Consider the following 144,179-nt stretch of genomic DNA (forward strand, 5'->3'; position numbering starts at 1 on the left):
ATGCCCAGTCGGCACTACTTCTCAAAGAAAGGTGTGCCTGCGCTCCACCAGCATGTCGCACACAACATCACCGCTTCTTTGAGAAACTCTGTGTGTGACAGGGTGCATTTCACCACAGACACTTGGACGAGTAGGCATGGACAGGGGCGTTACATGTCGCTGTCTGGGCACTGGGTAACTATGGTGACAGCAGGACAAGGGGCTGCTGTCCAAGTCTTGCCGTACCCACGAGTTGTGCGTCAATCCTCTTTATGTCAAAGTTCCTCCACTGCTTCTGCCTCCTCAACCTCCTCTCGGTCTTCCACCTGCACCCAAAGCCTGTCTGGTCATGCCACAAGCTTTCTAACTGCGCAGAAGGGATCCTGCACACCTCCTTACTATGCTGGCAGTAGGGCTCAACGTCATCAGGCGGTTTTTACATTGAAATGTCTGGGAAATGTGAGTCACACAGCTGAGGAGTTGTGGTCAGCTCTGGAGAACCAATTTCATGAATGGTTGTCTCCACTGGACCTGAAACCAGGGAAGGCCGTGTGCGACAATGCTGCAAACCTGGGTGCGGCCCTTCGCCGGGGCAATGTCACACACGTGCCTTGTATGGCTCACGTGTTGAACCTGGTTGTCCAGCAATTTTTAGCCCACTATCCCAGACTAGATGGCCTTCTGCAGAGGGCACGGTCGCTGTGTGCTCACTTCCGCCGTTCGCATCCCGCAGCTCAGCGACTTACATCTCTACAGAAGTCGTTGGGCCTGCCACTTCACCGGCTAAAATGCGATGTGCCTACCCGGTGGAATTCAACTCTGCACATGTTGCAGCGACTGTGGCAGCACCGACAAGCCCTGGTGCAATACGTTCTGACGTATAGCCTGGGCCAACGAGATCCAGAGGTGGGGCAAATCACGCTGGAGGAGTGGTCTCAGATCAGGGACCTATGCACCCTTCTGCACAGTTTTGAAATGGCGACGAAGATGTTTAGTGCTGACTAGAGATGAGCGTTGTTCTACTCGAACTGTTCGCCAATCTCAAATTCGAGCTGTTTTGGGCGGTGTTCGAGCCGTTCGGCGAACACGAACAATTTGAGAAAAATTCGGCTGTTCGAGGTTATGTTCGATAACTGTTCGTGCATCAAAATCATAACTGGATTTTTTCTCAGTAATGATGAAAATTAATGTTAATACGCAGTTTGAGTGTACAGCGGGGTGGGGGGAGGGGCAGGGGATGGATCTCTGCAGGAACAATGAAGATCTCCATTTTTTTTTCTCTTTCCCGCATTTGCAGTGGGGAGGTGCAATCTGTCAGCCTATCAGCAGCGCACACACGGAGCGAAGTGCTTTTTTTCACACAAACAAGGGCATGTGTCATTGGCAGTGTATGTCACATGTCCTTGCCCTATAAGACCAAGCCATTTTCCCCGTCGCCACCATTTTCTCACTGCTGCAGCTGCGTGTTAGACGGCACCGCTGTTGCTGTGTGCGCTATACCTTGTTAATTTCAAGCCAATTTTCGCACAAATCTACAGATAGCTTGGGAGTAGGGAATAGTTGTGATTGCAGTCCTTTTAAGGACTAGGTTACAGCATTTCCTACGACTTTTATCAGGCAGGTATGTGCTCTTAAATAGATAGATTGTGGGAGTAAAGACTAATTGTAATTGGAGTCCTTTTCAGGACTAGGTTACATCAGTTCCTATCAGTTTTTGCCAGGCAGGTCTGTGCCAATGCTGTGCAAGTTTTTTTCACAGCATTTGGCTGAATCTAGCAAAGCTAATCCTTTTTGGCCTATTGCAGAGTGTGTTAGTCAGTGGAGTAGCCTATCTGTGTTGCAAGATATACCACCTGTGTATAGAATACCAATTTTTTTACTGCACCTAGTGAAGTAAAATCTTTTGGGCATAGCATCATTCTATTAGTCCATCTATACTGACCTCCATCAGGTTGCAAATTGAATATAATTTTTTTCTGCATCTAGCTCTGAAAAAATATTGGGCTTCTAGCTGTGTGTGGGACTTGTTGTACTAGTCCATCTATACTGACCTCCATCAGGTTGCAAACTGCATATATTTTTTTCTTCATCTACCTCTGGAAAAATATTGGGCTTCTAGCTGTGTGTGGGACTTGTTCTATTAATCCATCTATACAGACCTCCATCAGGTTGCAAACTGAATATATTTTTTCTGCATCTACCTCTGAAAAAATACTTGGCCTTCTAACTGTGTGTGGGACTTGTTCTATTAGTCCATCTATACTGACCTCCATAAGGTTGCAAACTGAATATAATTTTTTTCTGCATCTACCTCTGAAAAAATATTGGGCTTCTAGCTGTGTGTGGGACTTGTTCTATTAATCCATCTATACAGACCTCCATCAGGTTGCAAACTGAATATATTTTTTTCTGCATCTACCTCTGAAAAAATATTGGGCTTCTAGCTGTGTGTGGGACTTGTTGTATTAGTCCATCTATACTGATCTCCATAAGGTTGCAAACTGAATATAATTTTTTTCTGCATCTACCTCTGACAAAATATTTGGCCTTCTAGCTGTGTCTGGGACTTGTTCTATTAGTTCATCTATACTGACCTCCATAAGGTTGCAAACTGAATATAATTTTTTTCTGCATCTACCTCTGAAAAAATATTTGGCCTTCTAGCTGTGTGTGGGACTTGTTCTATTAGTCCATCTATACTGACCTCCATAAGGTTGCAAACTGAATATAATTTTTTTCTGCATCTACCTCTGAAAAAATATTTGGCCTTCTAGCTGTGTGTGGGACTTGTTCTATTAGTCCATCTATACTGACCTCCATAAGGTTGCAAACTGAATATAATTTTTTTCTGCATCTACCTCTGAAAAAATATTTGGCCTTCTAGCTGTGTGTGGGACTTGTTCTATTAGTCCATCTATACTGACCTCCATCAGGTTGCAAATTGTATATAATTTTTTTCTGCATCTAGCTCTGAAAAAATATTGGGCTTCTAGATGTGTGTGGGACTTGTTGTACTAGTCCATCTATACCTCCATCAGGTTGCAAACTGCATATATTTTTTTCTTCATCTACCTCTGAAAAAATATTGGGCTTCTAGCTGTGTGTGGGACTTGTTCTATTAATCCATCTATACAGACCTCCATCAGGTTGCAAACTGAATATATTTTTTTCTGCATCTACCTCTGAAAAAATATTTGGCCTTCTAGCTGTGTGTGGGACTTGTTCTATTAGTCCATCTATACTGACCTCCATAAGGTTGCAAACTGAATATAATTTTTTTCTGCATCTACCTCTGAAAAAATATTGGGCTTCTAGCTGTGTGTGGGACTTGTTCTATTAATCCATCTATACAGACCTCCATCAGGTTGCAAACTGAATATATTTTTTTCTGCATCTACCTCTGAAAAAATATTGGGCTTCTAGCTGTGTGTGGGACTTGTTGTATTAGTCCATCTATACTGACCTCCATAAGGTTGCAAACTGAATATAATTTTTTTCTGCATCTACCTCTGACAAAATATTTGGCCTTCTAGCTGTGTGTGGGACTTGTTCTATTAGTCCATCTATACTGACCTCCATAAGGTTGCAAACTGAATATAATTTTTTTCTGCATCTACCTCTGAAAAAATATTTGGCCTTCTAGCTGTGTGTGGGACTTGTTCTATTAGTCCATCTATACTGACCTCCATAAGGTTGCAAACTGAATATAATTTTTTTCTGCATCTACCTCTGAAAAAATATTTGGCCTTCTAGCTGTGTGTGGGACTTGTTCTATTAGTCCATCTATACTGACCTCCATAAGGTTGCAAACTGAATATAATTTTTTTCTGCATCTACCTCTGAAAAAATATTTGGCCTTCTAGCTGTGTGTGGGACTTGTTCTATTAGTCCATCTATACTGACCTCCATAAGGTTGCAAACTGAATATATTTTTTTCTGCATCTACCTCTGAAAAAATATTGGGCTTCTAGCTGTGTGTGGGACTTGTTGTACTAGTCCATCTATACTGACCTCCATCAGGTTGCAAACTGCATATATTTTTTTCTTCATCTACCTCTGAAAAAATATTGGGCTTCTAGCTGTGTGTTGGACTTGTTCTATTAATCCATCTATACAGACCTCCATCAGGTTGCAAACTGAATATATTTTTTTCTGCATCTACCTCTGAAAAAATATTGGGCTTCTAGCTGTGTGTGGGACTTGTTGTATTAGTCCATCTATACTGACCTCCATAAGGTTGCAAACTGAATATAATTTTTTTCTGCATCTACCTCTGAAAAAATATTTTCCCTTCTAGCTGTGTGTGGGACTTGTTCTATTAGTCCATCTATACTGACCTCCATAAAGTTGCAAACTGAATATAATTTTTTTCTGCATCTACCTCTGAAAAAATATTTGGCCTTCTAGCTGTGTGTGGGACTTGTTCTATTAGTCCATCTATACTGACCTCCATAAAGTTGCAAACTGAATATAATTTTTTTCTGCATCTACCTCTGAAAAAATATTGGGCATCTAGCTGTGTGTGGGACTTGTTCTATTAATCCATCTATACAGACCTCCATCAGGTTGCAAACTGAATATATTTTTTTCTGCATCTACCTCTGAAAAAATATTGGGCTTCTAGCTGTGTGTGGGACTTGTTGTATTAGTCCATCTATAATGACCTCCATAAGGTTGCAAACTGAATATAATTTTTTTCTGCATCTACCTCTGACAAAATATTTGGCCTTCTAGCTGTGTGTGGGACTTGTTCTATTAGTCCATCTATACTGACCTCCATAAGGTTGCAAACTGAATATAATTTTTTTCTGCATCTACCTCTGAAAAAATATTTGGCCTTCTAGCAGTGTGTGGGACTTGTTCTATTAGTCCATCTATACTGACCTCCATAAGGTTGCAAACTGAATATAATTTTTTTCTGCATCTACCTCTGAAAAAATATTTGGCCTTCTAGCTGTGTGTGGGACTTGTTCTATTAGTCCATCTATACAAACCTCCATCAGGTTGCAAATTGAATATAATTTTTTTCTGCATCTAACCCAGCCAATAGTTTTGGCCTAATACCACAGTTTGGCCACTCAGCTCTGCTCGGTTACCATCCATTGTTTTTTTGTGCAAACAACTCCAGAGTTGTGAATTAGTTAACCACCAAAATGAGTGGAAAAAGGCCTGCTGCTGGTGGAAAGGGGAATAGGCGTGTTGGGAAGGGGAAAAAAGGTTGTGTCCATGGGGTAGGTGTTAAAGCAACAGTAACATCTGCAGAAGAAAGACCATCTTCCAGCCAAACTAAAATGTCTACTTCTTTTAGCGGACAATGTGATAAGATCCCTTTCTTACGGCCACGCCAATCGCTACAAATTCCAGATGAGGCACAAAAACAGCAGGTGCTTCAACGGATATCAAGTGCTCCTTTAAGTGGGCTCTCCTCCACATCAACTTCAACATCACAAATACTCCAGTCCTCAAAGGTGTCACCCCAATCGCACTTGCTTCCTCACAGCTCCCAAATCTCCAGCTGCCCGTCTGAGTATGAGGTAGAACAGATGGTTGAGTCTGCAGAGCTGTTTACTCATACTATAGCCTGGGAATCAGAGGTCGACTCCAGCGCTTCTGTGAATCCAGACGAGGAAATGATCTGCACTGATGCCCAGAATCTTTATGAGTCGGATCCAGGACCAGACGCAGAAGGTTCTGACCATAATGTAGACCCTCATTCCCAAACTGTAACTCCTGTTGGTGGAGACAATGAGGAAGACGATGATAAGACTCAAATACCTGATTGGAGCGACAACTTTAGTTTTTTGTCAGGGCAGGAACAGGTTGGCTCTGAGGACGACGGGTGTGATAACGCACAGGGTGATGATGATGAGGTTGGAGATCCCACTTACTGTTAACCCACAGTCAGCCAAGAGATGAGGTCAGCAGAGGAGGTGGAGGAAGATGCTAGTGACGACGAGGTCAGGTTGCGCCTTCCTGGACAGAGACGTAGTACTGGAAGCACGTCAACAACTGCATCCTCAAACACAACTCTGCCTCTCACCACAAGTCGTGGTGGCTCTTCAGGTCGCATGGGTGCTAAGCCTTGCATAGCCTGGGCATTTTTTCAGATCGATAAAGATGACCCAACTCGTGTTATCTGTAACATTTGTCAGCAAAAGCTAAGTAGAGGCCAAAAAATACATAGTTTGAGTACTTCATGCATGAACCGGCACATGGACATGAAGCATAAGTTGCAGTGGGAAGCTCAGTGTGCTACAATGCGGCCTAGCCGGCCGGGCCAACCACCGTCTGCCATATCTTGTGCATCCGCGGCCTCTTCATCCTCTGTGACTGGGGGGACAGCAGTCACACCTGTTTTGGGGCGCAGACCTGCCACCTCTTTACCCGCAACAGCCAGCGTGATTGGCAGGTCATCATTTTCTTTGGAGGTGGTAACACCAGCTGGTGTTGAGCGCTGTCCGACATCGATAGCACCACCTTTGGATCAAGGCAACCTAACATGTCCGCCTGCATCTTCCTCACAGACCGGCAGTTTGCCGGGGACACCCTTATCAACCCCGTCTAAGCACAATAGCCAGCCCTCGGTCCCTCAGATGTGGACAAGTAAAAGACCATTTCCTCCTAGTCATGAGAAAGCTAAGAGGTTGAATTTCACCATCTGCAAGCTCTTGGCTACAGAAATGCTGCCTTTCCGCCTGGTGGACACAGAGGATTTTCGAGACCTTATGTCCGTCGCAGTGCCCCAGTACCAGATGCCCACCAGCATGTCGCACACAACATCACCGCTTCTTTGAGAAACTCTGTGTGTGACAGGGTGCATTTCACCACAGACACTTGGACGAGTAGGCATGGACAGGGGCGTTACATGTCGCTGACTGGGCACTGGGTAACTATGGTGACAGCAGGACAAGGGGCTGCTGTCCAAGTCTTGCCGTCCCCACGAGTTGTGCGTCAATCCTCTTTATGTCAAAGTTCCTCCACTGCTTCTGCCTCCTCAACCTCCTCTCGGTCCTCCACCTGCACCCAAAGCCTGTCTGGTCATGCCACAAGCTTTCTAACTGCGCTGAAGGGATCCTGCACACCTCCTTACTATGCTGGCAGTAGGGCTCAACGTCATCAGGCGGTTTTTACATTGAAATGTCTGGGAAATGTGAGTCACACAGCTGAGGAGTTGTGGTCAGCTCTGGAGAACCAATTTCATGAATGGTTGTCTCCACTGGACCTGAAACCAGGGAAGGCCGTGTGCGACAATGCTGCAAACCTGGGTGCGGCCCTTCGCCGGGGCAATGTCACACACGTGCCTTGTATGGCTCACGTGTTGAACCTGGTTGTCCAGCAATTTTTAGCCCACTATCCCAGACTAGATGGCCTTCTGCAGAGGGCACGGTCGCTGTGTGCTCACTTCCGCCGTTCGCATCCCGCAGCTCAGCGACTTACATCTCAACAGAAGTCGTTGGGCCTGCCACTTCACCGGCTAAAATGCGATGTGCCTACCCGGTGGAATTCAACTCTGCACATGTTGCAGCGACTGTGGCAGCACCGACAAGCCCTGGTGCAATACGTTCTGACGTATAGCCTGGGCCAACGAGATTCAGAGGTGGGGCAAATCACGCTGGAGGAGTGGTCTCAGATCAGGGACCTATGCACCCTTCTGCACAGTTTTGAAATGGCGACGAAGATGTTTAGTGCTGACGATGCCATTATCAGCATGACTATTCCGGTGATTTACATGCTGGAGCACATGTTAAACAGAATTCGGAGTCAGGTGGTGGCACAAGAGGAGGTGGAGGAAGTAGAGGAGGAGGAGTTGTATGCGGAAGGGCTAACATCTGCAAGGTCCAGACGGTCGGCAGCACCAAGGCGGTAGGCATGTGAGGGTGGGGGAGATGGTTTTACCAGGGCGCATGGTAGCAGCCAAACTAGTGAGGAAGATGCAGGAGCCCAGGAAGAAGTGGAGGACGAACTGATGGAAGACTCATCAGATGAGGGAGACCTTGATCACATTTCTGTTGTGCGAGGTTGGGGGGAGAGGACAGAGGAAGGAAGCATGATTGTTACCTCGCCACCAACACAACAGGGACTTGGTGCTCCTGGATGCGCAACACACATGAGTGCCTTCTTGCTGCACTACCTGCAACATGACCCTCGAATTGTGAGAATTAGAAATAATCCTGACTACTGGGTTGCCACACTGTTAGATCCCCGGTACAAAAGTAAATTTGCAGAAATTATTCCTGCCATAGAAAGGGATGCACGCATGCAGGAGTATCAGCAGAGACTGTTGCAGAATCTTACATGTGCTTTTCCACAAAATACCAGTGGTGCACATAGTGAATCTCACAGTTCCAACTTGCCAACCGTGGGACCGTCAAGTGTTCAGCACTCATACCGTAACAGAACCACAGTATCTGCTGGTAACATCAATTTTGCGGAATCATTTCACCACTTTTTTAGCCCATCCTTTGCAAGGCCACAGGAGACAAGAAGTCTGACACATAGTCAACGCCTAGAGACGATGGTACAGGAGTATCTCCAAGTAAACATTGAAGCCACGACTGTGTCACTGGACCCTTGCTCTTTTTGGGCTTCCAATCTGGATAAATGGCCGGAGCTAGCCACTTACGCCTTGGAGATCTTGTCATGCCCCGCAGCCAGCGTTCTGTCTGAACGTGTGTTCAGCGCTGCTGGTGGTGTGCTGACAGATAAGCGCACGCGGCTCTCCACTGATAATGTAGACAGACTCACGTTCATAAAGATGAACAAATCATGGATCCGAAACGACTTTTCTACCCCTGTGTCATCCTGGGGAGAGTAAAAGCTTGATGATTGGTTAAAATCACCCTACCAACCGTTTTAAGCTTTCAAATTACTAATCATGTTTATCTGTATCTTGGCTGGAAAATAATTTGGGCTTTGTAGCAGTGTGCAGCACTGATTCTATTAGGCCATCTATAATAAGCTCCACCAGATTTAAAATGACTAATCATGTTTATCTGTATCTTGACTGGAAAATAATTTGGGCTTTGTAGCAGTGTGCAGCACTGATCCTATTAGGCCATCTATACTAAAGCTTCACCAGATTTAAAATTAATAATAATTTTTAGCTGCATCTAGCCCGGAAAATAATTTTGGGGCTCCGAGATGCGCAAGACACATAAGTGCCTTCTTGCTGCACTACCTGCAGCATGACCCTCATATTGTCAGAATTCGAAGTAATCATGACTACTGGGTTGCCACACTCTTAGATCCCCCAAACTTTTCGATCAACCTTTTCATTTTAATAAAGACCAAAAAAATGGTCATTTTTGAAATTATAAGCATTAGCAGGTTGTTAGAAACTGAAATCAAACAGTTTTCAACTCAAAACTTTATTCTAGGTGATGTTACATTTTCACATAGGACCCCTTGTTCGAAAGGAGCTTCTGAACTCTCTCGTCCATTGAATTTGTCAGGTTTTGGATGGTTTCTGCTTCAATTGTTTTGCATGAGGACAGAATACCCTCCCAGAGCTGTTGCTTAGATGTGAACTGCCTCCCGCCATCATAGACACTCCTTTTAATGATGCTCCAAAGGTTCTGAATGGGGTAGAGGTCAGGGGAGCATGGGGGTCACACCATAAGTTTGTCCCCTTTTATGCCCATATCAGCCAGAGATGCAGATGTTTTATGTGCAGCATGAGATGGTGCATTATCATGCAGAAAAATGATCTTGCTGTGAAATACCATGGCAGGAAGTGCTGTTTGAGAAAATCCACATACATTATGGAGTTCATCTTTAGCGCCTTCAGGGATCCTAAAGGGGCCGACAATCTCTCTCCCCATGATTCCAGCCCAAAACATTACTCCACCTCCTCCTTGTTGGCGCTGTAGCCGTGTTTGCGTGGGGTGTCCATCAACCAGCCATCCTCCACTCCATCCATCTGGACCATCGAGCGCTGCACGGCACTCATCCGTGAACAAAACAGTTTTGAAATCAGTCTTCATGTAATGTTTGGCCCACTGGAGCCGTTTCTGCTTGTGTGAAGTGGATAGAGGAGGTCGACAGGATGGCGTATGCACAGCTGCAAACCTCTGAAGGACCCTGCATCTTGTTGTTCGGGGGACGTTGGAGGCACCAGCAGCTTCAAAAACTTGTCTGCTGCTATGACAAGGCTTTTTTGCCGCTGCTCTTTCAACCTGACGTAATTGCCTGTAGGAAAGAGTCCTCAATTTGCCCTTATCAGCACGCACACGTGTGTACTGTGAATCAGCTACATACTTCTTGATTGCCAAGACACTTCATCCTGATCATCGCACAATGTTGATTGTAGTCATGCCTTGACCTAAACACTCCACAATTTGTTGCTTCTCAGCAGCCGACACATCCTTTTTCTTTCCCATTTTGGCAGAAAATGTAGGCTGCTTAATAATGTGAGACAGCCTTCTTAAGTAGTCTTGCCTTTCATTGGACACACCTGCCAAACTAATTAGCACAGGTGTCTGCAATTGCTTACAGTGATATAAAGAGCCCTGACACACATCACCATCAATGAGTTTAACTGACAAACAAACAAATTCTTCCCTTATCACTCCTAAACACTTTTTGCATAATAATTTGGAACACAGTGTACATGTGCTTTTCCACAAAACACCAGTGGTTCACGTAGTGAATCTTACAGTTCTAACTTGCCAACCGTGGTCTCTATGGAGTTGTTCAATAAAGGGCCCAAAATTAAGATAACATAGATGGGAGAGGTCTCTATGAATAGGAATTCCTAAGTATTTGATACCCTGTGAGGGCCAGGCAAAGGGAAAGTTGGACTGGATGGAATCCTATATGGATTTGGGGAGGGAGACATCGAGGGCCTCAGACTTCGCTGCATTGATTTTAAAATTTGACCATGTAACAAAGTGATCTATTTCAGCCATAACAGCATGGATGGATATATGTGATTGAGTGATATATACTAGGACATCATCAGCAAATAGAGAGCACTTGTACTCGGTGCCTCCCACCTCAATCCACCTAATATTGGGGTTATGGCGAATTGATGAGAGCAGGTGCTCCGTCACTAGGATGTATAAGAGAGGGGACAGAGAACATCCCTGCCTTGTCCCATTGGTGATTGTGAAAGGTGATGAAAATGTTCTGACGCGCCCCCTGGGCCTTGGGACACCCGGAGCCGGACCCTTTTTGGTGGATGCTGGTGGTTGTAGTCTCCGTGCCGGCGACCCGGTTCCGTGGCTCAGGCGGTCAAACCAGTGGCGGAACTATTTATGTGGTTTTGATGTTTAAATGTCCGACTACGCCACCCGTGGATTGCGGTCAGAGTGAACCGCCGCTCCAGGGCAGACCGCTGAGGCTGGTGTTGTGGGTGCAGCAGAGCGTAGCATAACTCCCCACGGGAGGAGTATAGCCTCAGGGCAGTGTATGCGGAGGATGGGGGTGATGGTGCAGGGCAGCAGCAGTAACGACACGGAGTCAGTGATGCAGTCCAGGGCCTTTACTCACAGTTCTTATTATCCAGACCACGTCTGCAGGTAACGGCTGCCCACGTCGTTCTGTGCTCACCAGGTGAGGGGCTCAGACAACTCCCAGATAACTTTGGAGCGCTTCACAGGACCCCCTTTGTGTGTCCTTTGTCTGGCCTTTCTTACCAACCCTTCTGTCCGGCTGCCTCGGGCCTCCTCTTGGTAAACTTGGCGCCAGTTTCCCTGACCCTATGTGGTGCCTTCCTAGCGGGTGTAGCGAGGGGCTGCGCCACATAAAATGTCACAGCCTCCTGTTTCTAGCTGAGGGTCATTTCCTGCCTCCACTAGTTTCGGGGACCGGTCTCCCCCTTTGGCCTGACCCCTCCACGCAGGTGGATTCGGGCGTGCGGTGGCGACTCGCCCGTCCGCACCCCTGGGATCCCTTCGTTCCTCGTTCCTGGAGCCTTCTCCGCTCCTCTTCCTTCCTTCTACCTCTTCCAGGCCTGGGCCTCTGTTACTAGGCCGCCTCCGGAGCAGAGCTCATGCAGAGCCCCTGCTCCCTGCCACTTCTGCTCAGACTTCTCTGCACTGAACTAAGATGGTGCCCACCTTTTATACTCCCTTCTCAATGCACCCAGGAACTGCTTCCTCCCTGCTCCTGCACTACAGGGTTCCCCTTCCTCAGTGTTCCCTCCCCCCACTCCAGCCAGGGACAGGGACTGTCGTGCCCATCTCAGGGGCATATTGGTCGCCCTGCCCCACGGCAATGTGGTGTAATGCATGCAGGTGTCGGGTCCTGATCCACACTACATCCTTACCTGAGAGTGAGATATCACACCTCTGGGTGAGGTGCAATACCTCTGTAGCAACCGAGCCCTCAGGGTGCTACAGTTCCATTTATCTTCAGCCTAGGTGACGTATTGCGATACAGGGCCGTGATTTTGGCTATAAAAGGGTCCCCTAGACCCCTACCCCAAGCTTTTTAAGAGAATCATATATGGCGTGCTAGGAGACTCTATGGAATGCTTTCTCAGCATCCAACGAGAGTATCTAATTACAAATTTTTAACTGCATCTAGCCCAGGAAATACTTTGTGCCTAGTAGCAGTGTCTGCTAGTCAGCGGATTATCCCGGCTGTTAAGCAAGCTACACCACCTGTAGTTTGGACACTTAATTTTTTCAAAGGAAATGCTTCGGGACCACGGGATACTCAGTGAAGAGCATCAGGAGGCACCCCAAGGCATAGGGGCTGGGACTGGCAGTAGGATGCCTTGCGGTGGACAGCCGAGCTCGATCCTTATAAAAGCTTTTTAACTGCAGCAGCTTTAGTGGACGCTACTGGAGCTGGAATTACGCGGCTGCTGGCATGAGACTTGCCCTCCAATAGATCTTTGTAAATGGATTTAAAGTGTATTCATTCAAATTAGAGAGACAATTTAAATTAAAAAGCTTAGAGCTGCCTCCACCACAGGGGGGCTCGCTCGACCCACCAGCGGACAGGCACCAGTATTGGGAGAGGGGGGCTGGCCGTCAGGGTTCACCGCGGCTCTGGCACAAACCCGGCGACGCGGAGGTGGCACGGGCAGGAGCGGACCGAACGTGTCGGCTTCTCACTTTTTGGATTTTAGAAGGGCATGACATGCCTATATCTGTGTCTCCCCCTCCTTTTACTCCTCCACCTCTTTTCTTTTCGCATGACTATATGTACTTGTCACTTTTCCATGTGTTAGTTGTGTCTTCTGAGCAGTTTGTCAGCTTTTGGACACCTTTGAAGGTGTTTTCTATGTGTTTCTATGTGTTTTTGTTTGCCTGCCATTGGTTTTAACGGTGTTCGAAGGTGTTCGACGAACAGTTTGACGAACAGTTCGGCGAACACACGGGTGTTCGACGAACCGAACCGAACTCAAACACTACGGGGGTGGCTCAACACTAGTTAGAATTTGTATTATGGCAAGAAAAAAGCAGCTATGTAAAGAAAAATGAGTGGCCATCATTACTTTAAGAAATGAAGGTCAGTCAGTGCGACAAATTGGGCAAACTTTGAAAGTGTCCCCACGTGCAGTTACAAAAACCATCAAGCGCTACAAAGAAACTGTCTCACATGAGGACCGCCCCAGGAAAGGAAGACCAAGAGTCACCTCTGCTTCTGAGGAGAAGTTTATCCGAGTCACCAGCCTCAGAAATCGCAGGCTAACAGCAGCTCAGATTAGAGACCAGGTCAATGCCACACAGAGTTCTAGCAGCAGACACATCTCTACAACAACTGTTAAGAGGAGACTTTGTGCAGCAGGCCTTCATGGTAAAATAGCTGCTAGGAAACCACTGCTAAGTACAGGCAACAAGCAGAAGAGACTTGTTTGGGCTAAAGAACACAAGGAATGGACATTAGACCAGTGGAAATCTGTGCTTTGGTCTGATGAGTCCAAATTTGAGATCTTTGGTTCCAACCACCGTGTCTATGTGCGACGCAGAAAAGGTGAACGGATGGACTCTACATGCCTGGTTCCCACCGTGAAGCATGGAGGAGGAGGTGTGATGGTGTGGGGGTGCTTTTCTGGTGACACTGTTGGGGATTTATTCAAAATTGAAGGCATACTGAACCAGCATGGCTACCACAGCATCTTGCAGCGGCATGCTATTCCATCCGGTTTGCGTTTAGTTGGACATCATTTATTTTTCAACAGGACAATGACCCCAAACACACCTCCAGGCTGTGCAAGGGCTATTTGACCAAGAAGGAGAGTGATGGGGTGCTACGCCAGATGACCTGGCCTCCACAGTCACCAGACCTGAACCCAATCAAGATGGTTTGGGGTGAGCTGGACCACAGAGTGAAGGCAAAGGGGCGTATAAGTGCTAAGCATCTCTGGGAACTCCTTCAAGATTGTTGAAAGACCATTTCCGGTGACTACCTCTTGAAGCTCATCAAGAGAGTGCCAAGAGTGTGCAAAGCAGTCATCAAAGCAAAACGTGGCTATTTTGAAGAACCTAGAATATAAGACATATTTTCAGTTGTTACACATTTTTTTGTTAAGTATATAATTCCACATGTGTAAATTCATAGTTTTGATGCCTTCAGTGTGAATGTACAATTTTCATAGTCATGAAAATACAGAAAAATCTCTAAATGAGAAGGTGTGTACAAACTTTTGGTCTGTACTGTATGTAAATATACAGTATATACAAATATATATATACTCATATGAATATACACATACAGTGCAATATATCTCTACCAGCTTTGCACATCTAGAGGCTGACATTTTTGCCCATTGTTATGTCAAGCAAGCCCTGCAGCCAATTATTGGCTGCTTCACTCTACCTACCTTCAGAGGAAGTCAGAGCTCTGCGGCTGCTTTCTCTCTTATGTCCAAAAGAGGGGCCAGTGAAGAGGCAGCTGATTGGCAACATGGATCACATGGCATAACAATGTCACGTGAGCCACAAGAGAGCCAGTTCTAACACCACTGGGATGGTGCCGGCACCGGAGGTGAGTATAGATATTATTATTTTAAGGAGGGAGGGTTGGAAACATAGTGATTGAGAAGAGGTTGTCTGAGTAGTGGACAACCCCTTTACACTACAACCATTAGTGAGGAACCACTGCCTCAAACACTTTTTTTTGCAAAATAGTAGCTCACAATGGGCTTCAAAAACCCTAGGAGGAACTAATTAAACTAAATCAATTAAAGGGTAGCATGGTGGTCCTGAGATCCTGGATTTGAAGTCAACTAATCTGTGAAACTTGCATATTTCCTTATCTTTCTATAGGTTTCCTTCCACACTCCAAAAATAAGCAGAAAATTTATTTGACTTCTTATGGAATTGACCCTAACATGTGCTTGAGATTGGAAAATTAGATTGTAAATCCCAGTGAGGTCATGGACTGATGTAAATGGTGGCAATCTCAGTACAGCACTGCAGTATATGTTGGTGCCATATCAGTAACAGAGATAAAAATTTATAAATTACTGGCATTGGTACTTGGATTGTTCTATTCACTCTCATTTTGGCCATTGAAACTACTTTTTTGTGATTTACTGAATCAATCATCATACTCAATACATACACTATCTGTTTCTACTTTTTAGAAGAGGAGAATAACCTTTTGGATATATGAAAGATATAGAATACTTTTGAATAAAATAGGTGAAGGACATATAACCACATGGTCATCATTCAAGATGATTGTGTGTGGTGGTTTTGCTAAAAAGACCTGGATTTCCATACTCACCTGACTGATGTAATGGACAGTAAAAATGACAGCTTAAGTGTGAGAAATTATAATGAAGTAGAAAAAGGGGCTCAAAGGGTTAACAAGAAAGATAATACAATATTTTGAACCCTAGGGGAAAGAGTTCTTCTAAATGATGGATTCCATTTTACTTTGTATCCTCAAGCTTCTTCCCACTGCACATAGTGCTGTTATGTCATGCTAGTGGTATCAGTAAATGAGGTGAGCTCAAGAGCTAAGCCTGCACACTACCCGACAGATGCCAGCTGTATTACACAGCCAGCATCTGGATGTAACAGCTGGATTCAAAGCTATGCTCCAATCTCATTTAGAAAGGACCTGTCACTTGTTAAAAAATGGCGCTAAATACATTATAAAAGTCCCTGAGCTTTACTGACTCTGTCACTGTTCCCCATTTTGTGCTGCGTCACTCCATTGCAGAGATATTCACATTTGTTTCTTCTGAAGCGCTCAATGTGAAATGTCTGCTTTGCAGTCCAATTTGGCATTGCTTCTCTGGGAACGTGCACTTTCACTCCTCCTTCCCAAATGCTGCCAATCACTGCTTGACATCTGATCTAACAGTGTATTAGTATCGGAATAGGCCGAGCTGTGATTGGCAGCATCTGGGAGGAAGGGTTAAAGCACACAGACCCCAGAGAAAACTTTGAAGAAACACTCAGTTGGACTGCAAGCAGAAATTCCACATACTGCTGTCACGGTCTCCACATTTTCCTTGTCTGCTATGTTACTTTTGTGTCGAGGCTGTCAGTCTGTTTTGGTTTTGCTGGGTCGGTTCTGCAATCATCTGTGTTCACTTCCCTTGATTAGTCTTCTACTTAAGCATGCTAGCTCCTTCACCCAGTGTCAATTGTACACTTGCTATTGCTGTGTAGGACTGATCTCTCTGTGCTCTGTGCCTGACCCAGCATGACTATTTTCCCTTACCTGGATTTTGACCATTTGCCTGTTATCTGACTACTCTTTTGTCTGCTCCCTGTGTACTTGACGCGCCCCCTGGGCCAGTGTTGTTAGGGATACCCGGAGCCGGATCAGATGGGGGTTGTAGTCTCCGAGTGGCTGTGACCCGGTCCGTGCCCAGGGTGTCAAGCTCAGTGTGTGGCAGTCCTTACTGATGTTACTAAAGTTCTTTATGTCGACTACGCCACCCGTTGAATTGCGGTCACTACGGCCGCCGCTGCAGCAGGGTCCACTGAGGCTGATGGTGTTTGTGCAGCTTAGGTAGTATAACCCCCAACGGGAGGGGTATAGCCTCAGGGGGTCAGGTGCAGAGGATGGTGGTTGTGGAAGTGCAGGGAAGATGGTAATGAGAGTCAGAGTCGGGTTGTGCAGTTCAGGGTTCTTTACTTACTGCTGTTCTTGTACTGGTCACTCCGGCCTTGAGTGACCACCCGAGCCGTGCTGCGTCCACCAGGTCCTGGACTCGGCCAACCCCCAAGTAGTTCTGGAGCGTGGTTCTGAGCTCCCTTTCTGTCCTGTCCTCGTCTCTGGCCTTCCCCACCAGGGATCCACCTATGTCCGGCTCCCTCGGGCCTCTTGTTGGCGAACCCTTGCCTCTGGGTTCCCTGACCCTATGCGTGGTCTGCCTTCCGGGTGGATTTGGTGGGTGGCCGTGGCAGATGCTGCCCACGGCCTCCGGTCTCTGGCTGAGGTATGTTGTAGCCCCCACCAGTTTGGGATCCGGTACCCTGTTGCCAACTCTTCACCCTGTGGTTGTATTTGGGCTCTCAGAGTTCCTTCTTTCTCCCCCTCTGGGTCTTTCGTTCTCTCCTCTCTCACTCTGGGCCTGGGGCTGCTCTGCTCCTCTGCTTTCTTCCACTCCTCTGCAAAGACTTACTGACTGACTGACTTCTCACAGACTGACCCTGATCTTAGATGGTGCCCACCTTAAATACTCCCTCTATGTGTGAGCTCAGGTGACCAGCACCCAATGAGCTCCTAGCTTTACCCAGGCTGCTCCCCCTATCTGCCCCTACACTACTGGGATGTACCACCCCCCTCCCACTCCAGCCAGGAACAGACACTGTTGTACCTGCACATTATTAAGTGGGAGTACCATCGGTCTGTTCCCCGGAAATGGGATGTGTGTAGTGCATGCAGCCTTCTGAGCTCAGCTCCACACTCCATCCTTACCCGGGAGTGGAATATCACACCTCTGGGTTGAGGTGCAATACCCCTGTAGCAGCCGAATCCTCAGGGTGCTACATTCCCCCCTGGTAAATCACAGCACGTCCTCGGGCTGTAAGATATAAACAACATCCAAAACATACAATTTTTTTCATAAACATAAACATATAAAACATATAAAACATCATCATATATATCAGCATAAACTTTTCATATAAACTTTTCATAAAAACATTCTTGTCTCTGGTACCTCCGGTCACGGTGCAACTTGTGACCGGGTAAAGTGCGACTGTCTCTTGAAGAAACACGGTTTCCTATAAAACCGGTAGGGGGCGCTTTAGGAAGCGCAACTATATACAAAAGGGATATGGCCGCTCTCAGTCCTCGGCCAGGTATTAGGGAGGATTGACCGTTCTCAGTCCTCGGTCAGTGGGAATAGGGACACACGGGTTAACAGTTCAGTTCTCTGGTCCCAACGGGGACTATATTAGCAGCAACGGTTCACTGTGCCCCGACGGGCAACTATATACAGTCTCTATACTACCGTACTCAACGACGGCGTCCTCCTGCTCTTTCTTTGTGATTGGTTCCAGGTTCTGGTTCAGACCCGTCCGGGTCCTCTTGCTCCTCCTCACACCGCAGCTCCTCCTCCGTCAGGCGATGCACATGGAGGGCGTAGGATCCTTTGGCACACTTGTGCCGGGTGAAGGTGACCTCGTCCCCTACATACAGGTCACGTCCTCTGTGTCCCTCCGGTAGGTGGGACTCAACGTCTCTCCTGGTCACGAAGACGTCGCCTGGGGTGCGGTGATCCCTGATGAAACCCCACCCATGCTGCAGATTAAATTTTATTACAGTCCCGATGGTTCGGGGACCATGCGCTGCACGGGGGTTTCTCCTGGTCCGGCTCTTCTGCTCCGCGCTCCTTATTTGGGCTTGTTGTTCCCGGACCCGCCTCTCTCTCCGCTCCCTCTCAAAGACCTCGAGCTGCTGGCGGCAGCACTCTGCACGCTCCGCTGCGGCTGCCCGAGTCTCCTGAGTGAACCCCATGAGGTCTTCTCCGGTGGGATCCCACTCAAACTGGGTCTCTTCTAGCGGGGGCGAGATCCTCTTTATGGGCTTTGGAGCCGGGATCAGGGGTTCGCACATGGCCCTTGCTTTTTGCAGCTCCAGCTGGATGTATTCCTGGGGCCATACGAAGGGCTGCCCATCCGGGCACGTATGCTGGGCGAACAGGTTTTCACCCAGGTGCGGCACTCTTGATGTTACGGGCGCTGCGATGGTAGCGGCGCCCGGGTTGCCCAAGCCTTGCGACCAGGCTTGGGGCACTTTGAAAGTAAAGGGCACCGTAAGGACGGCGGCGCCCTGTGTTACTTGGCCCTGCGACCAGGCCGGGGGCTCCGCGGAGGTAGGGGGCGCTGTTGGTATTGCGTCGCCCGGGGGTACTAGGCCTTGCGACCAGGCTGATGGTACTTCCTGCTTGGCCACGCTCGGGGTCGAGGCGTGTGACGTCACAGGGGTCGCGGCTTCCGGTTGAGGCCTAGTCTGCGGCGGTGACGTTGCAGCGACGGGCACGGCAGGGGGTACTTCGGGCTCTGCGACGGGGAGCTGGGGCAGGCACGCGGTTTCCCGGCTCGGGGTAGAGACGTCCCCTTTACCTGCCTCCGTCCATTCGGCTCCCTTCTCGGCGCCGTCTCCGGCCTTCAGTCCTCCTGCGCCATCCTCAGAGGCGGTCTGTCTCCTCGTCTCGGGTGGCGTGCTCCGCTGACGAGTCTCGGTCTGCTGGGCCATCTCTCGGCTCCACTCCGCCAACGTCTCTCGTTGCACCCGGGCCATCCTCCGTGCGAGGCCCTCCAGCGCAGTCTGTGCACACTCCCGGTCTCGGGGGAGCTGTGCCAAGACCTCCACTAAGCCTAGTGGAGTCGTTGCTTCTAGCAGGCTCCTGACCAACGGGTCGGTGCTGCTCTGCTCTCCTCCCGTTGTCTCCAGCCGGCCTTCTGGAATGGCGACCGGCAACAGGCTCCTGACCACTGGGTCGTTGCTGCCTGGAGTGGCGGCCCGCATCAGGCTCCTGACCGCCGGGTCGGTGCTGCCTGGCTCTCCCTCCATCTCCGGGTAGGCTCTCTCTGGACTCTCTTCCAGACGTCTTGTCTCCGGGTGCGCTCTCTCCAGACTGCTCCAGGCGACACCCATCTTTGTTCTCTTCTTCTGTCTCCGCCCACATCGAGGGTGGTCCCGGGGCAACTTCAGTTCCAGGGGCAGTTCTCTCACGCTGATGGACACTTCCAGCATCACAGTCTCTGTTGGTGGGCGCGGTTTCCGCTTTTGGCGCCATTCTTCGACCTGGCCCACGATGGGAGGTGACCTCTTGCCACCCTCTGGCACGCCCATAATGGCGTCCGCTCCCCCAAGGCGGGAAATCTTCAGAAATGGCGGGAATCGTCTCCCAGTGGCGGGAAACTCCATGGATGGCGGGAAAAAGCTGCAAATGGCGGACAACCGGCGGGAAACGACCTGTGATGGGGCCCGATGGCGGGGACCCTCCGGAACCGGCAGGAGACTTCTTTTTAAGGTAACGGTGTACTTTTCTTCAGGCACGCAGTACCCGGTTGTTGCGGGCACGTGATCCTGCCGACTACGCCAAAGTTGACGCGCCCCCTGGGCCAGTGTTGTTAGGGATACCCGGAGCCGGATCAGATGGGGGTTGTAGTCTCCGAGTGGCTGTGACCCGGTCCGTGCCCAGGGTGTCAAGCTCAGTGTGTGGCAGTCCTTACTGATGTTACTAAAGTTCTTTATGTCGACTACGCCACCCGTTGAATTGCGGTCACTACGGCCGCCGCTGCAGCAGGGTCCACTGAGGCTGATGGTGTTTGTGCAGCTTAGGTAGTATAACCCCCAACGGGAGGGGTATAGCCTCAGGGGGTCAGGTGCAGAGGATGGTGGTTGTGGAAGTGCAGGGAAGATGGTAATGAGAATCAGAGTCGGGTTGTGCAGTTCAGGGTTCTTTACTTACTGCTGTTCTTGTACTGGTCACTCCGGCCTTGAGTGACCACCCGAGCCGTGCTGCGTCCACCAGGTCCTGGACTCGGCCAACCCCCAAATAGTTCTGGAGCGTGGTTCTGAGCTCCCTTTCTGTCCTGTCCTCGTCTCTGGCCTTCCCCACCAGGGATCCACCTATGTCCGGCTCCCTCGGGCCTCTTGTTGGCGAACCCTTGCCTCTGGGTTCCCTGACCCTATGCGTGGTCTGCCTTCCGGGTGGATTTGGTGGGTGGCCGTGGCAGATGCTGCCCACGGCCTCCGGTCTCTGGCTGAGGTATGCTGTAGCCCCCACCAGTTTGGGATCCGGTACCCTGTTGCCAACTCTTCACCCTGTGGTTGTATTTGGGCTCTCAGAGTTCCTTCTTTCTCCCCCTCTGGGTCTTTCGTTCTCTCCTCTCTCACTCTGGGCCTGGGGCTGCTCTGCTCCTCTGCTTTCTTCCACTCCTCTGCAAAGACTTACTGACTGACTGACTTCTCACAGACTGACCCTGATCTTAGATGGTGCCCACCTTAAATACTCCCTCTATGTGTGAGCTCAGGTGACCAGCACCCAATGAGCTCCTAGCTTTACCCAGGCTGCTCCCCCTATCTGCCCCTACACTACTGGGATGTACCACCCCCCTCCCACTCCAGCCAGGAACAGACACTGTTGTACCTGCACATTATTAAGTGGGAGTACCATCGGTCTGTTCCCCGGAAATGGGATGTGTGTAGTGCATGCAGCCTTCTGAGCTCAGCTCCACACTCCATCCTTACCCGGGAGTGGAATATCACACCTCTGGGTTGAGGTGCAATACCCCTGTAGCAGCCGAATCCTCAGGGTGCTACATACTGCCTTGTCTTTCTGGTTTTCCTGACCCCGGCTTGTATAGTGGATTTCGTCTCTGACTTCTCCTTGCAGTACTGCGCCATTTTCCTGGACTTGACTTTGGATCATTTGACCTCCCTCTATTTATCCAGTATGTAGTACTTATGACTCGCCCCCTGGGCCGTGGGGCACTCGGATCCGGGCAGTAGGGGAACGATGGGGGTAGTAGTGGTAACCCGGTTCCGTGGCTCAGGGTGGTCAGGCCAGTGGTAGTCCGTTATGTGCTATTGATTATGTCCGACTACGCCACCCGTGGATTTGCGGTCATTAGGAACCGCCGCTGCAGGGCAGACCGCTGGGGCTGATGATATATGCAGCTGGGATGGTGTGACTCCCCACGGGAAGAGTGCGGCCCCAGGGCAGTGTGGTGGATGGTGGGAGTGATGGTAGTGAGAGTCCCGGTGCCGATAGTGCTGGAGGAGCAAGGAGCACACAGACATCAAGTTGCAGTCCAGGGTCTTTACTAAAATAGGTAAACTGACCCATAAACAGTCCCAGCTAGGAGGGGACCTGGATGTCTGAGAGCAACGGGGAAATTGGCCCTGGTCAGGGTGAGGGTGTAGGCCTACCGTGCTTTCTGCGCTCCTTCTGGCTATCTCCTCGTTATAGGGTAACAGCCCACGTTTCCGAGCTTTCCGTGTATTCTCGCCTGTATGGCCTGCGACGTGGGTTCCTTTCTGCTCCCAGCCTTGTACGGCTTTACTGGTCCCTTCGGTTGTGGCAGGGCCTCCAGGCTTCTTAGGCCAAGGAATATACAGTCCCTTGCGGACTGGTTATCTGCTGGGGGATGTGGAATCCTTCCAGCCTCAGACACCAAAGTCTGGTAAATTAAGTCCTCTTTCTGCCAAGACAGGCTCTCTTCGCCTCTTGTCTCTGGCTTGTGGCTCTTCTACTGCCACACTTCCTCTTAGGTGCAGTGCAACTGTCTGTCCCTGTTCTGCTCTGGGACAAGTCTCAATGCTGAGACAGGCCATCCAGTTCTCTCTAACCCTGCCCCCAGCACCAGCTTTTATAGGGGCAGCCTGCTCCCCCTACTGGCCTGAGACAGGAGGCATTGCATGCTAATGTTCCCCTGACTAGAGAACCTCCCCCTTGCTCTCAGACACAGCTTTAATTACACTTGTGGCATCCAGGCCAGGGTGACACATTCCCCCCTAGTGAAATTTAGTACTCCGGGACTAAACAATAAACAAAGACAATATGCATAACAATAAAACATTAATAGACAGACGAAGCACAAATTGAGTTCTTAAGGTCACAGTGTGGTCTGTGACCGAGTGTCCATATCACCAGCACAACGGGGAGCCTTAACCAGGTGGGGGTCTGTCCTACCCCAAGTCCTTCACAGTCTTAGTTCATTCCTGGGTTAGGCTCCGAACGCAGTCCATACAAGGTCCCGGTTATAAAAAGTCCATAACCTGTGAGTCCTTACTGTAGCTGCAAGAAACTGAAATACACTATTAATAAAAATGCAGGAAACTTGGCAATCATTTCAACATTTGGTAACAGGGTTATTTACAATCTTAGCGCGCTCTATATTCTCCAGCGAGCGGGTATCTGTCCCTTTGTGCTCCAGGTTGACCTACGTAGCCCACTGTCTGGTGGTGGACTAACCTGGCTTTCCCCACTAGCGTTAGGGGTACAGCTACCAGCTGGGTGTACAGGTAGGGCAGGCAGCTGTCTGCGGGTTCTTTGGCTTACCGCAGGCATGACAGGCTCACTGTCAGCAGAGGGTTGACTCTCCTGGGCTGCTGGTACAGGCTCTTCTGCCTCTGGAACCGCTTGCTCCTCTTCACCTTCCGGCTCTGGTGTTGGTTGTTGCTGTGCCGGTTGCAGGAAATGCAGGACGGGTACCACTATGGCATCATTTATGCGAGTCCAGGACTGAGGGAACTCTCCGAGAACTGTGCTGATCATTTCTTCCTTGTCCTTGCGGGTTCAAGGTCACTCTGATCCTCTTCTGCACTACGGAGTTGCTCGGGCCACCTTTTGAGGTGGTCTCTGGAGACGACACTAGTGGTTTCTCCTCCGTCCTTGGTGATTACGCACACCTTTGGGTTGTCGTGGTCAGACTGCAGTACGGTGTAGGGTTCCCTTTCCCACTGGTCGTCCAACTTATGTAGCCTTCTCTTCCGCTTCAGGACTTGCTCACCAGGTTCTAGGGGACCAGCAGGGGCGTGTTGGTTGAAGAGTTTTTCTTGCCTCTCTCTCACCTGGGCCAGGCTCTTCTCCACACTCTCCTGTACCTTCTTGTACTGCAGTTGCCTTTCCGTATCCCAGTCCGCATCCGGGGAGGTGTCCTCAGGTATTAGGACTCCCATCTCCAGGTCTACGGGCAGCTTACCTGGTCTAGCTCGCATCAGGTAAGCCGGGGTGCAGTTTGTAGCATTCACCGGGATATTGTTGTATAGGTCTATCAGGTCTGGCAGTTTTTCTGGCCACAGGCTGCGTTCCTCCAGGGGCAACGTCTTCAGGAGATCAATGACTATATTGTTCATCTTCTCACACATCCCGTTGGTTTGGGGGTGGTAAGGCGTTGTACGAATCTTCTTACAGCCATAGAGGTTGCAGAACTCCTGGAAGATTTCAGCCTCGAACGCTGGACCCTGGTCTGTCAGGACCTGTTCCAGATACCCGTGTGGATGGCAGAAGTATTGCTGGAAGGCTCTGGCCGCTGTTTGGGCTGTCAAGACCTTTACCGGGACCACCACGAGAAAACGGGAATAGTGGTCCACGATTGTCAGGGCGTAGATGTACCCTGACCGGCTTGGAGCCAAGTTGACGTGGTCTAGAGCTACCAGCTCAAGAGGCTGCGTGGTGACGATGGGCCTCAAGGGTGTCTTCTTGCTGGTGCGGTCCTTTCTCCTTAGGTGACAAGGGCCACAGTCTCTGCACCACTTTTCTACAGCTCCTCCCATGCCGACCCAAAAGAACCTTCCTCTTAGCAGGAACTCCAGTTTCTTCCAACCAAAGTGTCCCGCTCTGTCATGGTAAGCTCCCAGGACCATAGTTGCATCCCGCCTTGGGACCACGACTTGCCAGGTCAGCTCGTACGTCCGGTGGTTGACAATCCTTCTGCACAACTTGCCTTCGTAGAGAAACAGCTTGCTCTTCTCCTTCCATAGCTGCTTGGCTTCCTCTGGGGCATCCGGATCCATGCGGGCGTCTTCCTGGGTCAGCAGATCTTTCACCAGGCGGATTGCAGGGTCACTATCTTGGGTCTCGGCCCAGCTGTGGTGAGGTAGGGGATTGATCATCACAGTTGTTAGATCCTCCTCCTTCACGCGGTGAGAGTATTGAGCGGCTCCATACCGGTGAAACGCGGGGAGTTCTACCTCCTCCAGCTCTTCTGGGTCTTCATCACCTTCAGGTAAGTGAGGCATCCTCGATAGGGCGTCAGCGTTGGCATTGGTTTTGCCGGCCCGGTACTTGATCACGAAGTCATAGTTAGAGAGACGGGCCATCCACCGCTGTTCTAGGGCACCCAGTCTTGCATTGTCCAGGTGTGTTAACGGGTTGTTGTCCGTGTACACGGTGAACTTTGCGGAGGCCAGGTAATGCTTGAAGCGTTCCGTCACGGCCCACACCACCGCCAAGAATTCTAGCTTGAAGGAGCTGTAATTCTCTGGGTTCCTCTCGGTGGGTCTCAGCTTCCGGCTGGCGAACGCGATCACCCTTTCTCTGCCCTGTTGGTTTTGGGACAGTACGGCTCCCAGTCCCACATTACTGGCATCTGTGTGGAGAATGAAAGGCTGGCCATAATCAGGGTAGGCCAGGATCTCATCCCCTGTGAGGGCCATCTTTAGCTGGCGGAAGGACTCCTCTTCCGGTTTATCCCACTTGAAGGGCGGCTTTTGGCTCCTGGACTTAGACTGTCCGATCAGGAGGTCCTGCATAGGAGCTGCCATCTTAGTGAACCCGGGGATGAACCTTCGGTAGTAGCCTACCAACCCGAGAAACTGTCTCACCTCTTTGATGTTCGAGGGGCTTGGTCAGCTCTTGATTGCCGTGACCTTGTCAGGGTCGGGGGCCACTCCTTCCGCGCTTACAACGTGCCCTAGGTACTGGACCTTTGGTTTCAGCAGGTGACACTTCGATGGTTTCACCTTCAGGCCGTAGCCTGCCAGGGCTTCGAACACCTCGGCCAGGTGCTTTAGATGGTCCTCGTAGGTTTTCGAATAGACGATCACGTCGTCCAGGTAAAGGAGGACCGTCTCGAAGTTTCGGTGCCCTAGACAGCATTCCATCAGCCGCTGGAAGGTCCCTGGTGCGTTGCAGAGCCCGAAAGGCCTACAGTTGAACTCACTCAGTCCCATCGGGGTGGTGAAGGCGGTCTTCTCCTTGTCAGCCTCTGCCACAGGAACCTGCCAGTACCCGCTAGTAAGGTCCAAAGTAGAAAAGAAGTTAGCAGATTTTAGTGCGGCTAAAGACTCCTCTATTCTAGGCAGCGGATATGCGTCTTTGTGGGTGATACGGTTGATTTGTCTATAGTCCACGCACATTCTCATGGTGCCGTCTTACTTTTTCACCAGAACCAAGGGGGCTGCCCCGGGGCTACAGCTATCTCTAATGACCCCAGCTTCTTTCATCTCTCTTAGCATACCCTTGGCATTCTGATAATGTGCAGGGGGTACAGGTCTGTGTCTTTCTTTTATCGGTGGGTGGCTCCCTGTGGGATGTGGTGTTCTATCCCCTTTACTCTGCCGAAGTCTAGCGGGTGCTTACTAAAGATTCTCTCGTACTCCTGTACCACCCGGTAGACTCCTTGTTTTTGGTGCAGGGGAGTGGAGTCAGCACCCACATGGAGTTTCTGGCACCAGTCCTCATTTTGTTTCTGGGAGCCATTACCCTCCGCCTGTGGAGATGGAGGCAAGGGTTCCACGGCCCTGATAGCTTTGTGTTCGACAACAAACAGTTTGGCGAGTGTAGCGTACCTGGGTAAGTGTACTTCCCTCTCCCCAATGTTGAGGATGCGGACGGGCACCCTCCCATGACGGACATCAACCACCCCCCGGGCTGTCAAAATGGTGGGCCTGCTGTCTGAGTACACGGGTTCTACCATGGCTTGGTAGTCTCTACCTCTCAACCCGATTGCAGTCCGACACCAGATCATCATTTCACTTTTGGGAGGCATGGAAATGGGGAATGGGTCACTCAGTCTTACGCTACCGATCTCACCACCAGACAGTTCTACCTGCTGCCGTCTCATCAGGGCTTTTATCTCCTTGTTGAGGACTCTCTGTTGGCTGGAACTAGCATTCACCGCCACCTGTTGTAAGATTACAATTACCTCTGAAAGACAATTTTCAATTACGTTAGTACCCACAGTTATTTTAGGGTGACTTTCACGACGGTCAATGTCCACAATAATCACTCCCTGTGCCGGCAGTTCAACTTTACCAATTTTAATGGTCATCTCCTTGAACCCCATCTGCGGCACGGGTAAGCCATTACTGGCGATGATGCTCAAGTTACTGTCTGGATACCGTGTGATATCAGCATCAGTCCAATACTGCTTAAAAAGTACATAAGGGATAGTGGTTACTTGTGACCCAGTATCCAGCAAGGCGCTCATGGGGATACCATCCAGCACCACGGGTAAAACCGGGCACCCCCCAACGTACTTATCACGCCAATTATAAGGGCCTGGTGATCTTATGCCTGGGGGTTGGCCCTCTGCCCCAGGTTGGACCCGTTTAAATTACAGTACCTGGAAATGTGTCCGGGCTGGTTGCATCGACGGCAAATGGGCTGTCCATCCTCTGCGTAGCGGTCTGTGGGCATCCCTCGGAACGACGGGATCCTCCTCTGTCGACGCCACGGGACATCCTCCGGACTTGAAGCCAGCTCGATGGGTCTTGACGGGTCCACTTGCAACGCCTGGACGGTCCTGGTCAACGCCGCGACGCTCCTGGTCAGCTCCTGGACTTGGTGGTGCAGGTCTTTCGACGGGGCTTGGTTCAGGGCCTGTGCATCAGCCCCCACGGGGTCCATAGAGGAGGGCGCCGCCTCCTGGTGGTAGGTGAGAGCAGGGCGCCGGGGGTTTATAGCGCCACTGGTTGCAGATTCACGGAGCACCCTTATGGCCCTGTCCTTAAATTGGGCAAAGGTCAGGTCGGGGTTCTGAAAGAACATGAGGCGCAGCTGGGCCCTGTGGGCGCTGGACAGCAGACCTTCTAGGAATTGTTCTGTTAGCAGTTTGTCCGTTTCCTGCACACTGCCAGGGTCAGTTTGTTGGATAGCCCTCAAGGCTTCCTGCAGATTTAGGGCATAGTTTCTGATGCTGTCCTGTGCCCGCTGCTTACACCCATAGAAACTCATTTTAATTTCAGCGGAGGTACGTGTGTCAAAGGTACCCCGCAGCCGGGCCAGAATACCCTTCACAGTTCTTTTCTCCTCAGTGGGCCATGATTTTACCTCCCTCTGGGCTGCGCCAGTTAACTGCCCTGTTAATATGCTGACCTTCTGTTCCTCTGTCAGGGGGTAAACGTGGAACAAACTGTATAGCCTTTCCTTGAAGTCAGTTAGGGCATGGGGCTCCCCTGAGTATTTGGGCAGCCAGGCCGCTCCAGGGATGTAGGGCAGGGAAAAGGGCATCACCGCTGCTGCAGCTGCGTTGGTGGTAGTGGGCGCCTCTGTGTCTGACATCTTTCTCCCCCCTAGTTAAGCGTAGCCTACCTTCCGACGATCCTCTTCTGTAGGCCGCGGCTCCGCTGCTGCTGCTATGGACGAGGACCTGGCGTCGCGTCCTGATGACTCAGCGTCGCTCTCTCTCCCTTCCAGGACCTTGCGCAGCGTCGGTGCGTGGGGCAGAGCTTCGGATCTCACGCGGTTTTGACGTCCACGCCCCTCTTCTTCCCGCGCGGCATCCTGAAGATGGCGTCCGATGGCGGGAAACAGCTGCGGATGGCGGGAAGACGGCAGAAGACGGCGGGAAACGGTCCAAGATGGCGTCTGATGGCGGGAATCGGCTCCGGATGGCGGGAAACGACTCCGGACGGTGGGAAACTTCACCACAGGTAAGTTACAAAAGTCTTTTTCAGGCACGCAGTACCCGGTGGTTGCGGGCACGAGATCCTGCCGACTACGCCAAAGCTGACTCGCCCCCTGGGCCGTGGGGCACTTGGATCCGGGCAGTAGGGGAACGATGGGAGTAGTAGTGGCAACCCGGTTCCGTGGCTCAGGGTGGTAAGGCCAGTGGTAGTCCGTTATGTGCTATTGATTATGTCCGACTACGCCACTCGTGGATTTGCGGTCATTAGGAACCGCCGCTGCAGGGCAGACCGCTGGGGCTGATGATATATGCAGCTGGGATGGTGTGACTCCCCACTGGAAGAGTGCGGCCCCAGGGCAGTGTGGTGGATGGTGGGAGTGATGGTAGTGAGAGTCCCGGTACCGATAGTGCTGGAGGAGCAAGGAGTACACAGACATCAAGTTGCAGTCCAGGGTCTTTACTAAAATAGGTAAACTGACCCATAAACAGTCCCAGCTAGGAGGGGACCTGGATGTCTGAGAGCAACGGGGAAATTGGCCCTGGTCAGGGTGAGGGTGTAGGCCTACCGTGCTTTCTGCGCTCCTTCTGGCTATCTCCTCGTTATAGGGTAACAGCCCACGTTTCCGAGCTTTCCGTGTATTCTCGCTTGTATGGCCTGCGACGTGGGTTCCTTTCTGCTCCCAGCCTTGTACGGCTTTACTGGTCCCTTCGGTTGTGGCAGGGCCTCCAGGCTTCTTAGGCCAAGGAATATACAGTCCCTTGCGGACTGGTTATCTGCTGGGGGATGTGGAATCCTTCCAGCCTCAGACACCAAAGTCTGGTAAATTAAGTCCTCTTTCTGCCAAGACAGGCTCTCTTCGCCTCTTGTCTCTGGCTTGTGGCTCTCCTCCTGCCACACTTCCTCTTAGGTGCAGTGCAACTGTCTGTCCCTGTTCTGCTCTGGGACAAGTCTCAATGCTGAGACAGGCCATCCAGTTCTCTCTAACCCTGCCCCCAGCACCAGCTTTTATAGGGGCAGCCTGAGACAGGAGGCATTGCATGCTAATGTTCCCCTGACTAGAGAACCTCCCCCTTGCTCTCAGACACAGCTTTAATTACACTTGTGGCATCCAGGCCAGGGTGATACACTTACATAATATTTCTTTCAGTAATATTAGTCTCTTCTCTCCTCTTCTGAGACTGTTATTTCTGTAGTGACTCGCGTCACATTACAATTGACCGTTAATTTCTTTTTCCCACCTATGGATCCGTTACATACTTTATGTGATCAGGTGGCGAATCTGACTCAAACACAAACTGGCATCCTCACAGGCTCAGTTACAAGACCAGATTTCTGGTACATTTACTGCTCCTCAGAATCTTTCGTCTCCGATTGCTGTCATGACTTCTGAACCATCTGACGTATCTTTGAGCCCCCCCTGAACCGGCTATAGCACTCCCTGACAAATTTTCGGGGGAAAAAGATCAGTTCAGAATTTTCAAAGAGAGTTGTAAATTATTGTTTACCTTGCGCCCTCGGTCATCAGGGAATGAGCCACAGCGGGTAGGAATTATAATGTCACTCCTGCTGGGGGTCCCCAGACTTGGGCACTTTCTCTATCCCCTTTTGCTCCTGGACGTCTTTCTGTGGACGCTTTCTTTGACACTTTAGGACAGATCTATGACGAACCTGACAGGGTCAAGGTGGCAGAGACAAGGATCATAAACCTGACATAGGGGAACCACACAGCGGAAGACTATTGTTCTGAGTTTCGTCAGTGGTCTACTGAGGTTCTCTGGAATGAAGCGGCTCTCAGGTGCCAATTCCTCAGGGGTCTTTCGGAGTCTCTAAAGGACGGTCTGGCACTGCATGCTCCACCTGGTTGTTTGGTGGAGGCCATGACTCAGGCTATCCGCATGGATCGGAGGATGCGGGAGAGATGCAAGGTTCAACAAGAGGTTCCATTTTCTCCACCGGGCCCGGGTCGTTTACCTGAGGTAGAACCTATGTTGGTTGGAGCTGCCAGATCAAGGGTTAAAGAGAGGAGATGCCGTCGGGATCTTGGACTTTGTCTGTATTGTGGTCAAGCTGGACATCTCTTAAAGGATTACCTGGCACGACCTGCAACGAATAAGCCGTCGGGAAACGCCTAGGTCTGGGTGATTGTCGAGGAGGTCACCCAGACTTACAGTTACCCTTTTACTCCTCTGATAAAGTGTTGTTGAATGCTGAACTTCTGTTTCAAAAATAGTGTCTGTCAACATTTGCCTTTATTGACTGCGGATCCGCGGCTAATTTCATTGATTCGGGACATGTTCAGAAGTTAGGATTAGGGACAGTTAAGCTAGAAGACCCTACTCAAATTGTGGCTATTGATAGGACACTGTTAAAAAATCTGGTTCAGTTAGTTACGGAATTAATCTCCTGTTATATCTTGGACAATTTACCTGCTGGGATTGTGTTGGGTCTTCCTTGGCTGCGCATGCATAATCCAATCATTGACTGGTATCAGAAAGATATTGTCAAATGGGGCCCTCATTGTATTGAAAGATGTCTTAAATCTGTGCATGCTTGCTCCGTTAGTCTGGAGGGTCTTCCGGAATACCTGAAGGACTTCGGAGACGTTTTTTCGGAAGTAGAGTCTGATATCTTACCTCCTCACCGTCCCTATGACTGTGCTATTAATCTCATTCTTAACGCAAAATTACCCAAAGCTCGCTTGTATAACTTGTCTGACCCTGAGCAGGCAGCCATGAAGGCTTATATTAACAAAAGTTTATGGAAAGGTCATATTCGTCCTTCCTCATCGCCGGTTGCTGCCGGATTCTTTTTTTGTTAAAAAAAAAGATGGAGGTCTTCCTCCCTGCCTCGATTTCCAAGAATTAAACAAGATAACGGTTAAAAATACTTATCCGCTTCCACTTATCCCCAATCTATATAATCAGCTTTCAGGGGCCAAATGGTTTTCCAAACTGGATCTCAGAGGGGCATATAATCTGATACGTATTTGTGAGGGTGATGAGTGGAAGACAGCGTTTTTAACCTCTGGAGGTCTTTTTGAAAACCTCGTCATGCCTTTTGGGCTAACAAATGCACCCGCGGTTTTTCAGAATTTTATGAATGATATTCTCTCTGATTATATTGGGAGATTTATTGTGGTTTATTTAGATGATATTCAAATTTTTTCACCTGATCTGGATATTCATTATAAACATGTCCGTTTTGGTTCTGAAAAGGTTAAGAGTAATGTTGAGCGAGCATGCTCGACACTGCTCGGTACTCGCCCGAGCATCTCACTACTCAGGATGTTCAGCGAGCACCAAGCATTTCCGGGTTACTCGGGCGGGAGCTCGGGTTTCTGCCCTGCACGTTTGACGCTCTTTACAGAGCCAATGAACATGCAGGGATTGCCAGCCAGTCACTGTAATGCCGCAGCCATGTTGTTTGTGGGCATTACAGTGATTGGCTGGCCGCACAGCGTCACATCGAGTATTTAAAACCGGGCGCCGCCATCTTGGACACAGTCGCTCCGGATCAGACAGTGTAGGGAGAGTGCTGCTGAGTTAGGGAGAGATATATAGTGCGAAATAGGTAGTGTAGGGTCTCTAAAGCCTGCCAAATCAAACAAACAGTCCTTCTCAGGACTAATATCCATCCCAGATATCAGGCAGGCAGGCTGTATAGGAGATGCAGTGGTTATACCAGCAAAAGCTGCATTACAGTCCTATGTGCTCCTGTTGGTCAAATTGCTAGACTTATCCCCCGGTCTCAGGGGCCAGGAAAAATCCTTTTTTTTTCATCTAAATCCTGTATTTTTTTTTTTCCTCAGTCAGACTGCACAAGTACGCGACTTATTAACCTTTTGGTATTTCCCCCCCCCCAAAAAAAAATTGAGTGTGTCTGTGACTGTTCAGACACCAATATATCTGTTTAAAAGAGTCTGGTGTAGGCCAGAGAAATAGAACTGTGGTTTTGCTGTTCCACGGGTCAAATCTCTGTATTATCCTGCTTTTGGCGATTTTTGCCATAAAAAAAAACTGTAATAGTGTCTCCCTGACTGTTCAGACACCAATATATCTGTTTAAAAGAGTCTAGTGTAGGCCAGAGAAATAGAACTGTGGTTTTGCAGTTCCACGGGTCAAATCTCTGTATTATCCTGCTTTTGGCATTTTTTGCCGTAATAAAATACTGTAATAGTGTCTCCCTGACTGTTCAGACACCAATATATCTGTTTAAAAGAGTCTGGTGTAGGCCAGAGAAATAGAACTGTGGTTTTGCAGTTCCATGGGTCAAATCTCTGTATTATCCTGCTTTTGGCATTTTTTGGCGCAAAAAAACCTGTAATAGTGTCTCCCTGACTGTTCAGACACCAATATATCTGTTTAAAAGAGTCTGGTGTAGGCCAGAGAAATAGAACTGTGGTTTTCCTCTTACACGGATCTAATCTACTTTTTATTACCCTTTTTCCATTGATAGTGCGAGTGTAAACTATTTTACTTCATTTGCAATGGGCAAGGCGCGTGGCAAGGGAAGTGGAACTGGACGTTCTGGTGATGGTGAGTGTAGAGGACGGGGCCGTGGCAAAGGTGAAAATGTGCCACAACCAACAGCCACATATTCTCGCTCCCACTTCTTGACCGAATTACTAGGGAAGCACACTACAACACCAGTATTGCGAACTGATCAGTGTGAACAGGTTATTAATTGGATAGCAGATAATACTTCCAGTTACCTGGGCACCACCACCTCCAGTCTGTCTTCCGCACGGTCAAGTTTTAGTAGCCATGAGTCTCGACCGCATACCCCTCCTTACCCTGATGCTCCTTCCTCCTACCTTGCCGAGTGTCGTCAGACAGCAACTGATCCCACACTTGGACACTCTGAAGAGCTGTTCACTGGTCCATTTCCATATTTGTGCCCCTCGCCTGCTCCGCTTGAAGTGGTGGAAGAGGAGATCCCATGTAGCGATGCCCAAATATTTGAACAGCCACGGTCGCAGGAAGTCGACGCTGGTAATTTGTCACAAGAGGTGGACGATGACGAGACACAATTGACACGAAGTGAGGAGGAGGATCGTGGTGCGCAAGTGGAAGAGGAGGAGGTGGTGGATGATCTAGTAACTGACCCAATGTGGAAGGAGGACACGCAGAGCGAGGCCAGCAGCACACAGGGTGAGGGAGGCAGAGTACTCCAACAGGCAGGAAGAAGCAGTGTGGTGGCCGCACACAGAAGGCGGGCAACAGTTCCCCGTAACACCAACATGAGGGACGTTGCCAGTACAACCGTTAGGTCTTCCAGAGTCTGGAATATTTTAAAGACTCTGCTGATAACCCCCAAAAGGCCATTTGTACCACCTGCCATGCCAGCATCAGCAGGGGTGACAAAACTACTAGCCTGACCACCACCAGCATGATCAGGCACATGTCAGCAAAGCACCCGACTTTGTGGGGCGAACCCCAGGGTCCACGACCAGTATCAGCGGGTGTCACCACTGCTTCTTCCGCTGTTGTGCGTGTAATAGAACCCCCTGTTGTGCGTGCAAGGCAATCCCCTGTCCATACTGCATGCAAAGATGCTCCCTCCTCTCAGTCTTCACTTGTTATGGCAGTTTCTCAAGAAACAGCATCAACGTCCACGTCCACGTCCCACCGCAGCGTTCAATTGTCCATATCCCAGACCTTTGAATGAAAGTGCAAAATTCGCAGCCAACGCCCCACAGGCCACAGTCCTAAATTCGCACATTTCACGACTGCTTGCGTTGGAAATGCTGCCTTTTAGGCTGGTGGAGATGGAATTCTTCCGCAACCTTATGGCAGTGGCCGTCCTTCGGTACTCGGTCCCCAGCCGACACTATTTTGTCCGGTGTGCCATTCCCGCACTACACAAGCACGTGTCCGAAAACATCTGCCGTGCCCTCAACAACGCAGTTACTGGGAGAGTCCACCTGACAACAGACACGTGGACAAGTGCTTGTGGCCAGGGACAGTACATCTCCCTGACGGCACACTGGGTAAACAAAGTGGAAGCCGGGACCCAATCGGACCTTGGGACGGAACACATCCTTTCCACACCGAGGATTGTGGGCCCTATGTCAGTCAGAGTTGCCCCCACAGTGAACAGCTCCTGCGCATCATCCTCCTCCTCCTCATGTTCAGCCTCCATCTCAGATATCACCACATCAGTTACAAGCTGGAAGCACTGCATTACTGCCTCAGCCAAGCGGCAACAGGCTGTGCTGAAACTCATAAGCTTAGGTGATAAACCTCACACTGCTTGTGAGTTGTGGATAGCTGTGAAAGAGCAGGCAGATCTGTGGCTGAGACCGCTGAACCTACATCCAGGCATGGTCGTGGGTGACAATGGCCGTAACCTGGTGGCGGCTCTGAGGTGAGGCGAGATCACACACGTACCATGCCTGGCTCATGTGCTTAACCTCGTGGTTCAGCGGTTTCTTAAATCGTACCCCGAGTTGCCAGATCTGCTCGTCAAAGTACGCCGCCTGTCAGCTCATTTTCGGAAGTCGGCTACAGCTTCCGCCGCCCTCGCTGTGTTGCAGCAGCGTTTGCAGCTTCCGATACACCGACTGGTGTGTGATGTCCCCACACGTTGGAACTCTACCCTCCACATGTTGCAAAGGATTTGTGAGCAGAAGAGAGCAGTTGTGGAGTACCAGCTGCAATAAGGCCGTCGATATTCAGGTCAGACTCCACACATAAGACCTCAGGAGTGGACCTGGATTTCTGACATATGTACCATCTTGACAAACTTTGAGGAGTCCAGCAAGATGGTGAGTGGCGATGATGCCATAATTAGCATCAGCATCCCACTTGTCTGTCTTTTGCAACGCTCTCTGCAGAGAGTTAAAGAGGAGGCATTGCAGCCAGAGTATGATGAGATGCCGTAGCAGGCGATTACACACAGCCCAGCCTCATCTCATCCCAACGTGCATTGGGGGACAATGAGAGAGAGGAGGAGGAGGAAGAACAGGAGCTGGTATCATACACTGTAGACGGTAGTACCTGTACAACTGTCATACCGTCGGTTCAGCGTGGGTGGCCTGAGAACAGGGGGGAGGAGGAGGAGGAGGAGAGCATGGTCAGTCGTCATCTTGGTGAGGACATGGAAGTCTTGCCCGTTACCAGTCTGGCACGCATGGCTGACTTTATGTTACGCTGCCTTAACGGTGACCCTCGCGTTGTCAAAATGTTGGGTGACAGTCATTACTGGTTGGTGACACTTTTAGACCCCCGCTACAAGGAGAACTTTCACTCTCTTATTCCTGAGGTGGAAAGGTCTACAAAAATGGGGCAGTACCAGAAGGCCCTTGCTGCAGAACTGTTAAAAAAATTCCCATCTGAACACGCTAGCGGCAGAGGTCACAGTTGGTGGACCAACCAAGGCGTACAGGCGAGAGAGACGCAACTCCAATCCAGCAGAGGCAGGGGAACACTGTCAACATTCTGGGACAGTTTTCTGAGACCCACGCAGCTTACAGGCCCTGAGGCGTGGGGTACTCTCATAAGGAGTGGAAAGATGGTGAGGGAGTACCTTGCCGACCATACCAGCGTCCTCCGTGATTCCTCTGTGCCTTTTAATTATTGGGTATCCAAGCTGGACACTTGGAATGAACTCGCTCTGTACGCCTTGGAGGTCCTGGCCTGCCCTGCCGCTAGCATGTTATCGGAGCGTGTTTTTAGTGCCGCTGGGGGAATTATAACTGATAAGCGCACTCGCCTGTCAACTGACAATGCTGACAAGCTGACCCTTATCAAAATGAACAAGGGCTGGATTGCGCCAGACTTCTCATCACCACCAAATGACAGCAGAGTAACACAAAGTCAAATCCACTGTGTTATTTCGGGAGGAGTATTCCCATGCACCGCTTCACACCCACACATGGGTATACGCTTCCTCATTTCAGCTGTTTTTTGCTCTTCTCCTTATCCTCAGCCTCCACCACCACTATACCACCAGGGTGACAGTGGTCCGTGTTGCCAGAATTGCAAGTTCCTCCGTTCTAATTTTTGGCAGCTCTTGCTTGGAAGGCATAGGCAAAGACTATGGGAGACCCACTCCCCAATAATGGGAATAATGTTGTTAATATGCTGTACTGCAAGGCTCTTGTAAGGGGCATTAAAACCGTCTTCTTAAGCTACTGTGACCTCCACCACTCTTCCAAGGGGCATTAAAACCATCTTGTTAAGCTACTGTGACCTCCCCCACTCTTCCAAGGGGTCCGGTGGCTCCCCCTTGAAGAGGGGGTACTGTCACGGTCTCCACACTTTCCTTGTCTGCTATGTTACTATTGTGTGGAGGCTGTCAGTTTGTTTTGGTTTTGCTGGGTCGGTTCTGCAATCATCTGTGTTCACTTCCCTTGATTAGTCTTCTACTTAAGTATGGCGCCCCTGAGGGTTCAGTCGCCACAGGGGTACTGCACCTCAGATAGAGGTGTGGTATCTCCTCTTCCAGGTAAGGATGGAGCATCACTCAGGACCGCACTTCACACTCAACACTACACTACTCCTGTCCTGTAGGGGGCCTAAATGCACCAGGGTGCTGCCCCGTCCCGGGATAGAGGAGATGGAGGGGAACCAAAGATAGGGGGAACCAAGTAGTGGGTGAGGGTGGAGGACACACGTACAGGAAGCACTGATAGCAACATATATAATAAATGGCCATCTTTAGATCAAGGTCTTTGATTGTGGTCTTCTGTCAGGGTCCAGCAAGAGTCTGTAGCTGGCTGAAGATTCACGGTCCTCGTTCTCAGGCCTTGAGACGAGGAGCGGGACAGAGTTAACCAGTGTCTCTGCCCGATCAGGGTCCCGTTCTAAGAAGGCCTCGGAGGGGAGCAGAGGAGATAGGCTCCACAGGCGAAAGGATCCCAGGGGGATACGGACGGAGCGGAGTCGCCACATGTATTCTTCACTCTGGTCTAGTGTAGCGCCGGCGTCCCTGCCCTCTGCTAGGCAGGGACGCTGTTCCCCTCACCTCCCTGCTCCGTGCCCGGCGTCCTCCTCCCGCTCTGCTGGCAGCGCGCGCTCCTTCCCGGCCACTGTGCTTAGGGCGCACGCGCTCTCCCTTCCTCTTAAAGGGGCCGCGCGCGCCGTCCTAAGGAGTCCCCGGCCAATGGCTGGAGGACTTCACCATATATAAGGCACCTCCTCCAAAATGGAGGTGCCCGAGCAATGTTGTTGCACTGTTCTACTCTGCTTCAGCCCTCAGGTCCCGTTGCCAGTTACCTGCCAGTTACCTGCCTGATTCCTGCCAGAGTCCTGCCAGTTTGCTGTCTGTTTCCTGCCTGTTATTCCTGCTACCTGCTTGCTAGCCTGAGGTCCGACGATCTGCCTTACAACTCCTGTCAGTCTGTCTAAGGACCAGCTTGCCCGCTCACCTGGGAGCGCACATCAGCTACCTGCCTGCTTGCTAGCCTGAGGTCCGACGGTCTGCCTTTCTACTCCTGTCAGTCTGTCTATGGACCAGCTTGCCCGCTCACCTGGGAGCGCTCCTCCGCTACCTGCCTGCTTGCCTGCCCGGAGGCTCCGTCGTCACGTGCTGTGACCACCAGCTATTCCAGAGACTCTTGCCCGCTCACCTGGGAGCGCTTCTCCGCTACCTGCCTGCTTGCCTGCCCGGAGGCTCCGCCGTCACGTGCTGTGACCACCAGCTATTCCAGAGACTCTTGCCCGCTCACCTGGGAGCGCTTCTCCGCTACCTGCCTGCTTGCCTACCTGGAGGCTTCGCCGTCACGTGCTGTGACCACCTGCTATTCCAGAGACTCTCGCTTGCTCACCTGGGAGCACACATCCTCCATCTGCCTTGCTAGCCTACCTGGAGGTTCAGCCATCACAGGTCGTACCTACCCTTTACCTAGAGACTGCCCCGGTCACTTGCTGTGACCTCCAGCCCGTTCACCCAGAGACTGCCCCGGTCACTTGCCGTGACCTCCAGCCCGTTCATCCAGAGACTGTCCCGGTCACTTGCCGTGACCTCCTGCCCGTACACCCAGAGACTGTCCCGGTCACCTGCTGTGACTGCCTGCCTGGTCGCCACCCGCTCCCTTACAAGGACTGCCCCCTTGTATAGTAGCTCAGAGGTTCCGCCTCCCAGACCCGTTACAGTTTGCTCGGGCCATGGAACCCGGTGGCACCCAAGCTCCCTCGCTCTCGGACCTCTGTCATGAACTGTCCCGTCAGAGGTCCCAAAAGGAGTCCATCCTGGGTCACCTGCGGAATGTCAATTCTCGCCTGGATACTCTGACTGCTCCACCAGCAACCACCGCCAGTGCCATGACTCGCAACCCGGCAGCTCCGCTGCCCACCAATACCATGGTATCCTACCCCGGACCCCGGCTTTCTGCACCTCCTCGCTTCGGAGGCGACTCCGCCCAGGCTCGGGGCTTCATAAATCAGTGCACCCTGCACTTTGAACTATTGTCCCACCAGTTTAACTCCGACCGGGCCAAAATTGCCTTCATCATGTCCCATCTCACCGGGGAGGCCCTGGCCTGGCTAAATCCTCTATGGGAGAGAGGAGACCCCCTGGTGTCCGACTTGCCTGCCTTCCTCACGGCTTTCCGGAAAGTCTTCGACGAACCCGGACGGAAGACCTCATCCGCATCATCTCTGCTACGCCTCCGTCAGGGAAGTCTCACCGTGGGCCAATATGCCATACGGTTCCGTACCCTTGCCTCGGAGCTGGCCTGGGATAACGACGCTCTGGTATCCGTCTTCTGGGAGGGTCTGTCCGGCCGTATTAAAGATGAACTTGCCGGTCGGGACATTCCTACCACTCTCGATGACCTAATAACTCTTGCCACCCGGATTGACCTACGGTTCCAGGAGCGTGCCAAAGAGGTCACCCGTGAGAGGAGGTTTCCACGTCTAGCTCCTACCTTTCAGAAACCCGTCACTCCCTCCGTCTCTCCCCAGGTACACTCTCCTGAGTCTATGCAGGTCGACCAGACCAAGATGGTCAAAACCCGTCAGGACTTACGCCGTGCCGAGGGGAGCTGCTTCTACTGTGGCAGTAAGGAGCACCGGATCCGTGCCTGCCCAGAGAGGTCGGGAAACGCCTGTGTCTAGGTTCGCTCAGAGAGGTCGACCTAGACAAGAATAAATCCTCTCCATCTCTGCTGCTGTCAGTTTCAATCGTCTGCGGGGAGAACCGTTATTTCGAACTAGCCCAACTGGACTCTGGAGCAGCCGGGAATCTTATTTCACAGTCCCTGGTAGAGAAATACCGCATCCCCACCAAACCTCTGGCTGTACCCTTGTCTGTTGCTGCCGTGGATGGGGGTCTCTTACCACGCCCCATCCAACTCATCACCGAATCCATTACTCTACAGGTGGGAATGCTGCATTCTGAGAGTATCTCCTTTCATGTTCTGTCTGGACTCTCTCACGCCCTCTTGCTAGGTCTACCTTGGCTCCAGAGACATGCACCCGTGCTTGACTGGCAGACCGGAGAAGTCCTTCGCTGGGGACAGGACTGCCATAAGACCTGTCTGGTTCCCGTCCATCCCGTCCGTCCTTCTCCTACCCCAGCTAATCTACCTGGACTTCCGATTTCTTATTGGTCTTATGCTGATGTCTTTAATAAAAAGGAAGCAGAGACACTACCCCCTCATAGACCATACGACTGCCCTATCGACCTGTTACCCGGTACTACTCCTCCCCGTGGGCGTATTTATCCATTATCCGCTGCTGAGACCCGGTCGATGTCCGAATATATTGAGGAGAATCTGGCCAGGGGATTCATCCGGAAATCTACCTCCCCGGCGGGAGCAGGCTTCTTCTTCGTAAAAAAAAAGGACGGCTCTCTCCGTCCCTGTATAGACTATAGAGGCCTTAACCAAATCACGGTGAAGAATAAGTACCCCCTTCCGCTTGACGCGCCCCCTGGGCCATGTTCAGGGGATACCCGGAGCAGGATCTGGATAGGGGTAGTAGTCCTTGTGGCGGTGACCCGGTCCGTGCCCAGGGTGTCAAACTAAGTGTGTGGCAGTCTTGGTAGATGTGGTTTCTGTGTCGACTACGCCACCCGTTGATTTGCGGTCACAAGGCCGCCGCTGCAGAACAGTCCGCTGAGGCCGGTAGTATGTGTGCAGCGATGGTGGTATAACCCCCAACGGGAGGGGTATGGCCTCAGGGCAGCTGGTGCGGATGATGGAGGTAGTGATAGTGCAGAAAGGAAAGTCAGAGACGTGAGATGCAGTTTCAGGGTTTTTACTCACTGGTGTTCCTTCAGTCACTCTGGCCTTGAGTGACCACCCGAGCCGTGCTGCATTCACCAGGTGTGGGACTCGGCTAACCCCCAGGCAGTTCTGGAGCGTGGTCTTGAGCTCCCTTCTTTTTCTCTCTCTGCTGGCCGTCCCCACCAGGGATCCACCTTTGTCCGGTTCCCTTGGGCCTTCTATGGTAAAACCTTCTCTGGCTTTCCTGACCCTACTCTTGGTGTACCTTCCTGGTGGATGTGGTGAGGGTCGTGGCAAAGCTTGCCCACGACCTCCGGTTCCTGGTTAAGGGTTACTTTTGCCTCCGCCAGCTTGGGATCCGGTGCCCTCTTCTGCCAACCCTTCACCCTTCTGGCTTAATTCTGGGATCTCAGGGTTCCCTCTTTTCTGCGTCTCTGGGCCTTTCTTCTTCCTCTCTGCTTCAGGCCTGGCCCTGGAGCTGGGCCCAGCCGGAGCCACAGCTCCCTATCAGCCCTCCTGGCTGAGCTCCTCTGCTCTGCTTCTCCTCAGACTGACTCACTCTATCTCTAGATGGTGCCCACCATATATACTCCCTCTATGTGTGAGCCCAGGTGACCAGCACCCAATGGGCTCCTATCTCTATGCCCAGAGCCCCTCCCCTATCTGCCCCTACACTACTGGGATGTTCCACCCCCCCTCCCACTCCAGCCAGGGACAGACGCTGTCGTACCTGCACATCTACTTGGTGGGAGTACCGTAGTTCTGTCCCCCGGAAATGGGATGTATGTAGTGCATGCAGCCTACTGAGCTCAGTCCCACACTCCATCCTTACCCGGGAGTGGAATACCACACCTCTGGTTTGAGGTGCAATACCCCTGTAGCAGCCGAGTCCTCAGGGTGCTACATTCCCCCCTGGTAAATCACAGCACGTCCTCGGGCTGTAAAAGAATAAAACATACCAAAACATACAAACTTTTTAAAACATACACCAACATATAAAACATTATAAACATTATCAGATTCTAGCAATATAAACTTTTTCATATAAAACTCTTTTGTATAAAATGTTCTTGAGCTTCTGGCCACTGTGCACTTGTGACCAGGTAAAGTGCCACAGTCACTGGGAGGAAAACAGTAATCCTCCTATAAAACCGGTAGGGGGCGCCTTAGGAAGCGCAACTATTTACAAGGGTATGGCCGCTCTCAGTCCTCGGCCAGGTAGAGGGAAAGAACGACCGCTCTCAGTCCTCGGTCAGTGGGAATAAGGGATGGCTGCTCACAGTCCTCAGCCTGTTAAGGGATAGGGACACACGGGTAACAGTTTGCTGGTCCCTACGGGGACTATACTTTACTGGTAACAGTTCTTGTACCCTTACGGGTAACTATTTACAGCTTCACTGTACCGTACTTTAATAACGACATCCTCCTGCTCCTTCTTGAGGGTAATCTTCAGACCCGTCCGGGTCCTCTTGACCTTCCTCAAACCGCAGCTCTTCCTCAGTCAATCTGTGCACATGGAGAGCATATGGACCTTTGGCACATTGATGCCGGGTGAAGGTGACCACATCACCCAGGTAAAGATCACGTCCTCTGTGTCCCTCCGGCAGATGGCTCTCGACGTCCCTGCGGGTGACAAAGACGTCGCCGGGGGTTCTGTGGTCCCGGATAAAACCCCAACCGTGCTGCAGTTGAAACTTGATTGCGGTCCCGGTGGCGCGGGGACCATGGGCTGCACGGGGGTTTCGTCTGGTCCGGCTTTTCTGTTCTGCACTCTGTATTTGCAGCCGCTCCTCGCGGACCCGTCTCTCTCGCCGTTCCCGGTCGAAGACCTCCAGCTGTTGCCGGCAGCACTCTGCTCGCTGGGCTGCGGCCGCCCGGGTCTCATGGGTGAACCCAATGAGGTTTTCTCCGGTGGGGTCCCATTCGAACTGCGCCTCCTCCAACGGGAGTGGGGTGATCTTGACAGGCGCCGGAGCCGGGATCAGGGGCTCACACAGAGGCCTTTCCTTCCGGAGTCGGGGATGGAGGTACTCCGGTGGCCACTCAAAGGGCTGCCCATCCGGGCAAGTGTGCTGGGCGAACAGGTCTTCACCCAAGGGTAGCATGGTGGAGGTTGAGGGCGCGATGGTAGTAGCGGCGCCCGGATTCACCAGGCCTTGCGACCAGGCCGGTGGCGCTCTAAAGGTAAAGGACACTGTGGAGACGGCGGCGCCCGGGGGCACTCGACCTTGCGACCAGGCCAGTGACTTGGTGGAGATAGAGGGCTCTGTTGGAACTGCGGCGCCCGGGGGTACTCGGCCCTGCGACCAGGCTGGTGGCGTCTCCTGCTTGGCCGCGCTCGGGGTTGAGGCGCGTGACGTCACAGGGGGCGTGGCCGCGGCTCCTGCTTGAGGCCTAGTCTGGAGCGGTGGCGGTGCAGCGACGGGCACGGTAGGGGGAATTTCGGGCTCTGCGACGGGGAGCTGGGGCAGGCTCACGGTTTCTAGGCTTGGGGTAGTGTCGTCCCCTTTACCTGCCTCCGTCTCTTCAGCTCCTTCCACGGCGTCGTCTCCGGCCTTCATTCCTCCTGCACCATCCTCAGAGGCGGTCAGACTCCTCGTCTCGGGTGGCGTGCTCCGCTGGCGGGTTCCAGCCTGCTGGGCCATCTCCCTACTCCACTCAGTCAGCGTTTCTCGCTGCACCTGGGCCATCCTCCGTGCGAGGCCCTCCAGCGCGGTCTGTGCACGCTCCCGGTCTCGGGGGAGCTGTGCCAAGATCTCCACCAGGTCTTGTGGGGTAGTGGCTTGCAACAGGCTCCTGACCACAGGGTCGGTGCTGCCTGACTCTCCCTCCATCTCCGGGTGCGACCTCCCCAGACTCCTCCAGGCTGCACCCATCCTCACTCTTTTGTTCTTGATCCGCCCACACTGAGGGCGGTCCTGGGGCAACTTGGTGATTGTCAGTTCCAGGGGCAGTCCCCCCACGCTGATGGACATCTCTATCATTGCAGTCTCTGCTGGTGGGGGCGGTCCTTGCTTTTGGCGCTCTTCTGGGACCAGGCCCACGATGGGAGGTCGTCTCTTACCACCCTCTGGCACGCCCATAATGGCGTCCGCTCTGCCAGGGCGGGAAATCTTCTCAGATGGCGGGAACCGTCTCCCAATGGCGGGAAACTCCGTGGACGGCGGGAAAAGACTGCAGATGGCGGGCAAACGGCGGGAAACGATCCGAGATGGCGTCCGATGGCGGGGACCCTCTGGAATTGGCGGGAGACTCCTTTTTACGGTAAATGTGAACTTCTCTTCAGGCACGCAGTACCCGTCGGTTGCGGGCACGTAATCCTGCCGACTACGCCAAAGTTGACGCGCCCCCTGGGCCATGTTCAGGGGATACCTGGAGCCGGATCTGGATAGGGGTAGTAGTCCTTGTGGCGGTGACCCGGTCCGTGCCCAGGGTGTCAAACTAAGTGTGTGGCAGTCTTGGTAGATGTGGTTTCTGTGTCGACTACGCCACCCGTTGATTTGCGGTCACAAGGCCGCCGCTGCAGAACAGTCCGCTGAGGCCGGTAGTATGTGTGCAGCGATGGTGGTATAACCCCCAACGGGAGGGGTATGGCCTCAGGGCAGCTGGTGCGGATGATGGAGGTAGTGATAGTGCAGAAAGGAAAGTCAGAGACGTGAGATGCAGTTTCAGGGTTTTTACTCACTGGTGTTCCTTCAGTCACTCTGGCCTTGAGTGACCACCCGAGCCGTGCTGCATTCACCAGGTGTGGGACTCGGCTAACCCCCAGGCAGTTCTGGAGCGTGGTCTTGAGCTCCCTTCTCTTTCTCTCTCTGCTGGCCGTCCCCACCAGGGATCCACCTTTGTCCGGTTCCCTTGGGCCTTCTATGGTAAAACCTTCTCTGGCTTTCCTGACCCTACTCTTGGTGTACCTTCCTGGTGGATGTGGTGAGGGTCGTGGCAAAGCTTGCCCACGACCTCCGGTTCCTGGTTAAGGGTTACTTTTGCCTCCGCCAGCTTGGGATCCGGTGCCCTCTTCTGCCAACCCTTCACCCTTCTGGCTTAATTCTGGGATCTCAGGGTTCCCTCTTTTCTGCGTCTCTGGGCCTTTCTTCTTCCTCTCTGCTTCAGGCCTGGCCCTGGAGCTAGGCCCAGCCGGAGCCACAGCTCCCTATCAGCCCTCCTGGCTGAGCTCCTCTGCTCTGCTTCTCCTCAGACTGACTCACTCTATCTCTAGATGGTGCCCACCATATATACTCCCTCTATGTGTGAGCCCAGGTGACCAGCACCCAATGGGCTCCTATCTCTATGCCCAGAGCCCCTCCCCTATCTGCCCCTACACTACTGGGATGTTCCACCCCCCCTCCCACTCCAGCCAGGGACAGACGCTGTCGTACCTGCACATCTACTTGGTGGGAGTACCGTAGTTCTGTCCCCCGGAAATGGGATGTATGTAGTGCATGCAGCCTACTGAGCTCAGTCCCACACTCCATCCTTACCCGGGAGTGGAATACCACACCTCTGGTTTGAGGTGCAATACCCCTGTAGCAGCCGAGTCCTCAGGGTGCTACACGCTCATTCCGGAGTTATTTGATCGTCTGAGAGGGGCTAGAATCTTCACCAAACTGGACCTCCGTGGGGCGTACAACCTGGTTCGTATCCGTCAGGGGGATGAATGGAAGACGGCATTCAACACCCGGGACGGCCACTATGAATATCTGGTAATGCCCTTTGGTCTCTGTAACGCTCCTGCCATCTTTCAAGAGTTGGTCAATGACATCTTCCGGGACCTTCTCTACTCCTGCGTAGTGGTGTACCTGGACGACATCTTGGTCTTCTCTCCGGATCTCCAGACTCACCGGAGGGACGTTCGTCAGGTCCTGCTCAGGCTCAGGCAGAATCACCTCTTCGCTAAATACGAGAAGTGCCTCTTTGAGCAGACCTCGCTTCCGTTTTTGGGCTACATTATTTCTCAGACCGGCCTACGAATGGATCCAGAGAAACTGTCTGCCATCGAGAAATGGCCTCGACCGGAGGGGTTGAAGTCCATTCAGCGGTTCCTGGGCTTCGCCAACTACTACCGCCTCTTCATACCACACTTCTCTTCCCGGACTGCCCCAATTTCCGCGCTCACCCGTAAGGGTACTAATCCCAAAGAGTGGCCGCCCGAAGCAGAGGAGGCCTTTCTTTCCTTAAAATAGGCCTTCTCTTCCGCCCCGGTGCTGCATCGCCCGGACGGCAACAAGCAGTTCTTCCTGGAAGTTGACGCCTCCTCCTCTGGAGCCGGAGCGGTACTTACTCAAAAATCATCTTCCGGGAGGATGGTAACTTGCGGCTTCTTCTCTAAACTCTTCTCCTCCTCAGAGCGCAATTATTCCATAGGAGACCGAGAGTTATTGGCCATCAAACTGGCATTGGAGGAGTGGCGTTACCTGCTCGAGGGGGCTCTTCACCCGGTAATAATTTACACTGACCACAAGAACTTGGCTTATCTCCAGCATGCCCAGAGACTTAACCCGCGCCAAGCCCGGTGGTCCTTGTTTTTTGCTCGCTTTGATTTTGTTCTTCATTTTCGCCCGGCTGACAAAAACGTCAAGGCGGACGCCTTGTCTCGATCCTTTCTGGTGTCTGATCTCGAGGAAGATCCGAAACACATCATCGATCCCGCCAGAGTAATGCAGGTGGCTCCCGTGAGTCTAAATCGTCTCCCTCCTGGAAAGACGTTCGTATCAGTACCTGATCGGGAGAAGATCCTTCACTGGGGTCACTCGTCTAAACTGGCTGGCCATGCCGGTCAGAAAAAGACCCTCCAGCTTATTACCCGGCACTACTGGTGGACTACCCTGCACAAGGACGTAATAGACTTTGTTTCTGCCTGTGTGTCCTGCGCCCGCAACAAGGTTCCGAGACATCTGCCAGCCGGTCGCCTCCTTCCGCTCCCAGTACCTGCTGCCCCCTGGCAGCATATAGCAATGGACTTTATAACAGACCTCCCAGTCTCTGCCGGTTGTACGGTCATTTGGGTGGTCGCTGACCGCTTCTCCAAGATGGCTCATTTCGTTCCCCTGCCAGGCCTCCCGTCTGCACCCGAGCTAGCTAAAGACTTTATTCGTCACATCTTCCGTCTTCATGGCCTGCCCCTCCACATTGTGTCGGATCGTGGGGTACAGTTCACCTCACGCTTCTGGAGAGCCACTTGTAAACTGCTAGACGTCACCCTGGACTTCTCTTCCGCTTACCACCCACAGTCCAATGGTCAAGTGGAGCGGATCAATCAGAACCTGACCAGTTACCTCCGGCACTTCATTAATGCCCATCATTCAGACTGGGTGGATCTCCTACCATGGGCCGAGTTCTCTTATAACAATCACGAGAGCGAATCCTCCTCCAAATCCCCGTTTTTTGTAGTCTTCGGTCAGCATCCTCGGATTCCTTTTCCTGTCTCCACCTCTGTGGACAACCCGGCTGCGGAATCTCTCGTTGGCAAATTTTCCTCCATTTGGGAGAGTACCCGATCCGCACTCCTTCAGTCGTCCGAACAGATGAAAAGACACGCTGACAAAAAACGCCTGGATCCTCCACAATTTCGTCCCGGAGATAAAGTCTGGCTCTCATCTAAATATGTCCGACTCAAGATATCTTCTTACAAGTTAGGGCCTCGGTTCATCGGCCCCCTGGAGGTCATCAGTCAGATCAACCCGGTGGCCTATAAATTGAAACTCCCGGCCAACTTACGGATCCCTAACTCCTTCCATGTATCTCTCCTCAAACCTGTGGTACTTAACTCTTTTTCCAAGTCTACAGGTACGCCTCCTGCTCCGGTTTCTGCTGTGGACGAGTTTGAGGTAGAGAACATTCTTGCCACCAAAAGGGTAAGAGGAAAGACCTTTTTTCTAGTAGATTGGAAGGGGTTTGGTCCTGAGGAGAGAACGTGGGAGCCCCGGGAGAACATCCATGCCCCTCTTATCCTTGCTAAATTTCTGTCTGGCCTAAAAAAGGGGGGGCCTAAAGGGGGGGGTACTGTAGCGCCGGCGTCCCTGCCCTCTGCTAGGCAGGGACGCTGTTCCCCTCACCTCCCTGCTCCGTGCCCGGCGTCCTCCTCCCGCTCTGCTGGCAGCGCGCGCTCCTTCCCGGCCACTGTGCTTAGGGCGCGCGCGCGCGCTTTCCCTTCCTCTTAAGGGGGCCGCGCGCGCCGTCCTAAGGAGTCCCCGGCCAATGGCCGGAGGACTTCACCATATATAAGGCACCTCCTCCAAAATGGAGGTGCCCGAGCAATGTTGTTGCACTGTTCTACTCTGCTTCAGCCCTCAGGTCCCGTTGCCAGTTACCTGCCAGTTACCTGCCTGATTCCTGCCAGAGTCCTGCCAGTTTGCTGTCTGTTTCCTGCCTGTTATTCCTGCTACCTGCTTGCTAGCCTGGGGTCCGACGGTCTGCCTTACAACTCCTGTCAGTCTGTCTAAGGACCAGCTTGCCCGCTCACCTGGGAGCGCACATCAGCTACCTGCCTGCTTGCTAGCCTGAGGTCCGACGGTCTGCCTTTCTACTCCTGTCAGTCTGTCTATGGACCAGCTTGCCCGCTCACCTGGGAGCGCTCCTCAGCTACCTGCCTGCTTGCCTGCCCGGAGGCTCCGCCGTCACGTGCTGTGACCACCAGCTATTCCAGAGACTCTTGCCCGCTCACCTGGGAGCGCTTCTCCGCTACCTGCCTGCTTGCCTGCCCGGAGGCTCCGCCGTCACGTGCTGTGACCACCAGCTATTCCAGAGACTCTTGCCCGCTCACCTGGGAGCGCTTCTCCGCTACCTGCCTGCTTGCCTACCTGGAGGCTTCGCCGTCACGTGCTGTGACCACCTGCTATTCCAGAGACTCTCGCTTGCTCACCTGGGAGCACACATCCTCCATCTGCCTTGCTAGCCTACCTGGAGGTTCAGCCATCACAGGTCGTACCTACCCTTTACCTAGAGACTGCCCCGGTCACTTGCCGTGACCTCCAGCCCGTTCACCCAGAGACTGCCCCGGTCACTTGCCGTGACCTCCAGCCCGTTCATCCAGAGACTGTCCCGGTCACTTGCCGTGACCTCCTGCCCGTACACCCAGAGACTGTCCCGGTCACCTGCTGTGACTGCCTGCCTGGTCGCCACCCGCTCCCTTACAAGGACCGCCCCCTTGTATAGTAGCTCAGAGGTTCCGCCTCCCAGACCCGTTACACCTAGCCAGAGGGATTCCTGCCACAAGAGGGGTGACCAGCCCCCGATATCTGACTGTGTACTTCACGTCACTGTTGGAAAAGCCCGGCGGCTTAGTGGATCCCAGGGAGGGACACAAGCGGGAGGAGAAGGAGAAGGAGAGGAACACACTGACGTCTTGACAGGTGCTCCTGATGAAGTGACCGCGGGCAAGGCCGCGCGTTGGTATCTATGATCTGGCCCAGCAAGATCCCCACACACAGACTCTATCTTGATAACCGTATCTTTACTCGTATACATTTTTAACACAGCAAAGAAAAACAATAAATGACAACCGTAAATATGCACAGTAATAACGTGTACTGATAAGCTGACCCTCACTGTCCCTACTCACACGTTACCAGTCCTTTACTCCAGAAGGATGTGTCCCCCGTCGCAGGCCTGTCTGTCTTTGCAGGAGGGCGTCCCAGCCGGAAAAAAAAACAGGAACAGCAGAATTTGCGGAAAGAAAGGAAGGGATACTTCGGCCTCTCGCCAGAGGTCCCACTTACAGTCTCTCTGATCCGGATAGAAGCTCTGGTGGGTCCCCTTATGTAGTCCACACTCCAGTAGCAGGGAGTGTAACAGCTGAATCCTTCAGCAGTGCAGAAGCTGGGGAAGGCTCCGAGGATATGGTGTTAGATAGAAGAAATCACGTTGAGAGTCTCTCCTGCGCCACACACGAGGGCCTGCACACCGTCCTGGCTCTTTTCACAGACCACAGCAGACTCTTTGCGCGCTTTTTCCTGCTTCCCACTTTGGTCACGTGACTCTCTAGGGCGGGACACAGGAGGCTCAGTCTTTTTCTCTGTCATCACACCCTGCGCAGGTGCAACCTCTGGCCACAAGGTGGCAACATCATCCTGTGTAATCACTTCTGTAACAGGCTCTATATCAATTATCACAGAACAGCCAGAGCGGCCAGCTCACTACACGCCCCCCCACTCAAAGGTTGGCAGTCCCTGCCAACGACCAGCTCCAGGGCGGCGATGGCTGTGGATGTGACAGGGGGCGGCTGGGAAGAGGGCCACACATATTGGTCTCTGTAGGACTGTCCTGAAGGTACCCCTGCAGTGGTCCTCGTTGTCCGCCTAACGGGTTGGATCCCCTCTCTGCTATCAGTCACCCCACTCTCTTTCCCAGTCGACATGTCAGTAGAGGAGGTAATCGGTTCAAGTGCGTCAGTCGGACGGACAGGGGTAGGCATGCATTCAGTCTCTACATCCCCGGGGTCAGTGTCTCCGACAGTATTAGTGATATCCATCTCTCTAGGTATCACAGTAGGGGAGTCAGGCTGGGAACGGCAGGGGCGCAACATATTACGGTGCAAAGTTTGGATGCTGCCGCTGTCTTCGCCCTGCACTCGATAGACGGGGCAATCGGGGTACGGCTGTCCAATTACTCAATAGACTTCGGTCTCCCACTTGGGCTGGAGTTTCCCTTGCGGCTTCTTTATTCGGACTAGGACCAGTTGACCTACATTCAGTGGGTCTTCTTGTACCGGAAGTGGGTCAGCGTGCACTTGATCCTGAATTTGTCGGCCTACTTGCTGGTAGACAGTCTCCATTCTCTGGCGGTGTGTTTGTAGCCAGGAAGGATAGGTACCACAGGTATCTTCTTCGGAGCTAGACAGTTGCAACTCATGGATGTCTTTGCCTGGACGGCCAAAGAGAAGGGTGTATGGGGTGTATCCGGTGACGGAATGGACCTGATTATTATAGGCCCACAGCAGTTCCGGGAGGAATCGAGGCCAGTCGGGCTTTTTGTCTTCAGCCAAAGTCCGGATCAGTTGTAAGAGGGTCTGGTTAAAGCGTTCACACGCGCCATTCCCTTGTGGATGGAAAGGGGTGGTCCTGGACTTCTTGATTCCATACATCCGTTGGAGTTCTTCAATGACTCGCCCTTCGAAACAAGCCCCCTGATCAGAGTGTAGCCGCTCCGGACACCCGTAGACCCGAACGAATTGCTGACAGATAGCCTGTGCAGCTGATTCAGCAGTCTGATCCTTGGTAGCAACAGCGACAGTGAATTTCGTGAAGTGGTCCACCATCACCAGACAGTACTGGTAGCCACTATTCGCTGTTCCGATCAACAGATAGTCCACCATCAACAGCTCGAGGGGCCTCGACGTCTTAATAGTCTGGACGGGGGCACGCTGCTCCGCGGACTTGTGGAATTCACAGGTACGACATGCTTGACAGACGTTTTCAACCAACTTACGGAGCCCCGGACAAAAAATGAACTGCTGGGTCCACCGGAGGGTCTTGTCTATGCCGAAGTGGCCGTTCCTCCTGTGAGCTTCGCCCACCATCTCATGGGCCAACTGCACCGGGACGACAATCTGCAAACACTCCTCCAGCATATGGGATAAAAGGGCCCTGCGACACAGGACTCCATCTTTCACGATCAGCCGCTCCCACTGGGCAAGCAGAGCCAAGGCTCCGGTCGATAGTCGGGCTCTCACTTCGGAGGGCGGTTTCTTTTGTTTATTCACATACTGTTTCAGTAAGACATGCTCGGGATCTCGATCTTGAAGCTTGGCCCATTCTTGCTGGGACAGGGGAGATCCCACTACGGCTTCAATCCCTCCTACCGCATACTGGCGGCTATCTTCTATTTGCTTTGCGAGCTGGGCAAAGTCAGGCATCTCATCTTCCTCCAACTCTTCATCCCGGTCCCCCACTGGCGGGGATGATGTCACTCTAGACAGGCTGTCAGCATTCTGATTCTCGTTCCCCGCTCTGTATTTAATTTTGTACTGGAATATAGAGAGCCTGGCCATCCAGCGCTGTTCCATTGCTCCTAGTTTGGCATTCTCTAGGTGGGCAAGAGGATTGTTGTCCGTCATGACCAGCACCTCTGCTCCTGTCAGATAGCCGGCAAATTTCTCCGTCATAGCCCAGGTCAGAGCCAAGAGTTCCAAGCGGAAGGAGCTGTAGTTGACGGGATTCTTTTCGGTATCACGGAGAGACCTGCTGGCATAGGCTATCACGCGTTCTTTATTATCTTGAACTTGAGAGAGGACCGCCCCTAGACCTTGAAGGCTGGCGTCGGTGTGCAACTGAAACGGTAATGTGTAGTCTGCATATGCCAAAACAGGGGGTGATGTTAGAGCAGCCTTAAGTGCCTGAAAGGATTTTTCTCGGTCAGGCCCCCAACTGATGCGTCGTCCTCTGGGGCTGTTCGCGGTCCCTCGGAGAACCTTATGCAGTGGTTCAGCAAGCCGAGCAAAGTCCTTGACAAACCGACGGTAGTAGCCTGCTAGCCCCAGAAAAGCCCGGACTTCTTTGACGGCAGTTGGCTGCGGCCAGTCTTGAACGGCTGCTATCTTTTCCGGAGAGGGCTGGATGCCTTCTGCCGAGATCCGGTGACCCAAGTAGTCGATTTCCTGCTGGAACAGACGGCACTTGCTGGGCTTCAACTTCAAGCCGTGTCGCCTCAAGCGCTGGAACACTTGGCCAAGCTTGTGAAGATGATCTTCAAAGGTGGCGGAGTATACCACGATGTCGTCAAGGTATATCAGTGTAAACTCAAAGTTGAAGTCCCCCAGACAGCGTTCCATTAGTCTCTGAAAGGTCCCCGGTGCGTTATTCAAGCCGAACGGCATCCGGTCGAACTCATACAGGCCCATGGGAAGGATGAAGGCGGTCTTTTCCCTGTCCTTCTCACTCATTGGAACCTGCCAATATCCACTGGCCAGGTCTAGGGACGAAAAATATTTGGCCTTCTTCAGGGCGGTCAGTGACTCTTCGATCCGAGGAAGTGGATATGAGTCCCGGATAGTGCAAGCGTTCAGCCTACGGTAGTCCACGCAAAACCTTAGGGAACCATCTTTCTTTTTGACTATCACCACGGGTGCAGCCCACGGGCTCTGGCTTTCACGTACCACTCCGGCGTGTAGCATAGATTCTAACAGGCTTTTCACCTCCTGGTATTGCTGAGGTGGTATCTGCCGGTACCTCTCGCGGATAGGGGGGGTATCTCCCGTGGGTATCTCGTGCTGGATACTGGTGGTACACCCAAAGTCTGTGTCATGCTTTGCAAAGGAGTCTTGGTGCTCCCGCAGGAGTTCCTCCACTTGAGACACTTCTTGTTTGGAGTATTGGGACGTGTCTAGCTGTACTTTTTCCCTTAGTTTTATCCCAATGTCTTCATCATCTACTTGAGCGTTTATGGCTGAGACGGTTACCGTCCAGTCGCCTTCTGTAGACGGGGTGAATTCTAGGGTCCAATGGGATTCACTTCCGTGGGTAGAGCATATACCCGGGCAAGTTGAGTGCCGGCTTCAAGGGCTAGGCCTACAGCGGCGGTGTTGTTTAGCCTGACAGGGACTCTCCCGTTCTTCACGACGGCTAGAGTGCGAGCAACTAGTGGGTTTAGCTTTCCCCCACTTGGGGTCCTCGGCTCGATCAACACTTCAACCCCCTCAAGTTGTCGGTGGGTGTTAAGGGGTAAGGAAATGACTGTCTCTTTTTCAGCGGGCAAAGTAATCCGGGTACGGCGTGGCACCGTAATGGCGGCTAGGGGTAGTTGTTCCTCTGTCATCTGTTGAAGTCCAACGGTCCGGATTACGCACTGGAACGCCAGATGAGTCGGCTTATGTTTGGTGACTTTCTGCCAGTATTTGGGTCCTTTTCTTGTCAACAGCATAAGATCTAGGTCTTTCAAGATGTTCATTCCAACTATCACTGGGGTTTCGGAGCCGAAACCTTCCTTGACAATGACGATCCCTCGCTTCCCTAAGTCCTGTCCGCAAGCCTTTGTGTCCATCCAAGCAACTCCGGTCACTGGAATGGGTAGATTATTAGCCGCAATAATCTTAATGGCGGTGTCTGGGTCACGAGCAGTTCTTGGTTTGAGGTAATTTTCGTAAAACTGTTCAGAGATCGTGGTCACTTGTGACCCGGTGTCCATCAGTCCCTGTACGGCAATTCCTTCCAGGACAACTTCAAGTGTCGGGCTATTCGCGGCAAGAGCACTCCCCCATCGGCTCTGTTTTTCCACACCCCTCTCCTTGGCCTCCCCTGCTGCGCGAGCCTCAGCTGCAGGGGTGTCTAGTTTAACGGCGGCCATTGTGGTGAGGCCCGGCGTGGTAGCTCCGCTTGTGGATATGGCTGGGGTTCCATTCGCTGGTCTGATCGAAATTCCCTTCGCTGGGGTGACTGAGGGTTTGTTCGTTGGTGCGACGGAGGTTGTTGCGGAGGGAAGTGTTGAGGACAGCGATTTGCCCTATGGCGAGGATCACCGCATGACCAACACTGTTCCACGGGACGACTAGGCTGTCTTCGCTGGTCTCCCTGTCGGTCTAATGTTAACTGTAATATCTGTCTCTGTAAGTCTGCTACCATCTGTTTCAGGTCTTCCGTGTCACTGTTCGGATTTTTAATGTCAGATATGGATCTGCACGCAGCACCTTGAATCCCCACATCCATGACGGGTCCCCTTGAACGTTCTATGGCTTCCTGTTTGACTTCAGCAAAAGTAAGAGCCGGCATCATCCGGATCAAGTCCTGTAACGTGCATTTAAGATACTGGTCTCTCAGTCCTATTACAAATTGGTCTCTCAGTACCAGGTCACGAGAAGCCATACCAACTAGTTGCTCCCCTTTTCCACAGGTTTGTTCAAGGAGTACCTGAAGGGTGTTCGCATATTGGGGAATATCCTCCCATTCAAGCTGCGTCCGTCTAAAGAACATGTGTCGCAGTGTTTCCTGGTATGTGGTCGGCCCATAGGTGTTCTCCAGCACCCGCACCAAATCATCTACTGTACGCTGGCCCCTGACTGTCTCCAGTCTGACTGTCGTCCATGCCTCCCCCTCTAGCGTCAGTACCGCCATTTCTGCCAAGGTCTTAGGGTCAATATTTTACATTTCCCCCAGTATCCTGACTTGTTCCGCCCACTCTGGTACAGGGTAGTTTCGTCCGCCAAATTTCCTGACCTGATTCACAATAGACACCGGCGGAGGTTTCTGACTGTACACGTGGCCTGGGTGAGAATCTTGTTGGTCACAGATCCTGCCGACTACGCCAGATGAAGTGACCGCGGGCAAGGCCGCGCGTTGGTATCTATGATCTGGCCCAGCAAGATCCCCACACACAGACTCTATCTTGATAACCGTATCTTTACTCGTATACATTTTTAACACAGCAAAGAAAAACAATAAATGACAACCGTAAATATGCACAGTAATAACGTGTACTGATAAGCTGACCCTCACTGTCCCTACTCACACGTTACCAGTCCTTTACTCCAGAAGGATGTGTCCCCCGTCGCAGGCCTGTCTGTCTTTGCAGGAGGGCGTCCCAGCCGGTAAAAAAAACAGGAACAGCAGAATTTGCGGAAAGAAAGGAAGGGATACTTCGGCCTCTCGCCAGAGGTCCCGCTTACAGTCTCTCTGATCCGGATAGAAGCTCTGGTGGGTCCCCTTATGTAGTCCACACTCCAGTAGCAGGGAGTGTAACAGCTGAATCCTTCAGCAGTGCAGAAGCTGGGGAAGGCTCCGAGGATATGGTGTTAGATAGAAGAAATCACGTTGAGAGTCTCTCCTGCGCCACACACGAGGGCCTGCACACCGTCCTGGCTCTTTTCACAGACCACAGCAGACTCTTTGCGCACTTTTTCCTGCTTCCCACTTTGGTCACGTGACTCTCTAGGGCGGGACACAGGAGGCTCAGTCTTTTTCTCTGTCATCACACCCTGCGCAGGTGCAACCTCTGGCCACAAGGTGGCAACATCATCCTATGTAATCACTTCTGTAACAGGCTCTATATCAATTATCACAGAACAGCCAGAGCTGGCCAGCTCACTACACTGATCTACCTGGGAAGTGCTGAACTCCCTTCCTGGTGGCCGCAGTACGTCGTGTGTAGCAGAGAGAAGCTTTGCGGCTGAAAATCCATCTAAAGTGAGTAAAAACCTGGATGACTTCATATACCGCCTCCGCTTGGTTATTCCCACGCGGCACTGCACCCACCATCTCTCCACACATCTCATCAAACACTGCCCTGAGGCCTACTCCGCCTGTGGGGAGTAGTACCAACCAAGCTGCCAAAACATCAGCCTCAGAGGACTGTTGCAGCGCTGGTGGCCTTCACCAGATAACTGCAGGTGGCGTAGTCGAACAACCACTAATCCAAAAGCCCATTTTCATTTACTGTGACAACCCTGGGCAGGGAAAGGGTTTAGGCCACGACTGCATCCCCCACAACATCATCAAGGCCCGGCTCCGAGTATCCCCCATCAGCTCAGGGAGGGCGTCACATAAGCATGCTAGTGACGCGCCCCCTGGGCCAGTGTTGTTTGGGGGATACCCGGAGCCGGATCAGATGGGGGTTGTAGTCTCCGAGTGGCGGTGACCCGGTCCGTGCCCAGGGTGTCAAGCTCAGTGTGTGGCAGTCCTACAGATGTTGCTGGATGTTCTTTAGTGTCGACTACGCCACCCGTTGATTTGCGGTCAATACGGCCGCCGCTGCAGCAGGGTCCGCTGAGGCTGGTGGTGTGTGTGCAGCTTCTGGTAGTATAACCCCCAACGGGAGGGGTATAGCCTCAGGGGGTCAGTTGTAGAGGGTGGTGGTTGTGGTGGTGCAGTGAGGATGGTATTAAGACTCAGAGTCGGGCTGTGCAGTTCAGGGTTTTTACTTACTGCTGTTGTTCTGGTCACTCCGGCCTTGAGTGACCGCCCGAGCCGTGCTGCGTCCACCAGGTCCTGGACTCGGCCAACCCCCAGGTAATTCTGGAGCGTGATCCTGAGCTCCCTTTCTGACGTTCCTTTTCTCTGGCCTTCCCCACCAGGGATCCACCTATGTCCGGCTCCCTCGGGTCTCTTGGTGGGTACACCTCTTCTGGGTTCCCTGACCCTATACTTGGTCTGCCTTTCGGGTGGATTTAGTGGGGGGTCGTGGCAGATCCTGCCCACAACCTCCGGTCTCTGGCTGAGGATTAGTGCCCTCCACCAGCTTGGGATCCGGTACCCTTGTGCCAACCCTTCACCCTGTTGCTTGTATTTGGGCTCTTGGGGTTCCCTCTTCTTCCCCTCTGGGTCCTTCTGACTCCTCTCTCTCTTCTTTCAGGACTGCTTGACCCTCTACAACAGACTGACTAGTAGCTGTCTGCCTGTCTGACCCTGATCTAAGATGGTTCCCACCTTATATACTCCCTCTATGTGTGAGCTCAGGTGACCAGCACCCAATGAGCTCCTAGCTTTACCCAGACTGCTCCCCCTATCTGCCCCTACACTACTGGGATGTTCCACCCCCCTCCCACTCCAGCCAGGGACAGACACTATCGTACCTGCACATAAACTGGTGGGAGTACCGTTGATCTGTCCCCCGGAAATGGGATGTATGTAGTGTATGCAGCCTACTGAGCTCAGTTCCACACTCCATCCTTACCCGGGAGTGGAATACCACACCTCTGGCTTGAGGTGTAATACCCCTGTAGCAGCCGAGTCCTCAGGGTGCTACACTAGCTCCTTCACCCAGTGTTAATTGCACACTTGCTATTGCATGTGTAGGATTGATCTCTCTGCTCTGTGCCTGACCCAGCCTGACTATTTTCCCTTACCTGGATTTTGACCATTTGCCTGTTATCTGACTACTATTTTGTCTGCTCCCTGTGTACTGCCTTGTCTTTCTGGTTTTCCTGACGCCGGCTTGAATAGTGGATTTCGTCTTTGACTTCTCCTTGTTGTACTGTGCCATTTTCCTGGACTTAACTTTGGATCGTTTGACCTCCCTCTATTTATCCAGTAAGTAGTACTTAAATAAAATTTCTTTCAGTAATATTAGTCTCTTCTCTCCTCTTCTGAGACTATTATTTCTGTATTGACTCGCGTCACAACTGCGCTAAAGAAGAAATAAATGTGAATATCTTTGCAATGGAGTGACACAGTGCAAAACAGTGACTGAATCAGAGGAGTTCAAGAATTTTTAAAGGAAATTTAACAAAAAAATTTTAAAAAGTGACAGGTCCTCTTTAAATCATGTGTTCCTGGAAGAGCATCATTCTGTGTGCCCATCACTCATACCCCATTTCCTTGCAATGTGATTTCAAGGTGCCATAAGGGTACAATGGCAATCAGGGGTCTGCTGAAGGTCCCACGGATGCCATGTTGATACTCCAGTGAGCCCCAGCCACAGGATACAGTATATACTACGATACACTCATATTGCAATATATAGAACAAGTGATCAGGCAATCGGGTTCAAGTCCTCTGATAAGGCAAAAAAAAGTAAAAAGAACAGTTTTGCAAAAAGAAAAAAGACATACAAAGAACATAAAAAATGAAAATAACCCCTTTTCCTCTATTAAAAATGTAAATACTATCCATATTCAGTCTTCCAGCACATTTAAAAGTTAAATCTATCAAAATATACAATTGTTTAACCATACAGTAAACTCTGTGAAGCAAAAAAAAGTGGAAAAAGCACCAGAATTGCTGTTTTTTAATTGCTGCATTTCCCACAAAAGATGCAATAAAAAGCGATCAAAACATTATATCTACATAAAACAGGTATCAGTAAAAAATAAACCCTCAAAAAGATCTGTCAACGAAAAAACAAAGTTACACGTCTCAGAAAATTGCAAAACAAACCAATTTTTTTTTACATATTTCAGATTTTTTTTTTCACCACAAAAACAAAAAAGAGACCTTACAAATTTTGTATTGTTGTAATTGAACTGATCTGAAAAATCATGTAGGCAGGTCATTTTTGCAGCAAAAGGATAACTGGAAAAATATTGCCAGAATTGCACTGTTCTTCACATTACAATGTATAATATAATGAATGGTACAATTGAAAGATACAACTTGTCCCACAATACAAAGCCCTCATTGCAGCTATGTTGAAAAAAAAAAAAAAGTTATGACTATGGGAATAAGAAGGGAAAAAACGCAAAAAAGAAAATTGGCCATGACTAGTGTTGAGCATTCCGATACTGAAATATCGGGTATCGGCCGATATTCACGGTATCGGAATTCCGATATTTAATTCCGATACTTTTAGAATATTGTATACCGGAATCGGAAGTTCCCATAATGCAATGAGCCAGTTTCATTTTATTCAGCCAATGAGGATCCTAAGAAGTGTAGGCACATCCTGTTAGGCATGTAGGTATGTTAACTAATGGCATGGCTGTGATTGGCTGCTGAAATGATGTCATGATGCACTATAAAAGCCGCCGCCGCAACTTTGAGCTCACTCTGCTGTGAATTCAGTTAGGGATAGGACGCTGTTGTTCTGAGGGACAGTTTTAGCTACCTATTTGCTCTATTCTGCATTACCCAAGCTACTTTATAAATCGCTGTGCCTTGCAGCGCTAGTGCATAGTTCTCTGTGCTGTTCACCACTGTCTGCAAGGTCTGTGTGTGTGAGTGCAGCTCACGCTGTAGTGTGTGCTTCAGCCACGTCTGGTTGTAGTGCGCTCAACGTGCGTCACTGCCTCATACATTGTCCTTTTTTGCTAATTGAACATTTTTCCTGATTTCTCCTATTAGTGTGGTGGTTCCATCCGTATTCAGCTAAATTGGTTCCAAACACACTATATAGGAGTAGATAGAGGATTTTTTTTTGTCTAGCAGCGCTAGTGCACAGTGCTCTGCATCTGCACTGTTCACCGCTGTCTGCAAGGTCTGTGTGTGTGAGTGCAGCTCACGCTGTAGTGTGTGCTTCAGCCAAGTCTGGTTGTAGTGCGCTCAGCGTGCGTCACTGCCTCATACATTGTCCTTTTTTGCTAATTGATAATTTTTCCTGATTTCTCCTATTAGTGTGGTGGTTCCATCCGTATTCAGCTAAATTGGTTCCAAACACACTATATAGGAGTAGATGGAGAATTTTTTTTTGTCTTGCAGCGCTAGTGCACAGTGCTCTGCATCTGCACTGTTCACTCCTGTCTGCAAGGTCTCTGTGTGTGAGTGCAGCTCACGCAGTAGTGTGTGCTTCAGCCACGTCTGGTTGTAGTGCGCTCAGCTTGCGTCACTGCCTCATACATTGTCCTTTTTTGCTAATTGATCATTTTTCCTGATTTCTCCTATTAGTATGGTGGTTCCATCCGTATTCAGCTACATTGGTTCCAAACACACTATATAGGAGTAGATAGAGGAGCCTTTCTGCAGCATTGTGCCCTGCAGCCCCAGACAGATTAGTATTAGCCTATTTTTTGTAGCCTCATCTATTGCATTGTAGGTTACCTTCCTGCATTGTAATAGCTACAAAAAGTTTGTGATACTATCGGTATTACATCTTTGGGCACATCCAGTGTCTTTTTGTGACAAAAAAAAACTAAATAAAGTTCACCAAACACTCCACTTTACAGTTGTGTAGGCCACATTAGCTCATATTAAAGTCTAGTCCACACTTTATAAAATTAGTGTTTCTTATACCTGTTAGCAGCTGTTCAGGAATAAGCACACTAAGCCCTTAGTACTTTTCTGCCAATCTTTATCAGTCTACCAAGATGAAGAAGGCAGGGAGAAAGGCATGTGGTCGTGGTCGTTGGCGTGTGCGTGGAGTTTCTGCAGGGAGAGGACGTGAGGATTCTGTGTCTGCAGGTAGAGGACGTGGGAATTCTCTGCCTGCTGCGGGCACCAGTGACTCAGCATCCCCCAGTTTTACCAGGGAACAGTCCTTTATGCGCAGCTTTGTAGGAGCTAGCCGTACCCCACTGCTGCGAGAGGACCAAATTGAAGCCGTTGTCGGATGGATGGCAGCTAACGCATCAACTTCAATTAGTTCCAGATCCTCTCAGGTCCTGAGCACTGAAGAGCACCCATCTGTCTCTTCACCACCTGCCAAATTGCCCAGGCAGTCAGAGAGCCCTGGACAGGAGCCATCTCTACTTCTGTTCTCTGAATCTCTTGGCTTGGAAAGAGGGGGCCAGCCAAGCAGAATTCTAGAATTTGAAGAAGAGGTAGTATGCAGTGATGCGCAACCGTTTTGTCTCTCTGAATCTGAAGAGGCGGGTGGGCCAGTGCCTATGGTCAGCAGCACACCTCAGTACGCATCTGATGATGAGACTCAGGTGCCACTTTCTGGTGCGTACTGTGCTGTCGAGACTACCCAGGAGAAGCAGTTGTTTGAAGAGGGTGGTGTAGATGATGAGGTCCTTGACCCATCATGGCGTAAGGGACAGGAAGGTGGTGGGAGCAGCTCTGAGGAAGAGATTCCCCGAACGGCCCAAAAAGGAGGGAGAGGGAGGGGGCAGACTTTGTTGCCTGTAGCCTCCACTTCGGCACCCATTAGGAGCATGGCTCTTCCAAAATCCAAAGCGGGTGCTCCCAAGACTTGCAGTGCCTGGTCCTTTTTTGACACAGTTGCAGATGACATTTGCTTTGTCAAATGCAAGCTGTGTAATTAGAAAGTGAAAAGAGGGAAAAGTGTCAGCAACCTCAATACCACAAATATGTGGAAACATGTGCGGACCAAGCACGTGGTGGAGTTACAAAAACACACTGAAGACCTAGGCCAACCTACATCGCCACCTACCACCTCTTCAGCTCCTGTTGTAGCCTCTTCCTCCAGCTCACACACAGCTGGTTCGGCTTCCTCACAGGATCGCCATGGAAGAACCTCTGGCACTGTTGTACAGAGACACAGTGTAATTCCACCCACAGCACCACTTTCCCTGTCATCCTCACACTCCCAGGCCAGTCTACAGCCATCGTTAGCACAGGCATGGGAGAAAAGGCGCCCATACTCGGCAAACCACCCCCGAGCACAGGCTCTGAATGCTGGCATTGCTAAACTACTGGCCCTTGAAATGCTATCATTCAGGCTGGTGGAGACTGACACCTTCCGTAACTTTATGGCATTGGCAGTCCCACAATACAACGTGCCCAGCCGCTTGTATTTCAGCAGGCAAGCCATCACTGCCCTGCAACAGCATGTGGGGGGAAAAATTAAACATACGCTGCAAAACGCCGTCAGTAGCAAGGTCCACCTGACCACCGATGCGTGGACCAGTAAGCATGGACAGGGACGATACCTTTCCCTCACTGCCCATTGGGTAAATGTTGTGGAGCCGGGTACAGATCTTGAGAGTGGCGCTGTACGTGTTCTGCCAACTCCAAGGATTGCAGGAATCCAGTCTGTACACATTGACTCCTCCTCATACTCCAGTTCCTCTGAATCAGCGCTGCAGGAGCCGTCACGGTCTACCTCCACATCGACCCGTGAACGGTTGTTACCTGTTATGATGACCGATATGAGCACAGCCGTGGCCAAACGTCAACAGGCCGTATTAAAATTAATTTCTTTGGGGAATCGAAGCCACGCAGCGCAGGAGCTCTGGAATGCCATCAAGCAGCAGAGCGACGTGTGGTTTGTGCCAGCGAATCTCCAGCCAGGCATGGTAGTGTGTGACAATGGCCGAAATCTGGTGGCAGCTCTGGGCCTAGGCAACCTCACTCACATCCCATGTCTGGCACATGTGCTCAACTTGGTCGTGCAGAGTTTTTTGAGGGACTATCCGGATCTTGATGCACTGCTTCACAAGGTCCGCATAGAGTGCGCTCACTTGCGGCGTTCCAGCAACGCAAGATCGCGCATTGCAGCTCTGCAGCACCGATTACGTCTTCCGGAACATCGCATCATATGTGACCTACCCACCAGGTGGAATTCAACGTTACATATGTTGGAGAGGTTGTGTGAGCAGCAGGCAGCAGTAATGGAGTACCAGCTGCAGCAGGCGCAAACAAGTCGCAGTGCGCGCCGTTCACACTTCACCACCACTGAGTGGGCCTCTATGAAGGACATTTGCCACGTTTTGCGTGCCTTCGATTATTCCACGCGGATGGCGAGTGCAGATGATGCACTAGTCAGCATGACTATCCCCCTTATCTGCCTGCTTGAAAAAACACTGCAAGCACTAAGGGAGGAGGTTTTGGAAGAGGTGGAGGATGAGGAGTCACAAATGCCATCTGCTTCTGTACAGTCTGCGCAACGTGGTTCCTCACAAAGGCCTAGGCAGGGGACACTTTGTGAGGAGGATGAGGAGGAGTCAATGGAGGAGGAAGACATCTGTCCAGAGGAGGGAGGTACACAATGCTCTAGTAGTCAGTATCTAGAGCGAGGGTGGGGTGATGCAGAGCAGGCAGAGATCACGCCTCAAGCAGGGGACAGCGTTTCTTGTCCAGTTGGCAGTCTGCAGCACATGCTCGATTTCATGCTGCAGTGCCTGGGAAATGACCGCCGCATCGCCCACATTCTCAACATGGCTGATTATTGGGTGTCCACCCTCCTAGATCCTCGCTACCGGGACAACTTACAAAGCCTCATAACACCTTTGAAACGGGAGCGTAAAATGCGGGAGTACCAAGACGCACTGGTGCATTCCATCATGTTCTCCATTCCAACCGAGAGCAGTGCTGCTAGTGCTTTACAAAGCAGCTCAGTGTGTCGAGGCAGTGGAGGAAGCTCTGCAAAAAGAGGGAGCAGAAGCAGCGCCTCAGCACAAGGCAAGACCAGTATAGCCCAAATGTGGCAAAGTTTTGTGTCCCCGCCGCCACAAATGTCTACACCATCACAGATGGCTCCAGTCAGCAGGAGGCAACGTTTCCGTCAGATGGTGACAGATTACATGTTTTGCCCCCTCAGTGTACTCCCAGACAGGTCTTCCCCCTTCAAGTTTTGGGTCTCTAAGCTGGATACATGGCCAGAGCTTAGCCAGTATGCATTGGAGGTGCTGGCTTGCCCAGCTGCTAGTGTATTATCGGAACGCGTCTTTAGTGCCGCAGGTGGTGTACTAACAGACCGTCGCATGCGCCTATCCTCCGATAACGTTGACCGGCTTACTTTTCTGAAAATGAACAAGGCCTGGATCTCGCATGAATTTGCCAGTCCTCTTCCTGAATAAATAATTGGTTGGCAACAGTATCTAGGTCTCCTGTTGTGTTCATGTTTCTACCACCTGAACTATAATCCCTGAGCTCCAACACCGCCAATTGCTGCTCAGAAGTGCCGTCTGCACAGTCAATGCTTGCTCCAGTGTTATTGGGGTTCAGTAACATCAGCTGATCCCCAGCTGTGTGTCCGGCAAATTCTCCTGCTCTGTCCACATCCACTGTACTACAGATTTAAAACTTGCTCCAATTACACCTCTGGCTCTTCTACTTTTAGTATTTACCCTGGGCTCCAACACCGCTAGTTGCTGCTCAAAAGTGCCGTCTGCACAGTCAACGCTTGCTCCAGTGTTATTGGGGTTCAGTAACGTCAGCTGATCCCCAGCTGTGTGTCCGACAAATTCTCTTGCTCTGTCCACATCCACTGTACTACAGATTTAAAACTTGCTCCAATTAGACCTCTGGCTCCTCTGCTTTTAGTATTTACCCTGGGCTCCAACACCGCTAGTTGCTGCTCAGAAGTGCCGTCTGCACAGTCAACGCTTGCTCCAGTGTTATTGGGGTTCAGTAACGTCAGCTGATCCCCAGTTGTGTGTCCGGCAAATTCTCTTGCTCTGTCCACATTCACTGTACTATTAATTTAAAACTTGCTCCAATTAGACCTCTGGCTCCTCTGCTTTTAGTATTTACCCTGGGCTCCAACACCACTAGTTGCTGCGCAGAAGTGCCGTCTGCACAGTCAACGCTTGCTCCAGTGTTATTGGGGTTCAGTAACGTCAGCTGATCCCTAGCTGTGTGTCCGGCAAATTCTCTTGCTCTGTCCATATTCACTGTACTACAGATTTAAAACTTGCTCCAATTAGACCTCTGGCTCCTCTGTTTTTAGTATTTACCCTGGGCTCCAACACCGCTAGTTGCTGCTCAGAAGTGCCGTCTGCACAGTCAACGCTTGCTCCAGTGTTATTGGGGTTCAGTAACGTCAGCTGATCCCCAGCTGTGAGTCCGGCAAATTCTCCTGCTCTGTCCACATCCACTGTACTACAGATTTAAAACTTGCTCCAATTACACCTCTGGCTCCTCTGTTTTTAGTATTTACCCTGGGCTCCAACACCGCTAGTTGCTGCTCAGAAGTGCCGTCTGCACAGTCAACACTTGCTGCCGTGTTATTGGGGTTCAGTAACGTCAGCTGATCCCCAGCTGTGTGTACGGCAATTTCTTCTGCTCTGTCCACATTCACACTACTACAGATTTTAAAGTTGCTCCAATTACACCTCTGGCTCCTCTGTTTTCAGTATTATCCCTGAGCTCCAACATCGCCAGTTGGCGCTCAGAAGTGCCGTCTGCACAGTCAACACTTGCTCCAGTGTTATTGGGGTTCAGTAACGTCAGCTGTTCCCCTGCTGTGTGTACGGCAATTTCTCCTGCTCTGTCCACATTCACACTACTACAGATTTTAAAGTTGCTCCAATTACACCTCTGGCTCCTTTGTTTTCAGTATTATCCCAGAGGTCCAACACCGCCAGTTGGCGCTCAGAAGTGCCGTCTGCACAGTCAACACTTGCTGCCGTGTTATTGAGGTTCAGTAACGTCAGCTGTTCCCCTGCTGTGTGTACGGCAATTTCTCCTGCTCTGTCCACATTCACACTACTACAGATTTTAAAGTTGCTCCAATTAGGCCTCTGGCTCCACTCTGTTTTTAGTATTTACCCTGGGTTCCAGCACCGCCAGCTGTTTCCCAGCAGTGTCTTTGGCACGGGTACTTCCTCCTGCCCAGCCTGGTTTCAGCACGCCAGCTGTTTCCGGGTAGTGTCAACGTCACTTTGCCTCCAAAGCGTTGTCCTGTCGTGTTGCGGTCGGGTTAGCCGACTCTATGGTGCCTGCAGTTTAGGTGACTCCTATGTGGGCTGCGAGATCTGGCAATGAAGGCTGGTTCCATAGTGCCAATAAGACAAGCACCCCCTGTAGGACTGTGGGTTTCGGTAACAGCGGCCGGCTCGCGGCGTTGCAACTTTTTTTTCATGGGTACCTTCTGCTACCCATCCGGGTTCCAGTACCGACAGCTGGTTCTCAGCAGTGCCTTTGGCTTAAGTGCCTCCTTCTCGGTATCCAAGTTCCACCAACGTCTGCTGGTCCTTGGTAGTGCTTTCTGGCACAGGTACCTCCTGCTTAGTAACCGGGTTCCAGTACCGTCAGCTGGTGCTCGGTAGTTCAATTGGCTCTTGTACCTTCTGCTACCCATCCGGGTTCCAGTACCGTCAGCTGGTCCTCGGTAGTTCCATTGACTCTTGTACCTTCTGTTACCCATCCGGGTTCCAGTACCGTCAGCTGGTTCCCGGCAGTGTCTTTGGCACGGGTACTCCCTCCTGCCCAGCCTGGTTCCAGCACGCCAGCTGTTTCCGGGTAGTGTCAACGTCACTTTGCCTCCAATGCGTTTTCCTGTCGTGTTGCGGTCGGGTTAGCCGACTCTATGGTGCCTGCAGTTTAGGTGACTCCTATGTGGGCTGCGGGATCTGGCAATGAAGGCTGGTTCCATAGTGCCAATAAGACAAGCACCCCCTGTAGGACTGTGGGTTTCGGTAACTGCGGCCGGCTCGCGGCCCTGCAACTTTTTTTCTTGGGTACCTTCTGCTACCCATCCGGGTTCCAGTACCATCAGCTGGTTCTCGGCAGTGCCTTTGGCTTAGGTGCCTCCTTCTCGGTATCCAAGTACCACCAACGTCTGCTGGTCCTTGGTAGTGCTTTCTGGCACAGGTACCTCCTGCTTAGTAACCGAGTTCCAGTAACGTCAGCTGGTCCTCGGTAGTTCCATTGACTCTTGTACCTTCTGCTACCCATCCGGGTTCCAGTACCGTCAGCTGGTCCTCGGTAGTTCCATTTGCTCTTGTACCTTTTGCTACCCATCCGGGTTCCAGTGCCGTCAGCTGGTTCTCGGCAGTGCCTTTGGCTTAGGTGCCTCCTTCTCGGTATCCAAGTTCCACCAACGTCTGCTGGTCCTTGGTAGTGCTTTCTGGCACAGGTACCTCCTGCTTAGTAACCGGGTTCCAGTACCGTCAGCTGGTCCTCGGCAGTTCCATTGGCTCTTGTACCTTCTGCTACCCATCCGGGTTCCAGTACCATCAGCTGGTCCTCGGTAGTTCCATTGGCTCTTGTACCTTCTGCTACCCCTCCGGGTTCCAGTACCATCAGCTGGTTCCCGGCAGTGTCTTTTGCACGGGTACTACCTCCTGCCCAGCCTGGTTCCAGCACGCCAGCTGTTTCCGGGTAGTGTCAACGTCACTTTGCCTCCAATGCGTTGTCCTGTCGTGTTGCGGTCGGGTTAGCCGACTCTATGGTGCCTGCAGTTTAGGTGACTCCTATGTGGGCTGCGGGATCTGGCAATGAAGGCTGGTTCCATAGTGCCAATAAGACAAGCACCCCATGTAGGACTGTGGGTTTCGGTAACTGCGGCCGGCTCGCGGCCTTGCAACTTTTTTTTTCATGGGTACCTTCTGCTACCCATCCGGGTTCCAGTACCGTCAGCTGGTTCTCGGCAGTTCCTCAGCCTTCTTGTACCTTCTGCTACATTTCCAAGTTCAAGCTTTTTGAAATGGTTCTTGGTAATCACTCTGGATCTCCCTGGCGAGGACCCTGAAGACGAGGACCCTGAAGACCACCCCGAAGAAGACGAGGACTCCGAAGACGAGGACCCTGAGACCACCCCGAAGAAGACGAGGACCACGAAGACGACGACCCTGAAGACCACCCCGAAGAAGACGAGGACCCTGAAGACGAGGACCCTGAAGATCACCCAGAAGAAGACGAGGACCCCGAAGACGATGACCCTGAAGACCACCCCGAAGAAGACTAGGACCCCGAAGACGAGGACCCCGAAGACGACAACCCTGAAGACCACCCCGAAGAAGACGAGGACCCCGAAGACAAGGACCCTGAAGACGACGACCCTGACGACGACGACCCTGAAGACCACCCCGAAGAAGACCAAGAAGTTGACCCTGAAGAAGATGACCAAGAGGACAAAGAACAAGAAGACAACCACCAAGATACAGAAGAACAAGAGACAGAAAACCAAGAAGCAGAAGTACAAGAAGCTGCAGAACAAAAAGTGGAAGAACATTAAGCATAAGACTAAAAATCAGAGCAAAAGATATTATCTAAATTTTAAGCAGAAGATGACTAAGCAGTGTATGGGGGTGAGTCCGTTCCTCCTCATGGTGCCCCTGGATAAGTCCTGCTGCTGCAGGCCAAACTGAACGCGGACAAATCCTGTTGTAAATCTTTTGTGACGGGCAGAATGAAAGGTGTAATGTTCAAACTTTTATAGATAACAACTACAGGAATGCCTGTCAAAAATAGGAATATGATGAAGAAGAAGAATATGAAGAAGTAGAATATGAAGAAGAATAATAGTTGTGTTAGGATCATTCAGCCATGGAGGGTCCTTGTTGGAGTCGGGGTATCCCCGTAACAAGAAATACACAGACACGTAGTGTATAACCAAGTACTGGGAAGCCCCTGAGCGCGCCTGCCTCTATAAGTGCTGTCCCTTTATTTATACTAATAATCTTAGTTTTTTTTTTGTCACACATGCGCAGTAAAATGCCTTTGTTTCACAAGCAGTGAAGTGATGATTCATAACAGTGGAATGTTGATAAGAAAGTTTCATAAACAGAAAAGTGATAGCAGTAGAAGGTTGCTGAGACAGCTAAAAACAAGTTACAATCTAATTTCTGGGCGTCAGTCCAAATGTCCAGATAAGGGAAGAATAACTTCATCTGTGTCTTACATCGTAGTCTTGGGTGAAGTATAACTTCTATCATCCTCTCAGTCCCCCCTTTGATTCTTCCTTATGGACTTTTGGTAGAAGACCTGGTCCGGGAGTTCTTTTCTTTCATATTCTTGAATCCGTGTTACAAAGCTTATTTATGCATATTAAAATAATTTTTAATCCTATTTTAAACACTACATATATGACTACTATAATTAGCACAATCTGTAATATACCTTGCAGAATTCCAGTCACCCAACCTCCAATACCCTTAAACCAGTTCTTTGGGTTGAGAAAGGAGAAGGTGTCTGACCACCAGCTATCTTTATTTTGGTCATTGTGTCTGTATTTTTCTACTATATCAGGTTTAAAAGGTTGAGAAGAAGATACTGTGCTACTAAAACTGAGTTGTATATTTTCTGTAGGAATTAACCCTAAGTCTGTTAGTCCCGTCTTATTTCTAGGAACCCATACACCTCCTTTAAACGCTAAATATTGTAAGTTGTTTATTTTTCCGGTCATATTACCTTGCCACCAGGGAAATCCCACCCACCCCACAACTGGGATGGCAACAGTGGTGTTCCATAATCTAGAATTAACGGTTTGGTTATTTGCTAATTTGTCTGAGCAATTAGTCCATGTAAACACTTCCAATTTTACTGCAGTTGGAGTTGTCAATAACACCTGATATGGACCCTCAAATCTGGGTTCTAGCGTTCTTCTGTTATGTCTTTTTACGTAAACTTCGTCTCCTGGTTGCAGCTTGTGCGTTCCCTCAATGGAATCAGGATCTGGAATGGAAGAGAACACTAAAGAGTGTATTTTAGACACATGCTTACATAAATTTTGTACATAAGCAGTTAAGCTTTCAGTTTCTAACATTAAAGTCTGTGGGAAATACAATCCTGTATTGGCAACTCTACCAAACAATATTTCATGGGGGGTGAGTTTGCTCTTTCCCTGGGGGGTGTTTCTGACTGAATACAATGCTATTGGGAGACACTCAGTCCATGGTTTCTGTGTTTCTGCCATGGCTTTCTGTATTTTTAACTTAAGTGTTCCATTCATTCTCTCAACCTTACCAGAACTCTGTGGGTGGTAAGGGGTGTGTAGTTCACTTTTTATACACAACATTTTCATTACATTCTGAAAGATCTCTCCAGTAAAATGTGTACCTCTATCTGACTCGATCACTTCTGGGATACCATAACGGGGTACCAGTTCATGTGCTATTTTTACTGCAGTGACTTTAGCCGTGGCTGTATGAACTGGATAAGCCTCTGGCCACCCCGAAAACATGTCCACACATACCAGTACATACTCATAGTGTCCATGCTTAGGCATCTGGATGTAATCGATCTGAAGTCTCTGGAACGGATATAGTGGTCTTACATGGTGCTTCTGGGGGGTCTTAACAGTCTGTCCTGGATTGTGGGCTAAACAGATTTCACAAGAACCACATTTTGCTCGAGCTACCTGGCCGAACCCTGGGGCTAACCACTTCTGTCTGACCCTCTGTATCATACCGTTTGCAGACACATGTGTAGGTCCGTGGGCTTCACTGACCACAACAGGATACCACGCTCGGGGGAGACAAAGCTCATCTCCTTTTCTCCATAGTCCTTCTTTTTCTTCTGCCCCCTGTTTCTGCCACTCTTCTTTTTCTTCTCTACTCACCTGCTGGTGGGCTTCTTTGAGCCGTGTAATTAAGTCAAATTCTGATACTGCACTAATAGTGTGGTCAGTTGTCAGAGGTTTTACTGCAGCTCGCTTAGCAGCCTTGTCGGCTCGGTCATTACCCCTAGCTATCTCGGTGTCGAGTCTTACATGTGCAGGTACTTTTATTACTGCTACTTGTTTGGTTGAGGCAGCTGATTCTAGGATTTGTCTAATCATCTGTCCATGTTTTACTGGTTGACCTGAAGCTGTCATGTAACCTCTAGCTCTCCATATACATCCAAAATCATGTACAATACCATATGCATATCTAGAATCGGTAAAAATATTAGCGGTTTTTTCTTTTGCTAACTGTAATGCTCGTATTAGAGCTAATAGTTCAGCTTCCTGGGCTGAACAGCTGGCCTGCATTGGCTCAGCTTCAATAACATCATAATCTGATACAATGGCATAACCTGTGTGAAAGTTACCAGTTTCATCTGCATACCTACTACCATCTATATACATATGTAGGTCTGGATTGTCAAGAGGGGTGTCCTGTACATTAGGTAGCCCTTGTGTTTCTTGTTCTATACACTGTAAGCAATCATGTATTATATTGTCTTGTTCGTGGTATTGTAAAAAATTTTCATCTTCGTCTTCCTGACCTCCTTCCACTCCCCCCTTTGTCTCTAGTGGTAACAGAGTGGCTAAATTTAGAGACAATATGCGGCGAAAAGTGAGGTTTGGTGGCATTAGTAAGGAGCATTGTAATCTAAGATGTCTAGCCATTGAAATGTGTTTTGGCAATACCTGATTCAGTATGCCATGTACATCATGTGTAGTTTGTACTATTAGGGCATGGTCTAGTACTATTTCTGAGGCTTTTTCTACCAAAAGAGAGACAGCTGCTACTACTCTGACACATGATGGTGCAGCTTTGGTAACATTATCTAATTGAGCAGAATAGTATGCGACAGGTCTTTGTTTATTTTCATGTTTCTGTGTTAGTACTCCTGTAGCATGATTAGACATTTCCGCAGCCATTAATTGGAATGGTTTGGCGTAGTCTGGGATTCCCAAGGCCGGGGCTGACATGAGACCTTTCTTGAGGTCTTGAAAGGCTATGAGCGCTGATTCAGTTAACTGAAAAGGCTCGATTTTTAAACAATCATATAGAGGTTGCATAAGCTGACTAGCATGTATAACCCATTGTCTGCAGTGTGATACTATTCCCAAAAATGCTCTTAATGTTTTGTAGTTCTTGGGAGGAACAAGATCTCTAATGATTTTTAGTCTGTCGGCGGTGAGGTGCCGAATACCTTGTGAAATGCAGTGACCTAGAAATACTACCGTAGTCATACAAAGTTGTACTTTTTTCTTGTTAACTTTACAGCCCATGTCTGCTAGAAATATTAACAATCTTATTGTGTTGCTGTTTGCGGACTCTTGAGCAGGGGCACATAATAATAGGTCATCAACATATTGAAGAATTACAACCTCATCCGTAGGTTTGAAATTTTGAAGAACTGATCTCATAGCTTCTGAGTACAAGGTAGGTGAATGTATCATACCCTGTGGTAATCTTGTCCATGCTAATTGTCTATTCTTAAATGTAAATGCAAACAGTTTGTAACAGTCTGGGTGTAATGGTACTGAAAAAAATGCATTTGATAAGTCTATGACAGAAAATACTCGTGCTGTTGCTGGGATCTGTGATAGCAACGTGTGTGGATTTGGCACAACAGGAGTAATAGGTTCCAAAATTTTATTTATCTCTCTTAAATCATGTACCATCCGGTATCTAGCAGCTGACCCCTCAGTAGATTTCTTTTTTACGGGGTACAACGGTGTATTGGCTGGTGACTTTACTTCTATCAGTACTCCAGTTTTTAGATAATCTTTTATCTGTTCTCCTATGGCGTGTTCTTGTTGGGCACTAATAGGATACTGTCTCAATTGGGGTAGTGTCACACCTGGAACAGGAGTGACTTTTACTGGAGCTATTGGCATTAGTCCTACATCGGTGTCATGTTGTGCCCATAATTTTTCTGGTACCTCAGAAAGATCTAAAATAATTTGGGTAGGGGCAGGATCTTTCTCATCCTCTAAGGCTTGGACTTTTACAATGTTTTCTAGAGACTCTTGGTCATCAGGCACCAAAATTTGGACTCTACCATCCTCCAAAAATTGGATATTCATTTCTGTCTGCTTTAATAGGTCTGTACCTAGAAGACAAGTAGGTGCCCCTTTGACAAAAAGAAATTTAGATAAAAATATTTTAGATCCTATCTTTGTTTCAAGGGGAATACTATATGGGAGTGGCCTGATTCCTCCATCATACCCTTCGGTATAGGTTACATCATCTGATAAACAATCAGCATTTGGTAAGGCGTCTTCATTGAGGACGGAGGAAGTTGCTCCGGTATCTATTAGAAAAGGGCATTGTTTTCCTGCTACTTTTACCTGAATTATTGGGCGCCTTCCAGTCAAAGTGGTTTGCATCACGTCTAGTCACTCGCTTGCTGCAGGAGCAGAAGCCTGTACTGTCTTTTCTTGTGATTCTCTTGGGACATAGGTACCATCTTCTATATCCCTGGCTTTTTTCCTGCATTCTCTAATCCAATGTCCTGGTTTCTTACAGTAGTGACATGGATTAGTTTTCTTATCCAAATTCCCTTTGTCATAGGTCTGATTTGATCTGTTGTTTTTATTGACCAGACTATTATTTGCTGCTACTCTGATGGGTTTGGATGCTGCCTCACGCATATCCATTTCTATCCCTAATAGTTTTTGTCTGACTATCTGGGGATCATCTAGGGTTCTCCAATCAGGAGTTGCAGCCTTGAACTTTTCCCTAAGTTTTGGGTTAAGATTCTCTATAAAAGTTTTTGTCATCAGTCGAATGACTCCTTCATTGGTAAGGTCCATTCCCTCGTCTCTGTAACTGTTTTCTACCGCTAAGTAGTATTCATCTACAGGCTGTCCTGACTTCTGGGAGACAGTTCCTGAAGTCCCTCTCATTCGTTGTTTAGTTCTCATAAACTCCATAAGTCTGATCATAAAATTCTGTCCTGACAGTGCGGTATTTGGATCCTCACCATCTACTGGTTGAGGTCTATGAGGTTCTATAACTGTCATCAATTCCTGATACAACCCTGGTGTCATTTTCATTCTACATAATTCTGTCCCATCTGACCATGTTCCATTATGGGTGTGTATTATCTGCTGTATGTACGTAGCAAATCTTAGTGGGCATTGTATTGGATCTGGTGCATTCTGAAGTAGGGACATTCCCTCAGCGGGGGTCCATGGAAAATATTGTCTAGTCTGATGGTATCTAGTTACTCTACGCGGTGGATTGCCACCATCTTCTTCTCTGTATGGTCGACTGAGGATACGCACTGGTGCCAACATATCATGTGGTCGTGGTGCTCCACATCCTGCACATGTGTCTCTCCAGTCTGGATTCTGGAGTCCACAGTTTGTACATGTCCATCCACCCGGACCCCGAAAATTAGGATACAGTGTGGGTTCTGACCTGGGCTGATATGGTGGTGCCAATGGGTTCATTTGTTTACTGTTTTCTGTTTGTACAATGGGACCCTGTCTGACTGGAGTTCTCCATAATCCATTGTCTTTATTAAAAGTCCAATGGTCTGTCTCTGCTGTTTTTGATAGTTCGACCATGGCCTCTACTTGTTCCTGCCATCCTTTGTCTCTTATCACTCCTGCTTTTCTAACCCGAATGTCCTCCCATAGTTTCCTGTTAAACCTGTCATGCCTTGCTACCTGAAAAGTTTTGCAAACTTTCCCTAAATTCTTAGTTGCTTCTACACCACACCTTTCTTTCACGATTGTATAGACATCTTGTTCATCATTTGTGGTCTTAGTCTGTTTGTTGCCCATTTTTCCTGACTATTCTTACCTTAGGAGGCTTTTTGGGTTAGATAAAATATATTCTATATTTTACCTTTCCTCGTTACCTATTCTGTCCTAAGGAGCCATTGTTGCCCATTTTTCCTGACTATTCCTACCTTAGGAGGTTTTTTGGGTTAGATAAAATATATTCTATATTTTACCTTTCCTCGTTACCTATTCTGTCCTAAGGAGCCAGTATCTGAAACGGTTTCTCTGGACCGTTTTGTCTGAAGTGTAGAGTAATTCTAACACATATATATATGGCAACAAGGGCAAGACCAACAATACATAAAATGAACCATACAGTCTCCATTATATATCGTGTCCCTGGAGTATTATCATTACTTCCATGGGCTCATTCTGTCAATCTCTTATCCGTCAAAAAGGAGGACAAAGGTTCGGGAGTTAAGCGTGAGCGAAGGTTTCCCCAAAAGGACACAACCTTATGACTCAGTTAGGCAATCTCCGTAATACTTATGTCATCTACCTTAGTGCGGCTTATGAGGCTATTCCCGACATCCACATCTCTTTCATACCATCCGTTCCATAACCTTCTCTGACCTCTCCTTCGGCAGATCCTACAGTATATACATGAATGACCCGAGCTATAGGTATCCTTCTCTACTAGTTCCTCAATCCCAACACAAGATATGCATGAAATTTACGGACTATCGCAGAGCAGATGTAAGAGAACTAACAGTGTCTCTTACCTGGCCAGGTTTGTCATCTGCTGTTCCGATGTCCCAATCTCAGCGGTTACTCGTGCCGGTCGATGAACTTGAAGGAATACGCAGACCTCGGGTCCCTGTTTCGGGCGCCAGGAATTGTTAGGATCATTCAGCCATGGAGGGTCCTTGTTGGAGTCGGGGTATCCCCGTAACAAGAAATACACAGACACGTAGTGTATAATCAAGTACTGGGAAGCCCCTGAGCGCGCCTGCCTCTATAAGTGCTGTCCCTTTATTTATACTAATAATCTTAGTTTTTTTTTTGTCACACATGCGCAGTAAAATGCCTTTGTTTCACAAGCAGTGAAGTGATGATTCATAACAGTGGAATGTTGATAAGAAAGTTTCATAAACAGAAAAGTGATAGCAGTAGAAGGTTGCTGAGACAGCTAAAAACAAGTTACAATCTAATTTCTGGGCGTCAGTCCAAATGTCCAGATAAGGGAAGAATAACTTCATCTGTGTCTTACATCGTAGTCTTGGGTGAAGTATAACTTCTATCATCCTCTCAGTTGAATAAGAAGAATATGAAGAATGTTAAAAAAAAGAATAATACGAAGAAGGTGAAGAAGAAGAAGATGAAGAAGGTGAAGAAGAAGTTGATGAAAAAGATGCTGACGCTGACGATGATGAAGGAGAAAGTGTGGGAGAAGTAAAAAAGAAGGTGAAGAGCATGGAAGTAGTGAAATATAAATATCTGACAAAATATAAAAAAACTTAACATAGTCAATATTTCTGTAACTCGGAACGTCTTAAACAAAATATTAATTCCTGCTATTCCATTTGATTGGGCTAAACCTCTATGCCTTTATTGTCTCCCTCACCTCCCCCAATACATTCTACATTATTCTTCGTTGTTTTCCTTCATGTAGAATTAACCTCCAAGGAAAGAAAGGGTTTATTTTTATTCCGATATTTCTGTCCCATTGACTTGCATTGGGTTCTGATATCGGAATCGGTGATATCCGATACTTTTTGGGTATCGGTCTGATCCAATCCGATCCGATATTTCCCGATATCGGAAGGTATCGCTCAACACTAGCCATGACACAAAGGGGTTAATTTTTATGCTAAAAGAGTAGTCTAAAAGCCCTGTCCTACTAGTGGATGCACTTGGAAGGGTAACACTCTTTCTCAAAACAAAAAATTAAATAGTAAAGCCCAATTTGTTTTTTTATTTTGTTCATTCACATACCAAAGAAAAACAGAATTAAAGTTAAAAGGGTTGTCTACCACCTGTGAAGCCCTAATCATCTCAGGGCCCCATATAAATTAAATATAATGTATACTGACTGGAAAAACAATGTACTGTATATTCAGGCCATGTTTTTGTGTATGTCTGAAAGAGACTAATACTTCCAGGTCAGAGGCCAGATAGTGTCCAAAGTGACTCCTTTGGCTTCATTCAAATGAATGGCTCTGATGGGGTCCCCGTCAGAATACTATTTTTAGGGGTTGCCCCATATAAAATAAAAACAATGTATACTCAGTCAGACCATGTTTTTGTGCATGATGTAAAAGATAAATATTGCCAGGACAGAGGTCAGATAGTGTCCACAGTGTTGGGTTCCTGTCTTAATCCTGTTTTTGGGAAATTCCGATAGAAGTCCTGACGTAGTGCTCAGCGGAGAACACTGCATGGATGTGTTCACACTGAGGTGTTTTTGCTGAGTTTTTGGAGCAGAAACTTTCCAACTCTGCAATCAAAACTGGTGTGTTTTGGAGTGGTTCTGCTCTGAAAACTCAATCAAAAAACCTTTGTGTGAACACACCCTGTTCGTGTGAATCAAGCCTTATGCAGATAGGCAGTCTCTCCAAGGATGCCGGGATGGGTGAAGAGGGGAAAGTTGTCACACTTTCATGCTGTGCAACATGTTTTAGAGAAAAGCCTCAGAATCCAAGAAAAAAAATCTGCAAGATTGTTTGTCATTAAACATAAAGAACTGCTTGGCATATCATATACTCTACTTTTTTAAGACTGCAGTCATGGGCTCTTATGTATTTCTATTTTGCTAGGATTAGATTACAAAGTGATGTGGACTCGCTGGCAGCCTAGGACAGTAAACAGTTCTTTTAAGGCCAGGATATGACACCGAGACACTTGGTAATAAACAACTCAAATAAACAGGGAACTGAAACACGATCTAGAGCTGATCTGTTGAAAAGCAAAATGTCACATTGAAAAAATCTCTGTCTGAATGTCTTACTCTCATGGGAAGCAATAAAGAATGTTGTCTGGCAAACCATTGTGAAGCCTATGTTCTCAAACCACCAGTTTCCACAACAAAAGGGCGTTGCTCAGATATTTATCTTATGGAAATTGTGACACATTCCAACCAGACCTTCACTAATTTGGGCGAATCTTTAGGCTATGTGCCCACGATGCAGAAATGCTCAGGATTTTTTCCTGAGCGTTTCTGCATCTCACTGGCAGAAAAAAACACATGCGGATTGTACATGTGGATTGTACATGCGGATTGTACATGCGTTTTCCTGCCAGGGACATGCAGAAATGGAGCGTTATTCACTGACATTTCTGCATGCGGGTTGACAAGCGCTTTCCAAGCGATTAGCATCACTTGGAAAGTGCTTGTGACAACTTGGTCACACTATATAAATCCATGCAAACTGCATGGATTTATATAGTGTGACCCGAGAGAGTGGTAAAAATAAAAAAATAAATATATACTTACACTCCGATGGCCGGCGCTGGCTTGCTTCGCTCGGTGCCGGCAGCGATAGATTGAAAGACCTGCCGACGTCAGCGTCGCGTGACCCGTCACATGACTCTGACGTCAGCGCAGGTCCTTCAATCCACTGCAAAGTGCCGGGAAGCAAGGAGGAGCGCAGCGCGGGCCGCCGGAAGGTAAATATACATTTATTTTTTATTTTATTCTTTTTTTACAGATTTTTTAATGGTACCTGGGTCCGGAGGAGAGTCTCCTCTCCTCTACACCTGGGTACCATCCGCACATTAGAACGCGCCAATTACGCAAGTACAGATGCAGTCTTGCGGAATTGGCGCGTTCTAATGCAAGTCAATGGCGGCAAAAACGCAGCACTTCCGCAAAATAATTGGTAGTGCTGCGTTTTTTTCCGCAATGATAATCCGCAGCGGAAATTTCCACAGGATGTGCACAGCATATGCGGATTATCATTGGGGAACATTGCTGCCCTTCTACCATGCGTTTTTAATGCGTTTCCGCAGCGTTTCTGCAGCTGCAAAAACGCTGCAGAAACTCATTAAAAAAGCATCGTGGGCACACAGCCTTACTTTGAAACAGTGGCATACCTCCAATGTGACCAGATGGGGAGTTTTGTGCTGAATGACCTGGCATCTGTCTACTCCTGTAAGACAAAACCATAGACCTCACCAATGTGATCTTCTCATAAGATTATTATTATTATTTATTATTATAGCGCCATTAATTCCATGACGCTTTGCATGTTTAAAAGAGGTATACATAGCAAACAATAAGTACAATAATTTGAACAAAAACAAGTCAGTGACTGGTACAGGAGGAGAGTGGACCCTGCCGGTGAGGGCTCACAATCTACAAGGGATAGGTGAGGATACAGTAGGTGAGGGTAGAGCTGGTCGTGCAGCGGTATGGTGGAGCGAGGGTTACTGCAGGTTGTAGGCTTGTCGGAAGAGGTTGGTCTTCAGGTTCCTTTTGAAGGTTTCCACGGTAGGAGAGAGTCTGATGCTTTGGGGTAGAGAGTTCCAGAGTAGGGGGGATGCACGGGAGAAATCTTGCATGCAATTGTGGGAAGATAAAACTTATTTGAACACGTAAGTTGCATCTACACTGAAATATTTTTGTGAATGAGCGTTCTTAAGAACACTCATTTCACGATAACACAGGTATGCAAAATTTGGGTTCATGAAATTTTTCTTATGTTTTCTTATGCCCTGATTTTAAAAAACTCTTCTATTTTTAACCATCACATATGGATTTTGTACAAAACATGAGCGCAATTACGTACAAGCAAGATGAACAAGAAAAATCTTTATTGTAGCCAAAAATGTACACAATATTATATATAAAAATGTATTTAACATTCATTCTGCAACTTTATTGGAAATTAATTCTTGCGTCTTTTCCTTTTCTCTTCAAAGCTTCTCTTGATACCTTTTCTCTTATAGAAGGCCTGCAGATTTTCTCTGTGAAGCATCCAGCAGTAGTCCCACATCATGTTCACATTGCATCTACCTTGGTATCGTAGTTCCATCTCCTTGATATCCTGATGAAATCTTTCTCCTTGCTCTTTGCTAACAGCACCAAGGTTTTCAGGAAAGTAGTCTAAATGGGAATGTAAAAATTTTACTTCAAATTCATCAGCTTTGAAATGTTTCAGCTTGTTCTCCACGATGGACTTAAATTTTGGATCTTTGTTGTTACCTAGAAATTTCTTCACAACTTCTTTAAAAGAATCCCAAACCCTTTTCTCAGCCGCTTTCATTTTTGTTTCGAACACATCACCCTTCATGCTTTTCCGAATATACAGACCCACAAAAAAGCCTTCCTTCAGTTTTTCTTGGTACACAGGTACTTAAGTCTCTTCTTCTTTCAGTAGAGCTTTCACAAACTGCTTCATTAGTCCAAGCTTAATGTTGAGTAGCGGCTGGAGAATTTTAGTGGGATCAACTAAACTTTCCACAACTATGTTCTTGAGTCCAGGTTGCAAAGATGTTCTCGTTGGCCAATTTTTTTGGCTGCAGTGATGAGTCCTATCCCAGCTGCCACATTCACACAAAAAACATGAGTACTTTGTGTATCCTCCTTGCTGCCGAAGGAGCAAAGAGAGAACTTTCAAATCACAAAATATTCACCATCCTTGATCCTCATAGTTAAGTTTCTTGAGAATCAATCTAATGACACCAAAATCTTCCACCAAAGGTCACGCAAAGGAGTCAAAGTATAGTGCAAGAAAAAGCCTATGTAGTCAGTGTTTGTGAAAAAACTGTACTTGATGGAAACTTTTCAATATTTTTTTACTGAGTTCAGAAATCGAAAGTATTTAAAAATCACCTCTCACTTTTCAAACAATTTTCCCCTTGCAGATCTGTGGAATCTTTCAATGTGAAAAGGCTTCCAATCAACCGATGAGTTAGCAAAACCCTTGTTCATCAAGCAAAATTGTCTTTTTTGCAGTGCAAATCATCATCGCTCTCAGCGGTGCATCGTCCTGTGTTATCAGGACTTGCACTGCCGAGAACAATGGCTGCTTATTCGCACTGAGCAATCTAGTACAGAATGCTGAGTGCGCACTGTCTACTGCGGATTGTGTGTAAACAGGCTATTAAATGACAGTCGATCGGTAAAACATTTACGTTTAGCGATGCTGGTCAGTCTGTGTAAATAGATACTTAACCTTTAATACGTAATTAGTAAAGAGCCAACAACCAAAAGAACATCCAAGATTGCACACAAACTTCTTTTAAAATTGTTAGTCACCTTTAACATAAAGGGTGTCTTAAAAGATACACTAAGCAAAAGAACAAACAAAAACGAAACAACAAAACCTTTAAATTCACAACATAAAAAAAGACTACACTCTTTAAACCGGGCATTCAACTCAGCTGAATAGCAAAGTGATAATAAGTGGGAGAACTGATAGCACCATAGCATGTAGATCTCTGTGGATGTAATCACAGATTGTGGTCCAGACACGTAGTTTGTAGCATTTAAAGGGGTTGTCCAGCCTAAGGCTACACTCAATGTGACTGCAGACTTGTGAATCCTCACAGTGCATGTACTGCACCGTTCGGCAACGGGTGACTAGATGTGTCTGGCCTCGCTCAATACATTTTCATTGAGCAAGGTCGTGGCTATCTAGTCGGCACGTGAACACAAGTTTGCAAATCAAATACCTGCGGTCACGCACCCACCGGACAATCATCACAGCGCGCAGTGCTGGAGAAATGCGAATTCACAAAGTTCCCTAAGGCTGGACAAGCCCTTGAAAAAGAAATGAGCTGCAGCTCGATTGGTGAAAGGCTCCTTCTGATACTATGTCTACTGGTGATAATTTCTGCCTATATTTCACAAAGCTACTTCCAGAGATTTTGAAATAAATTAACATATATTTATCGTACTATACAATCTTGTTATGATTTAGTTCAACATTTTCAAAGTAATTATTGAAAAATATTTATAGTAACCAATATCATTCAAAAGTAAATGATATACAATACAAAGTTAGATTGTGGTACCGTATTAGCCAGAAAAATCCATGTAAATATTTTTATGCCCAAAAATGCCAAAGTATTCTCGGAGTGATGCCTTTATTGGCTAACCAGAAAAAATAAATATGCAAGCCTTTTTGCTCTGAAAGCTTGCATATATATATTTTCTGGTTAGGCAATAAAGGTATCACTCCAAGAATACTTTTGTCATTTTTGGGCATAAAAGTATTTACATCGATTTTAATGTAAAAGAATCCTTATTTTTCAAAGAGAAAACATAAAAGACCAAAAGAGAGACAAAAACAGATTCAACTGAATAGGAGCTGATCTGCAGTACCCAGGAGTGTCCACTACACAGTGTACAGCTCCACTAAGTACACTGTTTACGTCCCGCCAATGGAACTAACAACAACTGATTGGTGGAGTAAAATTGGACCCCCACCAATCTGTTATTGATGATGTTCCAAGGAACGGTCAATATCAATATAGAGGACAAGCCTTTTAATAATATCCTAAAATAATATTAATTAATAATTAATGGTACAATAAATCTGCTTTTATTTTAAAGAAAGAAAAATGAAAGGTAAAAACAGGTATTATAATGAACTTGTACTTGAGGTCACGAAGCTCCCTACCAGCTTTTATATCCTACTCCTGTAATCCCTTACTAATATTAGCAGTTTTGCCAACTACATGAAGACATTTCCAAGTATTCCATGTGGCTAAGGTCTCCTCCATCATCACCATGCCACTGTAACTACAGCCCGGAGACCGCTGCTACAGCATCCAGATGCATTGTTGACCCTATATATGGGGTTTACCTAACCATGTAAAAATAACTCGGTCTTTTTAAAGTGTGAACCTTAAGAAGGTCCAAAGCTGATACTTGATGTTCCTTTCATGCTCTCAGATTCTGCTCTCCCTTTTCTGATTAAGTTTACAGATGCATTTAACCAGAGCAGTAGTGAAGCAACCTGCTTGTTAGGTTCACAGCTGCTGTGAATACCATATCCCCAGCCAGAAAGGGCTTCTTTCTTGTTTAGCTCATAGCACTGAATGGACCCCTCTCAGCAGAGCGTGTTGTCAGGTTGTTTCATCAGGCGCACAACCAAACTCCTCCTATTTATGAACTTTACATTTTTATCTTTCCTAGAAACTTGAACTAGATGGACAAGCACACATGTAGATGTATTAAACAAGTCTCTATACATAGCCTTACAGATGTATATGTTTACATCTGAATATATTAATGGGCACTGTGTAGTTGTCCTATGAATTAAAATGCCCCTACAATTATGCTTTATATAAAAATATTTTTTCTAATTGGAATCTTTAAAGAAATATCTAATATCCAGAGATATTCCAATTATATGGTTCAATTGGTGCCCTCTGCTGTTTTCTTTTATAAAAGGTTCTATTCCTGTCCTATTTGAAAAACTTTAGGGCAGGACACAAATACATAGTAAAAGCAATTGTGCAGCCAGATCTAGTGTTTCATTGATTCTGCAGCTGTGGCTCTATATGGTTTCTGGTACTCAGTGTTTCCATCGGGGTGTAACAACCGAGGTCACAGCTATGCTATACAGATGTCTATGAGCTGTGCATTATACTATATAGATGACTATGGGCTGTGCATTATACTCCATGTATAACTATGGGCTGTGCATTATACTACATGGATGACTATGGGCTGTGCATTGTGCTATATTGATAACTATGGGATGTGCATTATACTATATGGGTGAGTATCAGCTGTGAATTATACTATATGGATGACTATGGGCTGTGCATTATACTCCATGTATAACTATGGGCTGTGCATTATACTACATGGATGACTAGGAGCTGTGCATTATACTACATGGATGACTATGGGCTGTGCATTATACTACATGTATGATTATGGGGTATACATTATACTATATGGAGGACTATGGGGTGTGCATTATACTACATGTATGATTATGGGGTGTACATTATACTATATGGAGGACTATGGACTATGCATTATACTACATGTATGACTATGGGCTGTGCATTATACTACATGGAGGACTATGAAGGGTGCATTATACTATAGGGAGGACTATGGGGTGTACATTATACTATAGAGAGGACTATGGGCTGTGCATTATACTATATGGAGGACTATGGGGAGCGCAGTATACTACATGTATGACTATGGACTGTGCATTATACTACATGGAGGACTATGAAAGGTGCATTATACTATAGTAAGGACTATGGGGGTGCATTATGCTATATGGAGGACTGTGGGCTGTACATTATACTATATGGAGGAGGACTATGGGCTGTGCAATATTCTATATGGAGGACTATAGGCTGTGCATTATACTATATGGAGGACTATGGTGGGCATATTATACTGTATGGAGGACTATGAGGGGTGTATTCTATATGGACGATTATGAGCGTTGCATTATACTATACGGAGGACTATGGGCCGTGCATTATACTACATGTGCATTATAGTACATGGATGACAATGAGGTGTGCATCATACTACATGGATGACTATAGACTGTGCATTATACCACATGGATGACTATGGGCTGGTCATTATACTATATGGAGGACTATGGGGTGTGCATTATACTACATGTATGACTATGGGCTGTGCATTATACTACATGTATGATTATGGGGTATACATTATACTATATGGAGGACTATGGGGTGTGCATTATACTACATGTATGATTATGGGGTGTACATTATACTATATGGAGGACTATGGACTGTGCATTATACTACATGTATGACTATGGGCTGTGCATTATACTACATGGAGGACTATGAAGGGTGCATTATACTATAGGGAGGACTATGGGGGTGCATTATACTATAGAGAGGACTATGGGCTGTGCATTATACAATATGGAGGACTATAGGGAGTGCATTATACTTCTGCTTTGGCAACCATAACTGCTGTGTTCGTCACTGGTGAGTATAATGGTTTATTTTTTTTCTATACATTAAAGAACAGCGGCAGAACGGGGGACATATACCAGGATGGGGGATATATATACCAGGATGGAGGACATGTATATGTATATAATCAGGATGGGAGGGGGCCCGGTAAAAATCTTGCACTGGGAGCCATCAGACTCCAGTTACGCCACTGGTTTTCAGTGCCCAGAAAGTGGCGCATGTGCAGAGCAGTTGTTAGAACAGAAAAAGAGAGGAGACTATACAAAGCAATGAGGTAGCTGAGGAAGGACCATTCAAGAACAGATACAAGCAAGGCATTATGGTACTTGTGGTTAACCACCTCTATCTTGCGATCACTTGGGTTTTCTCTCACAATCTTTACAATTTCTCCTGCACAAAGGGGAAAGATAGCGCCTCCTCAGTGGAGCCTCAGCTCACACACAGAGCAAATCAGTGAATCAGGGAAAAGGGGATATTGTAATAGGTGTTTTTTTATTTTTTTATCATTTTGGAGGTAAACAGTGGGGGTATCATACTGTATAGGGGGCATCATAATGTGTAGGGGGAATCATACTATTTCGGTGGACCTGAGGGGGCCATTTATACTGTGTAGGGGTCATCATGTTGTTGGGCCATACTACTAGGTGGGGGCTGTGGGGAATAATATTATGTGGGACTTTGTTGCCATCATACAGGGTGGAACTGCTATGAGGGAACCTGTGGAGGTGACTGTGGAGTCATACTACTGTGTGAGAGGAGAGGGTTGTGGGGGCATCATAATGTGTGGGGATATGTGGATATTGTGAGGGGTGACTGAGGCACCATAATATGTTTAGGGTCACTAGGGGTCTCATAATGTGTGTGGGGACATTATCTTGTGGAGGGTCATTGTGTCAGTTTTATACTGTGGGGAGGTCACTGTGAGAACTCTTAATGTTTGTGAGTGAACTGTGGGGACATCATATTCATACAGTTTGAGGGGCACTGTAGGGACATCATACTGTGTTGATGGGCTGTCGGGGCATTACACTCTGTTGGGTGGGTATGTAGGGGCATTTTACAGCATTGATAGCAATGTTTCAAAATTATACTGTGTTCGAGCCAATGTCGATCCACCATACTGTGCTGGGGGCACTAAGGGGTCATCATACTGTGCATTTACTGTAAGGGCAAATTATGTGGGAGAATTCACTGTGGGGTTTCATATGGTGTGGGGCTATTTTGGGGGGCATCATACTCTGTGGGAGCCACAAAAGTGGTATATTAGTGGGTAACAACACTTAGGGGCTTCAGCAGTGTCAGACTGGGGTGCCAAGGGCCCACCAGATACCAACTCCAGTGCCCCACTTTTCAGCTACATGGAAATGTGACATTATCCTCAATCACAAATTTATATAAGAATGAACTGGGTAGATTTTTAGATGAATAAGATGCTGACTTTGTATGTAGTGATTCAAGTACAGAGTGTAAAGTACTGCTCATATAAGAGGGTGGTGGCCCACTCCTGCACAGGGGCCCACCGGAGGATTCCTCTGTTCTCTGGTGGGCCAGTCCAAGCCTGGGCTTCAGTATCAGCACAATAATTATGCATCTTCTGCAATATTTGTCTCTTTTGTCTTTAAAGTTGGGGGGTAAGATGTTCTGTGACTCTGCCTATGTGCAGTAACCCCACAAAATATTTTTTTCCTTTTTTGGGGTGGGGAGGGGTGGAGGCCTAATTTTGGACTTTTGCCATGGAACCCTATGATTTCTATGTATGATTTTCCTGCAGCGTGCTGGCAGCAAACACAATAGCAGGTTACAAGTGATTTTTTGATTAAGCCCATATTCATGTTATAGACTGCTCACTGTGCGCTGATCATCGGGGATACTTTGTGAGATTAGGGCATGTCTATACCAGAATGACTAGAAGATTTATCAGAGTAATGTAGCTGACGGGACAAACACCAAAGAAATTATATATGACCTATTTCACAAGGCTTCAAGTGAAAGAATTTAAAATGTGTACCCCTGTAAACTTTTTTGTGCCTCTAATTTTAGGGTTCGCTCACACTAGCGTATAGCATCCGATGACTTTCTAATGCGAGAGACTAGGATGCTATATGCAAATGACGATCGGCTCAAACTCTGCTGCGACCGTGAGCCGAGTATCATTTTACTGTGATTCGATTCTCTTGCATGCGAGAATCAGATCACAGATGCGAAAAAGATGGAGAATTTAATCTTCACCATTGTGTGAGTCGGCATATATTGGACTGCACTAAGATGACATCGGATAGCACTTGTCTGAGTTATATGCTGGCTACTCGCCAATGTGAGCGAGCCCTTAAAGTGTAGGTATTTCTGGATATATTAAAAGTGTCCAAGTGCTGATATCTGTCTCCCAGCTGACTAGAATAGTAGGGAATTAGCAGCACACAGTGTATGGGAAGTATCATCCAAATCGCATTGCGTATAAAGAGGCAATGACTAAAAATATATCTGATAAGTGCAGAGTAAACATACCTTAGGTTTCACTACCCACTTGGGATAAAATGAGGTAGTACAAATGCTGTGCACAGATGATATCAATACTGCAGGCTTAAAATGGATCTGACACTTTCACAAGCTCTAATGACTAGGCCATTTCCACTGGATCCATTGATTGTCATTTATCTAGGTATTCAATTACTGTGTATAAATACAGTCACTACTTAGAGAACTGAACGACTATCATTTGTATTAGTGAAGATAGAACGCTGGTCATATTGTTGCTAGGTGTTAAAACATTATAATGAAGGTCATGAATGGAGGGGAGCTAAATACAGATGCAATGATACACAGCAAAGTGATACATGCCAATTGTGAATCATCAGTGTTATGGGTAGAGGGTTAACTGAATTTATGCCAAATTCTGACCTTATGTGCAGAAGAAATCATATGATCTGATCAGTGACTTTTCTTCCTTTTCTCAATTGTCCAGGTTTGGTGAGTTTGCGTCCACTATAGCTCCTGCTTCTGAATTTCTTAGACAAAAATTTAAAGGAGTTGTCCACTTAAAGGCAATATGTCAACATGATTTCACACCCCAGTCTATAAATATGTGCACATAGCTCTTTTAAAGACAAGTCCAGCAATACCAATATGTGGCCTGTCTCTTCCTCTATTACTTACAAATCAGTGTTTTAATTGATATGTAAATGAGGCTGAAGATGCAGTTTAAGATCTGAAGCCTTTGTCACTCCAGCTCTATTCTCTGCCCAGCGCTGGCCGACTCCTTCTGCTTGACTGACGGTTAATTTGCCTGAAGTCACACAGCATAGAGGTTTTCGGTCAAGCAGGAGGAGGCAGCACTGGGTGAGGAATAGAGTTGGAGTGACAGAGGCTTCAGATCTACAAATAGTTCTTCCGTCTCATTTGCATATCAATTCAAACACTGATTTCTTAGTAATCCACGAACAGGGTGGCCATGAAAAGTTATTGCTGAACTTGTCTTTGGAAGAGCTACATGCACATATAATTCGACTGGGTGATAAAATCCTGTTGCCAGATCTCCTTTAAGAAAAAAAAATAGCTTTAAATGTGTTTGAAATATAAATATATACAACTTATAATTGTTCTTGTATTTAGAAAGTTGTTCTAATCCTCAGTTATAAGCATTGGTTCCTGGTCCTTATTGCTCCATTTCTAGCTTGTGCTTGACATGAGAAAGTGTTTCCTGCATCATGATATCATCAGGGCTGTGTGTGAAGGGGGCTGGCTGACTGGCTCATTTCAAAGATTAAGTCAGCATTCTTCTTTGTCTATGAGCAATGACAGAGAAAGGAATGGGTTTAGCTATTGAAATAAGCCAGTTAGTAAACCCCCTACACACAACACTGATGACAAGCTGACACTGGAACCTTGTACTTCAAACACAGACTAGAAGTGAAGTTGCCAGAATCTTAGAGTTGATGATATCTGGGGATTGGGACAACTTTGTTTTACAATTACTATATGATAGATGATTTTCAAAATATTTTAAAGATATAAATCTGATAGTTGTGATGTACATTTGTATTCAGCCCCTTGTAGCCTGATACCCCTAAATAGAATCCTGAGTGACCAATTGTCTCCAGAAGTGACATCATTAGTAAATTGAGTCCACCTGTGTGTAATTTATCGCTATAACTACAGCTGTTTAGTGAAGGTATCAGAGGTTTGTTTGAGAGCATTAGGTATCAAACAGCATCATGAAAACCAAGGAACACTCCTTGGGACACAGCTAGCAAGAAGGTGTTCTGGTCAGATGAGACCAAAGTAGAACTTTTTGGGCTAAGTGCAAAAAACTGTGTGTGGCAGAAACTAACACTGCACAGCACACTGAAAATGCCATACCCACTGTCAAACATGGTGGTAGCAGCATCATTCTGTGGGAATGCTTTTCTTCAGCAGGGGCAGGGAAGCTGGTCAGAGTTGATGGGAAGATAGATGGAGCTAAATACAAGGCAATTCTGGAGGAGAACCTGTTAGAGGATGCAAAAGACTTGAGTGAGCCTGGGGTGTTGGTTCAAATTCCAGTAGAATGACCCTAAACATACTGCCAGAGCTACAATGGAATGGTGTAGATCAAAGTGTATTCATATGTTTGAATGGCCCAGTCAAAGTCCAGACCTAAATTCCATTGAAAATCTGTGACAAGATATGAAAAATTGCAGTTCACAGACGCTCTCCATCCAATCTCACTGAGCTAGTTAGTTTGAAAAAATGAATGGACAAATATTTCTGCCTCTAGATGTGCAAAGCTGGTTGAGACATAACCCAAAAGACTTGCAGCAGTAATGGCAGAAAAAGGTGGCCCTGCAAAATATTGACTCGGCGGGACTGAATACAAATGCACATCACAATTTTCAGATTTATATTTTGTAAATATTTAGAAACCATGTATAATTTCCCTTACACTTCACAAATACTTGCTACTTTGTGTTGGTATATCACATACAATCCCAATAAGACACATTTAAATTTGTGATTATAACATGTAAAAATGTGGAAAGTCCAAGGGGTATGAAAACTTTTTCAAGGCGCTTTGTTTCCTCCCGGCCCATTTGTCTCTGCACTGTTCCGCAGTGTTTTGGTGCGCCGGGGAGCGGGGATAGGCGGGGATTTCTTGGCATCCATGGGATGCCAAGCATGTGAAAACAGATTTTATAAAATTCCATTTCACTGCAAGCAGACCTCCACTATGGGCTATACAGGTATGTTTAGATTTACTTTTCTATAACCTGTATGCCCATATTAGAGGTCTCAAATCTCACAGGTGGTGACAGATTCCCTTTAAATAAGTCTTTTTATAAATACCTTCCGCTTTCATATGTGCCTGTTGGCGGCACTCTGGCTGCTCGCTCAGTCCGCATCATGTGACCCCGGCTTCAGCCGCCGCTAACATCCGCTGATGTCACATCAACTTCTGGATTTCCTGGATTCATCAGTGTACACAATGTAGTGGACCATCTCTTTAAAGAAGTTGTCCACTACTATAGAACATGCCCCCCATCGATGTAAACGGTGGAAATAAGATTTTTAGCAAATACTTTGCACTGTCAATATTGCCTGTGAGCGGCGCTATCGCTGACTGCTCACTGGCATCACGGGACCCCAGCTACAGCTCCGACATCCGCTGATGTCACGTCAAGTTCTGGCTGCAGCCGGCCGTGACACAGTGACGTGCTCCCTGCATTCACCAGGAAATGTCATTTTAACATTTTACTGCCTTATCTGGCCATGAGGTGTGTGAGACATCATCAGACACATCCTGTTTCATTTATGAAGGAGGGACTCTGAAAGTCACAAACACTATTTTTATAGGGCCATCAGGCGGCCCTTACTAAGCTAAAAGGGCCAGCAGTAGGCTATGCTTTGTTGTTCCCATTATTAAAGAGTGAGTCTCCTATACTGTTATTGCATATGCAGTGACTGCAAGGGCTGCCAAAAATTTGGACGCACCCTAATACCCCTTTGAAGAGACATAGAGGAGGGTCTCAGTAAAAAAAATGTTCCCATTATAAAGGAGTGGGTCTTCTATAGTGGTAATGCCCATGCAGCGGCCGCCAAGGCTGCCAAAATTTTGGAAAAAACCCAATACCAATTTAAAGACACATAGAGCTGGGCCACAGTAACGACTGTTCCCATTAGAAAGGAGGGGGTCTCCCATACTGTTTGCCTATGCAGTGAATGCAACAGCTGCCAAAAATTTAGAGGAACTCCAATGGCCCTTGCAAGAGACGTAGATATGGTGATATGGTAGATATTGTGGTGATATGGTGGTGGAGGATGAGGATAAGGAGAATGAGGAGGACAAGAGCAAATAGACAAAATCAGGAAGCAGCAGATGACACTTGGAGGGTTTCACCTTTAGGCCGTAGCTTGCCAGGGCATCAAACACCTCTGCCAGGTGTTTCAGATGTCCCTCCGTCAGGGGGTACACTTTAAATAGGCTGTACAGTTTCTCTTTAAAGTCGCTTAGGGTATGCGACTCCCCTGAGTATTGGGGCAGCCAGGCCGCTCCAGGGATGTAAGGCATTGTAAATGGCATTACTGCGGCAGCGGCCGCGCTGGCGGTGGGAGCTCCCTCCATTCCTGGTATCTTCCGCCCCCCTAGTTAACTGTGGCCTACCTTTTGTTGCTCTTCCTCCGTAGGCCGCTGCTTCACTGATGCTGCTCCGGGCGAGGACCTTGCGTCGCGTCCTGGTGACGTCAGCGTCGCTCTCTCTCCTTCCAGGACCATGCGCAGCGTCAGTGCGTAGGGCGGGGCTTCAGGTCTCGCGCAGTTTGGACGTCCACGCCCCTCTTCATCCCGCGCGGCGTCCTGAAGATGGCGTCCGATGGCGGGAAAACGGCTGAAGACGGCGGGTAACGACTGAAGATGGCGGGAGACGACTGAAGATGGCGGGAAACAGCTCCGGATGGCGAGAAACTTCACTCAGGTAAGTGCAAAGTCTTTTTCTTGCACGCAATACCCGTTTGTGGCGGGTTGGTCACAATCCTGCCGACTACGCCAACAAGTTTGACGCGCCCCCTGGGCCATGTGTGCACGTGTGTGGGTCACCCGGAGCCGGGTCTCTGGGGGTTGTAGTCTCCATGGCGGGGACCCGGTCCGTGGCTCAGGGTGGTCAAACCAGTGGCAGTCTTTTATAGGGTTTTTATGATTTAATGTCCGACTACGCCACCCGTGGATTGCGGTCAGGGTGTACCGCCGCTGCGAGGCAGACCGCTGAGGCTGGTGTTGTGTGCGCAGCAGAGGATGGGACAACTCCCCACGGGAGGAGTATAGCCTCAGGGCAGTGAGTGTGGATGATGGGGGTGATGGTGCACGGGCGAAGCAGGAACGACTCAGAGTCTTTGCAGTGCAGTTCAGGGTCTTTACTGATGATGATAAGGCAGACCCTCCCGGGAGTACTGGTTAGCATAAGGGGCCTGGTCAGTCTGTGAACAAACAGGAGTTCACCTGGCCAGGTGGAGTTGTAGGCCTCCCCGTCTATCTGCACTCTTCCTGGCTACCTTGCTGTAAGCGAGTGGAAGTAGCCCACGTCCCTGAGTATACCATGGGTGCTCACCCGTATGGCTGGTGACTTGGACCCTCTGGTAGCTTCCGCTCCTCAATGGCCGTACCGATCCCTTGTGTGTGACTGAGCCTCCGGGCTTCCTATGGCCAGAGGACCTGAAATCCCCTGCCGGCTGGTTTCTGCTGCTGGATATATAAGTCCTCACAGCCTCGGACTCCTGTGTCCGGTCGTAGTGTCTTCAGCCAGGACGAGCAATATCTGCTTCCAGTCTCTGGCACTCAGCTCCTGCTCCTCCAGAGCTCCTAGTTGTTGCTTTCCCTGTGTCTGGAACTTCACTCCAGGCTCTAACTGAACTAACCCCGCCCCAGATCCAGCTTATATAGGGCAGGTTCCTCCCCTATCTGGTCTGGGACAGGAGGTGTTGCATGTTCAAGGGCTCCTGACCAGGGAACCTCCCACTTGCTCTCAGACGTGATATTTCTATCACTGTGGCAACCAGACCCCTGGGGTGCCACAGAGGCAGCTCCAAGAGCATCTGAGGAAGCACGGGAAATGAGTGCGGCGGGAAAGGCAGCGTGACATAAACTCAGCCATGTGTGCCAGACTGCAAAGAAGCAAGACTTCCATGTCCTCACCAAGAGGAAGACTGACCATGCTCTCCTCATCCTCCTCCTCCTCCCTGTCCTCAGGCCATCCACGCTGAACAGACGGTATGACAGTTGTGCAGGTAGTACTGTCTATAGCGTATGAAACTAGCTCTTGTTCTTCCTCCTCCTCCTCATTGTCACCCAATCCACGTTGGGATGAGATGAGTCTGGGCTGTGTGGAATCACCCTGTATGGTTCCTTGCTCCATCTCATCATGCGCCGCCTGCAATGCATCCTCTTTAATTGTGAGCAGAGAGCGTTTCAGAAGACAGAGAAGCGGGATGGTGATGCTAATTATGGTATTATCGCCGCTCACCATCTTGGTGGACTCCTCAAAGTTTTGGAGTATGGTACATATGTCTGACATCCATGTCCACTCCGGAGGTTTTATGTGTGGAGTCTGACCTGAATACCGACGGCCGTGTTGATGCTGGTAGTGAACAAGTGCCCTCTACTGCTCACTAATCCTTCCCAACATCTGCTATGTAGAGTTTCAATGCATGGGGACATCGCACACCAGTCAGTGAGCTGGAAGCTGCAAATGCTGCTGAAGCACAGCAAAGGCGGCGGAAGCTGTAGCTGACTTTCTAATATGGGCACACACGCGGCGTACTGTGACAAGCAGATGTGACAGATCAGGGTAGGTTTTGAGAAACCGCTGAGCCATGAGGTTAAGCACATGGGCCAGGCATGGTCGTGTAGGAGCTCGCCTCGCTTCAGAGATGCCACCAGGTTCCCGCCATTGTCACACATTACTATGCCTGTCTGTAGGTTCAGCGGTGTCAGCCACAGATCTGCCTGCTCTTTCAGAGCTGTCCACAACTCTTCAGCGGTGTGCGGTTTGTCATCTAAGCATATTAGCTTCAGCACAGCCTGTTGCCGCTTGGCCGAGGCAGTGCTGCAGTCCTTCCAGCTTCTGACTGATGTGCTCATTTTGGAGATGGAGGCTGAAGAGGAGGAGGAGGTGCAGGAGCTGTAGAATGTGGGGGCAACCCTGATTGACCCAGTGCCTGCAATCCTCGGCATCGGGAGGACGTGTTCCGTCCCAAGGTCCGACTGGGTCCCGGCTTCCACTATATTAACCCAGTGTGCCATCAGCGAGATGTACCATCTCTGCCCACAAGCACTTGTCCACGTGTCCGTGGTTAGGTGGACTTTCCCAGTAACTGTGTTGTTGAGGGCACAGCTAATGTTGTGGGACACGTGCTCGTGTAATGCGGGGACGGCACACCGGGAGAAATAGTGGTGGCTGGAGACCAAGTACCGAGGGACGGTCGCCGGAATCAGGTTGCGGAAAGCTTCCGTCTTCACGAGCCTGAAAGGCAACATTTCGAGTGCAAGCGGTCGCAAAATGTGTTAATTTAGTAGTGTGGCCTGTGAGTCGTTGGCTGCGTATTTGCTTTTGTGTTCCAAGGACTGGGGTAGGGACAACTGAACGCTGCGCTGGGACAAGGAAGTGGACATGCTTGCTGGTGGTGCTAGTTGAGAGTGTGCACCGACACGTGCAGGGCGGGAGACATCTTCACATGCGCCATGGACAGGGGATTTGTGTGCACGCACAACAGCAGAAGAAGCAGTGGTGTCACCCACAGACACTGTTTCTGGACCCTGGGGTTCGGCTCACTTAGTCAGGTGCTTTGCTGTCATATGCCTGATCATGCTGGTGGTGGTCAGGCTGGTAGTTTTGCTACCCCTGCTGATGCTGGCCTGGCAGGTGGTGCAAATGGTCTTTCTGGGGCTATCTGCAGAGTCTTTAAAAAAACAACCAGACTCGGGAAGACAGTTGTACTAGCAACTTCCGTCATGTTGGTGTTACGGAGAACCCTTTCCCTCATTGTGTCTGCGGCCACCACACTGCTTCTTCCTGCCTGTTGTGGTGCTACGCCTCTTTTCCCCTGTGTGCTTCTGTCCTCGCTGTGCATGTGCCCCTGCCAGGTTGGATCAGTTACTATATTATCCACCACCTCGTTTTCCACTTCTGCTCCCTGGTTCTCCTCCTGACTTTCTGGAAATTGTGTCTTATCATCTTCATCATCCACCTCTTGCGACAGTAATTGCACTTTCCCACCATTGCTTTCATGTGACCATGGCTGCTCAAATATTTGGGCATCGCTAAACGCGTTCCCCTCTTGACTCGCTTGAAGCTGGCCGGGCGAGAGACCTAAATCTACAAATGGAAAAGTGAACAGCTCTTCTGAGTGTCTAAGTGTGGGATCAGTTGTCTCCGGGCACTCGGCATGGTGGGAGGATCAGGGTGAGGAATATGTGGTCCAGGCTCACGGCTATTGAGACTTGACCTTGTGGAAGTCAGGGTGGTAGTGGTGGTGGCAAAGTAACTGGAAGTATTATCTACTGTCCAACCAACAACCTTTTGACATTGCTCTGGGTTCAATAGTGGTGTGTTGCAGTCCCCTAGCAATCAGGACAGGAAGGTCAGGCGACAAGATGTGGGTGTTTGTTGTGGCACAATTTCAGCTTACCCACGACCTCGGCCTCTGCATGCACCATCACCATCATGTCCACTTTCTCATCCCTTGCCACGCACCTTGCCCATTTTAAGTGGAGGACAATATTTTCCACGTTCACTAGAAATGGCTGATTTTGGAACGCAAGTTATATGTGATACGTCTGACTGAGAACCACAGTTTTAAATAGCAGGACTGTAATTTACTAATATTATTCTACACAGAGACCTAGTGTGAATAGCTTGACCGACACACTGCAACAGAATGGAAAAGGAGGCCAATATTTTCCAGGTTCAGTTCAAATTTCTGGATTTTTATTGCTGAAATATGGAACAGATCTGTCTTTATTCTGCAGTGCTAACAAGCAAATGGAGCAGAAAAATGGTGTACTCTGGATTGCTTTTTAAGCAAATAACCAGGATTAAGATAAAAAAAAAAATGCCCTGGCCACTGATACCTGGAGCTATGTCTACAATTATCTGTAAGAACAGCAGCAGCAGGAACATGCTATGGACCCTCTTGCACTATATGCACTGCAGTCTGCCACACACACTGCCTGCCTGCCTAACTCCTGCTATCACCTTCACCACTGAAAACATGCACCTGGATTAGTCCTCAGAAGGACTGTTAGTTCAGATAGGTATATAGATATATGTTGTTCAATACCTATACTAACTCTAAACAAGCAAATCTCTCCCTGACTCAGCAGCAGCTCTCCCTACTCTGTCTGATTCCGGGGGAAGATTGTGATGAGCATAGCGGCGCCAGGTCTTATATAGACCTGATGACGCTGTGCGGCCAGCCAATCACTGTAATGCCCACAACCAACATGGCTACGGCATTACTGTGCGTGGCAAGCAATCCCTGCATGTTCTTTGGCTCTCTAAAGAACGCCAAATATGCAGGCCGGGGACCCAAGTTCCCGCCCGAGCAACCTGGAAATACTGGCCGAACGCTGAGCTTGTCGAGCACCGTGATGCTCGGGCGAGTACCGAGCAGTGGCGAGCACGTTCACTCATCACTAGTCACTGACCAATCCCATATCTATAAGGCCACTTCCTAAAACCGTGGTCATCAGATGTGATCTGATATTACTGCGCTAATAATACAGACATTTTGTGGAGTGTGCCAAATATTCCACTCCATGTAGTCAGCCATCTGTGTTTTGTTGAACCTACTCACACTTGAGCTTTCCAAATATTCCACTCCACTTAAAATGGTAAAAACGTGTGGCAAGAGACGGTGAAGTGGACGTGATGGTGATGGTGCACGCAGAGGCTGAGGCCGTGGGCAAGATTAAACTGTGCCTGCTGAGGGAGCACAACAAACACCCACATCATGTCAAACTACCTTCCTGTCCCAATTACTAGGGGGCCTTGGAACACAATTGTTGAAGCCAGAGCAGCGTGAAAAGGTTGTTGATCGGATAGGAGATACTGCTTCCAGTCAGTTTTCCACCACCACCCTGTCTTCCATATGGTCCAGTCTCAGTAGCCGTGAGTCTGGACCACATATTCCTCACCCTGATCCTCTATCCTCCCACCATGCCGAGTCCCCGGAGACAACTGATCCCACACTTGGACACTCCGAAGAGCTGTTCACTTTTCCATTTATAGTTTCAGGCTTCTCTCCCGGCCAGCTTCTAGCGGGGCAAGAAGAGATTGCATGTAGCGATGCCCAAATATTTGAGCAGCCACGGTCACATGAAGGCGACGGTGGGAAACTGTGGCAAGAGATGGATGATGATGATGAGACACAATTGCCAGAAAATCAGGAGAAGGCCTAGGGTACGTACGTTGAAGATGAAGTGGTGGACGATGAAGTCACTGACCCAACCTGGCAAGGTGACATGTATAGCGAGGACAGCAGCACAAAGGGGGAGGGAGGCGTAGCACCACAACAGGCAGGAACAAGCAGTGAGGTGGCAACAGACACAAGGCGGGCAACTGTTCCCCGGAAAACCAACACCACAGAAGTTGACAGTCCAACTGTTAGGTCTTCCAGAGTCTGGCTCTTTTTTAAAGACAGTCCAGATAACCCCAAAAAAGTCCATTTGCAACATCTGCCAGGCCAGCATCAGTAGCGGCAGCAAAACTACCAGCCTGACCAACACCAGCATGCTCAGGCACATGACAGCAAAGCTCCCAACTAGATGGGCTAAACGCCAGGGTCCGGAAACAGTGTCTGAGGGTGACACCACTGCCTCTTCCGCTATTGTGCATGCAAACAAATCCCCTATCCGCCCTGCACTTGTCGTTGCACACTTGCAACCATCACCGTCACCGTCCACTTCCATGTCCAAGTGCAGCGTTCAATTGTCCATACCCCAGTCCTTGGAACACAAGCGCAAATACACAGCCAACGCCACACAGGCCACACAACTAAACTCACACATTTCTCGAATGCTTGCACATGAAATGTTGCCTTTTAGGCTCATGGAGATGGAATTTTTCCGCAACATGATGGTTGCCGCCGTCCCTCGGTACTCGGTCCCCAGCCACCACTATTTCTCCTGGTGTGCCGTCCCCACATTACCCAAGCACGTGTCCCAGAACAATAGCCGTGCCCTCAACAATGCAGTTACTGGGAAGGTCCACCTAACCACGGACATGTGGACAAGTGCTTGTGACCAGGGACGGTACATCTCACTGACGGCACACAGGGTTAATATAGTGGAAGCCGGGACCCAGTCGGACCTTGGGTCGGAACACGTCCTCCCGATGCCGAGGATTGCGGGCCCTGGGTCAATCAGGCTTGCCCCCACATTCTACAGCTCCTGCACCTCCTCTTCCATCTCTGAAATGACCACATAGGTCGGAAGCTGGAAGCACTGCAGCACTGCCGCGGCCAAGCAGCAACAGACACTGCTGAAGCTAATATGCTTAAGGGACAAACCGCACACCTCTGAAGAGTTGTTGACAGCTCTAACAAAGCAGGTACATCTGTGGCTGTCACCGCTGAACCTACAGCCAGGCATGGACGTGTGTGACAATGGCGGAACCTGATGGCAGCTCTGAAGCTAGGCAACCTCACACACATACCATGCCTAGCCCATGAACCATAAAGGGTGATGCCACACAGCCCAGCCTCATCTCATCCCAACGCGGATTGGGTGCTAATGAGGAGGAGGAAGAGGTTGAGGAGGAACAGGAGCTGGTTTCCTGTGCTAAAGACGGTACTACCCACACCACCTTCATACCGTCTGTTCAGCGTGGATGGCCTGAGGAAAGGGAGAATGAGAAGGAGGCTGTGACTCGCCCTGCCACTAGCGTTTTTACTGTCACCGTGGGCATTATAACTGATAAGCGCATCCGCCTGTCAGCTGAAAATGCTGACAGGCTGACTTATATAAAAATGAACAAAGGCTGGATTGGGCCAGACTTTTCAACACCACAAGATGATAGCAGCGGAACATAAAGTCAAATCCAGTGGCTTTTTTGGGGGGGTTTATTCCCATGCAATTTTTGGCAGCCCTTGCAGTCACTGCATATGCAATAACACTATAGAAGACCCACTCCTTTTAGTTTTTTACTGAGGCCCTCCCCTATGTCTCTTCAAAGGAGTATTGGAGTGCATCCTAATTTTTGGCAGTCCTTGCAGTCACTGCATGGGCACTGCCACTATAGGAGACCCGCTCCTTAATAATGGGAAATTTGTTTTTTAAATCAGGCCCTCTATGTTTCTTCAAAGGGGTATTGGGGTTTTTCCAAATTTTGAGCAGGCCTTACAGTTACTGCATACACTATAACAGTATAGGAGACCGCTCCTTAATAATTGGAATTTTTTTGTTTAAATCAGGCCCTCATTGTCTCTTCAAAGTGGTAGTGGGGTTTTTCAAAATTTTGGGCAGGCCTTGCAGTAACTGCATGAACAATAACAGTATAGGGAACCCGCTCCTTAATAATGGGAACAACAAAGCATAGCCAGCTGATGGCCCTGTAACAATAGTAAGGGTTGCCTGATGGCCCTATAAAAATAGGCTTTGTGACTTTCAGAGTCCCTCCTTCATAAATGAAACAGGATGTGTCTGATCATATCTCACACACCGCATAGGCAGATAAGGTGTTAAAATGACATTTACAGGTGAATGTATTTTTCACCTTTGAAAGCAATGTCAAAGTGCAAAAACGCATCAAAAACGCTAGGTGTGAACATAAGCCAAGGTGTAGAGGAGCATTTTTTGGGAGGGTTATTTTTTTGCCTTATATGCAAGTCATTACCCTGGAAAGAATGTTCCTTAACGTTTTTCCCAGGAAAATCCATTTTGGTTTTGTTTTTGTAGGTTTTATTTTGAGTCTGTAAAAGTGGCGTAATACTCTGACAACATTGTTCACAGCAGTGACCTGGGAGTCAGAGATGCTTCCAGGGGTCTTCTCCATGCTGTTCCTATGTCATTTCAGCACTGTTCCCATTGATTAGGGCAATTTTTTAGGCCCCCTGTAGACCTCTGGGGGGGGCGCTGGAAAAATGCCCGAGTTTCCCATAGACTTACATTGGGCACGTTGCTCAAGTAGAGCATCTGAGCATTGCGATTTGCTCGACCCGAGCAATGAGCACCCAAGCATTTTAGTGCTCGCTCATCACTAGTTATTAGTAGAGATGAGCGTTGTTCTACTCGAACTGTTCGCCAATCTCAAATTCGAGCTGTTTTGGGCGGTGTTCGAGCCGTTCGGCGAACACGAACAATTTGAGAAAAATTCGGCTGTTCGAGGTTATGTTCGATAACTGTTCGTGCACCAAAATCATAACTGGATTTTTTCTCAGTAATGATGAAAATTAATGTTAATACGCAGTTTGAGTGTACAGCGGGGTGGGGGGAGGGGCAGGGGATGGATCTCTGCAGGAACAATGAAGATCTCCATTTTTTTTTCTCTTTCCCGCATTTACAGTGGGGAGGTGCAATCTGTTAGCCTATCAGCAGCGCACACACGGAGCGAAGTGCTTTTTTTCACACAAGCAAGGGCATGTGTCATTGGCAGTGTATGTCACATGTCCTTGCCCTATAAGACCAAGCCATTTTCCCCGTCGCCACCATTTTCTCACTGCTGCAGCTGCGTGTTAGACGGCACCGCTGTTGCTGTGTGCGCTATACCTTGTTAATTTCAAGCCAATTTTCGCACAAATATACAGATAGCTTGGGAGTAGGGAATAGTTGTGATTGCAGTCCTTTTAAGGACTAGGTTACAGCATTTCCTACGACTTTTATCAGGCAGGTCTGTGCTCTTAAATAGATAGGTTGTGGGAGTAAAGACTAATTGTAATTGGAGTCCTTTTCAGGACTAGGTTACATCAGTTCCTATCAGTTTTTGCCAGGCAGGTCTGTGCCAGTGCTGTGCAAGTTTTTTTCACAGCATTTGGCTGAATCTAGCAAAGCTAATCCTTTTTGGCCTATTGCAGAGTGTGTTAGTCAGTGGAGTAGCCTATCTGTGTTGCAAGATATACCACCTGTGTATAGAATACCAATTTTTTTACTGCACCTAGTGAAGTAAAATCTTTTGGGCATAGCATCATTCTATTAGTCCATCTATACTGACCTCCATCAGGCTGCAAACTGAATCTAATTTTTTTCTGCATCTAGCTCTGAAAAAATATGTGGCCTTCTAGCAGTGTGTCGGACTTTCTCTATTAGTCCATCTATACTGACCTCCATCAGGTTGCAAATTCAAAATAATTTTTATCTGCATCTACAGTACCTCTCAAAAAATATTTGGCCTTCTAGCTGTGTGTGGGACTTGTTGTATTAGTCCATCTATACTGACCTCCATCAGGTTGCAAACTGAATATATTTTTTTCTGCATCTACCTCTGAAAAAATATTGGGCTTCTAGCTGTGTGTGGGACTTGTTGTATTAGTCCATCTATACTGACCTCCATCAGGTTGCAAACTGAATTTATTTTTTTCTGCATCTACCTCTGAAAAAATATTGGGCTTCTAGCTGTGTGTGGGACTTGTTGTATTAGTCCATCTATACTGACCTCCATCAGGTTGCAAACTGAATATAATTTTTTTCTGCATCTAGCTCTGAAAAAATATTTGGCCTTCTAGTAATGTGTCGGACTTTCTCTATTAGTCCATCTATACTGACCTCCATCAGGTTGCAAATTAAAAATAATTTTTATCTGCATCTACAGTACCTCTGAAAAAATATTTGGCCTTCTAGCAGTGTGTCGGACTTTCTCTATTAGTCCATCTATACTGACCTCCATCAGGTTGCAAATTCAAAATAATTTTTATCTGCATCTACAGTACCTCTGAAAAAATATTTGGGCTTCTAGCTGTGTGTGGGACTTGTTGTATTAGTCCATCTATACTGACCTCCATCAGGTTGCAAACTGAATATATTTTTTTCTGCATCTACCTCTGAAAAAATATTGGGCTTCTAGCTGTGTGTGGGTCTTGTTCTATTAATCCATCTATACTGACCTCCATCAGGTTGCAAACTGAATCTAATTTTTTTCTGCATCTAGCTCTGAAAAAATATTTGGCCTTCTAGCAGTGTGTCGGACTTTCTCTATTAGTCCATCTATACTGACCTCCATCAGGTTGCAAATTCAAAATAATTTTTATCTGCATCTACAGTACCTCTGAAAAAATATTTGGGCTTCTAGCTGTGTGTGGGACTTGTTGTATTAGTCCATCTATACTGACCTCCATCAGGTTGCAAACTGAATATATTTTTTTCTGCATCTACCTCTGAAAAAATATTGGGCTTCTAGCTGTGTGTGGGACTTGTTGTATTAGTCCATCTATACTGACCTCCATCAGGTTGCAAACTGAATATATTTTTTTCTGCATCTACCTCTGAAAAAATATTGGGCTTCTAGCTGTGTGTGGGACTTGTTGTATTAGTCCATCTATACTGACCTCCATCAGGTTGCAAACTGAATATAATTTTTTTCTGCATCTAGCTCTGAAAAAATATTGGGCTTCTAGCTGTGTGTGGGTCTTGTTCTATTAATCCATCTATACTGACCTCCATCAGGTTGCAAACTGAATCTAATTTTTTTCTGCATCTAGCTCTGAAAAAATATTTGGCCTTCTAGCAGTGTGTCGGACTTTCTCTATTAGTCCATCTATACTGACCTCCATCAGGTTGCAAATTCAAAATAATTTTTATCTGCATCTACAGTACCTCTGAAAAAATATTTGGGCTTCTAGCTGTGTGTGGGACTTGTTGTATTAGTCCATCTATACTGACCTCCATCAGGTTGCAAACTGAATATATTTTTTTCTGCATCTACCTCTGAAAAAATATTGGGCTTCTAGCTGTGTGTGGGACTTGTTGTATTAGTCCATCTATACTGACCTCCATCAGGTTGCAAACTGAATTTATTTTTTTCTGCATCTACCTCTGAAAAAATATTGGGCTTCTAGCTGTGTGTGGGACTTGTTGTATTAGTCCATCTATACTGACCTCCATCAGGTTGCAAACTGAATATAATTTTTTTCTGCATCTAGCTCTGAAAAAATATTTGGCCTTCTAGTAGTGTGTCGGACTTTCTCTATTAGTCCATCTATACTGACCTCCATCAGGTTGCAAATTAAAAATAATTTTTATCTGCATCTACAGTACCTCTGAAAAAATATTTGGGCTTCTAGCAGTGTGTCGGACTTTCTCTATTAGTCCATCTATACTGACCTCCATCAGGTTGCAAATTCAAAATAATTTTTATCTGCATCTACAGTACCTCTGAAAAAATATTTGGGCTTCTAGCTGTGTGTGGGACTTGTTGTATTAGTCCATCTATACTGACCTCCATCAGGTTGCAAACTGAATATATTTTTTTCTGCATCTACCTCTGAAAAAATATTGGGCTTCTAGCTGTCTGTGGGTCTTGTTCTATTAATCCATCTATACAGACCTCCATCAGGTTGCAAACTGAATATAATTTTTTTCTGCATCTAGCTCTGAAAAAATATTTGGCCTTCTAGCAGTGTGTCGGACTTTCTCTATTAGTCCATCTATACTGACCTCCATCAGGTTGCAAATTCAAAATAATTTTTATCTGCATCTACAGTACCTCTAAAAAAATATTTGGGCTTCTAGCTGTGTGTGGGACTTGTTGTATTAGTCCATCTATATGTAACATACCTGGCGGCGTCCTTGCATGGTGGTCCATCTCCCACTGTGCAAGAGCGCGCACTTGATCTCCAGTCCAGAATGTCTCTCTGGCTTCCCTCCATGCTGTCTGTTTGTGTCTGTTTCTGCTGCTTAAGGGCGGCGCCCGATCACTTCCTGCTTTTTGTACCTGCTGTGGGTCACACCCCTTGTGCGTCCTCAGCCTATTGCTGTCTGTCACCTGGTATATAGCTCAGCTGCTCCAATCAATCCCTGCCTGAGCATAGTGGTTCATTCAGTGTGTGCCTTCACTCTGAAGATGCCAGGTCCCGTTCTTTGTCTCCTGTCTTGCGGTATCAGTTCCCGTGTCTGAACTGAGTCCTGTCTATGTCTCCTGCCTTGCGGTATCAGTTCCCGTGTCTGAACTGAGTCCTGTCTGTGTACTCTTGCCTGCTGCCTTTCCTGGAGGCTGTATTTCCAGGCCTGTCTGAACATGCTCCTGGCCTGTTCCTCCCGCCTTCTAGGGGCCGATTACCTAGATCCGTTCCTGTATCTTGTCTGTCCTGTCTGAACACGCTCCTAGCCTGTTCCTCCCGCCTTCTAGGGGCCGATTACCTAGATCCGTTCCTGTATCTTGTCTGTCCTGTCTGAACACGCTCCTTGCCTGTTTGTCCCGCCTCTCTGGGGGCCGATTACCCAGACCTGCTCCTGTATCTTGTCTGTTCTGTCTGAACACGCTCCTTGCCTGTTCGTCCTGCCTCTCTGGGGGCCGTATTCCCAGACCCGCTCCTGTGTCCCGCTCCTGTGTCGGTCTCGTCCGTACACTCAGTTCCAGTCTGTACTCTCTCCTATCTTTCATCTGTCTTTTCTCTATGTCTGTTCCTTTCCTTTTTCTGCAGAGTCTGAACTCGTACCTAACTCCTGCCTGTTGTCTCTGTACTCCCGTTTGTGAGTTTGTGGTCCACTCGCTACTTTACTGCAAGTACCCTGTGGGTGTCTGGCTCTGCCTTTCCCTTCCTGTCTGTTCCGTGTGAACAGAGCCCTGTCCCCCCTACTCAGCCTTGCCTGCTCTGACTCCTTTGCTCACCGCTCCGGCGGTTCTAGTCTGCTCTGACTCCTTTGCTCACCGCTCCGGCGGTTCTAGTCTGCTCTGACTCCTTTGCTTACCGCTCCGGCGGTTCTAGCCTGCTCTGACTCCTTTGCTCGCTGCTCCGGCAGCCTTGCTCCTCTCTGACCCTTTTGCTCGCTGCTCCGGCAGTCTCGCTCCACTCTTGCTCACCGCTCCAGGCGGCCTCGTCCTGCTTTACTCTTGCTCACTGCTCCAGCAGTCTCGCTCAGCTCTGATCCTTTGTTCACCGCTCCTGGCGGCCTTGTCCTGCTCTACTCTTGCTCACCGCTCCAGGCGGCCTTGTCCTGCCCTGTTCTCGCTCACCTCTCTGGGCGGCCTCACTCTGCTGTGTTTGTCCGCCACATCTGTGGCTCTGTTCCTGAGTCCCAGTGTGTACTGGGTCCTATCCCGCCAGTGTCCCTACCTGCTAGTGCCTCCCTGTCTGCACTCTAGCTGTGCTTGCCTGTACCCCTCTGCCTGTATTGTTCCTGAGTCCCAGTGTGTACTGGGCCCTATCCCGCCTGTGTTCCTACCTGCTAGTGCCTCCCTGTCTGCACTCTAGCTGTGCTTGCCTGTACCCCCCTGCCTGCTTACCCGCCTGCCTGCATACCAGTCGTGCCTGCCTATACCCACCAGTCTGTGTGCCAGCCTACCAGTCTGTTCCTGTATTCCCCTGTGTGGGTCAACAGCCGTGTCCGGGGTCTGTCCTGGAGTAGCACCTGGTCCCTTTGCTCGGTTCCTCCTTGGTGCACTGGCGTCGTATGCCGTCGTGCGACCCTGGTCGGATCGGGTGAATACCTAGTTAAGCCCCTCCAGGCATTCACTCTCCGGCACGGTCCAGTGGAATCACTACAATCACACGCACACGCCGCTCAGCCCGGGCGTGTGCATAACAGCATGCTCAGGCCATGGTTCCCGTTGAGCCCCACGGCCTTCGCTCTCTGAGAAATTTTCCAGCGAATACATGCATTAAAATAAATAAATAAATTTTTTTTTCCTTAGCTGAGTTCCAGGCGAATTACGCACCGTCCAGATGGATCTATCAGCTCTCGTTCCTGCGGATCCGCCACGTTACTATGGGGATCCAAGACAGTGTCGTGCATTTGTGGAGCAATGCATGCTACACTTTAAGGCCTACCCTCTCTATTTTCCTTCCGATTGGGCTAAAGTGGCCTTTATGATTGACTACCTAGCGGGTGATGCCTTGAAATGGGTCACCCCCCTATGGGAAGCATGGGATCCTGTCGTCCTTGACCTGCAGGCCTTCCTGGTGGCCTTTCGTATGGTCTTCGAGGACCCTAACCCTGAAGCCCCTGCTGAAGCTTCACTTCCCAATATCCCGGAGCAGCCCCGACGGGTAATGTGTGTGGGTAGCGCAATAGTCCTCCAGCCCAATGAGACTACTGCCCACCCAGAATCCTCACAGGGTGACTACGCTTTCCGGAATACTTCTCCCAACCTCAAGAGGCAGTCCAGACGTGCTAGACGTAGAGGCAAGCCGTCACGCCAGGGTCTGTCCTCCCTGAGACCTCCTGACCCCAACCTTGAAGTCCCTACTGAAGCTTCATCTCCCTGTATCCCGGAGAAGCCCCAACGGGTAATGTGCGTGGGTAGTGCACCAGTTCTCCTGCCCGAAGAGACTTCTGCCCATCCAGACTCCACACAGGAGAACTTCCTGCACCCAGCATCAGATGCTTCACCCACTTTAACCGGTGTGCATGTCCAAGGATGCTCCAAAGCTGTGGTTACCTCAGAGTCTGTGCACCTCTACTACCTGGTGGAGGACCCCCTGTTGCCTCCTGAATCCTCCGGGATACCACTCGATGACAAATGGAGAGAGACTTCTCTACACCCGGTACTCGATACTTTGTCCGCTTCGTCCTGTGAGCCTGACAATGGGTACCCCAAAGTGGTAGTTACCCCCGAGTCTCTACACCCCTCCGACCAGGCGGAGGACCTCCAGTTGTCTCCTGAACCCTTCGGGGTGCTACCTGGTAGCGAAAGGACAGAGAATCTCCTATACTCTGTACCTGATACCTCGCTCGCTTCGTCCACTGAGTCCAACCTAGTGTACTCCGAAGCAGTGGTTACTCCCGAGTCTCTACACCCCTCCGACCAGGCGGAGGACCTCCAGTTGTCTCCAGAACCCTTCTGGGTGCCACCTGGTGGTGAATGGACAGAGACTCTCCTATATCCTAGATCTGATACCTCGCTTGCTTCGTCCAGTGAGTCCGACCTAGTGTACTCTGAAGCAGAGGTTACCCGTGAGTCTCTACACCCCTCTGACCAGGCGGAGGACCGCCAGTTGTCTCCAGAACCCTTCGGGGTGCCACCTGGTGGTGAATGGACAGAGACTTTCCTATACTCGGTACCCGATACCTCGCCTGCTTCGTCCAGTGAGTCCGACCTAGTGTACTCTGAAGCAGATGTTTTCTCTGAGCCTCTGCACTCTTCTGACCCGGCGGAGGACCTCCAGTTGTTTCCTGAATCCTCCGGGGTACCACCAGATAACAAAGAGACAGTGACTTTTCCTCATTATGTACCTGATAACCCGTCTATTTCTTCCCGTGAGCTTGACAAGATGTACCTCGAAGCAGAGATTACCCCCAAGTCTCTGTCCCCCTCCAACCCGGTGAAGGACTTCCAGTTGTCTCCTGTACCCTCTGGGGTGCCACCTGAAAATATGTGGAGAGAGACTTCCTTGTGTGCTGTTCCTGGTACTCCACCCGTTTCGTCTGTTGCTAAGGATGGCTGGATAGGAGGTAGCATCCTAGCTAACCAGATGAGATCAGTTTTTCCTGTGGACAGTGGAAGTGATCTCCTTGATGTGAACGACTGGTCCTCGAATTCCCTGCGGAAGATTCTGGCAGGCCTGAAGAAGAGGGGGCGTAAGGGGGGGGGTACTGTAACATACCTGGCGGCGTCCTTGCATGGTGGTCCATCTCCCACTGTGCAAGAGCGCGCACTTGATCTCCAGTCCAGAAGGTCTCTCTGGCTTCCCTCCATGCTGTCTGTTTGTGTCTGTTTCTGCTGCTTAAGGGCGGCGCCCGATCACTTCCTGCTTTTTGTACCTGCTGTGGGTCACACCCCTTGTGCGTCCTCAGCCTATTGCTGTCTGTCACCTGGTATATAGCTCAGCTGCTCCAATCAATCCCTGCCTGAGCATAGTGGTTCATTCAGTGTGTGCCTTCACTCTGAAGATGCCAGGTCCCGTTCTTTGTCTCCTGTCTTGCGGTATCAGTTCCCGTGTCTGAACTGAGTCCTGTCTATGTCTCCTGCCTTGCGGTATCAGTTCCCGTGTCTGAACTGAGTCCTGTCTGTGTACTCTTGCCTGCTGCCTTTCCTGGAGGCTGTATTTCCAGGCCTGTCTGAACATGCTCCTAGCCTGTTCCTCCCGCCTTCTAGGGGCCGATTACCTAGATCCGTTCCTGTATCTTGTCTGTCCTGTCTGAACACGCTCCTAGACTGTTCCTCCCGCCTTCTAGGGGCCGATTACCTAGATCCGTTCCTGTATCTTGTCTGTCCTGTCTGAACACGCTCCTTGCCTGTTTGTCCCGCCTCTCTGGGGGCCGATTACCCAGACCTGCTCCTGTATCTTGTCTGTTCTGTCTGAACACGCTCCTTGCCTGTTCGTCCTGCCTCTCTGGGGGCCGTATTCCCAGACCCGCTCCTGTGTCCCGCTCCTGTGTCGGTCTCGTCCGTACACTCAGTTCCAGTCTGTACTCTCTCCTATCTTTCATCTGTCTTTTCTCTATGTCCGTTCCTTTCCTTTTTCTGCAGAGTCTGAACTCGTACCTAACTCCTGCCTGTTGTCTCTGTACTCCCGTTTGTGAGTTTGTGGTCCACTCGCTACTTTACTGCAAGTACCCTGTGGGTGTCTGGCTCTGCCTTTCCCTTCCTGTCTGTTCCGTGTGAACAGAGCCCTGTCCCCCCTACTCAGCCTTGCCTGCTCTGACTCCTTTGCTCACTGCTCCGGCGGTTCTAGCCTGCTCTGACTCCTTTGCTCACCGCTCCGGCGGTTCTAGTCTGCTCTGACTCCTTTGCTCACCGCTCCGGCGGTTCTAGTCTGCTCTGACTCCTTTGCTTACCGCTCCGGCGGTTCTAGCCTGCTCTGACTCCTTTGCTCGCTGCTCCGGCAGCCTTGCTCCGCTCCGACCCTTTTGCTCGCTGCTCCGGCAGTCTCGCTTCACTCTTGCTCACCGCTCCAGGCGGCCTCGTCCTGCTTTACTCTTGCTCACTGCTCCAGCAGTCTCGCTCAGCTCTGATCCTTTGTTCACCGCTCCTGGCGGCCTTGTCCTGCTCTACTCATGCTCACCGCTCCAGGCGGCCTTGTCCTGCCCTGTTCTCGCTCACCTCTCTGGGCGGCCTCACTCTGCTGTGTTTGTCCGCCACATCTGTGGCTCTGTTCCTGAGTCCCAGTGTGTACTGGGTCCTATCCCGCCAGTGTCCCTACCTGCTAGTGCCTCCCTGTCTGCACTCTAGCTGTGCTTGCCTGTACCCCTCTGCCTGTATTGTTCCTGAGTCCCAGTGTGTACTGGGCCCTATCCCGCCTGTGTTCCTACCTGCTAGTGCCTCCCTGTCTGCACTCTAGCTGTGCTTGCCTGTACCCCCCTGCCTGCTTACCCGCCTGCCTGCATACCAGTCGTGCCTGCCTATACCCACCAGTCTGTGTGCCAGCCTACCAGTCTGTTCCTGTATTCCCCTGTGTGGGTCAGCAGCCGTGTCCGGGGTCTGTCCTGGAGTAGCACCTGGTCCCTTTGCTCGGTTCCTCCTTGGTGCACTGGCGTCGTATGCCGTCGTGCGACCCTGGTCGGATCGGGTGAATACCTAGTTAAGCCCCTCCAGGCATTCACTCTCCGGCACGGTCCAGTGGAATCACTACAATCACACGCACACGCCGCTCAGCCCGGGCGTGTGCATAACACTATACTGACCTCCATCAGGTTGCAAACTGAATATATTTTTTTCTGCATCTACCTCTGAAAAAATATTGGGCTTCTAGCTGTGTGTGGGACTTGTTGTATTAGTCCATCTATACTGACCTCCATCAGGTTGCAAACTGAATATATTTTTTTCTGCATCTACCTCTGAAAAAATATTGGGCTTCTAGCTGTGTGTGGGACTTGTTGTATTAGTCCATCTATACTGACCTCCATCAGGTTGCAAATTGAATATAATTTTTTTCTGCATCTAACCCAGCCAATAGTTTTGGCCTAATACCACAGTTTGGCCACTCAGCTCTGCTCGGTTACCATCCATTGTTTTTTTGTGCAAACAACTCCAGAGTTGTGAATTAGTTAACCACCAAAATGAGTGGAAAAAGGCCTGCTGCTGGTGGAAAGGGGAATAGGCGTGTTGGGAAGGGGAAAAAAGGTTGTGTCCGTGGGGTAGGTGTTAAAGCAACAGTAACATCTGCAGAAGAAAGACCATATTCCAGCCAAACTAAAATGTCTACTTCTTTTAGCGGACAATGTGATAAGATCCCTTTCTTACGGCCACGCCAATCGCTACAAATTCCAGATGAGGCACAAAAACAGCAGATGCTTCAACGGATATCAAGTGCTCCTTTAAGTGGGCTCTCCTCCACATCAACTTCAACATCACAAATACTCCAGTCCTCAAAGGTGTCACCCAAATCGCACTTGCTTCCTCACAGCTCCCAAATCTCCAGCTGCCCGTCTGAGTATGAGGTAGAACAGATGGTTGAGTCTGCAGAGCTGTTTACTCATACTATAGCCTGGGAATCAGAGGTCGACTCCAGCGCTTCTGTGAATCCAGACGAGGAAATGATCTGCACTGATGCCCAGAATCTTTATGAGTCGGATCCAGGACCAGACGCAGAAGGTTCTGACCATAATGTAGACCCTCATTCCCAAACTGTAACTCCTGTTGGTGGAGACAATGAGGAAGACGATGATAAGACTCAAATACCTGATTGGAGCGACAACTTTAGTTTTTTGTCAGGGCATGAACAGGTTGGCTCTGAGGACGACGGGTGTGATAACACACAGGGTGATGATGATGAGGTTGGAGATCCCACTTACTGTCAACCCACAGTCAGCCAAGAGATGAGGTCAGCAGAGGAGGTGGAGGAAGATGCTAGTGACGACGAGGTCAGGTTGCGCCTTCCTGGACAGAGACGTAGTACTGGAAGCACGTCAACAACTGCATCCTCAAACACAACTCTGCCTCTCACCACAAGTCGTGGTGGCTCTTCAGGTCGCATGGGTGCTAAGCCTTGCATAGCCTGGGCATTTTTTCAGATCGATAAAGATGACCCAACTCGTGTTATCTGTAACATTTGTCAGCAAAAGCTAAGTAGAGCCCAAAAAATACATAGTTTGAGTACTTCATGCATGAACCGGCACATGGACATGAAGCATAAGTTGCAGTGGGAAGCTCAGTGTGCTACAATGCGGCCTAGCCGGCCGGGCCAACCACCGTCTGCCATATCTTGTGCATCCGTGGCCTCTTCATCCTCTGTGACTGGGGGGACAGCAGTCACACCTGTTTTGGGGCGCAGACCTGCCACCTCTTTACCCGCAACAGCCAGCATGATTGGCAGGTCATCATTTTCTTTGGAGGTGGTAACACCAGCTGGTGTTGAGCGCTGTCCGACATCGATAGCACCACCTTTGGATCAAGGCAACCTAACATGTCCGCCTGCATCTTCCTCACAGACCGGCAGTTTGCCGGGGACACCCTTATCAACCCCGTCTAAGCACAATAGCCAGCTCTCGGTCCCTCAGATGTGGACAAGTAAAAGACCATTTCCTCCTAGCCATGAGAAAGCTAAGAGGTTGAATTTCACCATCTGCAAGCTCTTGGCTACAGAAATGCTGCCTTTCCGCCTGGTGGACACAGAGGATTTTCGAGACCTTATGTCCGTCGCAGTGCCCCAGTACCAGATGCCCAGTCGGCACTACTTCTCAAAGAAAGGTGTGCCTGCGCTCCACCAGCATGTCGCACACAACATCACCGCTTCTTTGAGAAACTCTGTGTGTGACAGGGTGCATTTCACCACAGACACTTGGACGAGTAGGCATGGACAGGGGCGTTACATGTCGCTGACTGGGCACTGGGTAACTATGGTGACAGCAGGACAAAGGGCTGCTGTCCAAGTCTTGCCGTCCCCACGAGTTGTGCGTCAATCCTCTTTATGTCAAAGTTCCTCCACTGCTTCTGCCTCCTCAACCTCCTCTCGGTCTTCCACCTGCACCCAAAGCCTGTCTGGTCATGCCACAAGCTTTCTAACTGCGCAGAAGGGATCCTGCACACCTCCTTACTATGCTGGCAGTAGGGCTCAACGTCATCAGGCGGTTTTTACTTTGAAATGTCTGGGAAATGTGAGTCACACAGCTGAGGAGTTGTGGTCAGCTCTGGAGAACCAATTTCATGAATGGTTGTCTCCACTGGACCTGAAACCAGGGAAGGCCGTGTGCGACAATGCTGCAAACCTGGGTGCGGCCCTTCGCCAGGGCAATGTCACACACGTGCCTTGTATGGCTCACGTGTTGAACCTGGTTGTCCAGCAATTTTTAGCCCACTATCCCAGACTAGATGGCCTTCTGCAGAGGGCACGGTCGCTGTGTGCTCACTTCCGCCGTTCGCATCCCGCAGCTCAGCGACTTACATCTCTACAGAAGTCGTTGGGCCTGCCACTTCACCGGCTAAAATGCGATGTGCCTACCCGGTGGAATTCAACTCTGCACATGTTGCAGCGACTGTGGCAGCACCGACAAGCCCTGGTGCAATACGTTCTGACGTATAGCCTGGGCCAACGAGATTCAGAGGTGGGGCAAATCACGCTGGAGGAGTGGTCTCAGATCAGGGACCTATGCACCCTTCTGCACAGTTTTGAAATGGCGACGAAGATGTTTAGTGCTGACGATGCCATTATCAGCATGACTATTCCGGTGATTTACATGCTGGAGCACATGTTAAACAGAATTCGGAGTCAGGTGGTGGCACAAGAGGAGGTGGAGGAAGTAGAGGAGGAGGAGTTGTATGCGGAAGGGCTAACATCTGCAAGGTCCAGACGGTCGGCAGCACCAAGGCGGCAGGCATGTGAGGGTGGGGGAGATGGTTTTACCAGGGCGCATGGTAGCAGCCAAACTAGTGAGGAAGGTGCAGGAGCCCAGGAAGAAGTGGAGGACGAACTGATGGAAGACTCATCAGATGAGGGAGACCTTGATCACATTTCTGTTGTGCGAGGTTGGGGGGAGAGGACAGAGGAAGGAAGCATGATTGTTACCTCGCCACCAACACAACAGGGACTTGGTGCTCCTGGATGCGCAACACACATGAATGCCTTCTTGCTGCACTACCTGCAACATGACCCTCGAATTGTGAGAATTAGAAATAATCCTGACTACTGGGTTGCCACACTGTTAGATCCCCGGTACAAAAGTAAATTTGCAGAAATTATTCCTGCCATAGAAAGGGATGCACGCATGCAGGAGTATCAGCAGAGACTGTTGCAGAATCTTACATGTGCTTTTCCACAAAATACCAGTGGTGCACGTAGTGAATCTCACAGTTCCAACTTGCCAACCGTGGGACCGTCAAGTGTTCAGCACTCAAACCGTAACAGAACCACAGTATCTGCTGGTAACATCAATTTTGCGGAATCATTTCACCACTTTTTTAGCCCATCCTTTGCAAGGCCACAGGAGACAAGAAGTCTGACACATAGTCAACGCCTAGAGACGATGGTACAGGAGTATCTCCAAGTAAACATTGAAGCCACGACTGTGTCACTGGACCCTTGCTCTTTTTGGGCTTCCAATCTGGATAAATGGCCGGAGCTAGCCACTTACGCCTTGGAGATCTTGTCATGCCCCGCAGCCAGCGTTCTGTCTGAACGTGTGTTCAGCGCTGCTGGTGGTGTGCTGACAGATAAGCGCACGCGGCTCTCCACTGATAATGTAGACAGACTCACGTTCATAAAGATGAACAAATCATGGATCCGAAACGACTTTTCTACCCCTGTGTCATCCTGGGGAGAGTAAAAGCTTGATGATTGGTTAAAATCACCCTACCAACCGTTTTAAGCTTTCAAATTACTAATCATGTTTATCTGTATCTTGACTGGAAAATAATTTGGGCTTTGTAGCAGTGTGCAGCACTGATCCTATTAGGCCATCTATAATAAGCTCCACCAGATTTAAAATTAAAAATAATTTTTAGCTGCATCTAGCCCGGAAAATAATTTTAGGGCTCCGAGATGCGCAAGACACATAAGTGCCTTCTTGCTGCACTACCTGCAGCATGACCCTCATATTGTCAGAATTCGAAGTAATCATGACTACTGGGTTGCCACACTCTTAGATCCCCCAAACTTTTCGATCAACCTTTTCATTTTAATAAAGACCAAAAAAATGGTCATTTTTGAAATTATAAGCATTAGCAGGTTGTTAGAAACTGAAATCAAACAGTTTTCAACTCAAAACTTTATTGTAGGTGATGTTACATTTTCACATAGGACCCCTTGTTCGAAAGGAGCTTCTGAACTCTCTCGTCCATTGAATTTGTCAGGTTTTGGATGGTTTCTGCTTCAATTGTTTTGCATGAGGACAGAATACCCTCCCAGAGCTGTTGCTTAGATGTGAACTGCCTCCCGCCATCATAGACACTCCTTTTAATGATGCTCCAAAGGTTCTGAATGGGGTAGAGGTCAGGGGAGCATGGGGGTCACACCATAAGTTTGTCCCCTTTTATGCCCATATCAGCCAGAGATGCAGATGTTTTATGTGCAGCATGAGATGGTGCATTATCATGCAGAAAAATGATCTTGCTGAGAAATACACGGTTCTTCTTCTTGAACCATGGCAGGAAGTGCTGTTTGAGAAAATCCACATATATTATGGAGTTCATCTTTAGCGCCTTCAGGGATCCTCTCTCCCCATGATTCCAGCCCAAAACATTACTCCACCTCCTCCTTGTTGGCGCTGTAGCCGTGTTTGCGTGGGGTGTCCATCAACCAGCCATCCTCCACTCCATCCATCTGGACCATCGAGCGCTGCACGGCACTCATCCGTGAACAAAACAGTTTTGAAATCAGTTTTGAAATCAGTCTTCATGTAATGTTTGGCCCACTGGAGCCGTTTCTGCTTGTGTGAAGTGGATAGAGGAGGTCGACAGGATGGCGTATGCACAGCTGCAAACCTCTGAAGGACCCTGCATCTTGTTGTTCGGGGGACGTTGGAGGCACCAGCAGCTTCAAAAACTTGTCTGCTGCTAAGACAAGGCTTTCTTGCCGCTGCTCTTTTAACCTGACGTAATTGCCTGTAGGAAAGAGTCCTCAATTTGCCCTTATCAGCACGCACACGTGTGTACTGTGAATCAGCTACATACTTCTTGATTGCCAAGACACTTCATCCTGATCATCGCACAATGTTGATTGTAGTCATGCCTTGACCTAAACACTCCACAATTTGTTGCTTCTCAGCAGCCGACACATCCTTTTTCTTTCCCATTTTGGCAGAAAATGTAGGCTGCTTAATAATGTGAGAGAGCCTTCTTAAGAAGTCTTGCCTTTCATTGGACACACCTGCCAAACTAATTAGCACAGGTGTCTGCAATTGCTTACAGTGATATAAAGAGCCCTGACACACATCACCATCAATGAATTTAACTGACAAACAAACAAATTCTTCCCTTATCACTCCTAAACACTTTTTGCATAATAATTTGGAACGCAGTGTACATGTGCTTTTCCACAAAACACCAGTGGTTCACGTAGTGAATCTTACAGTTCTAACTTGCCAACCGTGGTCTGTATGGAATTGTTCAATAAAGGGCCCAAAATTAAGATAACATAGATGGGAGAGGTCTCTATGAATAGGAATTCCTAAGTATTTGATACCCTGTGAGGGCCAGGCAAAGGGAAAGTTGGACTGGATGGAATCCTATATGGATTTGGGGAGGGAGACATCGAGGGCCTCAGACTTCGCTGCATTGATTTTAAAATTTTACCATGTAACAAAGTGATCTATTTCAGCCATAACAGCAGGGATGGATATATGTGATTGAGTGATATATACTAGGACATCATCAGCAAATAGAGAGCACTTGTACTCGGTGCCTCCCACCTCAATCCACCTAATATTGGGGTTATGGCGAATTGATGAGAGCAGGTGCTCCGTCACTAGGATGTATAAGAGAGGGGACAGAGGACATCCCTGCCTTGTCCCATTGGTGATTGTGAAAGGTGATGAAAATGTTCTGACGCACCCCCTGGGCCTTGGGACACCCGGAGCCGGACCCTTTTTGGTGGATGCTGGTGGTTGTAGTCTTCGTGGCGGCGACCCGGTTCCGTGGCTCAGGGCGGTCAAACCAGTGGCGGAACTATTTATGTGGTTTTGATGTTTAAATGTCCGACTACGCCACCCGTGGATTGCGGTCAGAGTGAACCGCCGCTACAGGGCAGACCGCTGAGGCTGGTGTTGTGGGTGCAGCAGAGCGTAGCATAACTCCCCACGGGAGGAGTATAGCCTCAGGGCAGTGTATGCGGAGGATGGGGGTGATGGTGCAGGGCAGCAGCAGTAACGACACGGAGTCAGTGATGCAGTCCAGGGCCTTTACTCACAGTTCTTATTATCCAGACCACGTCTGCAGGTAACGGCTGCCCACGTCGTACTGTGCTCACCAGGTGAGGGGCTCAGACAACTCCCAGATAACTTTGGAGCACTTCACAGGACCCCCTTTGTGTGTCCTTTGTCTGGCCTTTCTTACCAACACTTCTGTCCGGCTGCCTCGGGCCTCCTCTTGGTAAACTTGGCGCCAGTTTCCCTGACCCTATGTGGTGCCTTCCTAGCGGGTGTAGCGAGGGGCTGCGCCACATAAAATGTCAGAGCCTCCGGTTTCTAGCTGAGGGTCGTTTCCTGCCTCCACTAGTTCGGGGACCGGTCTCCCCCTTTGGCCTGACCCCTCCACGCAGGTGGATTCGGGCGTGCGGTGGCGACTCGCCCGTCCGCACCCCTGGGATCCCTTCATTCCTCGTTCCTGGAGCCTTCTCCGCTCCTCTTCCTTCCTTCTCCCTCTTCCAGGCCTGGGCCTCTGTTACTAGGCCCGCCTCCGGAGCAGAGCTCATGCAGAGCCCCTGCTCCCTGCCACTTCTGCTCAGACTTCTCTGCACTGAACTAAGATGGTGCCCACCTTTTATACTCCCTTCTCAATGCACCCAGGAACTGCTTCCTCCCTGCTCCTGCACTACAGGGTTCCCCTTCCTCAGTGTTCCCTCCCCCCACTCCAGCCAGGGACAGGGACTGTCGTGCCCATCTCAGGGGCATATTGGTCGCCCTGCCCCACGGCAATGTGGTGTAATGCATGCAGGTGTCGGGTCCTGATCCACACTCCATCCTTACCTGAGAGTGAGATATCACACCTCTGGGTGAGGTGCAATACGTCTGTAGCAACCGAGTCCTCAGGGTGCTACAGTTCCATTTATCTTCAGCCTAGGTGACGTATTGCGATACAGGGCCGTGATTTTGGCTATAAAAGGGTCCCCTAGACCCCTACCCCAAGTTTTTTAAGAGAATCATATATGGCGTGCCAGGAGACTCTATGGAATGCTTTCTCAGCATCCAACGAGAGTATCTAATTACAAATTTTTAACTGCATCTAGCCCAGGAAATACTTTGTGCCTAGTAGCAGTGTCTGCTAGTCAGCGGATTATCCCGGCTGTTAAGCAAGCTACACCACCTGTAGTTTAGACACTTAATTTTTTCAAAGGAAATGCTTCGGGACCATGGGATACTTAGTGAAGAGCATCAGGAGGCACCCCAAGGCATAGGGGCTGGGACTGGCAGTAGGATGCCTTGCGGTGGACAGCCGAGCTCGATCCTTATAAAAGCTTTTTAACTGCAGCAGCTTTAGTGGACGCTACTGGAGCTGGAATTACCGCGGCTGCTGGCATGAGACTTGCCCTCCAATAGATCCTTGTAAATGGATTTAAAGTGTATTCATTCAAATTAGAGAGACAATTTAAATTAAAAAGCTTAGAGCTGCCTCCACCACAGGGGGGCTCGCTCGACTCACCAGCGGACAGGCACCAGTATTGGGAGAGGGGGGCTGGCCGTCAGGGTTCACCGCGGCTCTGGCACAAACCCGGCGACACGGAGGTGGCACGGGCAGGAGCGGACTGGCCGTGTCGGCTTCTCACTTTTTGGATTTTAGAAGGGCATGACATGCCTATATCTGTGTCTCCCCCTCCTTTTACTCCTCCACCTCTTTTATTTTCGCATGACTATATGTACTTGTCACTTTTCCATGTGTTAGTTATGTCTTCTGAGCAGTTTGTCAGCTTTTGGACACCTTTGAAGGTGTTTTCTATGTGTTTCTATGTGTTTTTGTTTGCCTGCCATTGGTTTTAACGGTGTTCGAAGGTGTTCGACGAACCGAACCGAACTCGAACACTACGGGGGTGGCTCAACACTAGTTATTAGTCATTGTCATTTTTTGTGACCTAATTTTTACTGTTGTTTTCCAGTCAATTTTTTCACTCTACTGAAAAATTAAGGAATTGCTAGGAAAAACTATGGCAAAAGCTCCAAAAGAAGCCTTGGCATCTTCCTGGAATCTTATGAGCTATCCCATTGACTTGTATTGTAAAGGTCAGAGCATCTTCTGAGCAGAAAACGGCAATATTTGTGCTGCCATGGAATACATTACAATTCATGCCTTCTTTACTTTTGAACATTCATCAGAAAATTACATCAATATTTCCTACTGTAAAATCAGGACTTACTAGACCGTTCCCTCTGGATAAACATCAGAACGTATGATAGCTAGAATACAGTACCTGTGTTAAAGAGGACCTGTCACTGTTTATTTTATTCCTCCTCTCTCGAGTATTCCATTTTTGTTCTCTTGCTAGTTTTTTTTGTGTGTGCGTGTTTTTTTTAAATCTGTCATACAGTACCAGAGATATAGGCTACTTTGTTCAGTCCTTATCACAGAAGCAGGGCTGTGGAGTGATTGCCAAGAGAGGCAGATCTTTAAGAGACGTGTTATCGTCAAGACTTTATGAGAGTACTAATTCTATTCTTTATAAAAAAAAACATGGGAGCAGAGACTTGTGATAGCTTGTGGTTCAGCTCAAGGGGGCGAAACATCTGAGAGTGGGCCCCTAACCAGGTAACCCTGATTACAACTACGGTGGCACCCCCTAATAATAAGTATAAGGGAACCTCAGCTGATGACCCAGCTGCTACTGAAAGTAAATCACTATTCAAAGACCAGAACTGATATGACCGCCATATGGTGATACGAAAATAGTGGTAGAAAGTAATAATGTCCCCTGTGTGTGACTTTGACAGCTACATTATCCTAAGTGCACCTATAACAATATATGTCCACTTAACATTAATAATATCCCCTGAGACTTCCCCTGTACAGCTTCCCTCTACACAATGTCACCACAACTCCCTTATACACAGTATGATGTCCCAACAGCTCCACTATAGACAGTATAATGCCCTTAAAACTATATGATGCCTCCGCAGTAGTTCCCACACTGTATGATGGTCCCACGGTAGCCTCCACACTGTATAATGGCCCCTTAGTAGCCCCCATACTGCATAATGGCCCCTTAGTAGCCCAATACTGTTTGATGGCTCCCACACTGTACGATGTCTGCACTGTAGCCCCTACAGTGTATGATGGTCCCCTCACTGTATGACGGCCTCCACAGTAGTCCATGCAGTATATTGGCCACCTTTGTATCCACCAGTATGTAAGATGGTCCCCTTAATAGCCCTCAGTCTAATGGCCCCACTAGAAGCCCCAGCTCTGTAGGAGGGCCCCTTATTAGCCCCACTCTGTAGGAGGGTCCCCTTAGTAGCCTCTACTCTGCAGGATGGCCCCCTTAGTAGCCCTCACACTGTTTCATGGCTCCTTAGTAGCCACCATTCCGTAGGAGGCCCCCTTAGTAGCCCACATTTCGTATAAGGGTCCACTTACTAACCCCAAGGATGTATCATGGCCCTTTTAATAGCCCTTACACTGTATGATGGTACCCCTTAAAATCCCACACACTGTATCATGGCACCCTTAGTAACTCATAATCAGTGCTTTGCTTGTGTACTTTTCTGTACTTGTATTTATTGAATGAATAAATAAATGTTGTGGGGTCCCCCTTATTTTAATATCCAGCTGAGGGAAAGCATACAGCTGGTGTTATTATTCTGGAAAGGGGTCAATATCCAAAAAGGTTCCCAGTCTATCTATAACAGCTCACATAAATAAATGATGTGGGTCCCCCTTATTTTTAATAACCAGCAAAGGCTAAACAGATGGCTGTGGGCTGATCTTAATAGGCTAGGAAAGGGGCCTTGGATATTGGTCCCCTCCCAGACTAATAACACCAGCCCTCAGCCACCCCAGAAATGGCGCACTAATTTTAATAACCAGTAAAGGCTATGCAGATGTGGCACCCCAGGGGTCTGGTTTCCACAGTAACAGCAATGTTATGTCTGAGAGCAGGTGGGAGGTCTCTTGGTCAGGGATCCTGTGCATGCCACACCTCCTGCCCAGTCCTGGGAGGGGAAGAACTTCCCCTATATAAACCTAGGGCTGAGGCAGGGTTGGAGAGTAGAGAAGAAGTAGAGACAGAGAAGAGAAGCAGATCTAGGAAAAGAACATCAGGAGCTCTGTGGGAGCAGTGCTATAAGGAGTCAGGGGCTGGCAGCTGCAGAGCTCGCCCTGACTGAGAAGCTATCACCGGACCCGGAGTCCGAGGCTGTGGGGACTAATCTTTACCCAGCAGCAGAAACCGCCCGGCAGGGGATTTCAGGTCCTCTGGCCAAGAAACCCGAAGGCACGGTCACACGCGTGGGACCAGCACCGCCGTCGTGGAGCGGACGCCACTAGAAGGCCCCGAGTCACCGGCCATACGGGTGAGCACCACACGGTACACTCAGGGACGTGGGCTACTTATACCCGCCTCTAGCATGGTAGCCAGAAGAGTACAGTCAGTTTGGGAGGCCTACAACTCCGCCTGGCCAGGGGAGATCCCATCTGCTCAAGGACTGACCAGGCCCCGATCGCTAGCCAGTACTCCGGGAGGGTCTATCTTTATCACCAGTAAAGACCCTGAATTACACCGCATCGTCTCTGAGTGATTCCTGCTACCCCCATCATCCACGTCGGCTGCCCTGAGGCCATACCCCTCCCGTTGGGGGTGATACTATCACGCTGCACAATCCTACCACCGGCCTCAGCGGTCTGCCCTGCAGCGGCAGCTCCTTCGCTGCATTCAACGGGTGGCGTAGTCGTCCAACATCTACCGCTAATACATCGCCGCTCAGTTTGACTCCCTGGGCACGGACCGGGTCACCGCCACGAGACTAGAACCCTCAACAGATCCGGCTCCGGGTAAGCTCCCGTGCGCGCGATGCCGCGCGACGAAGGCCCAGGGGTGCGTCAACTTTTGGCGTAGTCGGCAGGATTTCGTGCCCGCAACCACCGGGTACTGCGTGCCTGAAAAAGACTGTTCAAACTTACCAGTGGTGAAGATTCCCGCCATCCGGCGCCATCTTCTGTCTTCTTCCCGCCATCCGCGAAGTTTTCCCGCCATCCGGCGCCATCTTCTGCCTTCTTCCCGCCATCCGTGGAGTTTTCCCGCCGTTGGACGCCATCTTGAAGACGCCGCGCGGGAAGAACAGGGGCGTGGACTCCAAAAGCGCGCGAGAACTGAAGCCCCGCCTCACGTCCGGACGTTGCGTAAGGTCCTGGAAGGAGCCCAGCAGACGCCGACGTCACAGGAGCGCGACGGAAGGTCCTCAACCCTGACGATCCACTGCAGAGCCGCGGCCTACGGAAGAGGATCATCGCAAGGTAGGCCACGGTCCACTAGGGGGGAGGAAGATGTCGGATACGGAGGAGAGCTTCACTGCCTCAACCCCCGCCAGCGCCACCGCTGCTGCAGTCATGCCTTTCACCATGCCCTATATCCCGGGAGCGGCCTGGCTACCCCAGTACTCAGGGGAGTCACATACCCTGCATGACTTTAGAGAAAAGCTGGATAGCCTCTTCCAGGTGTATCCCCTCACAGAAGAGCAAAAAGTGAGCATCCTGGTGGCCCAATTAACCGGGGCAGCCCAAAGGCAGGTAAAGTCCTGGCCACCTGGGGGAAGGACTGTTGCAGGGATACTAACCCGGCTGAGGGACACCTTTGATACCCGCACCTCAGCCGAGATCAAGCTTGGATTCTACGGGTGCAAGCAGCGAGCACACGAGAGTATAAGGGACTATGCCCTGAACCTACAAGAGGCCCTGAGAGCCATTAAGCAGACCGACCCTGACGGCGTGGGAGACGAGGACAGGCTGTTGACTGAACAATTTATTGAGGGTTTATATTGCAATGCCCACCGAACCCAGTTGCGGGCAATGGCCTTACAGGACCCTCATCTGGGATTTGCACAGTTCAAGGACAGAGCCATCCGGGTGCTCCGAGAACCGGCACCAGGTGGCGTTGTGACCCACAGACGCCCCACTACCACTTACCACCAGGAGGCGGCACCCTTGTCGGCAGGGCCTGTGGGAGCTGATGCGCAGGCTTTGAACAATGACCCGGCTCCAGACCTGCACCATCAGGTCCAAGAGCTAGCTAAAAGCGTTGCCGCGCTAACCCGAACTGTGCAGTCTTTACAGGTTTCCACTCCAGGGAAGATCCAGCTGGCATCCGGACCGGAGGACATCCCGTGGCGTCGACCAAGGAGGACCCCACCGGCCAGAGGAAGACCCAGCGACCGATACAACGAGGACGGACAACCCATCTGCCGCCGCTGCAATCAACCCGGACATATGGCAAGGTACTGTCCTTTAAACTGGCACAACCTGGGGTAGAGGGCCAAACCCCAGGAAAAAGATCATCAGGCCCATCGAACTGGCGCAACAAATATGTGGGAGGACGTCCAGTCTTGCCCGTGGTACTGGATGGCATCCCCATGAGTGCCCTACTGGACACCGGGTCACAGGTTACCACTATCCCGTACGTGCTCTTCAAGCAGTACTGGAATGACTCGGATATCACCCGCTACCCTGACGATGACTTGAGTATCATCGCCAGCAATGGTCAGCCCGTGCCACAGATTGGATTTAAAGAGGTGACCATTAAAATCGGTAGAGTCGAATTGGCGGCACAGGGACTGATCATTGTAGACATTGACAAGCGCGAGAGTCACCCAAAGATAACTCTAGGAACTAATGTAATTGAAAATTGTCTTGCAGAGGTGATTTTCCTTTTACAGCAGGTTGCCAAGAACGCCAGCTCCGGCCAGCAGCGAGTGCTCCAGAAAGAGATCCGGGCACTGATGCGACGGCAACAGATAGAACTCTCCGGTGGTGAGATTGGTAGCGTAAGAATGTGTGACCCTCTTCCTATTGCCATGCCCCCAAAAAGTGAAATGATGATTTGGTGCCGGGCAGCTATTGGTCTGAGAGGTAGAGATTACCAGGCAATGGTAGAACCAGTTTACTCAGACAGTAGGCCCACCATTTTGACAGCACGGGGGGTGGTCAATGTACGCCATGGGAGGGTGCCCGTTCGCATAATAAATATCGGGAAGAGGGAAGTGTACCTGCCCCGGAATGCCACGCTAGCCAAATTGTATACCATCAATCAAAATTCCATACAGTCTGTAGAACCCTTGCCTCCATCTTCCCCGGAGGAAAGTAACGGCTCTAAGGAAACAATGGAGGACTGGTGTCAGCAACTACATTTGGGTACTGACTCCACTCCCTCACACCAGAGACAGGGAGTCTATCGGGTGGTTCAAGAGTACGAGAGAGTGTTTAGTAAACACCCGTTAGACTTCGGGCGAGTCAAGGGGGTAGAACACCACATCCCCACGGGAGACCATCTTCCCATAAAAGAGAGGTATCGACCCGTACCCCCTGCACACTACCAACACGCCAAGGGGATGCTTAGGGACATGAAGGAGGCTGGGGTGATCAGGGATAGCTGTAGCCCCTGGGCAGCTCCACTAGTCTTAGTCAAAAAGAAAGACAACACCATGAGGATGTGTGTAGATTACCGGAAAATCAACCGTATCACACACAAGGATGCGTACCCCTTACCAAGGATAGAGGAGTCTTTGGCTGCTTTAAGATCTGCTAACTTCTTCTCTACCTTGGATCTCACTAGCGGGTACTGGCAGGTTCCTGTAGCAGAGGCGGACCGGGAGAAGACCGCATTCACCACCCCGATGGGACTTAGCGAGTTTACCTGCATGCCGTTCGGACTCTGTAACGCACCAGGAACCTTTCAACGATTAATGGAGTGCTGTCTGGGCCACAGAAACTTCGAGACGGTCCTGTTGTACCTGAACGATGTCATCGTATATTCCAAGACTTATGAGGACCACCTGAAACACCTGGCGGAAGTGTTCGAAGCTCTGGCAAACTACGGCCTAAAGGTAAAACCCTCCAAGTGTCACCTCCTAAAACCAAAGGTGCAGTACCTGGGACACGTGGTGAGCGCTGACGTAGTGGCTCCCGTCCTGATAAGATCACCGCAATTAAGGAATGGCCAAGTCCCTCCAGTGTAAAGGAAGTGCGGCAGTTCCTCGGGTTGGTAGGCTATTACCGCAGATTCATCCCCGGTTTCACCAAAAAGGCAGCTCCTATGCAGGACCTCCTGATAGGCCAGTCCCGGAAGGCCAAGAACCAGAAGCCGCCCTTCAAATGGGAGAAGTTAGAAGAAGAGTCCTTCCGCCAGCTGAAGATGGCCCTCACGGGGGATGAAATCCTGGCGTACCCTGATTACAGCCAGCCCTTTATCCTCTACACCGACGCAAGTAACATCGGGCTAGGAGCCGTACTGTCCCAGATCCAGCAGGGGAAAGAACGAGTAATCGCTTACGCCAGTCGAAAACTGCGACCCACCGAAAGAAACCCTGAGAATTACAGCTCATTTAAGCTAGAGTTCCTGGCAGTGGTGTGGGCAGTCACCGAACGCTTTAAGCACTACCTCGCTTCTTCCCGGTTCACCGTGTACACGGATAACAACCCGTTGACACACCTGGACACGGCAAGACTCGGTGCCCTAGAGCAGAGATGGATGGCCCGTCTGTCCAACTACGAGTTCACAATCAAATACCGGGCAGGACGCTCCAATACCAACGCGGACGCCCTGTCCAGGATGCCAAACCTACCGGACGTAGGAGCAGATCCAGAGGGATTGGAAGAAGTCGAACTCCCCGCGTTCCACCGTCATGGGACTATCCAGTATTCCCATCGGGTAAGGAGTAAGCAAGCCGCTACGTTTAACCCCTTGCCTCACTACAACTGGGAGGAAACGCAAGACAGTGACCCTGCCATCCGACTGGTGAAGGAGATGCTCACTCAGCCAGATGCCCGCCTTGACCCAGACGCTCCGGAGGAAGCCAAACAACTGTGGGCTGAGAAGAGTCGACTGTTCCTTTACAAGGGGAAGTTGTGCCGCAGAATGGTTAACTCCCGGACGCATGAACTAATCTGGCAAGTAGTGGTGCCACGAAGAGACGCAGCCATGGTGATGGAGGCATACCACGACGGGGCTGGACACTTCGGATGGAAGAAGCTGGAGTTCCTGCTGCGCGGGCGGTTCCACTGGGTAGGCATGAGGGGAACCATCGAGAGGTGGTGCAGAGACTGTGGCCCGTGCAACCTAAGAAGGAAGGACCGTGCCAGCCAGAAGACCCCCCTTCAGTCCATTGTCACCAAGCAGCCGTTGGAACTGGTAGCCTTGGATCATGTAAAACTGACCCCAAGCAGAAGTGGCTACGTCTACGCGTTAACCATTGTGGATCATTACTCCCGGTTCTTGGTTGTCGTCCCCGTTAAGGACTTAACAGCTGAAACAGCAGCTAGAGCCTTCCAGCAGCACTTCTGCCGTCCACACGGGTACCCGGACCAAGTGCTGACGGACCAGGGACCTGCCTTTGAAGCGGAGGTCTTCCAGGAATTCTGCAATCTGTATGGCTGCCGGAAGATAAGGACGACACCCTATCATCCGCAAACTAATGGACTTTGTGAGAAAATGAACCAGGTGGTAATGGATCTTCTGAAAACGTTGCCCCTGGAAGAACGCAGTCTGTGGCCTGAGAAGCTGCCCGACCTGGTGGACCTATATAACTACATCCCTGTAGGTTCCACCAACTGTACCCCGGCTTACCTAATGAGGGCAAGGCCTGGTAAGCTACCTGTTGACCTGGAGATGGGAGTCCTGACACCCGAGGACACTTCACCGGAAGCAGACTGGGACACAGAGAGGCAGCAGCAGTACCGGAAAGTACAGGAGAGCGTGGAGCGAAGTCTCTGTCTCGCTAGGGAAAGACAAGAGAAAAATTACAACCAGTATGCTCCCGCTGTTCCCCTGGTACCCGGAGAGCAGGTCTTGAAGAGGAAGAGACGGCTCCACAAGTTGGACGACCAGTGGGAGAAGGACCCGTACACCGTACTGCCCTCAAGCCACGACAACCCAAAGGTTTGTACCATCAGTAAAGACGGAGGGGAAACCACAGCCATTGTATCCCGGGATCACCTGAAGAAGTGTCCCGAACAGCTACGGAACCCAGAAGGAGAGCAAGAAGACCCTCGACCCGTAGAGGAAAGGGAAGATATGGTTAGTACTGTGCTCGGAGACTTCCCTCGATCCTGGACTCAAGTCAATGGTGCAGTTGTGGTACCCGTCCTCACGTTCCTCCAACCAGCATCCCAAGTGCCTACGGAGCAACAGGTAGAGCTGGAAGAGCAGCCGGTCCAGGAGGCAGCAGACTCCACACAAGCAGAACAGGAGGATCAACCCTCTGCTCATAGTGAGCCTGCCGTACCCCTAGTGAGCCAAAGAGCCCGTAGACAGCTGCCCAGTTTACCCTTGACAGCTCCTACACCCTGTAGTTCAGGGCCAGACAGTCACCTCCGTAGGTCCACTAGGGCCACTAGAGGCCAGTTACCCGCACGTTGGAGGATTTGAAGTGTTTAAATTGTTTTATTTGTGGTCACCTGTCTGTTACTTGTAAATAATTATGTGTTTCTAGTTATTTTTAGGAGTCCTTGGTGGATTTACCGGGAATCCTTGTACAATTGGTTGGAGCGTAACCCAGGAATGGACTAAAAGACTGTTAAGGACTCGGGGCAGGACAGACCCCTACCTGGTTACGTCTCCCTGTTTTGGTGAAATGGACACCTTTGTTTTCTTCAAAGACTGCACCCGGTTGCGGACACGCCGTAACCATCTTTATGTGTTTTTCTTATTGTATTATTATTGTTTATACCTTGTTATGTTTTTCTAAAAATATGTTTAGTCCCGGAGTACTAAATTTCACTAGGTGGGAATGTGGCACCCCAGGGGTCTGGTTTCCACAGTAACAGCAATGTTATGTCTGAGAGCAGGTGGGAGGTCTCTTGGTCAGGGATCCTGTGCATGCCACACCTCCTGCCCAGTCCTGGGAGGGGAAGAACTTCCCCTATATAAACCTAGGGCTGAGGCAGGGTTGGAGAGTAGAGAAGAAGTAGAGACAGAGAAGAGAAGCAGATCTAGGAAAAGAACATCAGGAGCTCTGTGGGAGCAGTGCTATAAGGAGTCAGGGGCTGGCAGCTGCAGAGCTCGCCCTGACTGAGAAGCTATCACCGGACCCGGAGTCCGAGGCTGTGGGGACTAATCTTTACCCAGCAGCAGAAACCGCCCGGCAGGGGATTTCAGGTCCTCTGGCCAAGAAACCCGAAGGCACGGTCACACGCGTGGGACCAGCACCGCCGTCGTGGAGCGGACGCCACTAGAAGGCCCCGAGTCACCGGCCATACGGGTGAGCACCACACGGTACACTCAGGGACGTGGGCTACTTATACCCGCCTCTAGCAAGGTAGCCAGAAGAGTACAGTCAGTTTGGGAGGCCTACAACTCCGCCTGGCCAGGGGAGATCCCATCTGCTCAAGGACTGACCAGGCCCCGATCGCTAGCCAGTACTCCGGGAGGGTCTATCTTTATCACCAGTAAAGACCCTGAATTACACCGCATCGTCTCTGAGTGATTCCTCCTACCCCCATCATCCACGTCGGCTGCCCTGAGGCCATACCCCTCCCGTTGGGGGTGATACTATCACGCTGCACAATCCTACCACCGGCCTCAGCGGTCTGCCCTGCAGCGGCAGCTCCTTTGCTGCATTCAACAGGTGGCGTAGTCGTCCAACATCTACCGCTAATACATCGCCGCTCAGTTTGACTCCCTGGGCACGGACCGGGTCACCGCCACGAGACTACAACCCTCAACAGATCCGGCTCCGGGTAAGCTCCCGTGCGCGCGATGCCGCGCGACGAAGGCCCAGGGGTGCGTCACAGACAACTGTGATCTGTTATTAATAGGCTGGGAACCTTTATGGATTTTGGCTTCTTCCCAGAATAATAACACCAGCCCCCAGCTGTCTGCTTTCTTTCAGCTGCATATTAAAAATAAGGGGGACCCCACACCGTTTTTTTATTTATTTTATGCACGCTAGTCACAGATGGCAGGTGCTAACTACAAATCTCATCAGCAACGCCTGGTCTTGCTGATCACAGGGAAACCAGGTGAGTATGATGATAGTTGTAGTCAGCAACCGGCGGCTGGGAAAAGCACTAACTGTGCTGCTTTCCCCAGCCGCTGGAGCATGCTGTCAGAGCATTTAATTCCGGGACGTGTCACACGGATGTCACACACATCCCATCCATGTTTCATGAGTGTGCACCCATTTGTCTATGGTGCCGTAAAAAAAAGGACATGTCTGCAGGTTTTTCACACGGACACACGGTCCATGTGAAAAACCTAACATCTGCGCACCACCAATGAATACAATGGGTGTCTGTGTGTCCGTATTTGTGGTTCTTAAAAAACAGACCGCATACGGACATAAAAAACGGACGTGTGAAGGGGGCCTAAGACTGGATTTTGATTACTTCATTCTATGCCTTCCTGTGCTGCCAATTCCTTCTAGCTCACAGTACTTATGAACATGAATACATATCAGTGTGCAGTTTTCTATTTCCAATAATTTTGTTTCTAGTCCCAATTATTTTTTTCAGTGTGTATTTTTCAAGATCTTTGCTTACTGTCATTCTTGTTTGTTTTTTGAGGTTAAAACCTCTGACCTGATACTGAGCGATTATATATATAATTCTATCCAGTTTAGACTATCCTGTGTAAGGAGGCTTAATTTACACATTTGTCCTACACTAATACTTTGCTGCAAATCATGAGGAAAGGAGAGAGATTTTCTGTACTGAATATAATTGCACTAAATATAATTGTAGCAAACTCTAAGTCTTAGGCCTCATTTGGATTTCCATTTTTTTTCACATACAAGAGAAAACAGTTTTTTATCAGCGTTCTGGATCCAGTTTTCATATATTTTTGAGCCATGTTTCAGTTTTTACCATCAGTGTTGCGTTCATTTTATTGTATGTAAAAAAATAAAATCTCTTACCCATTAAACAGTGAAAAGCATTCTGATGTCACATGGATGGTATTTGAGTGTGATTAGTTTTTTTTACTGACTCATTTATTAACCTATATGATGTATTCCATAAAGAGAAAAAGAATAATAAAAAAATGGAATTATAAGAAATCATGTTGTATGGTATCAATAAAACCACACAAAACAAGCCCTTGCAGATCTATGGGAAGAAAAAATGAAAAAAAATTATGTTTCAGAAAAGTACCAACCAAATTATTGTTTACAAAGTTCCATATTTTTTCAACTGCTAATATATATAATTATAAATAAAAAAATATCTATCTGGGAGATATTGAGGAATATTGAAAGTCTGACATAGATATTGGCCATTTCTCTCAGGCCTTTTCTTTACCCACTCCCTTATCCATCTTTTGAGAGCTGTCTCCATGAAAATATACAGTATCTTCCTGAAAATTATCACCCACAGCCAAAAGGCCTTACACAAACAAATGCCAGTCAAGAGGTGGCACCAAACTTCGTTAAGATGCGAGCCTCTTGCTCCTGGCACACGCAGGGGGGTAATTACTAGCAGGATTGCACTAATTTGCTTGTAACAGGGAAAGTTGCTTTCCCGAGCTTAACAAAGAAATCTCCAGACAATCCGACTACGAAACGAAATATTAAATATTGTAAGTCCCATGCGTCTGACAATAATGGGACCCATATTTCTAGTGACAGAAACAGTCGAGGAAAGCATACATAGTTTTTCATTGTTGCAAGCCAAATCAGAGAGCTGTAGCGCAAAAACACCAGAATAGCAGACTGCAGCTATGCGATGTATGGTCGCTAAATAAAGATATAAAATCATAAGGGAAAAAATGGCGTCATTTGCAAGCTTCTGCGATCAATGAGCAATGAGTTATTGCAGAAGTTAGCGTTTTTAATAAAAATGTACAGGTTGGAGACTCGCCCACATGATCTCACCACAGGGGGCGTGTGGCCAGATCTCCCCTTAGGTATAAGAGAGCCCATGGAGAATACAGGAGCACTCATTGCCAGGGAGGTATAAGAATTATAAGCAACGGGTCCTGTTCGATAACAGCATAATCAAACTGGGGAGCCCCTCCTCCACCTATATTGAATTGTCTCCGCGATCGTATAGTGTACGTTTTTCTTCTTTTATCCCATTTATTTTTATGTAACTGTTTATGTATTTTTAATGTCTCCTTTGTAACATTCTTGTATATATTTTTTCTTAAACGCTGCCTCTCTTTTGGATTAAATATAAAATTTAATAGTTCTGTTTCTTTTGTTATGTAATCGTTCCCTTCCCCAAAGCCATACCCGCTGCCAAAACGCAGGCGTCCATCCAGGCCGGTATTATATTTCAAACTCGGTCAGGGGTGGCAGAAGATAATAATAATTGGGCTATCATGAAGCTGACAGTGACAGTAGAGAGGGTGTAAACACGGACTCCAGGCTTTGGAACCCAGAGGTGTGACGCCATACTCTCACTGGTCGCTTGCCAATATCCACGTAGCGAGTAGTCTGGATCGCGTGCTTGCGATTCCGGATGAAATACTGACAGCGTGACGGAACAGTGAGATATCGCGTGATCTCCCCGATGTCGTCCCTGTGGGTGATCCCTGACACTATCTATATAGATGCAAAAATATGAAGACAGCACTCCTCTTTGAAAAAAGCGGAGAAAGGCTCACATTTGGTCAAAGAGGAGTGCTGTCTTCATATTTTTGCATCTATTAAAAATGTTTGGTATTTGCCTGGATGACTTGCACCCATTCAGTCCTGTATGTCTGCTGGTGCTGCTTCTTTTTTTCTTTTTTGTATCTATCTATCTATCTATCTATCCATATACAGTACAGACCAAAAGTTTGGACACACCTTCTCATTTAAAGATTTTTCTGTATGTTCATAACTTTGAAAATTGTATATTCACACTGAAGGCATCAAAACTATGAATTAACACATGTGGAATTATATACTTAACAAAAAAGTGTGAAACAACTGAAAATATGCCTTATATTCTAGGTTCTTCAAAGTAGCCACATTTTGCTTTGATGACTGCTTTGCACACTCTTGGCATTCTCTTGATGAGCTTCAAGAGGTAGTCACCGGAAATGGTTTTCACTTCACAGGTGTGCCCTGTCAGGTTTATTAAGTGGGATTTCTTGCCTTATAAATGGGGTTGGGACCATCAGTTGTGTTGTGCAGAAGTCTGGTGGATACACAGCTGATAGTCCTACTGAATAGACTGTTAGAATTTGTATTATGGCAAGAAAAAAGCAGCTAAGTAAAGGAAAACGAGTGGCCATCATTACTTTAAGAAATGAAGGTCAGTCAGTGCGAAAAATTGGGCAAACTTTGAAAGTGTCCCCAAGTGCAGTTGCAAAAACCATCAAGCGATACAAAGAAACTGGCTCACATGAGGACCGCCCCAGGAAAGGAAGACCAAGAGTCACTTCTGCTTCTGAGGATAAGTTTATCCGAGTCACCAGCCTCAGAAATCGCAGGTTAACAGCAACTCAGATTAGTGACCAGGTCAATGCCACACAGAGTTCTAGCAGCAGACACATCTCTTCAACAACTGTTAAGAGGAGACTTTGTTCAGCAGGCCTTCATGGTAAAATAGCTGCTAGGAAACCACTGCTAAGGACAGGCAACAAGCAGAAGAGACTTTTTTGGGCTAAAGAACACAAGGAATGGACATTAGACCAGTGGAAATCTGTGCTTTGGTCTGATGAGTCCAAATTTGAGATCTTTGGTTCCAACCACCGTGTCTTTGTGCGACGCAGAAAAGGTGAACGGATGGACTCTACATGCCTGGTTCCAACTGTGAAGCATGGAGGAGGAGGTGTGATGGTGTGGGGGTGCTTTGCTGGTGACACTGTTGGGGATTTATTCAAAATTGAAGGCATACTGAACCAGCATGGCTACCACAGCATCTTGCAGCGGCATGCTATTCCATCCGGTTTGCGTTTAGTTGGACCATCATTTATTTTTCAACAGTACAATGACCCCAAACACACCTCCAGGCTGTGTAAGGGCTATTTGACCAAGAAGGAGAGTGATGGGGTGCTACGCCAGATGACCTGGCCTCCACAGTCACCAGACCTGAACCCAATCGAGATGGTTTGGGGTGAGCTGGACCGCAGATTGAAGGCAAAAGGGCCAACAAGTGCTAAGCATCTCTGTGTACTCCTTCAGGATTGTTGGAAGACCATTTCCGGTGACTACCTCTTGAAGCTCATCAAGAGAATGCCAAGAGTGTGCAAAGCAGTCATCAAAGCAAAAGGTGGCTACTTTGAAGAACCTAGAATATAAGACATATTTTCAGTTGTTTCACAATTTTTTGTTAAGTATATGATTCCACATGTGTTAATTCATAGTTTTGATGCCTTCAGTGTGAATGTACAATTTTCCTAATCATGAAAATATAGAAAAATCTTTAAATGAGAAGGTGTGTCCAAACTTTTGGTCTGTACTGTATGCATATACACTGCTCAAAAAAAAAGGGAACACTTAAACAACACAATGTAACTCCAAGTCAATCACACTTCTGTGAAATCAACCTGTTCAGTTATGAAGCAACACTGATTGTGAATCAATCTCTCCTGCTGTTGTGCAAATGGAACAGACAACTATTAGAAAAGGCAATTAGCAAGACAACCCCTACGAAGGAGTGGTTCTGAAGATGGTGACCACAGACCATTTCTCTGTTCTCATCCTTTTTGGTTGTTGTTTTGATCACTTTTGCATTTTGTCATTTCTCTCAGCCCTAGAGTTACAGTAGCATGAGGCGGTGTCTGCAGTACAACCCACAGAAGTTGCTCAGGTAGTGCAGCTCATCCAGGATGCCACATCAATGCGATCTGTGGAAAGAAGTATAGTTGTGTCTGTCTACACAGTGTCCAGAGTATGGTGCAGATACCAGGAAACAGGCCAGTACACCAGGAGGCATGAAGGGGGCCGTAGGAGGGCAACAACCCAGCAGCAGAACCGCTACCTCCTCCTTTGTGCAAGGAGGAACTGGAGGAGCAGTGCCAGAGCCCTGCAAAATGACCTTCAGCAGATCACTAACATCCATGTGTCTGCTCAAACTGTCAGAAACTGACTCAATGAGGGTGGTAGTATGAGGGCCTCATGTTAACATGTGGGAGTTATGCTTACAGCCCAATGCTGTGCAGGGTAATGTGATTGGCATTTACCAGAGAACACCAAGATTGGCAGATTCGACATTGGCGCCCTGTGCTCTTCACTATGAGAGCAGGCTCACACTGAGCACATGTGACAGATGTGAGAGTCTGGAGACGATGTGGAGAATGTTCTGCTGCCTGAAACATCCTCCAGCAAGACTGGTTTGGCAGTCAGTCAGTAATGGTGTGGGGAGGCATTTCTTTGGAGGGACGCACATCCCTCCATGTGCTAGCAAGAGGTACCCTGACTGCCATTAGGTACCGGGATGAGATCCTCAGACCCATAGTGAGACCATATGCAGGTGCAGTGGGCCCTGGGTTCCTTCTGATGCATGACAATGCTAGGCCTCATGTAGCTGAAGTGTGTTAGCAGTTCATGCATGATGAAGGCATTGATGCTTTGGACTGGCCTGCCCGTTCCCCAGACCTGAATCCAATCAAGCACATCTGGGACATCATGTCTCATTCCTACCCCCAATGGCAGGCAATCCCCGCTGCAGTTTAATCTGCGGCAGTTGTGCATTCAAAACTTAAATCCAGACTTGGCCGGTAACCATTAGCATTGTTATATTGCTATTACACTGTGCCAAGTTGTTCTGAGGTGGGCAAATTTCACTGTGATAAAAATACTGCACACTTTTATCAGCAGGGAAATATCATACATACTTTAAAATGGGCAAGGAGCGTGGTAAGGGAAGCGGACGTGATGCTGATGTTGAGCTTAGAGGCCGAGGTCATGGGCAAGGTGAAACTGTGCCTTCTGCAGGAGCACAACAAACACACACATCATGTGGACCTAGTTTCCTGTCCCACTTTGTAGAGGGGCACAGAACCCCATTCTTGAAGCCAGACCAGTGTCAAAAGGTTATTGGTTGTATAGCAGATAATGCTTCCAGTAAGTTTGCCAGCACCACCCTGTTTTCCACACGGTCCAGTCTCAGTAGCCGTGATTCTGGACCACATAATCCTCACCCTGATCCTCCTTCCACCCACCATGCTGAGTGCCCAGAGACAAGTGATCTCACACTTGGACACTCCGAAGAGCTGTTCACATTTTCATTTATAAATTCGGGCATCTCACCCTGCCCGCTTTAAGCGGGACATGAGGAGATCGCATGTAGCGATGCCCAAATATTTGCGCAGCCATGGTCATAAGAACGTGACAGTGGGAAAGTGAAATTACTGTCACAAGAGGTGGATGATGTAGAGACACAATTGCCAGAAAGCCAGGAGGATGACTGTTAGAACCTTGTTCTTAGGTTTTTTTTTCCTTTGCTGGTCACATGACCTTGTTGGCCTATTTAATCCTGCTCCGCCCTTCTGGCTTTGCTGGACTTCATTGTATATCTACTTTCTAGCTAGCCTGTGCTCTGTTTCTTGCTCTGTTAGTTTGCTTGGTCTACTGACCTCTATGTTCTATATATTTTGTTTGTTCGTCTGTCTGCTACTATTTCTGTTAGGAGGTGTCCCATATTCCTCCCAGTCCTTAGTACTTGTAGGGATTCCTTCCCCACATCTATAGGTCTCCGTACAGACTAGCTTAGGACTCTAGCAGGTCTGATCGCAGGATCAGGTTCCCTGTTACATCGTAGGGATTCAGCTGAGTTCTATCGTAGGGACAGATCTCCTCTCTTTCCTTAGCTCTGGTAGCAGAACATAACAGTAAGTCCAGCCTGCAAATTCTCTAAGGAAAGATTTTTCTGTTCCATCATGGTGTCGGTTCAGGATTTGGTTCATCGCCTGCAGGGACTCTCTCTGGAGGTGGCCGAGCTCCGTCAGCACGTGAGTAACTGTCCTGGAGCACATTTCTTGGAGCCTAAGGTATGTTTGCCGGATTTATTTTTTGGTGAACACCGAGAATTTTTTTCATTCAAAAATGCTTGCTTATTGTATTTTCGTTTGAGACCTAAGTCCTCTGGGGATGAATCCCAGCGCGTAGGGTTCATAATGTCACTTTTGCGCAAAGAGCCTCAGGAGTGGGCCTTTTCTTTGCAACCTAGTGATACATGCTTCAGATCAGTGGATAGTTTTTTTTCTGCTTTGGGACTATTATATGATGATCCTGACCGTGTCGCATCAGCTGAGACTGAGTTGAGACGTTTAAAACAAGGATCAGGTAATGTGGAAAAATATTGTACTCATTTCCGTCGTTGGTCTACTCAAACAGGGTGGAACGATTCTGCTCTGAAAAGTCTATTTCTTGCTGGGCTCAGTGAAAGGGTTAAAGACCTGCTAATTGCTTATCCTACACCTGAAGATTTGCAACAGGCTATGCAATTAGCTATACGGGTGGATAGAAGACTGCGTGCAAGGGTTAATGAGAGCAAATCCTCTGCTTCTGGTTATGAGAATGTGTGTACTAACAGTGGTGAACCGATGGAGATTGGATCGGTGGCACCTCGCTCTCAAGAAAAAGACCGTCGATTTTTTGAAGGCTTGTGTTTCTATTGCGGAAAATCTGGTCATTTGATTAAAGGCTGTGAGCTTCGTATGAAGAAAGAAAAAAAAATGGTCAGTCATGCCCGTATTGCCTGTTTAAATTCCAAGGGTATATTTTTAGCTGCTTCCACGATTGCTCAGGAAAAATTAATGGAATTTCGGGTGTTTGTCGATTGTGGGTCTACTCTGAATGTTATTGATGGGGGATTCGTGGAAAGACTCAATTTAAAACCTGAACCTTTATCATCCCCCATTGCTGTGGTTTCTGTGGATGGTTCCCCTTTGAAGAATATTACTCTCAAGGTCTGTGAATTTCCTCTCACTATTAATGGTGTTCACCATGAGAAATTGGATTTGGTAGTGTTGAATAACTTGCCTTCTCCAGTAATATTGGGATTGCCCTGGTTAAAATTTCACAATCCTGTACTGGATTGGTCTACCAGTGAAATTAAATCCTGGAGCCATAAATGTTATGACAAGTGTTGTAATGGGCGTATTGCAGCTTTGGATAGGGGAGAATTGCCTGTTCCTATTCAGGATTTTTGGAGAGTTTTTTCTGAGAAGGAATCGCAGGTTTTGCCTCCCCATAGAGACTATGATTGTTCTATTGAATTTGTCCCTGGAGCGACTCTTCCTAAAAGTCGTTTATTTAACCTTACTATTCCTGAGAGGAAGGCTTTGGAGGAATACATACAGACAAGTTTGGCCGCCGGTCACATTAGGCCCTCTAAGTCTCCTGTGGCGGTTGGATTTTTTTTTGTAAAAAAAAAGGACGGTGGTTTACGTCCTTGTCTGGATTTTCGTGAGATTAACAAAATTACTGTACGCAATCCTTACCCACTGCCATTGATTCCTGATCTGTTTAACCAGTTAATGGGGGCCAAGTGGTTCTCTAAAATTGACCTTAAGGGGGCATACAATCTGTTGCGCATGAAGGAGGGTGACGAATGGAAGACTGCTTTTAACACTCCTGTGGGTCATTTTGAGAATCTGGTTATGCCTTTTGGTCTTACTAATGCTCCTGCATTTTTTCAGAATCTGATTAATGACATCCTTAGACCTTTGATCGGTAAAAATGTGGTTGTGTATTTGGATGACATTTTGATTTATTCGCCGGATCTGGAGTCTCATTGGCGGAGCGTGCGTGAGGTATTACAGTTATTAATGGACAATTCGCTTTTTGCTAAGCTGGAGAAATGTGAGTTCGCTGTACAGAGAATTAGTTTTTTGGGCTACATTATCTCCAGCAAAGGTTTTGAGATGGATCCGGTTAAGGTTCAGGCTGTGCAGGAATGGCCTAGGCCTATTGGTTTGAAATCGATACAGAGGTTTTTGGGTTTCGCCAATTACTATAGAAAATTCATAAAAAATTTTTCTAGTATTGTCAAACCTCTGACTGATCTCACCAGGAAAGGTGCTGATGCGGTTCAGTGGTCTTCTGAGGCCATTGAAGCTTTTGTGTATCTCAAGGAGAGGTTCACCTCTGCTCCCATCCTTATGCAGCCTGATGTTACTAGGCCGTTTTTGGTTGAGGTTGATGCTTCCTCTGTGGGGGTTGGCGTAGTATTGTCTCAGGATAACGGGGATGGATTACATCCCTGTGCCTTTTTTTCAAAAAAATTTTCGGAGACTGAACTGAATTACGATATTGGTAATCGGGAATTATTGGCTATTAAACTCGCATTTGAACACTGGCGCCACTTCTTGGAAGGTGCGGAATTTCCCGTTCAGGTTCTTACGGATCATAAAAATCTGATATATCTTGATGCTGCCAAGCGCCTGAATGCCCGTCAGGCTAGGTGGGCACTGTTTTTCTCGCGGTTTAATTTCTCCGTTACTTACATCCCTGGTACTAAGAATGTTAAGGCGGATGCCTTGTCTCGCAGTTTTTCTCCCATAGTCGGTGCTGAGAAAGAGGAGAACATTTTACAAGAAGGTGTTGTGATAGCTGCTTTGGACTCCGTTTTGGAAAATGAGATTCTTAAAGCACAGGAGAATGCCCCTTCTAACACTCCTCATGGGAGGTTGTTTGTGCCTGGGACCTTTAGGAGAGATTTGTTTGTTGAGTGTCACGAATCTCGGTTGGCAGGTCATCCCGGAATCTCTGAGACCAAGAGACTGGTGGGTCGCAGTTTTTGGTGGCCTGGATGGCAGAAGGAAGTCATTAAGTGGGTGCGTCAATGTACATATGTGCTAGATCTAAGTCCTCACATACTCCTGCTGCGGGGTTGCTTTGTCCTTTGGAGGTTCCCAGTGCTCCTTGGACACATTTGGCTATGGACTTTATAACTGACCTTCCCCCCTCTGAGGGTTTTACTGTCATCTGGGTGGTCGTGGACCATTTTAGCAAGATGTGTCACTTGGTTCCTTTCGTCAAACTGCCCTGCGCTAAAACTCTCGCTAAGGCCTTTGTCAAGGAAATTGTCAGACTTCATGGCGTTCCTACTGACATTGTTTCTGATAGGGGTCCTCAGTTCGTGGCTCGTTTTTGGCGTGCCTTTTGTGATAGGTTGGGAGTTCATTTGTCGTTCTCGTCCGGATATCATCCTGAATCTAATGGCCAGACAGAAAGGAAAAACCAGGATGTTGAGCAGTTCTTGCGTTGTTTTGTGGCAGACAATCAAGAGGGGTGGTCTGAGTTTCTGCCACTTGCTGAATTTGCTCTGAACAATCATACATCTTCTTCTGCTGGTTGTTCGCCTTTTTTTTGTTGTTCTGGGAGACATCCGTCGTTTGGGTCGTTCTCCAAGTTGGGATCTGCCGTGCCTGAGGAGGAGAATTTTTCCGGTGATTTGGAGAGAGTTTGGACGGATGTGCGTGGTAATCTTCAGGAGGCCAACAGAAAATCTAAAGACTACTTTGATAGGAAACGACAGGAGGTTTTGTTCGCTGTTGGTGACATGGTTTGGTTGTCCTCTAGGAATCTGCGGTTGAGGATTCCTTCAAAGAAATTGGGTCCCAAGTTTGTAGGGCCCTTTAAGGTGCTTCAGGTTGTCAACCAATCTGCTGTTAGGTTGGAGGTTCCTACCTCCTGGAGAATTAATCCGGTATTTCATGTCTCTCTGTTGAAAAAAGCTGTTGTATCGGATTGTGACGCCTCTGCCTCTGTTCCTCCGGTGGTGGAGGACGGGGAATATGAAATTTCTCGCATCCTTAACTCTAGACGGTATAGAGGTAGTTTGCAGTATCTTGTGGCCTGGAAAGGTTTCGGTCCCGAGGATAACTCTTGGGTGAGGTCGGATGATGTTTCCGCGTCCAGACTTATCAGAGCATTTCACAGGAGATTTCCTGATAAGCCTGGTCCTAGGGGATCCGGAGGATCCTCTTAGAAGGGGGGGTACTGTTAGAACCTTGTTCTTAGGTTTTTTTTTCCTTTGCTGGTCACATGACCTTGTTGGCCTATTTAATCCTGCTCCGCCCTTCTGGCTTTGCTGGACTTCATTGTATATCTACTTTCTAGCTAGCCTGTGCTCTGTTTCTTGCTCTGTTAGTTTGCTTGGTCTACTGACCTCTATGTTCTATATATTTTGTTTGTTCGTCTGTCTGCTACTATTTCTGTTAGGAGGTGTCCCATATTCCTCCCAGTCCTTAGTACTTGTAGGGATTCCTTCCCCACATCTATAGGTCTCCGTACAGACTAGCTTAGGACTTTAGCAGGTCTGATCGCAGGATCAGGTTCCCTGTTACATCGTAGGGATTCAGCTGAGTTCTATCGTAGGGACAGATCTCCTCTCTTTCCTTAGCTCTGGTAGCAGAACATAACAATGACCAGGGTGCGGAAGTGGAAAATGAGGTGGTGGACGATGAAGTCACTGACCCAACAGGGAAGGTCACATGCAGAGCGAGGACAGGAGCGCAGAGGTGGAGGTATCCGCAGCACCGCAACAGGCAAGAACAGGTAGCGGGGTGGCCAGAGACACAAGGCGGGCAACTGTTCCTCAGAACACCAACACGAGGGAAGTGGCCAGTCCAAGGGTTAGGTGTTACCAAGTCCGGCGCTTTTTTAAAGACGGTCTAGTTAACCCAAAAAGGCAATTTGAAACATCTGCCATGCCAGCATCAGCACGGGCAGCACAACTATCTGCCTGACCACTACCAGCATGCTCAGGCATATGACAGCAAAGCACCTGACTAGTTGGGCCGAACGCCAGGGTCCAGAAACAGTGTCTGCGGGTGACATCACTGCCTCCTCCATTGTTGTACATGCATGCCAGTCCCCTGTCCATGACACAGGTGAAGATGCCTTCCACCCTGCACCTGTCGTTGCACACTTGCAACCACTGTCAGCAACCACGTCCACATCCTTGTCCCAGTGCAGCGTTCAGTTGTCCCTACCCCAGTCCTTGGAACGCAAGCACAAATACGCAGTCACCAACCACAGGCCACAATATTAAACTGCCTCATTTTCATATTGCTTTCCCTGGAAATGTTGCAATTTAGGCTTATGGAGATGGAAGCTTTCGGCAACCTCATGGCGACAGCCGTCCCTCGGTACTCGGTCCCCAGCCTCCACTATTTCTTCATGTGCTGGAACATTTTTCCTATGTTTATATTACTGGAGCTAACAATCTCAGTGCTACATATCTCCCCTCCAGTATTTTGCCAGTGACTTTGTCACAACCCTTTTGAATTTTGGTCTAGAAAAATGGAAGAGTGGCCTGAGCTCACCTGTCACGCCTTGAAGGTTTTGTCATGCCCGGCAGTCAGCATTCTCTCAGAATGTGTCTTCAGCGCTGCTGGTGGTGTCCTGACAGATAAGCGCATCTGACTGACCCCTGAAAGTGTAGACATCCTAACTTTCATCAAGATGAACAAGTCATGGATCTCCAGTAACTTTTGCACCCCAGTCGCAGACTGGACAGACTAGGCGATGGTGTAGTTTTTAGTGTTCTGCATTGATCTCACGTTATTGCAGTCTGTGACTCCTTTGTTGTGGCTTCTGTGCCTGCTGTTGCTACTACTGCTGATTTTACTAACAATTTTTGAAATGCACGGACTCCAAATTGGGTCTCCATCGGGACACTTGCCTGTAATGGAAGGGGTGTTAGAGCCCCATTAGACTATTTATACTCTGGGAAAATTGATGCCACTTTTGTGGTGTGTGGCAATAATTTTTTGAAATGTGGAGACTCCACGTTGGGTCTCCATTTGGTGGGTTGCCTGTAGTGGAAGGGGTGTCAGAGCCCCATTATACAATTTTTACTCTAGGGAAATTGATTTAAAACGCTGTGGAATTAATGGCGTTATATAAGTGAGTAAAATTAATAAATAACTAAAAAAATTGATGCCATTTTAGTGATATCTGTCCCGAATTTTTGGAAATGTTTGGACTCCAAGTTCTTCATGTGTGTGCTTGAATTTGGAAAGGCTCTCAGAGGACCAGGTCTATACCTGTCACTCATCCACCTGTTACTGGTCAAAGTTTAAGCTAGAAATGCTGTTCCAAGCCCTGTCCCATGCTGAAATGCGGCCTGGTTTCAGGACCACGCTATTAGCACAAAGAATTTATATTTTGAAATGTGGACTCTAGGCTGGGGCAGAATATCAGGGCCAAAGAATTAAAAGCTCAAATGTGGCATGGTTTATGTAACACGGTAGTAACAGAACAAATTTAGATTTTATAATGTCAACCTCTGGATGGAGCAGAATATAAGCACCAATGAATTAACAGCTCAAATGTGGCCTACTTTCTGTAGCACGGAAGTAACAGAACAAATTTAAATGTTATAATGTCAACCCCTGGCTGTAGCAGAATATCAGCACCAAAGAATTAAAAGCTCAAATGTGGCCTAGTCTCTGTAGCACAGTAGTAACAGAAAAAAATTGATTTTATAATGTCAACCCCTGGATGGTGCAGAATATCAGCACCAAAGAATTAAAAGCTCAAATGTAGCATGGTTTCTGTAGCACAGTAGTAACAGAACAAATTTAGATTTTATAATGTCAATCCCTGGATGGAGCAGAATATGAGCACCAAAGAATACCACCTTCATCCCGTCTGTTCAGTGTGGATGGCCTGAAGAGGAGGAGGAAGAGAAGGAGGACGAGGGGATTACCAGCACGAGGACCAAGAAGAGGATAAGGAGGATAACATGAACAGTCATCCTCTTGGTGGGGACAGGGAAGTCTTAGCTGTTGACAGTCTGGCACACATGGCTGAGTTTATGTTCCACTGCCTTTCCTGTGATCCTCGCGTTGTATGCATTTTGGCCAACACTAAAAACTGGTTGGTCCCCCTTCTAGACCCACACTACAAGGAGAACTTTCTATCTCTCCTTCCCCTGGCGGAGGAGTCTATGAAAATGTTGCAGTACCAGAAGGCCCTAGTTGAAGAATTATTAAAAAAATTCCCATCTGACAACACTCGCGGCAGAGGTCACAGTTCCTTGGCAACCAAGTAATACAGTTGAGAGAGACACATACCAGATGCAGCAGAGGCAGGGGAACATTCTCAAAGGTCTGGGACAGTTTTCTCAGAACTTCCCAGCGCACAGGCCTGGATGCGTGGGGTACTCTGACAAGGAGGGAAAACTTTTGGAAGATGCTGAAAGAGCACCTTGCCGGCCGTACAGGCATCCTCCGTGATTCCTCTGTGCCTTACAACTATTGGGTATACAAGATGGACACATGGCATGAACTGTCTCTCTACGCCTTGGAGGTCCTAGCCTGCCCTGCCGCTAGTGTTTTGTCAGAGCGGGATTTTAGTGCCGCTGGGGGTATAACTGATAGACGCATCCGCCTGTCAACTGAAAATGCTGACAAGCTGACTTATCAAAATGAACAAGGGCTGGATTGACCCAGACTTCTCAACACATCTGGATGACAATAGCGAAACATAAACTCAAATCCATTATTTTTCTGGTCTATTCCCATGCATCCCTTCCCACCCAGACATGGGTACACGCTTCAGGATTTTGTCTTTTTTATGTCATCCTCCTCCTTCTACTTCTCCTCCACCACCACCATATCAACAGGGTGCTCATCATGCAGCCCCCATTCATTTTTTTTAAGGGTGTTTATGATGCCCGCATGAACAATTTTTAGAGGCCTACCTCTAATATTCTTTAACCCCTTCATGACCGGAGCATTTTCCGTTTTTGCGTTTTCGTTTTTTGCTCCCCTTCTTCCCAGAGCCGTAACTTTTTTATTTTTTGGTCAATATGGCCATGTGAGGGCTTATATTTTGTGAGATGAGCTGTACTTTTCAACGACATCACTGATTTTACCATATCGTGTACTGGAAAACGGGAAAAAAAATCTAAGTGCATTGAAATTGCAAAAAAAGTGAAATTTCACAGTTTTTTTTTTTTTTTTTTTACCACATTCACTGAATGCTAAAATTAACCTGCCATTATTATTCTCCAGGTCACTATGAGTTCGTTGACACCAAACAAAACATGTATAGGTTCTTTTTTATTTAAGTGGTGAAAAAAAAATCCAAAGCTGATGTTTTTATTGATACCATTTTGGGGTAGATCCGATGTTTTGATCGCCCGTTAATGTATTTTATTGCAATGTTACAGTGACCAAAAAAACGTAATACAGGCGTTTAGAATTTTTTTCTTGTTACGCCGATTACCGATCGGATTAATTATTTTTTTATATTGATAGATGGGGGCGATTCTGAATGCGGCGATACCAAATATGTGTATTTATGTTTTTTTGTTTTTTTTTTATTTTGAATGGGGCAAAAGGGGGGTGATTTAAACTTTTATATTTTTTTATTTTTTTAATATTTTTTTTTTTATTTTTTTTTACTTTTTGGATGCTTCAATGGTCTCCCAATAGAAGCAGCAATTACCTGATCGGCTCTGATACATACAAGCAATGAGCAGATCACCCATATGTAGATTTGCTCACTTGCTATGAGCGCCGACCACTGGGCGGCGCTCATAGCAATCTGGCCATGACAACCACAGGGGTCTCCTGCAGACCCCGAGTTGTCATGCCAACCCATCAGTGACCCGCGATCATGTGACGGGGTCACTGATGGGTGGGTTAAGTGACACACTTCCGGCATGGCGATGTTAAATGCCACTGTCAGAGATTGACAGGGGCATTTAACTAGTTAACAGCTGCGGGTGGACTGCGATTCCACCGGCGGCTGTTGTAGGCACATGTCAGCTGTATAGATCAGCTGACATGTGCCCGGTTTAGCGCAGGCTCAGCACCGGAGCCCTCGCTGAACCAGGGGTTATGACGTGGTGGGTACTATTGCGTACCATGTCATAAAGTGGTTAATATATATGTGCATACATGTATACCCCCCAGGTGTAAATGTTTTTCAGTCCATGCACTTAGTGCATGGGCATTACCAGTCTAGGATACACACTCCTTAATGATGAGGGGAAAAAAATTCTGAGGCCTCCACTACGTCTCTTTAAAGGGGTATTAGAGTGCCTCTTTCAAATTTTTGGCATCCCTTACACTTAGTGCATATGTTTTTTCAGTCTAGGAGACCCACTGCTTGTTAATGTGAAAAAAATCTTTTCTAAGGCTCAACCTTCTAGTTGAGGTAACATTTTTTGAATCCTAAAGAGCCGGTGGGTTCTATTAGTATATGATCCAGTGCCTTGTTATGGGCTGTCAGGTGGTCGTCACATAGGGAGTTCTCACACTGCATAAAGGATTTCACAGCTGGGACAGGAGACTTTGTACAGTAAGTACAGAAGATCCTGGTCTCCTCCATATCAGGCTGAGTAGATGCAAAATGCTCCACTATATTCCCCAGCAGGGTTGATGAAATAACAGTCCTTGGTGCTGCAACGTACAAAAAAAAATATTTTGACAATATCACTATATTACCAATCTTATCTGCAATTCGTGTATGGTGAGCTGTCGCACTAGGGATAGCTTATTATTAATATTTCAGAGATTATTGCCTTATAGTCCTTGGTGCAGCAACGGGAAAAAAATTCTATTCTATTCCCTATTAATACTGCTGTTAGCTAGATTTAAAATAGGGACAGGTGCTAGGTATCATCGGCTGGAAATGAGTGTTCATTCTGGTGACATACATCTCTTACACTGTTTATAACTTGATTGCTTTTTTCAAAAAACTCATTGACAGATTCGTGATTTTTATGGTGATCTGTACTCAGAAATTCATCTAAGCAGGCAGGGTTGTTTGAGTTCCTCTACAGTTTGGTACTGGCATGTAAAACGTTTTTTT

Source organism: Phyllobates terribilis, unplaced genomic scaffold, assembly GCF_046119375.1.
Source record: "Phyllobates terribilis strain yellow unplaced genomic scaffold, ASM4611937v1 Scaffold_4__5_contigs__length_816908805, whole genome shotgun sequence".
Lineage (NCBI taxonomy): Eukaryota > Metazoa > Chordata > Amphibia > Anura > Dendrobatidae > Phyllobates > Phyllobates terribilis.